This window comes from Perna viridis, chromosome 14 (genome assembly GCF_037379345.1).
Source record: "Perna viridis isolate PV_CMFRI_1.1 ecotype Kerala chromosome 14, ASM3737934v1, whole genome shotgun sequence".
Classification (NCBI taxonomy): domain Eukaryota; kingdom Metazoa; phylum Mollusca; class Bivalvia; order Mytilida; family Mytilidae; genus Perna; species Perna viridis.
Window position 1 is genome coordinate 28,482,969 of NC_142458.1, and position 144,179 is coordinate 28,627,147.

A 144,179-nucleotide genomic window follows, 5' to 3' on the forward strand; every position below is an offset into this window, starting at 1 on the left:
CTTTATCTTCTTTTATTTTGTTAATTCAGTTAATGTTCCATACAAGTAATCAATTGCAGAGACCAGTTTAAGTGTCCAGTTCTGGTTATCTACAGGGGAACATATATATTGCCTCTACATTTGAACGACGGAAAAGTGTCAGTTCCTGTAAACATCAGAGAATAGGTGAAACATGGTATAAAAAAAACCCATCATTTTGATAGTGAAATTTGACTTTTTGCACCATCAGAATCAAAGAAAACAGACAAGATTTCCCAAATCATGCTGGACCATTGAGTTACAATTTCATTCAATTGCACTGAAAATGAACATTTCAAAGTGCAGATAACTCTGTCAAAAACCTCATTTTTCTAAGATTATATTGAAAATTTTCTGAGGATATCCAATGATGCAGAGATTAAATAATGGTCTTTTCAAGTAGTGAAAGCATCCTTGAGTTATATTTTATTGTCAGATCGGTAGGGTTTTGACATGCATGTTTCTGATTTTTCCCATTGCGCCATTGTACAAACACTTACACTTAAACTGCCAAAAAAAAAAAAAAAAAAAAAAAAAAAAAAACACGAAAAATGAAATATGCCTGTACAGAGTTGCATGTACAATTACAAAATTTCATGATTTCTATGAAGAAATTGCCAATTGATTAAACATTTACGTTGGAACATGCAGTTTTCTCCAAAAAAAAAAAAAAAAAAAAAAAAAAAAAAAAAAAAAAAAATCATTGGCTTCAGCAATTTAATTTTTTCTTTTGTGCTAAAACTTATCAAGTACCGACGTGGATTCGTTTAAAGTATGCACATTTATAGGAAACATAAATCGGAATAGAATATTGTGTAAATAAGAACCTACATTGAAATTCAATAATAGAATTTGATTACTGCACACTTTCAGAAATCTGACAATCTAAAAAAATAACATTTTCGTTTTTGCTCTTGATATTTGTTGACTTAAATTAAACGCAGTTTCGATAATTATATCAAAGAGAACACATGACGTTATTCTTTCATGCATAATTTTGCGAATTTCGTACACTTTGCAGAAGTGCGATTCACTGTTACTTTTGTAGGCCAACAGTCTGTTGTACATGTACCTGGAGGAATTTTGCAGTTTTTACCGGCCTTTTATAAGCTTAGTTTAATTGATTATACAATATTAGAAGGTTCATTTGTGATAATGCAAATTTGTCCTGATTCCAACAATATACAGCCTTAATTCACATATTCACAATTTTATTTTTTTACGCTAGTCATTTAGAGTTCAGATAGGTGTGTTATTTCAACACGGTTGCAATAGCGTGTGTAACGTTTTAATGCGTACTCTGCATTAAATAGCAGGCTGACATATGCATGTAAGAGAACACATGTAATTACTCAAATATAAAATTTAGGCGGATACTACGGTAAAGGTGTGATGCACCCTTATCAATTTGCAAAAATGAAAATAGCGCATATTTTGTGTGTAAATGAATGTTTGTGGAGGATTTTTTCGAGCAGATAATTTGACTGTCTTTTTAGATATAAACCACTAAAATCCACCAAAATATTTCGTAACACAGTGTTAACCAATCAATTGCACGGTATGAGTGACGACTGTTCCTATACTTGGTTTAACTGTCGTTTTCGTGCTAACTTATATACTCAGTACTGTTGGACCCGGTTTGCACTTACATGTGGTATTTGTAAAACAAGCATATGACGGACTGAGGTGTTTCTTAAAGTAATTGGCTATCATTTAGGGTCCCTCACGGACGGTATAAAGCATTAAAGAGTTTACACAGTCCCCCGGCATTATCATACGCGTGAATGTGAGTCATGGTGTTATCGGGAAAAATAGTTGTCATGTCACCACGTTCATTCAAAAATTTATCAAAACGTGATTTAATGTCGATCCGTGACCTAGTGATCCTATTTGTGATCTGCACGCTGTACAGCCTACAGCATTTGCTGAACCTTTGACCCAACGAAATACTATTTGGGTTAAAATCAACTTTCCAGTGCAAAAATAACATTATGTTTCCGATCACCATTCTAAAATTTTGTTGAGTCGGAAGGAACTTTCAATTTTATTTAAATTTTTAAACGAAATAAGTCATTGTGACACCTAATCAGAATACAATGAAAATCAAATGTAAACCAAAGACTAAACAAGTAATAGACTTAGTCTACGGCCTAATCCCTTTTGGGATTCGGCGCTAGTTATGTTATTTGTTTTGACGGTGTTGGTAAAAAAAATAAATATCTCAAGCGCCGAATCCTAAAAAGTGATTATCCGCGGCCAAGGGCACACTCGCGGTATGTGTGTTTACAATCAATATTTCTAACTCTGTTTCTACTAGGACAGACAAAAAATCTTTGGCTTTATTTTCTTTTTCAAAATTGCATTTTATTAAGTTGAATATGGTTCATATATCTTCACATTTTGCTGGAGGAAAAACTTGGGTCCGAGGTTAAATAGGGCCTTCCTTACATATCTTTTAGGAGTTTATATTCCATACACGTACGTGTATATCATGCATGTGAACTTTTTGACGTTTTGTTGCACAACACATGGCATTGAGGAATCTGTTAAGTTGGGGTAGTCCAATTAGCTGCCCATTACTGTAACGTGAAGTTTCGTGCTTTCTACATTATACATATAGAGGTTATGTACGTAAAAGTACATTGTACATGCGAGTACATTCCCAAAGAGCTCCAACAAGTAGTTTTGCTATATATGTACATGTCAGACTGCATATACTGATAACTCTTTATATAATTTTTAATTTAACAATTTTCTGTTTATGACTGTGCCAATTAAGTAAAGTTTGTACATGTACATAAATATCGTACACGTAAAAATAACAAAGTTTCATTAAATTGTGAAGAAGATTTACAGGATTTAATGAAATAGAGATTCTGAAGAAAATTTAATGACAGTGTTATGAAGTGCTGAATGTACATACATGTTATGTTGGTTCTGAAACCAAATAATACTGGCAGTGTATGCTCTAGATATATTGTACACAGCTGCAAAACAAGTACTGTAGTTTTTCAGGCTACAAATGAATTTAACTATTTAGAAGTTGATGAAATTGTTTTATACAAGATTTAGTTGAAATATTGATTTTGAAGTGTAAGCAGATACTGCATTGTTGGTTTCTGTTAATCTAAAAAAAAGACTGAGAGTCCAGAATTAGAACAACAAATTTTACCCAGCTAACATACATAAAGTGAAATGGTTAATATTCAAAAGCAATTTTCTGTGCAAAAAAAGGCAGGACAATGTGGGCAGGATCTATATTTACTCAAAATAAAAGCACGCTGTGGGGGATCCAGAGGGGTGCAGGGGGTTGGAAAATTTGTCATTTTCATGTGTAAAATTGACAAAAAATGACCAATAACATCTTAATAACCCCTATCTCTGAGTAGCCTCGGTTGACTATTCCTCCTTAAATTTTGAATTACCTGGATCCGACGCAGAAAAAGCAGGATAAAAAACCCGTAAAAAAGCAAATGATTGCTCCCATAAAATAATAGCAACCGTAATATCAACAATTATACTTTATTTTCAGAATCCACCTTTATAGAATTCATACGTTAGGCACCGGCCATTTTTATATTGAGGGGGGTATATTTTTGAGAAAAAAATATTAATTTCACTTTGAAGGAAAACAGAAAAAAAATATTTTTGCTGTGGCATGAAAAAAAGTAAATTAAGTTCCTTAATGGTGAAAAAAAAATACATGTAATGTTGTATTTTGTTTTTCATAAAAAAAAAGTTTAAGTAAAAAAACAAAGAAAAAAGAAAAAGAAAGGAGAGGAGAGGAATCTCATGTACATATAGTGAATGTATCATAAACTGCCATTCAACATGTTAAATTATGTATGAAGAAGTATGTAACAAATGTCTTTAATATCAACATTTTACGGTTTATAGTCAAAAAATTCATAATGTTATACTGAGCAACTAAATGGGTATCAATATCCACAGATTTTTGTGTTAAATTAATCCAGTTTGTTAAACAAACTATTAGAACGATGCAAAAAATACACAAACTACCACTAAACATTATAACCAATTTAGATTTTATCTCCACAATAGAGAAAAGATAATACCATACCGTCCGATTATTTCCCAGTGTGGAAATTGCGTAGACTTCTTGACTATTTTTTTGCTTCCTATAGTTGAAGACCAAGGAATTTATGTAGGAGGCAGTTCGGAACTTTTACAGTTTCCGAATGACAACAAACTTCCTATGTACTTATGACATGACAAGCATATATACAATCATGTTCAGTAATGAACTAATTAAGGCGGCTGAAAACGTTCACATGGAAATGAAAAAAAAAAGAAGTCTATGCTATACTTTTGAGCAATGAGAACTTCTAATATTATAATTTGTTCTATTAGAATTAGTTCTTAATACGATGTGCAATGAGGACAGTCCCTAGCCCTGACATATGCCACATACAAGCGTAAGAACTTATTATCTTTATGGTTGAAAAGTTCCCAAACAAGCGCAACATAATTAGCTCCGAGATAATGCCTTTATTGTCATTAATGAGTCTTTTGATCAACTTCAAATGTTATTTAACATTGCTAATAAGAACATGAACTACTCAGATTACTTATACGTTATCAAAGTCTTCAGTAAATTTTTTAGAGGAAGTGCAATTAAATCCAACTGGAATAGGGTGAAACCTTACGATACTGAAGACTTGATAGTAGTCCAATGTGCCTAATGCACAATCTCAAAAGTTTTAATTCATGAAAAAGTTACTGGACTGCAAAATATACAGCTTGTGCTGCCCACTAGCAGAGCGTGTGCTCTCAGACTTAAAGTCAATAAAAAAATAATAAAACGTTATTAACATTTGCAACAAAATATATCCAACATTACACACAATCTCGTATTTGTTAGGAAAACACTGGTCTTGTATAATTAATGACCCTGAATGCTCTCAGCGATTAGAACCACCACTAAAGCAGACCCTGGTCAAATCTTTATAATGCACGTCTTTCATGAGCAATTTAACTATAACATTACTCCGTGGTACTTTTTTCGTGTTGAAGATAAAATCATCACATGTATATACCGTTATTTATATATGTAACCTTTATATAATACATTTTATTACGAAACTAATTAGTATTCTCACTTTAAATAAGATCTGAAGCCAATGCAACATTCGTGAAATATACTGGTGATATGTGTATATGTATTACAAAATACATTCGATTTTCACTTAACTATAATTGTTCATCCGCCGATGGAACTTTTCTCCCTTAAGATTGCCTCAATGATTACAAGCTGTAGCGTGGAGACATTATACGAAACCAGAAAAGCTGCCCAGGCTGCAATAGAAATGGGGCGCTACAACCTTGATATTTTGGAACGAAGTTAGATGGACATTATCTGGAGCGGTCATGCTATCTTCAGGGCAAACTCTACTGTACTCTGGACTGCCAAATGAGGATGGTAACCATCAACATGGAGTAAAAATCTCACTCAACATGAAGGCCAAATTATCATTCATCGAATGGAATCCTGTGAAAGATTAATCATGGCAAGATTTATGTCAAGATACAAAAAGTAACACTCATTCAAAGGAAGAAGTCAAAGAAGAGTTTTAAAACCAGCTCCAAGCAACCCTAGATTTAAAAACACTTGGGGCATCTTGATTATAACGGGTTACACGAATGCCAAAGTTTGAAAAGATAACACAGGGAGAGCTCATCAGTGGGAAGGAATGAATGGGTAACATCAACGAAAATTGAGAACTCAGAATGCAGATTTTTGCTCCCAGAACGATCTGGTCATAGGATGTATGACATTCAAACTCCCTCACAAGGATATATACAAAACAACCCGTATCTCTAGAGATGAAAACTAGAAACCAGATAGACCACATTAGAGTCGCCAGGAGATGGAGAAAGAACATGCCAGTCGTAAGAGCTTATCGAGGTTCTGATATAGCATCCGATCATCAACTTGTGGGGCTAAATGTAAGATCAAGATAGCCATGGCATCTAGACAAGATCAGATTAGAAGTCGAAAGTATAACACAAAGAAGAGCCGCAGTAGACAAACAATGGGGAAAGAGTAAAATCCACATATAAAACCACATGCCAAGAAGAACTTGGATTCTGAAAGGAAGAATACAAGCCATGGTTATCTGACGATACAATCGAGACAACTGAGAAGCGTAGGTCTATCAAGTTATAACTTGACCAGGTCAAGACAAGATTGCAGAAAGAATGGTTGACAAGGGAACATATAAGCATTAGGAAAGAAGTAAAGAGAAAGGACTAGACAAGATAAAAGAACTTACATCAACAAGCTGGCTTCAAAAGCAAAGAATGCAAAGGGCAGAAATGACACGAAAACTGCGTACATCACACGCCAACTGGCATATAGAGCGACCAACACATCAAAACCAGTGAAAGACAAAGAATGCAATGTGATAACAAATCTAGATCGACCACTTTTAAATGGAGAGATATATCAGATGCTCCTAATCTATCTCCTGGAGAAGACCATGATGTTGATGCTGGCCCATTTTCGAAGGCTGAAATCATAAAAGCCCTCCAAATAAGGACTGGAAAAGTCCCAGGACCGAACCAAATTTCCACCTGAGGTCTTGAAGATCAACCCGAAAAAAAAACTACAACATCTCGAATGATTGATTGATTGTTGGGGTTAAACGTCAGAGCAGCAATATTTCACCTATTCTTTTGACACTCGGACCTGCACAGGGCCCTACAGCACCTTGCATGAGCTGTTTGAAAACATCTGGGAAACAGTGGAAATCCCTGAGGAGTGGAGTTTAAGCTTCATCATTATGCTTCCAAAAGGAGGGCGACTTCAGCAACTGCCAAAAAAAAAAAAAAAAAAAAAAAACTGGAGAGGAATTCAGCTACTTTTCAGATTCCGATGCGGTCGGTCATGTATTAACCAAATTGCCACATTACAGGTCATCATCGAGGAGTAAATAGAATGGCACTCAGCCCTCTGCATAAACTTCGTGAATTTCAAGAAGGCCTTAGCATACAAATGCACTTTGGAAGGTACTAAGACACTATGGAATCCCTGTCAAATTGTAAATATTATCCAAGGACTCTACAAAAACGCCAAATTCCAAGTCATCCACAATTCAACACTCTCGCTATCCTTCAATGAACATACAAGAAATACGCCAAGGTTGTCTCTTGTCACCCCTTATTTTTTTATATTTTAATTAGATATAGGTTACAGACCACCAATTCAACCAATGAGCATTTGGAACGTACGCAAAAATAGTCCTACGCAGAAATTACCCCTGTTCCTCATAGTGCTGTGAAAAAAGTTCTCATCTTATTTAAAAAATTTAAACAGTTTCTGAAAGGAAAAACATTTCTGTACATTTTATAGGTGCATTTTGCTTCTTGTGATGTGAAGCCTAATCTCCATAATGATTTTTAAATATACCCCTATCTTGTGAAAATACTGGGATTTCCCATGCTATTTATAGACCCTTCACTTCCGGTGACCAGTACTGCACTGCAAGTCTGCTAACCCCAGATGCCATTCTGAGGATTGTGAGCTGACATATGTAGAATCATGCTGATATATAGTCCTCTGCAGGTTAAAGTTAAGGTAAAGTCCAGAGAAGCCATTGAATATTGTGAAATTAGCATAGAAGCCTATGAGAAGTGGAATTAGTGGTTTTTAGCCTATAATATACAATCATGAATTTACTCATAGATTGTTTTGCTTAATTGATGTACTTTGGGGTGCTAAAGGGCTATAGACTCTAGATTGCCTATGGATAATTGACTGTGACGTGGGCTGCTTCCCTGCACAGGTCCCAGACTTTCTCGTGCTATGGCAGGGGAAACTTTCCGGCTTACACGAGTCTCAGACTTTCTTGTACTATCGCAGGGGAGCAAATCCCGGCTTGCACGAGTCCAAGACTTTCTCGTGCTTTGTATGGTTTAGAAAAAAAGAAGCAACTCCTCGTCAATTCCTGGCCACAGACAAAGCCATGTCTTGTTTTATGACAAGTAAATTTCATCCAACCCTAACCAAAAACATTGGATGGTTAGGAGGATTTTTTTGTAATTTTTTACTCCTTACCAGATATTTGCTGGCCTAATTTTATCTTTTTGGTGTATAGACGTCACATGTTCTAAATCCATAGCCACATCAGTTTCAGAAAAGAAACATTATTTTGGTCACCAAAAATTGAAAGATTTGTGTACTATAGAGGATAAATACAAGAAACTAAAGTGAAAAAAACCTGATTTTGAAATTCCCGTCCCATTTTAAAAAAAAAGTTATTTCGTAGGATCGGGAGGGGATGTAAACATATTAATTAATTTAATTTGGTCTTAACAAGAATAAAATATCTGATTATCTGAGTCTTAACTTACATGTAGATATTTTCTCCCTTGATATTTATATATTTTCAATTAATTGTTTATCGTAAATTTGACTAGCAAAAAAAATCCTACTATATTCCTGAAAAATATATAATTCAATTGGTATTGAAAAAAAATTAAGAAGAGCAGAAAAAAATGTTAGCAACATTGAAAATCCCAGTATAAAAATCGTCGGTGCCTTACGGTTATACCCGATTTCGCGCCTAAATTGTGAACACTGCTCAGTAGCACGTCGACCATTATAGGCCATGGCACGACAAAAGAGATTCCTTGACTCTGCTGAAGAAGAGTTATAATTTTAATGGTAAGATGGAGTGGGGAAATGATCCTATATGACGGACTTGAATCTTACTGCCCCCAATATTTATTTTAAGACGCATGCATGTACTGTGCGTGCATACATGGGCGCACGTGGTAGGTGTCTCTATCAAAAGGTCGGAAGTGAATACATGTAGCACACAGATGTGTTTTGAATTAGGAACGTCTGCATTCATTTTCTAGGAAATTTATTTACAAATCTTCATATCCCTCAAATGAATGGTTTGGTTTTATACCCAATCCTTAGGGTATGAAAAAAAGGGGGGAGTAATAGTCAATATTTATTAGCTCAAACTATTTACATTAAATGGTTATAACATGTAATAAAAAGAATTACAAAGTAACATATTAACCCACATAGGATAATCACACATATGAATATAGATAGTCAAAAACGTCCTTGTTGATATCTGTTATTATTTGCAGGGGTGTTAAGCATTGTGCAAGCAGCAATTCCAGTAAAGTGTCTAGGAAGGGGGACCCTGGGAAGTTCTTCGGATCTGAGTAATTGGAGGTGTTTTTAAATTTGAATTACTGCATAATATATAATTTGCCATATTTTATTGTAATGACTACTTTGCTGAATCTGATTATCTTAAGTGTGATTACAGTGCCAAAAAACAAATTTCGGGCCAGTGAAAATTCAGAGCATTACCTGAAAATTACAGTTGCATCACTATGGTTTTCAATCAGGTTTTCCATGTTCATAAGGCCAGACAACCCCCAGCATGTAACATGCCAGGGGTACCCTATTCCACCACCTGGGGCACACAACCCAGTTGCCCTGTGCCCGGGGCTAGTAAAAATAAATTATGACAGGTAAAATGATACGTACATTTCTTGTTTTGGGCCATTTGAATCCTATACAGTCCTCTATTATTCAGGCTATTTGTTAAGAATTTTTAAGGAAAGGTATGCTGTGGGCAGAACGTCCTAGCCCCTGGTCAGGGTTCTTAGCACTATTTAGTTGCCTTTTACAACACGCTTAGTGCTGCTGCAGGTCTATTCTTTTGACACCTGGACCCACACATGGCAGGTTTATATTTGACATATGCATACTGTAGGAAAGAGAAATTATTAATAATTTTAGTTATATCAGTTATAAAAATAACAAATTGTTTGTGACAAAGTTGTGATAAATATACTTATTATGAGGATTGGTGTGTACTCTAAACACTAAAATATTATGTTTTACTGTCCAACACCGAAAGTGGTCTACAGAAATCTCTGGCCGTATTAGAAAAATTTTATTCATGATCGAAACTACATGTAAATGAACAAAAGTCTAAAATAATGGTTGTCAATTCAAATGGGAAATCCATTTACAGTCCTTGAACTGATCCATGCAACAATTTGACGGATCGTTGACCGGTGACCGATCTCATTGCAGTTTTGTTATGTAAAATGACGTAAGATCTGTTTTAGATAAAAGAAATGTAAAATGAAAGTATAAATTGATGTTTAAATCTATTACATTATGCAAATATGTGTAAAATTGACAAAGAAAACAACAAAAACCCTAAAATACATTGACCGTTCTGTGGTCATGTGATACGGTCACCAGTTAAATGGATCGATGACTGACCGAAAACTAATCGGTGGTTGATGACCGATCGCAATTTTTGTTGCATGGATCGGTTCAGGTACTGTAAATAGTTTTATAATCAATTATACCTTTACTTAAACTGTAAAAACATACTGCTATCTTGGAATAACTTTTAAATACAACTGTAATATAAATGTGTCCACAAAACTGTTAATGGAAAAGGGCCGCAAAGCCTGGTTCAAAATTAAATTAAAGAAAATTAAACCATGGGACTTAACAATGCTATTTGTCTATTGGAAAAACTATTTGACTCACTTGTAAGTCCAATTATATTATATGGATGTGAAGGGTGGGGTGCAATATGCAATCTTAATGGTACTGACCCATTTGAACACTTACACATCAAATTTATTAAAGAAATTTTAGGAATACATAGTAAAGCAAAAATGTTGCATGCTTAACTGAACTTAATAGAGACCCTTTACAAGAGGAAGTAAAAATACCAGCAATAAAATTTTGGGAACATATCTCCAATTCAGCAAATACATTGGTAAACAAAATACATTGTATATACAATGTACTAATATCCCTGATTCAAATAAATGGATAACAACAATTAAATTATGGATAAATAAACTTGGTTTTGGCTACTTAACTGATGATAATAGCAATATCAAAATTGTCAAATCTAATATCAAACAAAGACTCCATGATCAAACCGTACAAAACCAAAATAGTAGTGTAAGTGAAAGCAATAAATTATCTTTCTATAAAACTAACTATAGACAAAACCAATGGCCTTCCTATGTTGATGTATGTAGATGCAAGTCTGATAGGTTGACAATTTGTAAATATAGAATAAGTGCCCACTCTCTAGCAATAGAAATGTCGCTATAGAAATATCCCTCAAAATAACAGAATTTGCACAAAATGTACCACTGAGCAAATAGAAGATGAATTGCACTTCTTTATTCATTGCCCTGCCTACAATTCATATGGAAAAGAACTAATTACTAAGCTTAAAAGTAATAATGAAAACTTTAACTCATTAACAGAAAACAAAATACAATTTGTTTTGAATAGCAGCTCACTAGTAGTCCTCAAGGCTTTCATTGAATATATCAATAAATGTCAAGACTACTAACTTTAAATTGTTGAGATAATGAGATGTTAAGACACTCGGTTTTCAAAATATTTGATATAAAACCCCAAATTATACCGTAATTATTTACAACCACTCTTTCTATGATGTCTATTTGCACTTTATTTTGTCACCTCTCGCATATTCTTACTATGCTTTTTTCCCACAATTGAGTCACCACATACTTTGTTTCTATTACATTTGTATTTCTGTTATGACCATTTACTGTAAATGTCTTAGAACAAGTGTAAATATTAAAAAAAAAAATTGCAAAATATGTCAAAATTTACCTGTAAAAATTAATAGTTACTTATCAGTTACATATATAATGAAATCAGTCGACCTCTGATTTAGTATTTCAAACTCATTATAATGCAATTAAACTTGAATCATTTAACGGAGGTTTCATTAATATTATAATTGGAAGTAAATGTAAAACAAGCAGAATGACACGATGACTAATAACTTACTAGAGTATATGAATTCTTTTCATATATCACGAAGGTTGTTACATATGCAAGCTTTGTCAGACAATTTTTAACGATGTGGATTGAATCATATCCTTTGTACATTTGTTGAGTCACACTTGCGGCGAATTAACCAGTTACCTACATGGAAGTTATCTACCATTGTAAATGGAAGTGGCAAAAAAAAAAGAAAAGAAAATACAGTTACAATAATTTTGTTCTCATATTTTTCTAGGCTGATAGAGCTGTTGCCCAAACATTTTTCTTTTTTTTTTGTGGGGGGAGACTTCATTTAAGCTGCCTTAAAAAATGGTCACATGTTGAGAGCAGGCAACTGGCGATTTCAGGTACTGTGATTATTAGGATATAATTGGGTGAAAAACAGCCTGGATCTTATTAAGATTCTGGAATTCCTTCGGTTCTTGGAATTGTTGTACTCAATGAATACTTGGCTAATTGTTTATTTGACACCTGTTCTTATTCACAGTTGACAAGAAAATGTGTCTCTTAAGGTACTAATATTCAGACATGATTTTTTTCTCCACTTTTTAGTGGAATTCCACTATTTCAAATCCGGATTATACCGTTACGATTCTATTTTTACTCTATAATACTTCCAATTTTGCCAATTTCTGCCTTATTTGTAGACCTCGTAAAATCATTTCTGAATATTAATGCCCTGCTTGTCATATATGTTAAATAAAACTGTCAAATTTTCACACAGTTTGTTGTCAACGTTGCGATAATAATAGGTCACCCAAGTGTACAAAGTTTCAAGAAGATCCCACTAAGTTCTCTGAAAAAATCCATACACAAAGCTAAGCTTAAATGCAACAAACAGTCAGATTGATGAACAAGCTAACACAAGGTTGCATGGTTGACTCCTTCTCCAAACCTTCAAAGTTTCTTAAAAAAATATCAGAGAAAAACAAATATTGGTTGCAAAAATAATGGTTATGAAAGGGGAAGAGTTTGAAAACTGTGAGCATTGTAAGTTTAATACAAAAGATGTTATGCTGTGAGATCATTTAATGACCCGGTGAATAACCGAAGTCCATTTATTTATTTTTTGCCAAAGCAAATAATGTAGAACTATCTCTGTGTAATTATCTATATCTCTGTACATGTGTATTAGGACCAATGCTTAAAATCTATCTTGGGCTATAGATGAAAGGACATACGTTTTAAATCCTCGTAAATTGCTTTAAGGACCTTTCAGTGGTTGGCATAGTTAACTGGCATGGTTATATAATGAAAAATAAAATTGCCAAAAAAGTATTTTTATGTAATACTGTTTCTTCACTCAATCAACTGAAAACAGCTATTTTTTTCAGTTTTGCTGCAATTTTTCCTTGAACAAATTTTATTCAAGAAGAAAATAATTGGAAGATTGATCCAGTTCCTCATCTATACTACTATATAAAGAGTTGAGACAGCTCTTATTTATTAATTTTTAGTTGGACATACATTTATTTATTCCACCATTAGACCACTTTTTTTTATTTTGTTGGTTTACAGATCTGCCGATCTGATTTTTCCAGCTAGGAGGAAAAAAAATGAATTACAGTTTTCTAGTTATTATTTTTACTGTCACCGACTAAAAAAATGGCAAGTGCAAAATTGTTATATCTACTTTTTGAAAATAGAGTTATGGACAACGCTTGCTTTTAGTTTTGCTCAGGATTGAATGAAAATGGCAGAATAAATTTCGCCGCTTCAATAAAATCATGTTTAAGGGCTTTGGTAGTTTGATTCAGGCTAGAGATGATAAAATCATTAATTGAAAAGATTGTAAATAGTTTCCCTAAATGATTTAAGAGTTTAAAAACTTCATGGGTTTGTTTTATTCTCAACAGGAAGTAGATGAATTAAGGGGAGATAATTGAGAGCTTATAATTAAAACAACTGAGAAAATTCAGTTAAAACATAATTTGCTGTCTTCTTTTTTTTTCTGTAGACTGTTCATTTCCCCCTCCATTTATTGCTATTGTTACTGACTAAGCCCTTTTGTTACAAAACTTGTTTACACCAAGACATTGCTCAATGGTAAATTAAACGATACATGTTTTTGACCAGCCCTGTTTTAATTGAATTTATACTTTGTTTTTAACATTTCGTTTTAGATACTTTTTACCACCTTTATTTTTAAGGTATTAGTTATGTCATTATTTGAGGAAAACTGAAGATGCAAGAAAAAACCAATGGAAATTAATATTGTTGCATATTGAATTTATTGGACACTTAAAGAATTGGAATCAAAATAAATGATGAGTAGATAAATACAGTTGATTAGAAATCCACTTCTAAACTATGTCAGGTTAGATAGTGGAATCTTTGAAAATAAAAAAAAATGTTTTTATTTAAAATATAAAAAGTAGATATGTGTTTCTGGTTCCCAATTTATTTTTTTATTTCTTCTGACCAACAGACCCAATTCCTTCCAGTCAAAAATCTGTAAACCAATAAGTTAAAAAAAAAAAAAACTGCGGCCTTATAGAGTTGTCACTGAAGTTTAACGAGACTAAGTAAGCATTGTCCATTGGTAATATTGGGTGGGAAAGGGAAAAAAGTCCAACCAGATTGCTCTGCCATTCCCGACATTGCTTATAACTTTACAGTTAACTAATCAGTGTTAGCCAGGTGGTTTTCAAGTGGCCGTTGTTGAAGTTAATTCAACTAAATGATAACTCTGCATGTATTTGGAATGATAGACTTTTATTCATTCTGTCCTCCTTCACATTCCGGCTTGTTTAAACTGGAGTCATTAAGGCACTTGACTTGAGTTTGATACATGTATAAGGTGAAAGCCAGGGTGTTGCTATTGTGAACCATTGCATTACATTGTTTGGGATTATTCTAGATGATGTAAATTTTCATGCAAGTTAATTTCCATTTCAGAGCTTGAAGCTTGGAAACTATGCATATGGTTATGAATGTATGTATACCTATTGCTGCAAGATGTTAATTATCTACAGTGTTGTTGTTGATGGAGACCTTGTTGATGCTTCTTCAGTGAACACATTCAGGAGAGGCAAATTGATCGACAAATGACAGAATTACATAGACTAAATTTTTTTTGGTTCTAAAGTCACAAATGGTAAGAATAAATATTATACTTTTTGGTTCATCTAGCGCTAAGAGCCATGTGAGCTACACACCACATGTTACTTCTGGGGTATCGGTAATTCTACTGAAATAATTACTTAAAAAATCAGAAGGCGTTTAAATTCTACGTCAGCCTCACTGAAAACATTTTTAAATTGACCAAATTTGTTATCATGTGTTTCATGTGTATAAATGTTTAGATAATGTTGATTTTTATGTAATTTTACTCCCATTTCAGAGTTGAAGCTTGGCTTCTGTTTTATGGTCATGTGTTGCATACTTATTATCCCAAGACGTTAACTACATGTATCTGCATAGGCTGTTGATGGAGTCCTTTGTTGCTTCTTCAGTTAACACATCCAGGAGAGGCAAATTGATCATGCTGTCAGAATTTTTGAATTTATTCTGTTCTCAAGTGGCAAGCTTCTAGTGGTAAGAATAGTAGAATAGTAATTAAAAGAGAAATTAAGAAAGCAGGAACCTTGAAGTCATCCACTGGATAAGTCTTATAGAATCTATACATGTTATCCAGTGGATAGCTATTTACCCGACAGGTAAAGTTTTAAACAGTTGGACCCAGATCTCTATATTTCCTCTCCTGACTCGCCCATCAGATTTGCACAACAAGCTGAGAGCATAGGAAAATCGCTCTTGGCCATCATCTTCAGCTTGGACAGATGTCCCTACCTTAAGGATTCAACATTTAATTTTCTGTATGGATCAAAATCATGTTTAAACCTCAAACTTTCAACTTCATTTATCATTACCAAAAATTTCATATAATATATTGAATTCACATCAAAATTAGCAGAATATTTTGTTTTTGCAAACCTGTTGCCGTGGAAACTAACATTTGGTATCTACCTTAACTGCCAAAATGGAATTGTTTCTGTTTTCAATGAACCATGGAGACCATTAATACAGACATTATAAATTAAAGATGCATAAGCTGTCATTTTCGTAAATTTTGGTTCCTTTTGATATATACCTTAACTTTGAGTTATTTCTACTTAATTGTACTTTTCTTGTACAATTTCATTTGATATCCACAAATAAAATGCATTTAATACAAATAGGTGATTATATATTTATTGTCTTGCAAGACAAAAAATCGACCTAGATAAGTTTGTGTGCATGTGATTTCTGGTGACCTTAATCCGCGCATGTGCTGTAAGGGTTGCTTTATTAATAACAAATCTGATAGCAAAGCGAAGGTGGTTATTCAACGGCAAGAAAGACCAACGGACTCAAGTCGTAAAAGAAAAAAAAGTTCAAACAATGATCCTTTTGAAATTTACGTATTGTGATATAATGTGACTCAAATATGGTCATTATTTATTTGAAATCTAATCAAGAAATAGATGAAATGAAATGAAAAGAAGACACATGCTTACCTGTATATCTGTTATTGTTATTTTTTTTACCAAGGTTAAAGTATTTTTAACCTGGGTGAATGTCCTTTCGGCAATATTTGGAAGTAATGCGAAAAATAATCAGATCAGACCTATCGTTCTTCTCTGATTAAAAAAAAATGTTGTTTTCACAATATTCTGTGGGTATTATCGACATTTATTGCTTCAATTGCACTACTACAAACTTATTTCATTGAATCAGCAAAATTCAGTAAAATCAAAACTGAACAAATTTGGCTGGTAATGCAGCTTTAAGTGAAACTGTTTGTACAAATCAGGAAAAATTTGAAAAATCAGAAACATGCATGTCAAAACCCCACCGATCTGACATTGTAATATCCCTCAAGGATACTTTCTCTTTTTGAAAAGACCATTATTTGATCTCTGCATCACTAGCTTTACTCAGACATTTTTCAGTAGAATGTTAGAAAAAAATGAGGTTTTTGACAGAGTTATCTTCTTTTGAAGTGTTCATGTTCAGGGCATTCAATGAAATTATAACTCAGTGATATGGAAAATAGTCTTTTTTCTTGGTACTAATGATGCAAATAGTCGAATTACAATATCAAAATGGTGGGTTTTCCATACCATGTTTCACCCATTGCCTGATTCTTACAGAGACTGATACTTAAAACTGTTATTGCAAAAATAATTCAAAAGAATATAAAAAGTAAGATTCTTCAAGGTCAAATTCTCATTTCAAGATCATTCAAGAGGTCATCTTCACAACTTCGGTTTTTATGAATATGAATTTTCTCATGACCTTGATCTTTTATCTTCACCAAGAAATATATTATACCCAGTGTTTTCACTATTTTTTCTCTTAAAAGGTGAAATAAAAATTTGAACAGGACAAATTTATTAATTTTTAATTAAACGATATGTAATTTTTTCTACTTGAACCGGCCAGACAGGTGCTTGAAGCGTGCAAATTGGCCTCCAGCCTATTCCTATTGAAAACACTGTATATCCCTATAATCACCTTGTCTGTTTGCCCATCAATTACACACCTTTTTGTAAAAGATTTCTCAGCTGCTGTTGGAAGGAATGCTTACATATTTGGTATATATTGCTTCTGCGCGATGACTTCTACCTTGTACTTCTCTTTTCCTCTTTTCATTCCTCACTCATCTACTTACTATTGATAGTTGGGTAATTTTTCATGTGGTGCATAATGGAAATATTTTTAACAGATTTCTCAGCGTCTGTCTGAGTAAATGATTAAAAAATTCAACTGTTGCTTTTACCTGACAACTTGTACTGTGTCTCCCCCTTTCAGGTACAAGGGTCCGGGAATTTTGACAGTCCATGCCTTTCATTTTGTCAAACGTCAACAGACATTTGTGTCAGTCTTGCTCAGAATTTGTGTTATTTCATCACATACTCTTCTATAATATATCTGAACGAGTTTGGTTTCAACCATACATGGACAGTAAACTAAATATTGTTTCTCTCAGACTTTTCATCACATCGACAAATAGCTCTGCATATATTGTAAAGAATATCCTATCATAGCTAATCAAAGCAAATTTGTTACAGGGTGAACAACATGGCAAAGAAACAACCTTTGGCCCCATAATGATAGTCTGCCAAACAAGAACTGTGTGTCAAGCTGAAAATTGTTATTGCCTTGTTATCAAAGTGTATTCATTTATAAGAATCAGACAATAAAAATACAACACATTCTCTTAGAAATGATTGCACTTGTTACCAAATCATATGAGACATATTTTGTCTTTGAAATGTTACTTTCAATGTAGGTAAGTTCATTTAAAGTCTGGTTAAGTCATTTTGGAGCCCACTTACCCATGGTAAGTCAAGTTTACCAAAAAATCCTAGAACTCTGAGTACAGAAAACGTCCAAAAATTCATATTTTTGCTTTTCTGCCCTATGGCACGCATATTCAGGGTCACCTCAAAATTGAAAAATATTATGTCTTGTTTTCTCTTATATTATTGAATTAAGTAGTTAAAATATTATCAAACATTTAAAGAATTACTTATTTACAGATGCAATTTTTTGTATTCACTAAACATACATGACTTGATTTTTTAATGGTATTTTTAGACTGGGAATTTCAACAGCAGTATTACAACTATTACAAATAATCATAAACAATGTTAAAATGTACAAAGTTACATGTATTAAGTGAACTCATTAATGGTTTCAATAATAACAGAATTACCGAAAATGGCATTGAATGACTTTAAATGTAGTAGCAGATTAAAACTGTAACCATGGCAACAGATTTACAAACACAAAAAAAACTGTTATCTGAAATTAAGTTTGTTGTCATATGGACAGCAAGTCTGTTATTACATCAGTTCCTAATAGACTTTATATGGATATATAGGAACAGCACTACAGGGAAGTGAACTGCAAAATTTTACAGTCCTATTATAATATAAAACAAGTGTTATCTTTAAAGAAAGATAGCCAACGCTATAAAATTTGTTCTTTTTACTTATAGTTTTCTACATTTCATTCAGGAAATAACATATGACACACAATTTCAATTTTTGATACAGTTTTTTTCAAAGTTATCAGTATTTGGCCATTCGGGAAACAGAATTGTGATTAAGCGTTTCCACAGTAGAGCGTCTTTAAGGTCAAAGGGTAAAAAGCGAAACTATTCCAACTGCATCAGAATAAGTTTAATAAATGGGACTGCAGGATTTGAATTTAAATGATTAATGTGAAAATAACTCTCTTGTAAAAAAATCTTTAAAACTCTGAACATTTTTTTTCTAAAAATGATATTATATGGCTTTACTTTATGCCAAATAAAAAAAAAAAAAAAAGTTACCTCTTTGAATAAAAAAAGGGTCTGTAAAAATTATTAAAATTATGAAAATAGATTTGTAAACAACACACAAAGTCAGCTTGGAATATTGTTAAATCCTTCAAGTGTTCAATGAAAACATAATGCTTAAAATTATGTTCTGTTGGCAGCTGCAAGCTAGTGCTCAGCCATGGTTGTTTACTGTTCAAAATACCAAGTCTGGTCTGGAGAAGTAGCAAAAAAAAAAAGGATTACCCAAAGTTGGTTGGTCAATCATATTAGCTCACCTGGCCAAACACCAAGTATAAGCAAATGTCATCACTTGGCACCAGTCATCGTTATCTTTGTGGACAAATTTTAAAAATCTTCTCTGAAACTACTAGACCGACAGGATGTAAACTTGACATGATTGTTCCTGAGTGTATTGTGCACAAACTAATGGTCCGTGAAAAAATATGGCAGTCATTACTGAAAAAAGAACATAGGGGTCTGAAGGCATTTGTTTGCGAATAACTCTAAAAACATTGCCTTTAACAAAGTTCTGGCAGTGGGTGATATTGTCCAGCATCAAGAGACAGACCTATGCTGAAATTTTCATAACAATTCATCATTTGATGTAGGAGTTGGGATCTCTGAAACAGATTACATGTATTTTTTTTGCATGGACAACTTCGAAAATCTTTTTCTCTAAAACCTTTGTATAGAATTCAATGAAAATTGGCATATTTGATCCTTAGGGTATCCTACACATAATATTTGTTTGGATTTTTAATCTGTGAAGAAACATGGCACTCGTTACTAAAAGTAGAACATAGGGGTCATAAGGCAGTTTTTGCAAATAACTCAGAAACTGTTGCCTTTAGATTTATTATGCGGGTAATATTGTTCAGCATCATGAGACCAACTGATGCCGAAATTGTCAAAACAATTTATCTACTGATGTAGGAGTTTCGGCTCCTAATACAATTCTTAAATTTTTTTTTTTCACATGTAAAACTTTGAAAATCTTCTCTAAAACCATTTAAGATCATTTCATGAAAATAAGCATATTGGTTCTTTAAAGTCTTGTGTTAGAAAATATACTTTTGATTTTTAGTCCTTGAATAGATATGGCTGCCTATACTAAAAACGGAAAAGTTTTTACTTCGACAAAGAAGTCTAGGTTGGATGGTAAAAACTAGGGTCTGTCCTCATAACAACTGGAATAACATGTACATTTACTTTGCAAGTTTGTTTTGGGGGGGGGGGGAAGTAAATAGATAGGAATGACCCGTCCATCCTTCCGTTGCATGGACTGGACCCATCTCTAATCCATTATTCCTCCTTAAAGAGAAAGACCACCTTTGCATTATGTTAGGCTCTTATGATAAATCATACCCGCGTAAACAAAAATAAATAACCTTTAATGCAAAATATGCTTTTATAAAATGCTCAAGGCTATGCAAAGTTCAAAATCTTTGAAATATAAGGGGATAGCCATCTTGCAGAACTCTCCTATCTGGAGGAAGATCATAGCCAGATTTTTTTTATTTTTACCAATAGCTTCCGATTAGCTTGTGATGTCATTAAGTCGTTTTGGTACTGATACAAATATTGCAAATAATATGTAAACAGAATATTTCGTAAATATTTCTACAATCATGTTTATCTAATCACCAAAACACAATGACCAGTCAAGCTTACGTTTGCACGAATGCTTAAAAGAGAAATGTTCTAAAATTTTTTTTTACCAGCAACACGAACATTCTTCAGAAGTAGCCATAAGATTATCCTTACAAATACTAGTCATCTGGCTGCCAATCCTGTTGTTCATCAATGATGTCTGACATTTGCTTACATGTTGTGCCTCAATCTCTTCTATTTATTTTTGGTTGAAATTATAAGGGAAAGTCCCAAATTTGTGATATCTTCGGACATCGTAATCAATTACCTATTTACTTTCACTTTACAAACCGACTTCTTGATGTCACAGTTCAACCGATCATGGTGGTGCCCATAGTCGCGGGAAATTCAAATTTCCTAATTATAAATCTCGATTAACCAATTAAGAAAAGGAAATTATTTTGTTTCAATTTACTTTTTATGAATATTTAACAGATTAGTTTCAATATTTATGACTTGCACAATAACATGGTCTTCTCCTTTAACACCACTTAGTGAAAATGAAAGAAACTTTCACACAAACTTCATTAAATGTCACTCATTATGCATCTTCTATTTTAGATGTTTGATTGGAATCATTTTTTGGATTACGCATAGCAGATACAATGAGAATAGATGTGGTAAATATGTCAAAGATACAACAACCTCACCAGGATGAAATGTGTCAGCTCAAAGAAACCCTCACACCACAGGTCAGGCTGCAGTTGGTGGGGAAAACATATTACATACAGGTACAGTGAAATAGTTACTGCTATATACTCCAGCTACTGATTAGTAAACTGAAAGTGAAAACCAAACAGTACATACAGTGGACCCATTTCTTATCCATTACTCCTACTTATATAACACTTCTGAATTGATCTGAATGAAACTTTCACAGAATTTTTATAACATATAATTATTGTACACCTCATGTCTTGATCAGAATCAATTTGGTGGTTTCAAATTAGCAAAACATGGACTGTGTCCTTAAAATATGAATTTTGGAACGGGGAGTATTTCTTATCTCTTTCTCCTCCTGTATATAGCTGAATGGAATTGAATGACACTTTCACAGAATACATCATATTCTCATTGTACACCTCCTATTTAGATTTTTATCTAAATCAATATGGAGGTCCAAAGATACATGTTCTCTAATAAGAAGTGGAATATCAAGTTAGTGAGCATTACTTGCAAGACCACACGTTTCCTGTTAGCTCACCTGGCCAAAGGCCAAGTGAGCTCTTGCCATCACTTGGCAACCGTCGTCATCCGTCCTTGTTATCAATTTTTTTGGTAATTGCTCTTTTCCACGTTTTTTTGCCCTATATTTAATGTTATTTTTGTTTAAATCTTCTCCTTTGAAACTACTGTAACAATTAGAACCGAACTTGGTAAAAATGTTCTTTTGGGTATTCTGCATAGAACTGATTTGGTGATTTTTTTATCCTTTGAAAAAAACATGGCCACCATTGCTAAATAGAACAAAAGGGTCAGACATCTCCGAAATCGTTAGGTTTAGCCAAATTGATCTTCATTATTGGGTCAAAGTTGTCAAATGACTCCTTGGGGTATTTGTAATTTCACTGAAATCATTTATTACTATTTCTTAAAACAACAAGGAAAATCTACATCAGCTGTCCTTATTGTAACTAGGGTTAGTTGGATTGGAACAAAATTTGCTATCCTGTATTTTATGAATATAAATGTTATGATGATGTAAATTTTCAAGTAATTTTACTTCCATTTCAGAGTTTAAAGCTGGGACACTGTTTTATGTTTGTATTTACCTATTGCTGCAAATTAGATGGCATTGCATGCATCTACACATGTTGATGGAGCTTAAGCCCTTGTTGATGCATCTTCACAGTGCATGCATACATACAGGACTGGGAAACTGATTATGCTGACAGAATTTTTGAATGAATTGTGTTCTCAAGTGGCAAGCTTATATGGTAAGAATATTGTTTAAAAGACCAGTATAAGGGAATCAGAGACCATGGGGATCAGAGCTCTATAATTCCTATTCCTGATCCTTAAGAAGATGAAAAAAAATAAACAGGACCATAATAAGGATGCGATCACCGGTTAAATGGATTGATTTGACGGATGGATGACTGATCAGAAACTGATCGGTGATCGATGACCGATCACATTTTTTGTTGCACGGATTGATTCAGGTACTGTAGGCATTTTCATTTCATCTGCTTTTTCTTCTACACAGGCTTCACCTTTATTTCAACCAAATCAAGAGGAGATCATTTACTTATTAAAGCTTCGCCTAAAATTAGCAGAAGTAACTTACTAAATTATTTATACTTGTACACTCCTTGAGACATTTGGGTTTCCCGCACACATGATAAACGAATGCTCATATCGTGCGTTTAAACACACGATAGAAGAATGATGGAAAATAATTATATTGACATACATGTGTTATGAAGACAGAAAAAAATAGAAAATAAAATTAATGAAATTATATAAATTAATAATAACAAAAAATATATAAATCACTGTTGAATCAAGGAAATAATTAAAGTACAAAAATAAACGAATGCTTGTAGCGTGCGTTTAAACGAACGCTCCTATCGTGCGGTTAACAAAAGCTCATATCATGCATTTAAACGAACACTCCCATCGTGTATTTAAATGAATGCTCCAAGCATGCGTTTAAACGAGCGCAAAACGATGTGTAAAGGCATGATAAACAAAGCACGAATGCTAAAATGGGAAACGTGAATATCTGAAGGAGTGTATTTTTAGATGAGCACCACATTTGTTGATTCTGGGATATTTATAATTTCCTTGAAATCATCTCTTACTCTGGAAAATAGGTGCCAAAATGGCAGTATGATAAGGGTCAATTTTAGATTGCAGGAGAGATTTATCCAAAAAATAAATTAACCTCAGGTTTGTATACATTTTATAGTTTCATTTTTACGTGATAGATATACACCTCAAATAAAACAGTATTAGTAGATGTTGTTTATTATACCCCATGCAATAAAGTAGTGGAGGATATAATGTTTTCTGGACTTTTTTTTTTTTTTCTTCAATGCTTGCAGTACGTATTGGCATGATTTTTGGTATATAAATTCACCATGATAAGTTAGGAGTCAGATTTAACTTTGGTTCTGCTCCGATGATTTTTACCAAAATTACGGGCCTTGAACTTAGCAAAATTCACAGAAATGACAGTTTTCCAGACTTTTTTTTTTTTTTTCGAATGCTTGCAGATATTGACATGATTTTTGGTATATAAGATCACCATGATAAGTAACAGTTCAAATTTAACTTGTTCTGCTCCAATGATTTTACCGAAATTACGGGCCTTGAACTTGGCAAAATTCACCAAAATGAGTTTTCCAGACTTCTTTGTTTTTGAACGCTTGCAGATATTGACATGATTTTTTGTATACAAGTTCACCATGATAAGTAGCAGGTCAATTTTTTTTTCTGCTCCAATGATTTTTACCGAAATTGTGGGCCTTGAACTTAGCAAAATTCACAGAAATAACAGTTTTCCAGACTTTTTTTCTAAACACTTGCAGATATTGACATATTTTTTTGGTATAGATGTTCACCATAAGTTACAAGCCAAGTTTACATTTTGTTTAACTCTGAAGATTTTTACTGAAATTATTGGCTTGAACTTAGCAAAGTTCACAGAAATAACTGTTTTCCTGCCATATTTTTTCTAAATGCTTGCAGATATTGACATGATTTTTAGAATCTAAACTCACCATGATTAAGTTACAGGACAAGTTTGTAGTTGATTCCGCTACAATGATTTTTACTGAAATTACGGGCCTTGAACTTAGCTAAATTCACAGAAATAATCGTTTTTCGGACTGTTTTTTATAAACACTTCTAGATAATGACAAGATTTTTGGTATATAAGTTCACCATGATAAGTTCAAGGTCAAGTGTATGTTTTGTTACTCTAGGATAATATTTACTTTGGATTAACATAAACTCAAAGAAATCACAGTCTGGGGTTTGAAACTACCATTCTGAGTAACAGAATTTAGTTAGAAGATAAAGGTCTAAAGCTTGAAAAAACAACACTTTAATTACTTTTTAATCAGGTTCCTTCTACATATATTTCCCTTACAAATTTACTTGGGATGCGTGGCGTATGTGAGCGCACTCACTAAGGTTTTTTAATTCTGCTTTTTTTTTTTTTGTAATGCTTTTACCAATTGATTTTATTTTTAATATGTGGTCTTACTATTAAAAGTTACAGATTAATAAAATACAAAAATAAAATAAGAGTACAATGATATTTTAATAAACTATTGCACCTTACAAATTTTTTACTTTCAGATTTTTGTCCAGGTCTGTGTAGGACATGATGTAACGGCCTTTAACCAAATGTGACAAGGCTATTAGAAGAGGACTTTACAGTTTAATGGTGACATTTGCCAATTCCAGGAGAATTATTCCATAGAAAGAGATACTAATAAGTCAGCCTCCTTAATAGTTTTACAGTTTAATCGTGACGTGCCGAATCCAGGAGAAATATTCCATAGAAAGAGATACTAATAAGTCAGCCTCCTTAATAGTTTTACAGTTTAATCATGACGTGCTGAATCCAGGAGAAATATTCCATAGAAAGAGATACTAATAAGTCAGCCTCCTTAATAGTTTTACAGTTGAGAAAAAAGAAGAATATACACAGACTAATATGTATTTATTGCTGTCAGGTATTTTTGTTTAAGCACATTTATCCATCCATTTTGTAAATGTATTGGGATTTCCAAATATTGACTCAGTGTTTATGTATTTGTATGTTGTATTTTAAGTTCTTTGATTTTTGGCTATATCACGGAACTGACCATACTCAGCTACACTGTTTCTTGTCTCAGAAATTTCATTAGAACCTTGATAAACCAAACCCTGAATAATCCTAAAACCTGTTTAAATTCAATGCTTTTTTATCTCTTTTACATCAACAGACCTGATTTTTTTTTTCAAATTCAGATTTTACTTTCTTACTGTATATTTATTTCCAATTTTGTAAAATTTCATTTTTTTTCTGGCTTATTAAAATCATGCCTGCATCTTGAAGCTTTGTTAAACCAAACACTTTTCTTTATACAACTAGGAATTTAATGGTAAGCTGACAATCGTTAAGATCATAAGGTGTTTTGTTTTGCCTAAGGAGGTAGACCAGGGTAAGGGACACATCTCTTACAAATCATTGAAGCCTTTGTATTCGGTGTTTTACATTTATCTCGTGTAAGCATCAAAGTAACTAGGACTGATTTCATTCTGTTTCAAATGAAAGCTTAATAAGTGTTGGAGAAATTGAATATGATACAAGCATATTACTGATTTCAAGAGTTATGTCCCTTACCTTTAGTCTACATCCTTATGTGTCTTCAAGTCTTTAACATCTAATGTAATTATACTTTCCCTGTTTCATATACACATGAGTTTGGGAATTTTGAGACTGATCATCATGGAACTGCTTTTTTTGATTTTTTGGAATGCACTGTGTCCATAAGTCTGTCCATCTGTTCTTGAAACATTTACTCCCTTATTGTTTTATGATTGCAGGTATTATACACCCACTTATGGGTAAGTGGTATACAAAAATCACTTTGTCTGAATTTTGCTATAATCATGGATCAATTGATTTCAAATTTGGCATCTGAAATAGATGGGAAATACGTTGAAAGCAATTTTAAGTGCTGTACGGTATTAACCTTTTATATGGGAATTTACCTAGCACCACAACCGACTTGATGCTGAAATAGTTCCTGATATGTTATTTTATATGCTACAGTTCAACAGTTCTAGTGTACATAAAATTCTGTAGATTTTTATCATTTCTTTACCTAAGTATATGTATACAGATGTTGAGCTGATTTAATGTATTAGAGTGTACAGTTTAAGTGATTTCTCTGCTTTATTTAGGTTTTTTTTTTTACTTTTTTGCTTAGTTTTTATTTTGTTAGGTTTATTCTTTCTGTTTTGTGCCTTTGACTTAAAGAAAAAAAAACAAAAACAACACTTCACTTTTCATTTTTTCTGATTTAAGTTTTTATCATTTCTATTAAGAGATTTAAATTGAATGAACTTTTTATGAAGTTTTTATCTTAAAAAATCCTTTAATTAACACATCCTATAAATGATGCAAGGATCAAGTTCTTAGCACTTAACTGACAAATGTTATTGAGCCTTCTCTGTTAACTGATGTCCTCTGTGATCAAAATTTATTTTGAAAAATTGAGTCAAAATACTTACATTTTTTCAAGTCTTCACCATCTTCAACATCAAATGATCGTCCTATTAATGTTTTTATTTCATGGGAAATACATTTTGATGGAACTTCATAGGAATAAAGTAGGTCTGTATGAAACTTGGTTTTAGGGAGATTTTTTCACAGTGAACAAAAGTGGGTATCATAGATAGGGTATCCTAGTTTTTTTTTTGGAAAAAAAAATAAAAAAACTTAAAAGATAGTGCTTTATCTAAGAAAAATTAAAAAAAGAAATAAAATAAAATAGGGAAAAATTAAAAGCTTATAACAGTTATTTATCAATTTTTTTTATGATAATAAAAATTATTAAAAAAAAAACAAAATTAAAAGCTCAAAAGGCGAAATTTCATAGAGAAAATTAATTAAACAAGTTAAAAGACAGTGCTTTATCTTACAAAAATATAAAATAAAAAGCTTAATAAAACAAAAAATATCTAAAAAAAAAATAATAAAATGGGGGTGGGGGGTGGGGAGCTTAAATGAAAATTCTTTATCTAGCAAAAATGATTGTCTTATTTTGATTTTTAGGTAAGCCTATAAAGAAGATATGCATGAAGCAAAATCACAAGACAGTGCTTTTTGAAGAAGGCAGGAATCCTGCAACACTTTATCTGTTAGCCCTGTAGTACTGGAAAATCACTGATTGGTAGTAATGTATTGGCAGCCGAGTCGCACCATACATGCATGCATCCTTTGTAGGGAGCACTGAGATTACCATCTCAATAGAGTTTCAAAACACTGACACCTATGGTTTAGAGGGTAATCTTGGAAAAATGAAAATTGGAAGATTGAATAAGCAATTTCAATCAATTTGTTTGATCAAATGGAACCAGAAATGTATCATTTGTACAGACTCTTGCATACATTATTCTGGAAACTACAATAAAAAATCAGTTGAGTGGGGTAAAGAAAAAAATTGGGGTCGGTGGGTTAGGAGAAACCCCAAGGGGATACTCAGAAATGCTATAATAAGGTAGGACTTTTTAGGGCCAAGTTTTTTATACCCCTACTCATACAAGTGGGGGTGTGCGGCTATATTGCAATCACCTTGTCTGTCCATCCATCTGTTTGTTACACCTTTAGTACCATTTTTACCAGCTTCTATAGGAGGAAATGCTTAGATAATAGGTATATTGCTTCTGCATGATGACTTGTACCATGCCTCCCTTTTTCAGGTTTCTTGCTCATTTACTTCCTGTTTACATTTTTCAGGTGGTATTTAATGGAGATTTTTGTTACATTTATCTCGGCTTCTATTGGACGGAATTGCCTAGTTATTTGGTATATTACTTTTGCATGATGACCATTACTGTGTCCCCCTTTTTAAGGTTCCTCACCCATCCATTTCCAGTTAACCTAGCAACTAGGTAATTTTTGGTTGGCACATAACAGTTTTTTGTAACAGTTTTCTCAGCTTCTATCAGAGGGAATGCCTAGATATTTGGTATATTGCTTCTGCATGATGACCTGTACTGTTTCTGCTCTCATCTACTTCCTGATTACTGATACATGTACATAATGGAAATTTTCATCACAGTTTTTCTCAGCTTCTATTAGAGGGAATGCTTAGATATTTGGTATATTGCTCCAGCATGATGACTTATATTTGTCTCTCTTTCCCAGCTTTGACTCTAATGGTTTAGAGGGAATATTCTTAGCATAATGAAGGGTGAGATATCTTTTTGATTTGGAATTTTAAGGAGTAGTGTAAAGAAAATTAAGATACTCTTTGGGAAGAGGGGGGGCAGTGTGATAAAAAATTCTGAGTAACTCCCTGTCCTGGAACTCCAGGTGATGTTTGTCCCCTGCTGCTTCATGTAACGCTACATAAAAAATAAAATATGGGTGTCTGTCCATGCGTCTGTCTGTATGGTCACATTTGTGGACTTTTCTACTCGGAAACAGCTGGATGAACTTTGTTCAAACTTTGTGGGATTGTTAGTCACCATTTGAAGTTAGTAGTATTGCACAGCTATTATGACACAACATATTTGACAGGAACTATGGGACTTAGTTGAATTTGTACACACTGCACTACAGGATCACTTTGTTGATGAAACTCTTCAGAAATGGCTCTACAGATTGTTAGTCATCATATGTAGTTGATCTAATTGCCCCCTATTTTGAATTAACAAAATTTACAGAAGTTATGGGACTTTGTTGAAGTAATACATATTTCATTATAGGAAAACTTTGTGGATGCAACTCCTTGGACACTGCTCTACAGATTTTGTTTAAATTTTGTGGGATTGTTAGTCACCATATGTAGTTGCCCCATAATGGGACTTTGTTGAATTTATTCACATTTCATTAAAGGAATACTTTGTGGACGCAACTCCTGGACACCACTCTACAGATTTTTGTTCAAATTTTGTTGGATTGTTTGTCACCTTATGTTGTTGATCATATTTACCCACAATTTTGTATTGACATAATTTACAGAATTTTTGGGACTTAGTTGAATTTTTACATTCTATACTATATAGACACTTTGTGGAGGCATCTTCTTAGAAACCAACCGCTGTACAGAATTTTTTTCAAATTTTGTAGAATTGTTAGTCACCATATGTAGATGATCATATTGTTCCCTATTTTGAATTGACAGAATTACAGATTTACAGAAGTAGTTGGAATTTATTTATATTCCACTATAGGAACACTTGCTGGACACAACTCCTCAGAAACCGCTCAACAGATTTTGTTCAAATTTTGTAGGATTGTTAGTCACCATTATTGTTGATCATATTGCCCCCCTATTTTGAATCGACAAAATTTACGGAAGTTATGGGACTTTGTTGAATTTATACATTCTACACTGTATGGACACATTGTGGAGGCAACTCCTCAGAAACCACTCCATGGATTTTGTTCAAATTTTGTAGGATTGAGAGATATTGGGTTTTTGAACTTTTTTTTGTGGCAGCAGGGGACACATGGCTACATGAAGCAATATTGTTTTTTTAGGCCTAGTTAAACAATATGTGAAAAATTACAGTCAGACTATTTTTGCTCAAAAATTGAAGGTGGTAGATAAATATTGATGTTTGAAGGAGTTTGACCACAGCTGATATTAAGATTATACCTCAAAAGAATTGGAACTTTTTGGTTTCAAGTAAATGAAGTCAGTCAGTGTTAAGTAACCCATTGATCTGCCACTGCTCATATTTTACCGTGAGATTACTAATAATGTAGTTTTAGGGTCTGATTTGGGTCTTTTGTGGCCGATTTACACCAAAACACTGTTTGACTTGACTATTTAAGAAAAATGGATGCGCAATTTGCTTGAAGTCAATTGTGGCCAAACTTCTTATGTCAACATCTATTTATCATTTCTCTTTGGTCTTTGCTCATAGCTTTTCCTCTCTCACTTGTTAGCTGAACTTTTCATTATGCATCAACTGTCTGTAATTTTTTTTCACATCTTGTTTAACTACACAACTCAGATGATTTTTATCATAGAAGGCAGGAATTATGTATGTAAAAAATGATACTTTTCTGGGTACATTTGATCAAATGAATTGGCTACCTTTGTTCATTTAATCATTAGATTTTCATTTCTCCAAGATCAACTTCTCAGAAACCACACATGCCAATGTTTTTTAACTCGTGTTGGGGTGTTGACCTCAGTGCCCCTATGAAGAAAGTATGTATGTTTGATGTGGCTCTGTTGTCTTTATGTTACTACCACTCTGATTATCTGGTACTTAAGGGATGGCAGATAAGTGTTGTTGGATTCCTGTCTTCGTTTGAAAGCATCATCTTGTGATTTTGCTTCATGCATGTCTTCATTAAAGGCTTACCTAAAAAATCAAAATAAGGCAATAATTTTTGTAAGATACAGAATGATCGTTTAGACTCACCAAAATTGTTAACAAGAAGACCCTTTTCCAGAATTCAATGAATTTTTACACTTTTGATCCTGTATAGTTAATTTTCCAGGACGTCTCCTTGGTGAGAAATGTTTTCATTTATTTTTCGACACCCCACCATGTATATAGGAAATGAATCAAGAACCTCCTTCCAGAATTTTAAAAAAATATTGAAAAAAGTACAAAAATAAAAGAATGAAATACATATAAATTAAAGGCTTTAAAAACAATATCTTATCTAACAAAAATTAAACATTGAAAAAAAAATTAAAAAGAACAAAACTTCTCAAACAAAATTTACAAAACTAAAAAAAAAGAATTAAAGCTTTTGAAAGGCTTTCAAGTCAGTTTGATGTCTAACAAAAATAGAAAAACTACCAAATTTTTTTTTAAATTAAGACCCTCCTTCCAGAATTTAACAAAAATGTAGAAAAAAGTACAAAAGTAAAAGAATAAAATATACACAAATTAAAGGCTTTAGAGACAGTTTCTTATCTAACAAAAATTAAATACTGTAAAAAAAGAAAACAAAAATAAATAAAAAGGAAACGGAAAACTTTTCTAACAAAAATCAAAAAACAGTTAAAAAAATTGTCTAACAAAAATTAAAACTAAAAAAAAATTTTGTCATTTCCTGATGGGACTCAAATTTATACCACTGTGACGTCTATGGCAACACTGCCAGCACAAAGTACAGCGCCCTAGACCACTATATATATATATATATATATATATATATTATATTAAAGGCTTTAAGGCAGTTTCTTATCTAATAAAAGATACAAAAAAAGAAAAAAAGTTAAAATAGAGAAATAAAAAAAAACTTCTCAAACAAAAAATAAAAACTTAAAGAAAAAAGTTCAAGGCTTTTAAGTCAGTTTTTTATCTAACAAAAATTAAAACCTGTAAAAAAAAAAGTAATAAAGTAAAAAAATAAAAAAAGTTCTCTAACAAAAATGAAAAACTAAAAATAAAAAGGGACAGAAAAAAAGCTTTGGAAAGTATTTTAACAAAACTGAAAAATAAATGACATGGATCCAAGGCTTTCAAGTCAGTTTTGTGTCTAACAAAAATTAAAAAAAAAATACAAAATACAAAATAAGAAAAACTAAAAAAAAAATATTTCTAGATTAATCATTTAAAATGTTCTCAGTTTGTTTTGACACTCCTCCAAGGAAATAGGGAAAAAATGCAGACCCTCCTTCCAGAATTTAATCAAATGTCACCCTCCTCATTTGATTTTTTGATATAAAAAAGTGAAATGTCCCTATTAAAAATCAGAATAACAAATTCAAAACCCCCTTTTATATATCTCATTTTTTTTCAAGACCCCCTCTATTGGCATGTTAAAGTTTAAAGTTCCTAACCATCTCCTTTTTTTATAAGTGAATCATCCTTGTTCATAAAATCTCTATCTTTGTATTTGCTATTTCTTTGACTTCAATTAAGAAGACATAATTTTATTAAAACATGTGAATGAATTAATCCCACTTAAACACCTTGATCTCACTTAAACATTGAAAACATTGCGTTTTTTTTCACTTAAAAAGATTCATAATGGGACAATTTTCTCTTACAATTAAGCCATATCATTAACAGACACCCACTGCTTGCTATTTGGCATCAATCTAACAAAAATTAAAAACTGAAAAAAAAAATTAAAACGAAAATAAATAAATAAAAAAAAATTCTCTAACAAAAATTAAAAACTGAAAAAAAAAAAATAAAATGAAAATAAAAAAAAAATTCTCTTACAAAAATTAAAAACTGAAAAAAAAAAAAAATTAAAACGAAAAAAAAAAAAAATTCTCTAACAAATATTAAAAACTAAAAAAAAATAACATCTAACAAAAATGAAAAACTGAAAAAAAAATAATAAAATGAAAATAAAAAAAAAAATTCTCTTACAAAAATTAAAAACTGAAAAAAAAAAAAAATAATTAAAATGAAAATAAATTAAAAAAAAAATTCCCTTACAAAAATTAAAAACTGAAAAAAAAAAAAAATTAAAACGAAAAAAAAAAAAAAAAATTCTCTAACAAATATTAAAAACAAAAAAAAAAATAACATCTAACAAAAATGAAAAACTTAAAAAAAAAAAAAAAAAAAAAAAAGTAAAAAAAATCAATTAAAAGCTTTTAAAAGATTTTTTATCAAACAAAAATTGAAAAAAAAAATTGATTGCTTTTAATATGTTCACATTTTTTTTTTCACTCCTCCATGAATATGCGTGAAAAATTCAAGTCCCTCCTGCAAGAATTTAATAAAATATCACAGCATCTTTCGATTTTTTAATGTAGAAAAAAAAGTTAGTTCCCCTTTTTAAAAATCCGAAACAAAATTCAAAACATAAGTCAGATAAGGCTTTCGGCTCGTTAGTTCATAAATTAGCAGATTATTTCTGTGGGACTGACTGGTCATTTACTTTGATTTTATGGGTTTGGGTTGGGAGGACATTTCCTATGTTCTATTTTTTTTTAATCAATTCTCCATGCAGAAAGATAAAAATCGAAAACCCTCCATCCAGAATTTAATACAATTTCACCCTCATTTTTTTATCTTTTAATTGCAAAAACAAGTTAAAGCCTACTTTCAAAAATCAGAAAACAAAATTCAAAGCCCTCCGTTTCTGTTAAACATACCTTAAAATTTAAAGACCTCCATACCTAAAAATTTCAAGACCCCAATCTCCCCCTTTTTTTAATTTTAATTCCTAAAAAACTGCTGAATGAAATTTGATGAAACTTCTACATCATTCTCGATTTGTTCTGTTTTTGTGACCTGTTTTTTTTTCCCATCCAAATGTCTTTTGGGATTTCCATTACAGTTTCTAGAGAGAGGAAAGGAGGGTATCAACAAGTGAGCATTTCTCAGTTTTTATTGTTAGCTGCATTATGTATGAGATAATCTTTGATTCTTGTTTTCATGTTCAGGCCATGTATTTGGATTTTACCATATTTGAAATATACCATTGTTGAGGCTTCGTTTTTTTTTAAGATAATCAAAATGACAGGATATCTCAATAACACCATATACTTCAAGTTGTTGAAATATGTTTTTGTCTGTTAGTGTGTGTGTTGTGTCATAATAAGACTTGTAGGGGTGACTTAGATATAATTGAATTAGAATTGTCAAGGGGGTTAAATTGGTATATAGGGATTTTTTTGGTAGGGACTTAGTAAAAAATGATTTAGACTTATTGCATTGGTAGGACCGTAGTTTGTTGGTGATTTCCTTTGAATGATTAGTAGCTATAACAATTTCTAGAGATAAAATTGTATTAGATTCTTTTTCTAAAATGTATATATCTGGTGGATTTTGGGTGTACTTATATGCTTCTTCCAGTTATAGGCTATTATTTAAAAAAATCAGCTCAAAATCTGTATTAATATATGGTAATAAGTTTGCAAAAAAAAATGTTGCATACAGAATGTTAGTCAGGGGGTTAAGTTATCGGGTTTTATGTCATACAGAATGTTAGTCAGGGGGTTAAGTTATTGGGTTTTATGTCATACAGAATGTTAGTCAGGGGGTTAAGTTATTGGGTTTTATGTCATACAGAATGTTAGTCAGGGGGTTAAGTTATCGGGTTTTATGTCATACAGAATGTTAGTCAGGGGGTTAAGTTATTGGGTTTTATGTCATACAGAATGTTAGTCAGGGGGTTAAGTTACTGGGTTTTATGTTTCATGGTTTTGACATTCATTGAGTCATTGCCAGAAATTAAGGTTAATTCCAGTTTCATGACATGTAGACTCCAGTAGGGTTTTGTTTTTCACATGAATTCTCTGGAGTTTGCTCAGTTTCACAAGAAAAAAAAATATTGTGATTGGTAAAGATAATTAATTTTGATGTTCATTTTAATGATGAAATGGCTGCACAAAATTCTTTAAGAAGCCTTTACTTTAAGAAAGATTAGGTATAATTAAGTGTAACTTTACACATCTGTGAATTGTATATAGATCAGGTAGACCTATTCTTTCTTCCTTTGCAATAGTGTAGTGTATTTGTATATTGTATAGTATTATGTTAGATTTGTATGTAAACAATTGCATGTATTTTACTGTATTACATTCTGTATATTTTACATGCTTTGTTATGTTACCTACTTGTTTTAACTATAAAATATATTAAATTGTTTATTTTTTCAATCTTTTTAACCAGTAAACACAAATATTCACAAACAGATTCTTTCTCAATTATAAATTGGTATGGTTAGGTTGGATCTGTCATTATGTGCATGTACCACCAGGTCAACATGTGTCACTGTATAGATACAGGTCAACTCAAGTCATGGCAAAATCCACCTTTTAATACAGGTGTATTTCACTGTTAATTAGAAAGTTAGGACACAACATCTAATTATGACGTAAATCTACAACATAAAGAAACAAGCCTATTATGGGTTGAATTACCATTATATCCAACTTCTCTTCTTGGGTCAGACTTGCGGTCATGCCATTATACCCCCTACAGCCTAACGAGCATATTATTAGGGCTTTCCAGTTTTTATACGACTGCAAGAAAACCCCAAGGTCAATATTCGTGGGGTCAAAATGTCATATGACATTGGATTTGACATCATGTGAGCAAACTTGGATTGATTGTAGACCGGAACTTTAAGCATTTTAGTACAGGTATGCTTGACCAATCAAACAGACCCTGATTGTACTAGACTTTGACATGATTATCAACAAGCCACTGGAAGGCATGCCTATGTCATCCAATCAGTCACACTATTCTGAATCCCAGTCAGCCAGTTGTCAATATTGACAACCTATGAGTCTCGCATTAAAAAAAGAAGAAGGGCCGGTTTTCCACTCTTCTACTCTTAAGGCTTAGAGATATTGAGATGATTTTTTTGTATATGAAGGCACGAGACCACAATCAATCCTCAAGAGCAATAAGACCTCCCCAAAATGTTCATTCTTTTTTTTTAATGCAATACTTTTTCTACATTGTTTGCATCATGTTATGTGTATTTGATGCAATGAAGTTCAATTTACTCAAGTTCTAGCCGCTTTAAGGCAAAGAATTATATTTTTTTATACATGCAGCCATTGTCAATGCATTTGTAGACCATGTATACATATATAAACTCAAATTATGATGCTGAGAGTGACTTAGAATGATCAACTTTAAACTTAAAGCAGTCGACACATACCAGATTTACATTAAAAACAATAAGAAGTGGTTTTAAAGCTAACACAATGCCTCTTCAGAACATTTTAAACTAGACCTTCCAGAGCTTGCTCAAGTGCAATTGTGTAGATATTCAAAGTTAGCCTTTATTTGGTCTTCGAATGGTATAAAAATTGAACAAATGTAAAATCAAAGTACTCATGTACTGAATCAATTTTCATCGATCGTTTGAATTTTTACGTCTCAAATAATCGACAAATTGCAAAAATATGGGATAAAAGGAAAGTACAGGAATCGAATTCAAACGTATCTAAACACAAGCTCATTTTTGTAAATGATTAATAATGAACTCTGATTTACTTTTAAATTCACTATTCTGATTACGAAGGACATTTAATAAACACACAACAAAATTCGTAATGCAGTGCGCCAGTTTGCGAAATATTCAGATTCGATGATGGTTTACATGGAAAACCCAGATGAATTAACATAAAATATCCAACATACTGCATAACTGAACTACAAACTACTAGTTGGCCTTTCCCAGTTTCTTAATTAATTTTCAAGTCGAAATTCAATTTAAAGACCTCCAGGATGAAATTGTCTGTCAAATCATTCAAACTGCAATCATTGAAATAAGTCATGCCCTTAAATACACCTCCCTCTAAACTAGCTACAGTTCCCAGTTGATAAGCTATATAGCTCAAGTCCTACAGGTTATCGCATAGACACCTGTGTGTCATATAAAAGCGCTTAGTTCCTGGACACCTAGTTCCAGAGACACGTACATTAACATAAACGCCAAAGTCTTAGAATAAAATGTCAACAGTTATATCTGGTGCTTTACACTGGCCATACTCCTTTAATGCCCTGATGCACCTACAGCTCTATCATTATAACACATGACCAAATAGCCAAGTAGAATTATCATTACAAAAATTAGCAATGTTACAAGACCAAAAAATGACACCATCCCTACGAAATGCATTATCGTAATCCCTATCCCATCGTCTATAAGCAAAGTTGCATTTTAATTTGTCATCTCCAGTCTTCCGATGTCACGTGGCGGTAACCATAATAAAAATATTTTTAACTACACACAACTACATACACACAGGGAGTGTAATATAAAGCCCCTGGTACACAGTAGTAGAATACATGAATTGGCATGTATTTCTCGCAGACAAATACGTGTATATAAATGTGGGGTGTTTTTCATCTCCAGCTCTACCCCCGTACCAAATTTAACAAAAGTGCCCCCCCCCCCCCGTGATTTGTTTATGTATAGGCATTCAGAAAATGCATGCCACATATTGATGCTTACATCAGGAGCAGGTCTTGAATTTTTTTAAGAGGAGTATAAAGGGAAAACAAATTAAGACATATGTTTTATAAATATGATAAATTGCCATATTCAATACAGTATTTAGCAGATTATTATTGTTTTTTTTTTGTTTTTTCTTTAAAAAGCAGGAGTGGATCAAGAGATTTTTAAAATGTGGAGTACCAGCCAGAGTTCCTCAGACAAAGGTAGTTGCTAGGACATTATTTGCTATTCCTATATTGATCAACTGGTAATGTTAGAAATCTGGTTACTTTTTTGGTCCAACAGATATATTAATATACTGGACATTTTTGTAATATCCTTATCTATATTCCCTATCGATCATATTATCAACTGAAAGGGTTCTCTATCTTCACATGTAGTTACAGCATGTATTATGAATGGTTTTCAAGATAGAAGTTGAAGAACCATGACTTTTGCGTGTTCACACTTCATACATTTTGTACGATTACTTGAAACTCTTCCACCAATTTTAATAAAATTTGATTAATTGTATTTTTAACTTAGGAAAATTTGCTGTCACGTAATGATTTGACATACACTGTTTTCTGTTGTTAATGCATGTCCATAGATACTTAGTTTTGTGTGATAATTACATGTAATATTAGTATTACTTGGTTGCTAAAGTTGTCAAATCCAAAAGGAAGGTTAGTATTGATTTTGGGAGAAATGATCTTGCCAAAAGCAATCATTTCGTAGAATTTAACTATATACATGTACAAGTAACTCAAGTAAAAGCAAATGAATGTTTCTAATATTGCTATACAATTTTTTTTATACCACTTGGTTTTGTACCTTTCAAGAATGATGGGCCAAAAAAGGGCCAGAAGTCAGCATTTTCATGAAGTACCAGATACAAGTAAATTGATCTTTTTGAGATTGTACTACAAGTTCCTATTTTGGGGGATGGGAAGGGGGGGGGGGGCGGGGTAAGACGATCTGATTAAAAACTGGAGATCAATAACAAGCATTTTTCTGATACCTGGATGATAACTCAAATTTGGAAAGTCAAGACTAATTTGAAAAGAATGACGGCCAAAAAGGGCCACATTGATTCTGGTGATTTTTTTTCTCCGAAGGAAAGTACAGATTGGTTTGAACCAAATAAGACCCAAAAAGGCCACATTGATTCTGGTGAAATTCCTGTTTAATGCAACCAAAATTCAAAACTGTATCGACCTTGAATAGTAGATACACACTTGCCTCGCAGCAGCCCAGACTTTTTCAAGGTTTAATCCTGCAGTCATATGAAGCTCTCATAAAGGACGTATTTTATTGGTTATGGCATTTTACTTTTTTTTTTTGAAGTACAAAGATTAAACTGTATGACATACACTGTGTAGGTATCAGTCTTGTGTTACATCTTACATATACATATATAACACAAAGCAGAAAATCTCATTACAAAACTACAGCATACTCGTATAGAGATTGTGGATCCATGCATTCATTGTTCCAACGTTTACCCTTTCATTTGTTATAGAACATATCATCGTACACTAATTTTATTTATTTATTTATCTTTTTGCATTCTCTGAAGAGCCAGTACTGACGAAATGCACAGGCAATTGTTGCTTGAAATAAATTATTGCTTGCAAGGAGTTTTTTGTCTTCTTTCTCCTAAAAGTACAAAATGTTAGGGATATGGCATCAACTTTATTGCTTTGATTCTCTATACAAGAATGTACATGTATATAAGAAAATTTCTAATACATGTAACTTTATGCAATCAATAACTATGCAGCTTTCATCCGATACTCTATGTATCACACTCGTCTTAATATATGTAACTTTATGTAATCAATAACCATGCAGCTTCCATTCGATACTCCGTGTATCACACTCGTCCTTATACATGTAACTTCATGTAATCTATAACTATGCAGCTTCCTTACGATACTCCGTGTATCACACTCGTCCTAATACATGTAACTTCATGTAATCTATAACTATGCAGCTTCCTTACGATACTCTGTGTATCACACTCGTCCTTATACATGTAACGTCGTGTAATCTATAACTATGCAGCTTCCTTCCGATACTCTGTGTATCACACTCGTCCTTATACATGTAACGTCGTGTAATCTATAACTATGCAGCTTCCTTCCGATACTCTGTGTATCACACTCGTCCTAATACATGTAACTTCATGTAATCTATAACTATGCAGCTTCCTTCCGATACTCCGTGTATCACACTCGTCCTAATACATGTAACTTCATGTAATCTATAACTATGCAGCTTCATTCCGATACTCCGTGTATCACACTCGTCCTAATACATGTAACTTCATGTAATCTATAACTATGCAGCTTCCTTCCGATACTCCGTGTATCACACTCGTCCTAATACATGTAACTTCATGTAATCTATAACTATGCAGCTTCCTTACGATACTCCGTGTATCACACTCGTCCTAATACATGTAACTTCATGTAATCTATAACTATGCAGCTTCCTAACGATACTCCGTGTATCACACTCGTCCTAATACATGTAACTTCATGTAATCTATAACTATGCAGCTTCCTAACGATACTCCGTGTATCACACTCGTCCTAATACATGTAACTTCATGTAATCTATAACTATGCAGCTTCCATACGATACTCCGTGTATCACACTCGTCCTAATACATGTAACTTCATGTAATCTATAACTATGCAGCTTCCTTACGATACTCCGTGTATCACACTCGTCCTTATACATGTAACGTCGTGTAATCTATAACTATGCAGCTTCCTTCCGATACTCTGTGTATCACACTCGTCCTAATACATGTAACTTCATGTAATCTATAACTATGCAGCTTCCTTCCGATACTCTGTGTATCACACTCGTCCTAATACATGTAACTTCATGTAATCTATAACTATGCAGCTTCCTTCCGATACTCCGTGTATCACACTCGTCCTAATACATGTAACTTCATGTAATCTATAACTATGCAGCTTCCTTACGATACTCCGTGTATCACACTCGTCCTAATACATGTAATTTCATGTAATCTATAACTATGCAGCTTCCTTACGATACTCCGTGTATCACACTCGTCCTAATACATGTAACTTCATGTAATCTATAACTATGCAGCTTCCATACGATACTCCGTGTATCACACTCGTCCTAATACATGTAACTTCATGTAATCTATAACTATGCAGCTTCCTTACGATACTCCGTGTATCACACTCGTCCTAATACATGTAACTTCATGTAATCTATAACTATGCAGCTTCCTTACGATACTCCGTGTATCACACTCGTCCTAATACATGTAACTTCATGTAATCTATAACTATGCATCTTCCTTCCGATACTCTGTGTATCACACTCGTCCTAATACATGTAACTTCATGTAATCTATAACTATGCAGCTTTTTTCCGATACTCTGTGTATCACACTAGACTTCTTACAATTTGGCAAAATTATTCTTAACCAATATTACGAGAATAGGCATCATGTATACGTCAATGAGACAACAACCTAATTGGAAGCCTAAATTGTTTTAGAATGAAGAAGTTGTGATGTGTTTCCCAAAGAAAACCAATTTATCAGCTTATTTGTAGATCAAACTTAATTATTTTCGTATTTCTTTGTAACGACCAAGGACAGTTTATGTTGCTACAAGATTGAAGTTATCACCACAGAAGTTTTATTAAATTTTCGGCTAGCTCAGTTCTGTGATATATTTAAGCATGATATGATATCTACAAAGAATCTCTAAATAGTATTCTTAGTCAAAACCTTTCTTAATTCGCAACAGTATAATGAATTGTTAGCATCAAATACCAGTATTTATAATGCTATTGACCATGTCGACAATAATCTATGATGTACTTGTTTATACTTGACAATGATCAGGTTGTTGAATGTTAAGTTGAATTTCAAAATTGACTTACCTTTCACATCTGATAATATCAAAGCAAGTCTAAAAAAGAGGATAATCGCGCTATGTTTGTATTTCGGAGATGATGCGAATCAAAACTTGGTTAAAAGAAAAAAGGCATCGTCAGGACAGGTTAACAGAAGTACTGAATGTTTTTGTTGCAGCTTTTAGAGGTGACTTTGAGGAATGTAAGAAACACTTAAGAGAAAACTAAAATATAAATGCACGGGATAAATATCGATTAACGATTTTGATGACAGGTTTTATGTGATGAGAAGGAAATATACTCTTTTGTTGTTTTTTTTTTTTTACTAATAATGGTGCATTCATAATGGAGAAAGACGAGACTGGTAATACAGCCGCTGATTATGCAGTTCGAAATGGGCTTAAAGATGTCGTAAGTTTACTTTGCGCATCTTACGAACAAATAAAAGGATTCATTAGGTCTTTGAACAACTGCATGATATGAATATAGTAACGAGTCGAGTCGACACCAGTGTCGAAATGCATTGAATATACATTGACAAGCTTTTTTTTTGCTCTCACCTAGAAAGGTAACACTGCGTGATTGATAAGGATATGAGACCTTATGGTACCCCGCATTAAGAATTGAAGACGATCTGAAACGTGAGGAATTCACATGTTTTAGCGGACAAAAAATATTGTGGAAGCAGGTGTAACATTTAATTTTTAGAAAGAGGACACCGTTGGTGATCTAGTCCTTAATCTTATAATAAATACAGTTCCTTCAGTTGGTCATTTTTTGAAGTCTATAGCACAACATTTGTAGATGAATGGAAATACATAGAAAACATAGTTTTGCTCAATGTTTAATATATCTTACCTTGAAAATATGATGACGGGACGGATCAGATATTGTCAAATACTCTACAAATGCAAAGCAATAACATCCAAGAAACTAGTAATATTGTACTTGCATTTGATTGAATTGTTAAGGTTGGCTTCAGGCTTTTATTTTAGAAAGGTTTAAAGTAAACTATCATGGAACTCATGAAGCCCCTTTTCGCATACCCTTCGCATGTTATTGTTCACAGTAATTTACTGCAATATAATAAGATATTGGACTGAACAAATTTCAGTTGTTTGTCATTTGGGTTATCACAAATGTGCAAATATCTGTTTTCATTTTTGCTTGCATCAATCCGACACTAATATAGTTTAATTATGGTATTAACACCCAATCTACCATAAAACCATGCAAAAGCATTACAAATGGGTCCACATGGCAAGTCAATTGATTTTATTGAAATTTTCGTTATATGTTAAGATGGATATGAGCATAAACAATCCAGAGATTTTTTTTTGTGCTCTTAGTATAGATATTACAGATTTCCCATACTTTTTTTTCGGCTTATTTTGTTGATATATGGCATATTTAGATCCCATAATTGTGTAATGAAAATTGTATTTTCACTTGACGTGTATTGTTCTATACAACCAGTACAAACTATTCTTCATTATTCAACCCAGAAAAATTCCATCTGATGATCCTGTTTCCCCTAGCAACTGATTAAAAATAATTGGCCTTAATTGGCCTATTTTAAATATGCTTAAAACTTTTATCCATTATAAGCTTAAAAACTTCCAAGGGACCGCATTTTTTTAATTTTTGGGATGACACTTTTAGAAAATAAGTTCTTTCATACCATTCACACAAAAACTGAACTGGGCCTTTTATATCTGTTACTATAGTAACCATTTGACAATTCCCAATTTTTAGACATATTTCAGTGATTTTATACTTTTAACCTTAGAAAAACACATTATTGTGAGGCAATAATTATTCGATCTTTTCCTTCATGAACAACTACCATCGTATTCTAATATAGTTGGATTGTGTCAATTGCTGATGCTGTTAATTTCTTTTTAAGTACCAAATTATTGGAAAAAAATCTGAAAAAATATACTTTCCTCTCTCTAAACTAGTCTCAAATTTGCCCCAATTATGGTATATCATAAAGAAAATGCATATATTTTGGTACTGCACATATTGTTGATAAATATAATTAAACATTTTGTACCAGTGTAAAAATATTGCTGAAAATAAATGCAAACTATGAAGGAGTTATTTCCCCTTGCGTAACTCTCCACTTTTGTAACCATGAAAACAAAAACAACATCCGGACCAGACGCACAGACAGAGGGGTGATGAAGAACACAGGAATATATATATATATCTAGCCATAGCAGTTTGGCTACAGATGTAAACAAGTGTATTCTAAGTATTCACGACAATTATTCATGCAGTTTATCAACACACTACAATGACAAAGATTTTTATATACGACTTAGTGACAAGAGCGTTTATGCACACATCAGATCCATAAATGCATCAGAACAAACAAATAGCCAAATAACTGAATCATCTTTCATATTAGCTCGTGTTGGAATTTATATTGATTCAACTAACTTAAAACATGCCAAAGTATGCCAGTTTCATCGAGAGATAAACTTGGACTGTACTGGAAATGCCATTTGTCAAAATGCAAACACCTACTCCATGGAGAGTCTAAACGAAAAGCTAACTGAGGGATATCCTAAGCCACGGCAGCAGAAATTTATTTGTACTGGAAATGTACAGTTTTAGTTGGCAATGGTAAGATCATAATGAATGAAGCAACATTTAATGGACAACCATTTGATTTGAAAGGTTGAGGGAAAAGGGGGAGGGGGTGGTAAATTTTGTATTTTTCATAAAAGATCAGCAACAAGGCAACAAAAAAATGTTTCCCCCTACCCAACCTACCCACATGAAATTCGTTCCACCAAAAATATATTACAAGTGTAGACGAAGTTAGGTTTGGAATTATCCGGTCCTGCTGCAGAAAAAAACTGGTATATAGGTAATCAAACTCAAATAGAAAAAAATAAAAATGACATTCATCTCAATGCTAAAACTCTTAAAAACATAAAAACTGATGTGATCATTAGGTGTCAAGGTCCTTATAATATTTGTAGATGCTAACAGTGCTGATGAAAATTGTATTCAAGGTAAAATCACTGACATGCCCTTCAATCAATGTACATTTTGTAAATAATTTTCCATCTATACATGACTTTTTTTAATGTACAAAATAAATGTGTTTTACAGAACCAAAGTGGCAGGTCGTCTATAATCCTTTTCATAATCTTATGATACATTTTATAGAATCAATATTCTTGTTGAAAAAAAAGATTTTGCCTACTTTCTTAAAATAATATTCTCTAGGAAACACACATAATTTCAATGTGACCCAAAGTACATACATTTAAAATACTTCTCCCTTGACAAGTTGGTGTTTTACAGCGATTAGGTGTTTGTCTGTCAGTCCGTTCGTAACATTTGAGGGTGCCCATCTCTTATACACAACTGCTGAATTACTGATTCAAATTTAATGAAACTTTGTTACATAATGTAGATATGCACCTCTTAGATTTTTATTTGAAAGATATATGGGGTTTCCCATAGCAAAACATCGACTATGCCTTTATTCAGCAAGGATGGTTACCATCATTTATCCGAAACTCCTCCAAGTCTGCTGTATAGATGTTTTGAATGTTTTTGAATTTCTGAATGAAATTGCATGAAATTTTCACAGAATCTTTGTAACATAACTTAGATATGAATACTTAGATACATTAGCTAGGGGTGGGCTAGGGGTTTCTATTCCTGTGACACCTTGACAACTGAATCAAATTTCATGAAACTTTCACATTATGTAAATGTTTACCTTTCTATTTTAGATTTTTAAGATATCATGTAAATGTTGGGATATCATATAAAGTGAGATTTGCTCACAGACTTCTAGTTTTGAAAATCTTTTAAGCCCCTTGCAATGTAAGTAAAACTTGCAGTTGTTAATATACAGACTTAAACAAAAGCAACACGTAAGTGATAACTTTCTCTGTAAAAATGCGACCATTTTTCTAATGTATAACCAAGTTTTCATGTTACAGAAATTAAAGCCCTTGAATTTTAAAAATTTCATAGACATAAAAGTTTCTGGACTTTTTTTTTCTAAGCGCTTGCAGATACTTTTTTTCAAACACATGTAAATCTTGTTGAAGGTCCAATATGTGGACATAATGTTCTTCAATTTCACATATGATAAACTAAATGTATTTCAAACAATTTGTCTGTGCTTTCAATGCAATAATTATCAGAAGTCTTTATGTTTCATCTTATGTAATGGACTGGAGTCTCAAAATTCAAAATAAAATCATTCAACACTTCATGATTAATTTTCAGTTGTATTTTAGGCCAATTAAACCCCTTATTGCCCCTTTCCCTTTTACATAAACGAAGGCCATAGTAAGCAAATATGCATGAGAAAAATATTGCAGTCTGATTTAATTGTAGACATTTAATTTGACTCTAACTCTAAACATTGAACCAGGGATTACCTTTGCATACTCCAGCTTGTTTGTTATCAATATGCTTCACCAGGAATCACATTATTTACACCTAAATTTAATGTCTTGCACGCTTTCAATTCATAATTTATTGAATATACAAGAATACATAGGATTTGTACATTTGATAGAAATACCTTATAATTGAGAAAAAAAAGTTTGTTTTTTATCAAAATGTAATGGGCGTCATTTCTTCTCTTTCATTTGTGTATTTGTTTGTGAGTTAGTTTTAATACAAATCTAACTACTTGTTACAATAAAGTAATAGATCTGTTATGGAAATTGTCACCCCATGATGTGTTGATACCTGACAGACCAAAACCACCAACTTTGGTGTACATGGGCAACCCCTATTGTCTGCTATAATTTTAGTGTAAACATTATTTTAATAAAGAAAGAATATGTTAACATAATAATGAACACATTGGGGATTGGAAACAAGTGACACAGCACTTTTATAAATTCCTTTCCTGTGATTTAATTTTGGTCTCGCCTGCGACTTAAGATGTGGAAGGCGAGACTTGGGTCAGCCTTTTCTGGCGACGGTGGCAACAGGGACAGTGTCACAATATTAACATTATGTTTTCTAACAAGTTCATTTAAACATGCCAAATCAATGATATTTAGTGATTTGTTTGATATGTATTTTGTGTTATGAAAAAATGATGTGTTTTTAGCGTTGTCTGAAAAAACGCAAAATTTCATCATTTTCATGTCTTTGTTAGATATACAAGAACAAGAGTGCCCACTTTTTTTATTCTTATATTACTTTGTACCATACCTTAACTTTGCAGTACCATATAGTTTAATCTGCTGCCAACAATTAATGAAATTTTATCATCTTTTTAAAATGTGTGTATTTTCAGCATTTTCCTCAAAAAGGATATATGATTATCTCCCTTTGCTCCTTCCAGAGAAAGATTCCAGGTGATATATTTTTTGTGAATTTTTATATTAATAAGGTTGCATTAATCACACAATTTCATCCTGATTTGAAGACCCCCCTTTGTAGACACAATACATGATTCTATGGTAGATTTGGTGTTAACATTAATGATCCCGCCATTATCAGAGATTCATCAACCAGATTTATGATTTCAGTTTTTTATTTATTTCTGTGGATGTAAACAGATCTGCTAATTGTTTGTGCTTTATATGTACTAAAGGTGAATCAAAGAATATCTTGTTACATTTCATGTCATTTATGATTTGCCAAAGTATAGTTAACAATTTTCTGACAATGTTTGACCACTACGATTTGAATTTACTCTTCTCTGTCCTTTCGAAGTGTGTGGTGAAACCATGACACAATTTCATCTTTCTCGTAACCTCATATCATTAGGTTAATTTTGAACTGTAAAAGACTATCTCATAGATTGTTTTATTATTAGTTGGTCGATGATGTTTAATAACGTTATAAAACAAAACTCTTCTTTTATATGTAGACATAAGAAAATGTTCGTTGCTTTAAAGTGAGTTTTTAAATCAAATATATTTTCATGTTTTTGTTCATTTTTATCAACCCATTCTGTTTCTTTTTTATGTAATTATGCCGCTTCTGTTTTGCAAGAGTTATCAAGGGAACCAGGATTCTAGCGGAAATCGACAGAATATCATCCAGACCAAAGAGCAGACATTGAAATGGTCGTACTCAACTTAGAACTTGGAGCATGGACCAGGTGTACCGGTAGGATAAGCGTCCTCTGCTCTTTTAGAAACACCCGCCGTGTTGCTCATAAAAAGTCAAGTCCAGGGTAAACGAAAAAGGAAAAGAAAAAAATATATGACACCTTGAACCCATCAGTTTCATGGTGCAAATGGATACACCGTAGCGATCCACGAGTTCATGATGACGACCATAATACTTCTGTAGGGATGACTTCATTCTTGTAGCAACATTACCCTGTTCCAGAAGCCTAATTGTAAGAAATCTAGCGCGATACAAAAAATCTGCGTAGTTACTTCAAGCTCTTACAAATCATAATCCAGTTTATAGAAGGGATGCCTTTTAAAATTAGACTTATATTTACTACCAGAAATGTATTTAAACAAAAGACACTTGAAAGTATCGGATTCTATTATTGAATTCCTTTTGGCATAGAACAAGCATGACATTTAGGGATGTATTTTGTCCTATTCTTAAATTGGCACTTCTTGAAATGATTTCGTTGTTGTTGTGTTATCACGGTTAAGAGTTAAGTGTTAAGCCGAATATATCACAACACACAATTGTTAGCGCAAAAGTTCAGGCGTAATAATTTCGAATCTTATCTCTTGTCAGTTATTTCCGCTAAGTGTTGAGAGTTAAACGAAACCTTAGCATTGCGTCACGCATAGATACAAGCATATCCACGGTTGCTCTTACATTAACGTAGAAACAAATATATGCCCTTGTTGTGAGTTCCAAACGATCAGATTTGCTGCACATAACAGTTAGTAGCTTTGAAAAAAGAGGGTGTTCTAAACTTTTAAATGAGCACTACTAAAAACCAAAGTATGCATACAGAAGATGGCCCCATCAAGCAACACACAGCACCTTTGTTACAAATCAAGGAAACCAATATTAAAGAATGTATTCGCTTTAGAATAAACTCCAAGATCATACAATATATCAATTACAGTTTACACATATCATATGTAGATATAATATATATATATATATGTGCGTTTAGACTGTTAAATAATGTAAGGACATGCAAACTGTTTTACCATGACAATTGTTACTCCCGTAGTGGTTCAAATCAATGTAGATCAAGATAAGAAGTGGAAACATTTAAGTCAGTATTGTTATCAGAATGCACTAGCATTAAAACCTTTGATTTTTCAAATTTTCATACTTTTATTCTTCATACGCAGTTAAAATCCCGACACAAAAACATTAAACATCCCAACTGAAATCTTTATATTTTTTATTACAAGTTTTATAAAGATACATCTTTGAAAATATAGCTATTTTTCCGTATAATTTGTTTGTACCATGTTTGTTTTGAGTTAACGCCATTTTATATCGCCTTAAACTAGTTTGTGTCCCTAACTTTACCTATTGTACTTCATTTCTGTCCATTTGCCTATTAATACTTTTGTATTTAATCATATAACTTCCAAACTGTGACAAATATGAGCTGAAATAACTGAAAAGCCCGATTGTGATATTTACTGATGACACTTATATAGTTAGAGATACATTTAAAATCATCCTGAATAAACGTAAAGTTTAATTTAGTTTGGTACATGTGCTAATGGATCTTGCGATTATAATGAGCGTAGATATATACAATTTTCAAATTTTTGACTCATATTTATTATTATTAACCACTAGTATTCAGTTTTTGCCTACGTGGTTAGAACATGGTTTTATTCCAATGATTGCCAAAAAAACATTAGCCTTATTTCACGTACATTTTACTTCTATTTCAAATACTAGTATATAAGAATAGTTTATAGACCAAATGTGGGTCAAAAGCATAGTTCCGGTTTGTGTAAAAACATCATTAGCAATTTATAATCAAACCGTTCTTGTGCAAGAAATACAAGATAACTTTTGTATTTCATACATTTTTTAAATCTTCTCTGACAATGATATATATATCTTTAGTAAATGATAAACTTGTAGTTAGATGTCATAGTGTCATCATTCTTGAAAGACGATAGTAAAATGTATTACGTATTGTAAAACTGTAAAAAATGAAATCATGAAAGTTTATTTTACAAACATCTATTTTATGGGGATCATGATTTTGAAATCAATGTATCAAGCAATCTGTAAAACATAAAAAATAAAAAAAAATTTTTTTTTATCCCAATATCGGTCTACAACCTAATTTAACCACGCATTGTTTAAATGTAATAATTGACGTTTTTTTTTTATAATATACAGCGGTCATAAATGCCTTTTTTGTCAGTTAAACATGACTTTATGATTATGTTGTATTTAATAAGCAACCTAGATACATGATCCTATTGAGCAACTCCAATTATAGATTTTGTTCTAAATCTTTATGGAGATTAAAAGGTGCATGTTTCATATTGGGGAATTGGGGTATCAAGTTAGTGAGCATTGCTCACAGGTTTTTTTTAAGTGTGAATAGGAACTCAAAGCTTCAAAATCATGGGCAGCAGGGTTAACCTTACTTATGATTGAGTAGAGAATATTACCGAACTTCAACAGTGTTCAACTGGGAGTGACAAGAAACTTGACTTTTTATTTGTGAATAAATATATCGTGGAACTTAGATGCAGGATTCAATTTTTATTTAAAAAACAGTTTGTAAAGTTTACAAAAGGAAGCATTCATCTGCCGTAGTTAATGCGCATTATACATGTACATTGAAATTATATGTAATTAGTGAAATAAAAGTAGTTATGTGTTCAATGGAAAGTTCTTTGGAAAAGCAGTTTCGTGCCAAATTGTGTTTTAACTGTATTCCAATGACTGGATGGAGGTGTCATATCCCATAGAACAGGTACAGTTATCAATGTGACTGACATAACTTTCTATATTTGTGCTTTCATTTAGTATTGTTGTGTACACATTATTATTTTGAAAATAAAACGTTAAAAAACATAATTCATATCATAAATGTTTTATCCTTCGTGTAGATTATACATGTGTTAACTATGAACATTAAAACACAACTTGAAGCATGTTCATAGCCATATTATATAAGAGAATATCATTGAATTATTGCATGAATATTCATGCACATGTATGAATACTTTGCCCTAGCATCTCTAAAACAGTACTCGTGTAGTGATGTACGGACGTATATAAATAAAGCTAATTATGTACACCCTTAAAGTCACTGTTATATACATGTATTCCTTGAATGATAATACTTCATTTGGTACTATGATGAAGTGTATGTGTTTGTGGAAAGAGGGATATGTCAGAATCAGTATCAAATTGCTTTCCCAATTAACTAATTTGATTTTTGTATGGCGACAAACCACCACAATGTTGTCTTTTCTTAGAGGGCAAATTGTATATCAATTTCAAGTATATTTGTGATGATACCTCATGTTCCTTAAAATACTTAAGAGATTTCAAATTGTACACGTACACTCATGCTATGTCTTAAACATATCACATTTACACCAAATGCTAAGTTGCTACACACTAAGTTAGTTTAAAAAACTTTTTGTATTTATTTATGCAGATGTCGGCGAATGACAAGTCATAACAAATTTATAAGGAAATATTGCCAAAAAATTGTTTGATATGGAATATTTTCAAATATACCGTAAAAAAGAGGATAAGTTGGGGATTACTATGATGTGCTAAGCAGAAAAAGGAGACATTTTAAAATTATATCGCAACTAAATGGGTTATTCACACGTATTCGTCACATGTAAACATATCTGAGGTCGTCAGTGCTCTTGTTTCTATGTGGCCGCTCTGTGAAAAATCAAGTGATTTAGAAAATGCAAAATTGCAGTGGCATGCACTATGTCGATATACTTAATTTTTACTTCATTTCAAATAACAAATTTTATTTTACCTGAAAACTGCTGTAGGAAGTTTTCTATATGTATTGGTAGCGTTTTGTTTAGATATTCGTTGAAATACAAGGAAACGAAAAATACCTCATCTCAAGTAAGTAACGAGCCATTTTTTAACTTCCAAGTAGATTTTTCAGACTTCCAGCATCGCGTTTTGAAAACATATATATTCATTGATCTACCATTATTTGGATATATAATTTTGTAATTTTTCAGCTTTACTTTTGACATTTATAAGGTCCGACCAAGGCTTGATTAACCGATCAGGTGACTCATTTTTACTGCACATTTTTACATTTTGTTAATCTTTTTTATGTTTGGGAAGTTTCATTTTTTGAACTGGTATACTTAAAAGATGAAAATCGACAAAATTTCACGTATTAAGATGAGTAGCTCGCGTTCGTTGATGAAAATATGACCATTTATGACATTTTTCCTTCACACACCCGCGTAGTCAAAACATTTTAAGCTGGCGACTGAGCAATACATTTTCAGCATCAATATCTGTATTCATAGTGATAATGACCATGTCGAGAATAATTGATGACGTAGTTGATTATATCCGAGAATGATCAGATTGTTGAATGTGAAATAAAATGTCAAAACTGACGTACTTTTTAATCTGATAATGGAAAAGCAAGTATATAAAAGCGGATGAATGCAGTGGTCATTCATAACTTCTTGTTCTGTTCGTATTTTGGAGATGAAGCTATTTTTGAGAATCAGAAAATGGATTAAAGAAAAAAGGTTGTGTCGAGGAAGGCACAGTCATGAAAGGTTAACAGAAGTGAATACTATTTTTGATGCTGCTTTTAGAGGCGATTTTGAAGAATGTAAGAAGCTTTTAAAGGAAAACACAAGTTTAAACGTAAATATGCGAGATACATGTCGATGTACGATGTTGATGACAGCTTGTCAGGCTTTATGTGAAGAAGAGGAAATATACTCTTTTGTCACTTTTTTAATTAATAATGGTGCATTTATTATGGAAAAAGACGACTTTGGTAAAACAGCTGCTGATTATGCCCACCGAAATGGGCTTAAAGACGTCGTAAGTTTGCTTTGTACTACTTATGAACAAATAATTCAGGCGGCATTAGGTCTCTAGACACCTGCATGAAATAAGTACAGTAAAGAGTCGAGGTGACACAAGTGTCAAAATGCATTGAACATAAATTGACAAGCTTGGACAAGTTTCTTTGCTTACATTTAGACAGTTAACAGACACCAACGCTGCGTAATTGATCAGGAGACAAGACATTATGTTGATCCAAAACGTGAGGGAATTCACAAGTTTTACCTGAGAAAAGAATATTGTAGAAGTAGATGGAACGTTTTCAGAAGAAAAAGGACACTTTTGATGATGTAGTTTCTTAATCTTATAATAATAAAAAAAAATAACTGCAGTTGGTCTTACGTTAATGACTGTAACACCCAATTTGTAAATATTGTTTTGCTCAATGGTTAATATATATTTTACCGTTGTAAGTAGTATAATAAGACGATCAGATATTGTCAAATACTCTGTTAAGCCAAAGCAATAACATACTAAAAACAAGTAATATTGTACTTGCGTCAGATCAAATCATAATATTTTTTTTCGAAAAAGGTTAAAAGAAACAATTATAGAATTGTATCATCTTCTCGAATTCAATTGTCTCTACAGTAATTTACCATACTTTTTTATGATGCTTAAATTAATTTGTATTGCACACTTTCTCGACACCTACACAACAGCATTTTTGACGGTAATTTACTGCAATAAAACAAGATATTGGACTGAAAATGTTTCAGTTGTTTGTCATTTAGGTTATCACAAATGTTGGATATAAACCACTAAAATCACAAAAACGTAACGCAGTTCTAGCCAATCAGTTGCACGATGTGAGAGACGTTGACCATCAGCTGACTATTCCTATACATGGTTAAATTTTTATTTTCGTGATAACATATATACTCAATGCTGTTAGACCCAGTTTGCACTCATATGTTATATGAAATAAAAAATAAAAGAAAATATTCAAGTATTGAGAATATCGGTTAATATAATTAAACTCTTTGTGACAGAGAAGAACAAGCGTGACATTTAAAAACGTGTTTTGTACTATTTTAAAATTGCCACTTTTTGAAGTGATTTTGTTGTGTTTACGGCTAGATGTTTAGTGATGACATTGCTCGCATAAATATATCATAACACACATTTTTAAGCGCAAAAGTACAGACGTTATTTTCAGCTAAGCGAAATCTGTTAAGTTTTAAACGAAACTTGAACATCGCATCACGCATGGATACAGGCACATCCACAGTTGTTCTTTCTTTACTCTTACTTGCGTTTGATTAAATTGTTATGATTGGTTGCAGGATATTTTCAGGGAAATTTAAAATAAGGTAGGATAGAACACTAAGTATGATTTAAGTTATTTTATGTTCTTTGTTGTGTATGTCTGTTTTCCATGTCTGGTCTTTGTCCCTGGAGTACATTCTTTTGATTACCGCTATAACCGTGGTTACCTTGATTACTCTTTCTTTTGTGGAAAAACATAAATCAGTAAAAGATATTTGCCTGTTCATAAAATGGATAAGAAAATATAAGATAAATATCGAAATCTGGTTGAAATTTCTACTAATCTGTTCCTAATCAAAAAAAGCATAGATCAAAAACATATCAACATATGGGGAAAATAGCTATTTACTGGTTTAATTTATTTAAACTTCATAATCAAATTTAGCAACATTGCTTTGGCAATAAACATCTTAAATATTATAATTCTTATTTCACTTACCTGATAATAACTCATCAGACTAGTTTTACCGCACAAAGCTAAATCTTTCAAGTCCAAATCCAGTTTATTACAGAGAATGCCTTTTTTTTTCAATTACTACCACTAACATATGAGAAACGCAAAAAGGGAGACTTGAGAACATCGGTTTGTTCAATTGAATTCATTCTGATATAGAGTAAAAAGCATGACATATGGAGACGTATTCTGTCCTATTTTCAAACTGGCACTTCTGAATGCGATTTCGTTGTTTTTTCCCACGCTTTAGAGTAAGTGTTGTTATTGCCTCAGCCGAATATATCATAACACACAATGTTTAGCGTGATAATTTCTAATCTTTTGATTTCTTTTGGTCATTATTATCAGGTAAGTGAAATCTGTTAAGAGTTAACAAAAACCTTAACATCGTGTCACGCATAGATACGAGCACATCCACAGATCCTCTTATATAAACGTTGAAACAGATGTGTGTGTATTGTTATGGTCAAAATATGCTTTTGTTGCCATTTTGCAAACTATTTCCTGAAGATTACAGATAATAGCATTGGACAAAAGAGGGTATTCGGAAGTTTTTTATAAGCACTACTAGAATTAAAGTATGCATGTGTGAGGTGGTTCCATCAAGGAAACACACAGCACATTTGTTACAAATCAAAGAAACAAATATTAAAGAATGCATTTGCTCAAAACTTTAAAATACATTCATAGTTCATACAATAGATCAATTATAGTTAACAAAGCTTGTCTTTGTAGACGCATCGTAAATAAAATGAGAAAATAGTAAAAGCACTCGTACATGGGAAAGTTCACTGCCAGCTGCCATTAGTCGGTGCTGTAAACATAACATGAAAGAAGATGTTTTATCATCCATCTATATGATATTAGTAACAAATATTCTGAAGGTAATCATTTCATTCATTCATTTTAATCTGTGAACACAAATAATATGGTACATTTCAAAAGGCAATGAAATGAGAATAATTTACAGAAGTCATCTTAATTTTGAAATGTAACAATATTATGTAATTCATTTCAGTCATGTATCGTAAGACACTAATATTGCGTCCTTAAAAATGTCTGTGATATGTCAGAGACTAAAACATTACGTAACAGGAGAGATCTTTTGCAATATTCTGCCCTATCAAATTGCTCCCCTCTCAAAGTTTTGATAGTTGTGTATTTTTTCTGTTATTTCTATATCATTCTAAATTCTCATTTAGAAAAATACGCCGTTGTCCAAATGCTTTTATTTAGACTTCTTAAGAATTCGGCATGTCCAATGGTAGGAGACACCTGTCGTGTTTAGACTGTTAAATAATGTAAACTGTCCTACCATGACAATTGTTACTCTTGTAGTGGTTCAAATCAATGTAGATCAAGATAAGCTGTGGACACCTTGAAGTCAATATTGTTATCAGAATGCAATAACATTAAAACCTTTGATTTTTCAACTTTTCATACTTGTATTCTTCATACGCAGTTTTGTTAGGCCCTAAAACAACTCTTCCTGTGTTCATCTCATTGGACCTGCTACTTATTGTGAAATACTTTTTTGACTGGGTATAATGTAAAATGTCTGATGAGAAATGTGTCTACATTTTTTCATGGTGTAGAACATAAACAAATTTTAAGTGTTGATTTCTCCAATTGCCAATTTCCACATGCACTTAAAAAAAAACAATTTCTGTGAGGCTTAAAAAAGAATTTTCCATAAAAAAAATATTTGGAATTATGAAATGCATTAATCACTTTTAATAAGTCTCTGCCTGGTTTTTAGGCAAGACTACAGTTAAGAGAAATCATAACAGTTATGCAAGTCACGATCTACAACAACCAGCGCATGGAGTATCATGAAAGATACATAATCAGCTCATCCTTTAGGAGCATTCTAGTGCACCCTACGTTTTAGTGATATTCGTGCTGTTAATTGTGTATAATGTGTTAAGTACTTTGTGGTTGTTATGGTTTGTCTTTCCATGTTGTACGTGTAAGTGTTGTGCTGTTTTCGTGTTCTCTCGTTTGTAATTATAACTTCCGTATTATTATTTCTTGTAAATCAAAATGGCACTACTTATCTGGTAGTGTGGTTCCCTCCTGATGACCTCCAGATGATCTATAGCTCAAGTTCTATGATATAGGGAAAATTAAAATGTGCATTCAAGTGTACATTTTATATGTTATGTCTATGGTTTGGAAGTGAACATTTTCAGGTTCAGAGCTCATGGGATATATTCATTTAAGGAACTCGTGATTTACACATCGGTTTTATTAAAATTTGAATAAGCTACTTACAAAAAAAAAATAAAATAAATAATAAATAAATAAATAAAAAAATAGAATAAAATGCCACACGTAAAACAAAGATTATCGTATAATGACAACAGAAACAAACATGTAACATTTGACAAAAAAGACGTTAATCGATTATGAAAATAGCAACAACAAACACAAATTCTCATTTTACCTAAGATTTGATAAAAAAAAATACAATGTCATTTAAGCAACTACAATATTATAGCATATAACATAATGATAATTACCATACAAAATGATTAAAGTAATAAAAATATTTTGCAAAAAATAACGATGATTTAAATTGGCACAAAAAAACGGAAGCACTAAGCAATTTCAGGAGGATGCGTTGAACAGAACTATGATAAAATTAACAAAAAAATACTTTTTTACACTATATGTCTTCTTGTAATGTCAAACTTAAATTTTCAGATATGACAAACTGTTCACAAAACTAATATTAGACGACTGAAAATTTAAATTAAGGGTTGTTCCGAATAAACTAACTACTTTTATAGAAATATATAGTCCCACAGTGTATGAAATTTGAAGTAATTGTATACTGTTAATAAAAACGTCTTTGGAAAAAACGAAGAATTGTGACTTTTTTATTGTGCTATAATATGGTCATTTTAAATTTTAGGGAAGAGTGATTTGGATATAGAACAATGAAATGGTCATTATGCAAGGGGCAAATAGGTAGAAGCTTTGGGATGGGAATCGGATTTTTTGTCATAAATCAATTCATGCATATATAAATTAATTTGAGATATATATATACTGATATCTGATTGGTTTAAATAATTTTGTTATATCTCAATGGATAAAACAAATATTGACACGCCCCAAATAATAAAAATTTTGTCTATTGAAAAATAACATAAATTTTCCATGTACATATTTTTTTAATTGCACTTTGCGCAATAAACAATTTGTGTTATTTTACAATAGACACAAGTTTTATTATTGCCAATTCTTAAATGGAGCAAAATGAAATAGAAAACATTGAGAAAAAGGGGATGGAGATAAAATGGAAAAATGGCGCAATGTGTGAATATTAAGGATATTTCTCTGCAGAAGGGATATAGTAAATTTAATATCCCTCCTAAACTCATTCGAAAAAAATGATCTTCCTCATCCAACACTCAGATATTTTTTGTTGCTAAAGCACCAACTAAAAGCAGGCCACAATGTTAATTATAGCTAATTACAAAACCACCGATAATACAAACTGAATAAGCATCGCATTGTATCGGTAAACGTTACAAATAGAATATTTAACGTATTAAACGTGATTACCACACTGTAACATTTGATTGACATTCTTTAACTCAACCAAACAACTGTTTTCTCATATAACCAAAAACAACTGTTTTCTCATTTAACCAAAAACAACTGTTTTGTCATTTAACCAAAAAAACAACTGCTTTCTCATTTAACCAAAAACTACTGTTTTCTCATTTTACCAAAACAACTGTTTTCTCATTTAACCAAAAACAACTGTTTTCTCATTTAATTTGTTCTTCGACATTTTCTCCATCATTCGTTTTCTTTTCAAGCAGCGTGATGCGTTCCAGTTCTCTGACCTCAAGTTCTTTTGTGGATAATGGAATTTCCTCATTCATTGGATATTTTCTTGAATAGAAAGAATAGAGTTATATAATATTCTAAATGTAATATAAACATATTTTTAATAACTACGGTTAACTACACACAATATAACCTTGAATTGATGTGTTGACATCTACCATTACAACATATCAATATCATATGTTGTATTTTCCCTATGACATGCCATGGGTTCCATATTAACCATCTTCATTCTTGTCATATTTCTTTTTCTCGTACTATATTAATACTCTATGTATATCTGACTTCTCAAAAGAAGACTATGCAAATAAAAAAAAATGTTTTTACGGACGCTGCATGTACCGAGATCTTGTTTGGCAAAATCAGTCCGTAGTACCTCGTTACGGTATCTTTATCCGTAGACCGACTGACCACAAACAGAAGATCAATTTGACCAAAATGTGTAGGTTTTTTTAATTTACCTCTGCTTCAGACTCCATTTTCTCACACAGAAAACTATTATCATAATGGTGACTAACACAGCAAGTACCACAACAACTATGATCCATGTAGTCACTCCATTGTCGTCGTCGTCAATAACTAGATATAAATAGTTAAGTCTATAAGTCAGAATTCCATAGAAACAGTAACATATATAATTACAACAGAATAAATTGAATGGCATGTTTTATATTGAGTAAGAAAGTTTACAATGCGAAAGCAATTACCCATAATTCATAATTTCAAACATTCTATAAATTTCCAATCGGCCAAGTCTTGATTAAATGATATTTGTAGTTTTTTTTGTAATATATGTTTTTAAAGAGCTCCAATGTTAGAAATCAGAATGCTACTTAAATGAACGGAGAAATACTTTTTCAGTGTACTTGAAGTAGGTCCAGTATATGATTTCACAAAGCAATCATTTACCATCGGTATGCATGTAGTAAGGGCAGTCTTCCTTAAACTACAAAAAGAATATGTTTGCCAAAGTTAATGTATGTATTTATAGAAAACAGATACGGTGAAATGTAACAAATGCACCAGCGTATAACCTTTATACAAAATGGTAAATACTTTGAGATCTAGAGAATATTAAAAGGTCTTCGACAAGTGTAAACACACCTTTAAGGAAGCTTTGAAAGGCCCCGCGACTACAAAAATAATAAGATCCACGGTAACTGAACAAAGACAATTCTTCAAAATCAAAATCAAAAGTAATATAACAAAACAAAGTATATATGTATGTATGAACACATACTTTGTGTAATATTCAAATTTCAATTTTATTCCACGCCTAAATTTATAAAAATCAAAATGAATAAGATTAGTTCTATTTGCATTTACCTCTTTTGAACACCGTAATGCAGTCACGTTACAGTCATAACAGCGCCGATCAAAGGCTAGGACCATCACCTCTTCTGTAAAATTAACACCATCGTTTGATACGCTTATGTAATATCCCGAAGCAACTCGAGGACCTTCGACGGATCTCTTTCGTCGCTCCTCTGGAATTTTGCACATCATAAGAAACAAACTTGAATAAATTCCGGGATGTGTAAATGTCGCCTCAGCTTGTTCCACATAGGAGTTTGTTTCATTTCTAAATATCTGAAAAAAAATATTAAAATGTAAGTCTAAATGTTCTATTGTCTTCCTTTTCAATAAGCATCCACCTGTGATTGTCTGGTTATTTATATATTACATTTTTAAAGAACAATATATAATGTTTGGACTCAAGATTTCAATTGGGCACGGGAAATAGTGCTATAAAGGGATGAAAAACAAAGGATTTGGTTTTATTGTATTCCGATAAAATTCTGCAAGGGCTTTGGATAAGCTCATAATTTGTCATGGGTATTGGCACTCTCCTATCAGAAACTGTTCTAGGTAGTACTGTTCTGTTCACGTCATTCCGAATAGCATTACCTAGCCAATCATAGATGATAAATCAACTTTTAAATAACGTAGATTAGATGGGATCTGACAGATCTTGACAGATTCTGACAGTCACTAGCTAGAAAAGACTTCTCGGACCGAATTGCATACCTGATTCACAAAAAAGAGGCATATCACCCGAATGCCGATTCGTACGTCAAGAAGGAAGCTTCGCTACGATTGAAGTCGTTCTTTTTTATTTTTGATAAGACTTTCACATACGCCATGCAGTACCAAAAAAAATGCACCCTGACTTTTGAAATTTATGTGTCAGGTCACAACTATGATAAAAAGTACATACTGATATTTTTAAACAATTCATGTTTTGTTTTAGATATTTATAAAACTTAAAAGCGTTCACCCTCATAAAATAATTTTAGACATTAATTTAAGACCCTTTTTGAAATCAAATGTGATCGCACTCATACATCTTGCAGAAATACTTCATTTTAATATTTTTTTATTGAAATATATGTGCCACAGTTACCAGTATGATATTTTTATTTACATTTTTTACATTGTAAACAATTATTGTATACCATTATGGAATTTATATGTGTTCACACTCATGCATTTTGATAGAATATGACTTTTTACAGAATTTTGACTGATATATGTGTGGACAGTCATCCACATGATGGATATATAAAAAGGTAGCATTTCATTCTTTAATTCTATACCATTTTGGAATTTAAAAGTGCTCCCACAAAAACACTTTCCTTTCATCTGTGGCAACATCCCTTCAGCAATTGCGTATAGAGTATTCAAATTACAAATCGTACGTTATGTCAGAGCTTGTCGTAACTACGCAGACGTTCTGTATCGCGCTAGATTTCTTACAATAAAGCTTCTGGAACAGGGTTATGTTGCTACAATATTCCAGACATCATAACAGTTTTATGGTTGTCATAATATACTCGTGTATCGTTACGGTGTATCCTTTTGCATCATGAAAACTGATTTGTTCAACGTGTCATATTTTCCTTTCCTTTTTCGTCTACCCCGAACTATACTTTTTATGAGTAACTCGGCGGGTGTTTCTAGAAAAGCAGAGGACGCTATCCCTACCGGTTCACCTGGTTCATGCTTCCAGTTTTTAGTAGATTATTCTCTGCAGAAATATGCTAATTTTTAGAATTTGTACTGAAGTACGGGTGTCAGTCATTAATGTAAAACTTATTTTCTCAATTTCTACATTTTAGACCATTAAGTGAATTGGAAGCTCACACTCATATTTTCTGCTTGAAAATGGCATTGAAAATAGAATTGATCGGAATATATAGGTAGCATTAAACCATTTAATGCTAAAATTGTGAATTTTAAATTTTATAGAATGATTTGAGTCCCTAATGAAAATTCAAAAGTACTTTCACTGAAAATTTCTTGATCAATCTTGAGCTTTCTGAAATTTAATCGGTTACCGTTTTTACACTGCAAACAAAATGTGTCCAGACCCAAGACATCCTCTGTCTTTTTGTTCTATATGCTCTACAATCATACTTTGAAGTGATCGCAGCCGTACATCCGATAATAAACAATGGACGTTTTAAGCACTGCAGACAAGGAAATATTTTTTTTGGCTTTATCTGCTGATACCCAAATATGCATGTCATGTGAAGTAGACATTATTTTAGTTACATCTCAATCTTTGAAAATAGATGTAGCATTGACGCTCATTGACCTACTAAGAACTCTCGTACATTTTTAATCAAAAGTCCGCAAAGCGATGTGAAGGCCTTAAAATGCCAGCTGTACAGGAGATGTTTTGGTAACGTACTCACAGATCTAATTTAAAACTCATCTGGTTTATATATTACATTTACATGCAGTGAATACAACCAAACACAAAAAAAGTTTCTTTCTTTTTTCAATTTTGGAAATTTCAAATTGAATTTTAAAACCAAAGTAAAAAAACAGGTTTGGTAAGAGAAACTCATAAGAAAAAGAACAAAATCTTCAATCTGATAATACTTTTTAAAATCATTGGTTATTGTATTTTATGACGGTTGTATAATACTGGTTCAAGTTTGTCATCTCTGGACCAAGACTTATATCAATTCTATAGCTTTAATACTTGGTACACTACGACATCAAATGAAATCGTTCGTTTATAAAAGTCAATTGAATAATCATTTATCTACACATACCTCAAACTCTCTAAATTTACACGTTAAATTTTCCGGGTAAAAGTCCAATCCAGGTATGACAAATTTCTTACATGGTCTTTCCGATATATCACACTCTTCTTCAAATGCTGATTTCTGAATGATTGGAGCACGAGTGTTTTCCTTGGAACAGTCAACTCCGAAGTAATCTTTCTGGCACTTACATACACCTATTCAAAAAAGCAATTTAGTGACCATGACTGTCATTACATGCGAATAAACTGTTTTCTGTGCTTTTGTTCAATTTTGGTCAAGAATTATCTGCCAAGTCCGTTGTCTGTGTTTTTTTAAATTAATTTTTGAAGCAAGAAATTATTTGCGCAAACCGTAACGTAAGTTCTGTTCGTACCTGTAAGGCAGTATTTGTGCAAACAGATGCTTTTGATAATATAGTAGACATTTCCGTTTATGTAAATGTGTATATTATTTTACAAATTGAGAAACAACGTGTTAATCAGCTCTACAATCCTACTTCACCTCCAACTTCAGCAGATATTATCACGTGTGTTATTTACACAATTAACCATCTGCTAATGTAAAGAAATACCCACCCTTTTCACAAATACCATTTCCTGAACAATTAGCAGGACACGTGGACTTCTCGATGATTTCTAATATAGAGGCTACATTTGGTATTGAAGGAACAAGTTGTATTCCTTCCTCCGTAGAGCTTGACTCTGTACCATTTGTTTGTGTATTGTCGATGCTGGTGTCATTGTTGTTGGCTGGTTTTGTCAGATTTTCCATCTTTTTGGCACTTCCAAGACAGGCCGTAGCGTAATTTTCTAGCGTTACTCGCAGGAATCTATCATCACCAATAATCTTGTAAATACAAATGTTGTATCATGACGCAGTGTATGTCTCAACTAAGATTCATCATACACCTGTTTCAATTCTAAAGATATCAATACATGTATGTATATGATTTTTTTTTAAATGCATGAACGAAATTATAAAAATGTTTCTACAGTAATTGGAGTCTTTTCAGTCTGAAATTTAATATATTATATGGAAAACCTTTATAAAAGTAGTTATTGCAGGGAAAACTTGCGAAAAAAAACGACCACTGTATACTTCTGTTTTAAAAAGGGGTTGTAAAAATGTTTTATTGGAGATCGAATATAAAGCAACATACATATGACATTTCACATGCAGTACCATGGAACAAATAATGTTAAATCTTTAAAGTGGTCGTACACAAGGTATAGAAACAATTGGACATAAACAACATTTTGCAATAAAATAAACATTCAATAGATTACGTCAGCATCTTTACTTAAGGGTGTTTTCGGGTTCTGACAGATACAAGATACTTTACACTGTGTGAAAACTGTTGTTAATGGTGTTAAATAACGAATGACAATTTCCCAAGGTTCAGAAAAGAACACTTCATTATCATGTTTATCATCCGAACGACAATTTCCTAGATGCAGCAATGAACACTTCATTATCACGTTTATCACTCGAAAGACAATTTTACACGGTTCAGCAATGAACACTTCATTACCATGTTTATCTTCCGAACGGCAATTTCCCTAGGTGCAGCAATGAACACTTCATTATCATGTTTATCACAATATCAATAATATAAGAAATAATTCAAAGTAATTTTTAAAACAACCTATAAAAATTAGACTTCCCCAAATTTGACATTATTTTCGTTTATTTCCAGCAAATCTAGTCGTTTTATTGGTAAGTACATGGAAGCCTGCTGGCCTCGAGAATAAGGGAGGTCGCGGGCTGTTGCTTCTGCGAGTTAGCACAATAAAGTCTGGCATAGTGTGTCCGACTATTACAAAGCAGGGTCTGTCCGACGTCAATCATTCTTGCCCTTTAATTCTTGATTTTTTTTCAAAGGATGTTAAACCATAATCAATCAATCACATATAAGTTCGGTGTTTTTTCTCGATTGTAATGTAAGGAGCTGTATATATTCCCAACCCATATTCTTATGTTCATTTTAAGACTGTACCTTCATATCCTTTACACATTCGTCAACATAAGCATCAGCATTAACAACAGGAACAAATAATTTACAAGCAGAAAATGCCAGTGATTGTTTAAATGCATTCTGGCATCTATTCCTGGCAATTTCCTCTGATAACCCATCTGCCCATTCGGGTGGCTCCTGAAGTTGAACAAAAAATGCCTTGAGCCTACATTGTTATATTTTATATACATGTTTATTTTTTATTAGGTAAAACGTATTACAGAGATTTATAATGCCTCACAAGCACTAAAACTTTTCGATCGAGTGATAAGTATTAGATACGGGTATGTAGTAGTCCATTTACTTGTGGTCATGCCTTACTACTGAATATTCAGATTTTCAGATAAACATGTATAAGAGTAATCAAGTGATAAAGACCAGACATGGAAAACAGACATACACAACAAAGAACGTAAAGTAACTAAAACCATACATACAAAGTGACAAAAACTAATGTATTTTCCTTTTGGGCATTATACCTACTAATTTCATATACATTCACAAACCATTGTATATATATACACTGTCTCAGAATGTGACGACTCTATTCGCTAAACTGCTCCAGTATATTTTAAACATGATATTGCAAGATACACATATTGCAAAAAGAAACCCAAAGCAATTTTTCGCAATTTAGGGCAATTTTTTAATTTTTTTTAAATGTTGTATTTATTAACTTGTGACTCACATCACTTCCAACATGGTCCTCATCCGGTTCGACCATGGTAGGGAACATTGGAGGTCTATTATCGAAATCTTCGGCCTGAGACTCGGATTCGTCACCAACATCACGCTTGGTCCTGTAGTTAGACGCTAGACATGACGCCTTGAATACGGACTTACTGATTTCCAGGGTTCTACATTTCTTCATTTCGTTACTATTAATACAGGTGTATTTTGGAGGTTCAGTAGCTGTTTCCTCAGCTGTACAGGTACAGTATACCTGTAAGTGATACTTTAGTTCTGGAATTTTGCCATACGGGTTGAAAAAGGAATCTGGAGTATTGTCGACCCTAAAAAAGTCACACGTAATTTTATATATTAAACATTTTACGTGCCTCATATATTCACTTAACTGGAAAGAAACTTCAGAATTAACATGCATAACTATTAAACGTTTGTGTCTATCATGATGGAAAGTAATGATTTACCGTAAGAATTATAAATCATAAGGACTGATCGTAAGTGAAACAGCTTGGAACTTATTCGGAATAACCTCACTTTACGCAGTGTAGATTTTTAAATAACTCATTAAGTAGTTTTTAATATAGTGTTGATATTTCTTAAGACAAAACAAATGTACTAACACCACTCTTTAATAGACCATCATCCATTCATCCAATGCTTTTCTAATGTTTACATATTTTATCTGCATTTTGATTTTGATCGTTTTTGTTTTAATTATGTCTTTAATTAACCAATTTGAACGATTTAAGAATCAATCTTTTGTGTGGCTGCAGGTTAATTATTATTGTCACATACTTCCAAGATTTTGCAAAATGCCATGCATTTTGCTGTATGATACCAGTCCCCCTCTCAATAAAATCATCTTCGTCATTATCGTTGTATCTCCCACATAGCCCAGTTGTCATACCAACGTCTAAGAGTGATGGAGAAATGTCTATATTGTGTATACCGTAAAAGTCATAGACGGCACCATGACTGAATACCAGACGTGTACCACTTGGTAACATGACCTACAAAGGTAAATTGACTTTGTTGGATACGGATTGTGGGATTGAAATATCATATACTTTTGTTTGGTAAAATTGGCTAAAGGCATTTTCTAATAATAATTTTTCAGAAGTTCATCTGAGTATAACTGTCGTAAACTATTGGAAATGTATCAGAGGATTCTAGGCTTAGCTTGTTATACTGACTCTTTTGAATAGTTTTAAAGAATGTTAAAATACATTCCAACTACACTTACCCTATATTCTTTTTGCTAGTAGGTGCGGATTCATAGATTAAGAAATTAAGAAATCTATTAATGGACAATTTTTTTGTTTGGAAAAAGGCGCAAATCAAATCATTGTTTTAAAGGGGAATAGGTTTCTCAAGCCGTAACTCTTTTGGAGCCACCACTAAACGAGATTAATATATTAAATCACTAAAATCATCTGACATATTGCTGCCATTTTTACATACCGTGAACCTGTTTCCATTTTCCACAACACTAAGATTTTGGTCATCACACAGCCAAGACGCTATATAACGGTTGACTCTACGCTGTCCTTTATACCTTGTCTCGCAAAAGTTGGCCACAAATAAACTGTTCCCACTTCGAACGGCGACACCGCAATTACATAGAGCTTTACCACCAGAGTTGCACGCCCGAAAAAATGCGTTTATCTAAAAAATACTAAATAACATTATGAGGCCATCAACAACCTGTTATGAATAATGCAAGAAAATATTCTAGGGCAAAACATTATTCATACCTTTATCTATCCCTTACTCATCTTCGCATGAACATTCCTGGGATAAAATTAGGGAAATACACGGTTAAATCTATTTTTTCCTAATCATGCACATCACAGTCAAAATAAAATAAATAAACTTTTCAATCATTCCTTTATACAACTTTATTTATTTTCTATGTATGTTGTATTAGAGGCAACGTCTGATTTCGGGGCGAGACAAACTAATATTGTGAGGGTTAAGGGTCAAATGGTATTGAACATGGGTCTTTTCTTAATTCGTATGTGTATCTTTCAACATGTTCGTTTTATTGAAATTATCCGGAATATTTATTTGTGGTACTGCCTTTGAACTCGATTCTAATATTCTCCTCCCTTGCGTAAAATCAAACAAATGCTGTTCCCGGCCCTGTGAAGTTGTATAGTTAACTGTACCAAGCATAGACTAGTTGTCAGTTCATATGTAAGGAATGCTGGTCTTAACTGATGACACGACTCTTGTAAGGGGTCAAGCAGTAAGATCAATAGATATAAAAATGTAGTTAGACTGAGTCAAAATTCCAAGTCTAAAATCTAGATTATTTAAAGTGTTTTGAAACAAACACATGTACCTGTTCTGGCAATCTCTCGTGTTTGTACATTATATATTCTCCTGGTGATGGCTCTGAAAAACGATTTTGTAATTCCCATGTCCTGTAAAAAATATCAAACTTAAAACAACAACAAAAAAAAAAAAAAAAAAAAAAAAAAAAAACAGATACGAAATAAAATAAGAATATCTTTCTGCAAATCAGAAAGAAAACAATATAACTTTACACTTGAACTTTTTGTTGTTGATCAGATTTGAAGATAAAGCAACCCGCATTTATAAAACTATTGGTTTAGCAGCCACACTGTAATTGAATGTTTAACTAAAGTTCAATGAGCGATATATGGTGTTGAATAATCATGAAGTAATATATTTTGCTTAAAATTATAGATATTTAAACTATAAACACTTTATCTAAACGATTGTCTCATGGAGGAAATAATTGGCGGGAAATTGTTTAAGAAAAGGAGTTATAGGATTTTTCTTTAAAAAAAAAAAAAAAAAAAAAAAGCATCAAAAAACAGTTTGTAAGAATATGGAAGAATATCAGATACACATTAAGTATGATACCCATTTTTAAGATAAAACTAGTTGTATTAACATTGTGTTGGTTATAATCAAAATTCCCTCCGTAATCTACATTTCAAACTTCGTAAAAGTCTCCAATATTTCCGTATAATTATCTCGAAATCAACTGTGGTGACATTTTTTTGTTAGATAATATGCTAAATTATGTTCACCCAACATTATCCATAACATAAACCAAATAGTAAAATCTATGGACAAGAAAAAAAAAGGTATGATCTACCTTTATCATCCCTAAACTATCAGCTGACAACACAAAACAAACAGATGAATACTGGTATCAAAGGAAGTTTAAATGCAAGAACGTACTTTTGGTCGAATGTTCTCATATGAGGGTCATTGTGTGAGTAACATTCTTTTCCTAAGGTATGTTTTTCCTTGTCTTTAACCAAAATCTAAAAATAAACTACATATTATGATTACTTGATCTCAATCCTAAATGAGGCATCTATAACCTGTTTGTCCAATGTGTTATTTGAAGCACATCGATCACTTCATGAATGTGGTGTACGTCAGACTGAAATAAGATCTACCATGACCTCACTGTCGGGGATTTTTTTTACCTCATTCATTCTGTCATTGTATTATACAGTGGTGTCTAATGGCTATAAAATAATTTATAGACACAAAACGAACATTTTAAATAATAGTGAAATTGTCTTCACACACAGAATGATTTAAGACCATCATTATTATTTTGTCTATTGGATTTCTATATTTTTTTCTAGGATTTTACCACCATTTCTGCACTATTTTAAGTGATTTCGCTGAGCTTTAAAACTGATTCTACCTAAGGATAAAACCGGTTCGGACATGCATAGTAATAGATTGTGACGATATTTTGTAAACATGCTACATATGTCACATAAACTTAGAAAACAAGCAGTGATCTTATGTAAATGTTATGGTTGCGATGGAAATAGTGCTTTGTTTTTTGGAAATTTCATTTGACTGCCATTTTAGAGGTATTGGTAAATAAAATGTGATTAATTAATAAGAAAATGACTTAATGCTCCTACATCTTTAATCATTTCGTAAAAGTGACCCTAATTTGCATTTTCAACAAATATTCTTACCAAACATACAATTTTTTTTGCTTAATAGCCCATTAATTTGGGTCAACTAAGTCAACTTTTGAATCTTTCTTGGTGTTTATCATATTACACAAAATGCACCAAACTTATTCCATGAAGAGTAGATATTATAAAACTATATCTTTCCTATAATCTTCTACATTGCATAGGAGTTATCTCCCTTTTCACCACTTTCCACAACAAAACAATGTGTTCAGACTACCTTCAACAATTTTATTTCTCATATGTGACTTTGGAAAAGACTTAAATTTGGCAAAAATAAGATGAAGTTTTAATTTTGTGAGCATATCTGTGTGTTACTATTTTCCTCCACTGTGGCACCTCCATGTCTCCATAAAACTAAAAACTAAATAAAACTGCTACAGTTTGGGGTATAAAGGGATCACTTTGTCTGTCTGTCTACTTGTCCTTTTGTCCATACTTCTGGCAAGCACATCTTTTCGGGCCTCCTAAATCACTCGAAGGATTTTGATAAACAAAATTATAGAAAGGTTGGATATCATATGTAGATATGTATGAAGAACATAGTTTTTGTCAGCTGACATCAATAGGAGATAATCCAATTCAAGGTTTTACATATTTATCTTCGTAAGTGAAACTACTCCTAAACTGATGAAACTTTATAATAAAGTTGTGTATCATATGTAGATGTGCATGAAAGAATATAGTAAGTGTAGTAGAAATCCAAAGGTAAATAATTGAACTCACGGGTTATTCATTTAAATTCATTTGCGTAGGACACTATCTTCAAATGTTCTTGTTATATGTTTTCTGAATGTAACAAAATGTAATAAAACTTCAAGAATCATGTAATATATTTTGGTATAGAGGCAAAGAATAGAATATATACTGTGTTGGGTGCACGTGGAGACACTGTGACTCCAACTCCTTTATTCAGCACTGTCACGAGTGGAGAAATTAAAACTTGTGTTGACACCAGTGTACATTTACAATGTGCATATATGTCTATTCTTTTACTTTAAATAAAATATTGTTTATGTTTTCTTTGACATTATGACCTTACTTACAATAGTATTGAAACATATAAAAATGTTGAATATCCATGGTTTAATGTATATTACAGTTTAATTAGTTCATTTACATATGTTGGCTAAGTGGGAATACATGTATTATGTTGGTTACATGGGAATTGACATTTCTAAAAGAGTAAACCAATATGATCTTGAGTAGCACACAAGTTTTGTTAATTACTACAACCAATTTTAGGACAACCAATCATAAGGTCTTGAAACAACAATGATTAGAATAAAAACGTGCTTGATCAACATTGAGAGGCACATCAGTAATCTGTGTATACATCAACCAATATAATGAACAATAATTGTGTCTGGGACTGTACAGGAAATACCAGGGGCACAGTATCCGCTTCTCTTCCTCACAAATACATTGTATAATATAAACACAACTTACACTGAAATATCTTAAAATTGTTCTAAAAAGATATTTGAAATTTAAGCAGAAATATAGTATTAGTTTGGATGGCCTGTGCAGAGATCACCCTTTCATTTTTGTTAATTAAAGGGTATAAGTAGCCATTTTATTCAAGTCTACGCAACGTCAAGTACGGATACATACTTTTATTGGCCGTCAAGGATCAGTTGTATTAGAGAGAATTGATTTCTGGCCACCTCCGATGTAGCCAACCTTGCAATTCATGGCTGATGTACGTGAAGCCATTTGTCCAGGAGAGGGTGAAATGTTAGAACAGTTCAAATCCATCATTTGGATGAATTTACCTCTCTAATCTATCATTTGAATGAATTTATCTCTCTAATCTATCTTTGAATGAAGTTACCTCTCTAATATATTGACAAAACAGCTCTTGTTTTGAAGGATGTCAACAATAAAGCAGGAAAATGGAGTCTGACACTTAGAAACTTGACAATCTTATCAAGAATTTATCAAAGAGAAAGTGAAAGAAAGTTGTTCTTTGAGAAGCAGTAAAAGGAATATATTCAAAATTATGACGTTTGACCTGTTTGCAAGTGGTTTACAAATCATCATTTCTTCTTTATTACTTTGTTGTAGAGTAATCAAGGGAACCAAAAGTTATAGTGGTAATCAAAAGAATGCAATACAGGGCGAAAGACCAGACATGGAAAACAGACATACACAACAAAGAATATAAAGTAACTAAAATCATATATACAAAGTAACAAAAGCAAAAGAGCAACTCGGACCCCACTAAAAACTGGGAGCATAAACCAGGTGCACAGGTAGGGTAAGCGTCCTCTGCTTTTCTAGAAACACCCGCCGAGTTGCTCATAAAAAGTCAAGTCCGGGGTAGACAAACGAGGAAAGGAAAACTATGACCCGTTGAATAAATCAGTTTTCATAGTGCAGATGGATACACCATAACGATCCACGAGTTCATGATGACGACCATAAAACATCTGTAGTGGTGGTTTCAATCTTGTAGCAACATAACCCTGTTCCAGAAGAATATTTGTTAGAGTACTAGCGCGATACAAAAAGTCTGCGTAGTTTCGGCAAGCTCTGGCATAACGTATGAGTTGTAATATGAACACTCCATACGCAGGTGCTGAAGGGATGTTGCCACAGATGAAAGGAAAGTTGACAATTTTGAATGAAAAGTCATCACGTTTGTCGTAAAGTTTGGTCAAAGTTTTACTTTACCATTTCTAAGTGTAGGTCAAGATATGAGGCTGACTTCACAGTGTCTGTAGCATCCTTTATCTCAAGTTCTTTGTGGTAGATGCCATGTATCGAATGCCCGAAATTACTTCTGTTTAAAGATAATACGTCATCTTTATAGCGGAAACTGAGATTAACTAAAATATATTCTTTCTTTCGGATCAGATCAGCTATGAGTCAGCCTCAGAAAAGAGAGGGAGTAGGCCAGCAAGTAAAGGAGCTCAATTTGTTCCCATTAAAATGCCGACCGTTTGTTGAAAAACACGTCCACCGCAATGAACAAATATGTTGTCGATTAAAAATTCCAACATTTTGTAAACATCTGCCTCTGTATATTTGTAAGATGATTTGGAATTACATGTATTTCTTACAAAGTATGAGGAATCTCTACCAAGAACTATATATTTGTATCTAGGGGTAGCATCTTTTTGGAAAGACAACGATGCATAATGTTTTTTTAGTCGGGATTTTAAGTGAGTATGGGGAATGGAAGTATACAGTGTTGAAAAATCATAGGTTATAATGCTATTATATTGAGATAATAGCCTTGAACTGATTGTCTCCAAAAGATCTGTTGAATTTTTCAAGATCCTTAAAACTTATATTTGTTTCGGAATTAAAGACCTCACGGCCTTTAAAAACTCTGACAGAGAATCAATGTCGTCTTGTTCTCGTTTGATCAATTTCTTGCATAGTCCTCGACAGCATCCATAAGAACTTTAAAGAGTAATCAAGGGAACCAAGGTTACAGCGGTAATCAAAAGAATGTAATCCAGGGACAAAGACCAGACATGGAAAACAGACAGTCCGAGGTAGACAAACGAGGAAAGGAAATCCTCGACGGCATCCATAAGAACTTTGAAGTTATGATTCCAATTTATGGAGCGTGGTTCACGGTACTTGGGATCTTTAGAAAGGATATTACGCAAAGATTCGTTTTTGATGATGGTTAAATCTCCCGTAACGACGTAACGACGAGAAAAGGAATGTACCTCAAGTTTCGTACATGACAAAAATCTTATTTTGATGCAGAGATATTGGAAAAAAAAAGTTTTCAATGTCTCGCCTTAACATTTGACCTTCACAATTGATCTTAAACTGTGTGATTCATCATTTCAAGCATGATCTAGAAACCTTAAATCTGATTGGCACACATAAAGGTACCATTAAAATTCAATACCTATTCATAAAGCTTACTATTTAGGGAAAAATGTCATTTTATCGGTATTTGAAACCTTGAATATGACCTTGACCTTTGACATTTGAACTTATTTTTTTATGTTACCTTACATTTCTTATTGACAGTTTTTCTCCTGATATGTTTTTTATTCAAGAAGTCCTTAATCAATCATATGTGAAAACTATTGACAAAGGTGATCCTTATTTAAGACCATTTTTTTTAAAAAAGCGGTCTCTTTGGGGTTCGGTAAGAATAAAAAAAAAACTTCTTACCCCACTGAATTTTTATTGATTTTGGTTAGGATGATGATTAAGTTTTTTTTTTAAAAAACATTTACATTTTTGTTTTGATATTAGTGCATCTTTAGCTTTAAATTTTCAAAAAAAGAAAAAAAAGGACTTTTTTGAAAATATGAAAAGGGGTGTTACATTATCGTCATGATATAAATATATGAAATGTCAAAAATTTGCTATATATTGGTAATAGTCAATGTCTACAAGAATCATCCAATTCTGTGTAAAATGTTTGGCCTTACAGGGAATTGTTCTTAACACGTACAGATATTTTTTTTTCACGTGATAACTCAATCACTATATATATGATTTTGACATGAATTATATATTATTCTATTTAATTGAGAAAATGTGAAGTTCTTGTGAATTGAGTCTTCAAGTGAAATTAATTAAACATTTCACACATTAAATTCACATGAAGCGTGATTCACGTGACTAATATTTGCCTGTGTAACCAAAATGCCAGTGTCATAAATATTAAAATCCAATAAAAAAAACTGTTCAGCAGGTACCTTAACATCCGGTAGATAAACGCTGTCCCAAATATCAAGGACATTCACATCAACAGGCTTATGTTGAGGATCACTCCACAATCTGAGATGAGTGAGTCGGTCGCGGATGTTGACTTTGTTATCTGCTTCACCTTTGACCGTTATATGATGGCGCTTGTTCCATTTACTATGACTGATCTTAATACCACACTGCTGAGTGACAAACTGGATATCATCTTCCATTATGCCATCATTACATCTTTCTGTATCTTTCTGATATTTAGGAACAGCATTGAAAAGGTGAAGGAAGCAGACATGTTCTTTTATGTAATTTGCTCTTTGGCTAAAATTAATAACATATGTATGCTATTCTCGATAAAGGCATTGTTACGTGGAATGTTAGGGTTTGTTAAGAAAGATAGGAATAGGAATACCCTGAAATAACCTCAAGAAATAAGCATTGTTTAGATTTCACCCAACCGTATACTCTACGTTTTTACGCATGTGGTCTGCGAACTAAATTAGTGGAGTATTTTCATATTAGTAAATAAATGTGCCCGGTTCCACACACATGACAAATTTCATAATGAATCCGATAATACGTCACATAACCGCAAACGTTGAGTTCATTATCGTAATAAATAAACAGTCTGATGTTCAGGCAGGCGCCCGACGATCACAAAGTTTAGCGGTGCTGCGCCGATTGAACATTACGTCAGCGTTAATAGTTCCTCGGATGTAGGCTTATCTCGAAAGACGAGAAATTTCTGCACATGAAATGTGTCTGCATTATAGCAAAAGCTTTAATAACATGATAGATGGAAAAATATTTTCAGCTAGCAACAAGTCCTGATATGCGTTCTAAAGGCATTAAACAACAAACAAACAATTTATTAAAAATATAAATTGGACGTTTACATACATGCGCAAATAAAATAACTTCGGTCAAGTGTTAAACTGAAGTCACGGAGACAAAGTTTTTAGAATTTCCATATCATTCCCGTTTAATCGTTTATGTTTTCTGTTGCCTCTATCTCTTTGTTATGTGTTGGTTTCTTTCCATAGAACAAAAATAGAACGATCGAAGAACACGTTGAACGTTGTTCATTTTGCCAATTGTTTACACGATATTAATTTTTGGCAACATTAAATTTAAAGATTTATAGTTCGTTATGGACAAAACAACTGATTTGGATTTATTCTTCTAATGATATCTTTTTTCCCATTTTACCCCTTATTTTCAAAACCTCCAAAAACTAAAGATTTCTCTGCTATTTCGTAGAAACGGTATGTGAAAAATGTTTAAAATATCGGATTGGTTTTACTCATGTTATTCTAAATAAAAGAAAATAAGAGATGACGACGCTGACAGGGCGAAAAAAATATGCGGTCGCAAAAAATTATGAATATAAAAATCATTGCATGCTACTGGTCACGTACTGTTAAGGAATATCTCTTTATGCTTAAAAAATCATATAACGAACATAAACGGCTTGATATTTAGTAATCGGAAATGTTTGTACGATCGAACTCGAATTTGTGAAAGTGAACTCTTCATAGTACGATGTACATGTAACATGTTTTCCAATTTCTAAGACACATTGGACCTGCATGTAAAATTGGACGTCTTTATACAACCGGAAATACATCTCGGTCCTATATAGTATTAATAAAGCTGTTTTACCTCAATGTTATTTATTGTGGAGACAACAAACGTTAGATGAATTTACCGATTGTGACTTTGTAAAATTATGCATCCAATAGGCAGTGTCACCTCAACGGGGATTTGTAGGTCCTGTCCTTCATCTACTTGAAAACCTTTGAAGGCATCGGGTATCTACAGATATGTTTAATTACATATCATATTAAACAGGGTTGAATAGATACTAGATCGAACTACTATATGGGGAAAAACAATTTTTAATTCGAACAAGAACGATATTATATTATTATACAATGTAATATAACTAAAATAATCATCCATTGAATAGATCATAGTTATCGCATTTCTTGAATATACTTCAAAGTTATTTTGTTCGTGAAATAGGGGCCATGTATTGTCCTCATCGAACTTAGTGTGTTTTTAAACAAAAGTGAAACATATTGGTGCATAAAGTGTTTTCCCATGGTTTTGTGAGGATGGGCATCTTGGTCATATCGTCCAAAGCATATTCCCAAGTCCTTGTACGCGATTCCCATTCATCTCTCGCCGTCAGAAAATAAAACAAGAATAAGTTTCCTAATTCTTGTTATGTTTATATGTGTCTCATATCACTTGGCTAAGTTATTAATGTAAAAGGAAAAAAAAATAAATCATGGAGACTGTTTGTATTATTTCTATATTTTTTTATTTAAAAATCACTGCATTGCATTTGCCCTCACAATAAACATTTTGTTTGGGAAAAATATCACCTAATGCAAACAAATGAATTGCAAAGGGCAAATTTTGAACAAGGGCACTCCGATATACATTTCTGCATACGATATAAAGGGGAAAGACTAACTCTGGTTCGATATGACCAAAATGGCAAAACAAACAACTATCAATTTTTGAGATTTTATCAGCCGATAAATTGTCTACATAGTATCAAAAGACTGTTAAACTTACGTGTTGTGAAATATATAGTCATCCCGCGCGCGAATGTTAAATAAAACATACTACTATTTTGTGTAAATTTAAAATAAAATTACTTACTTTAATGCCTGCAAAAAATGGTTTAGAAAACGACTTTGGTCCCGGGGAATCGAATCCTACCATCCTTACTTGAATTGAGCATCGTACCTGTTCACGGAAACAAACTGTATGTGTATCCCTTTTATTGTAGAATAATTCAATGATGATTTTTTTGTCAATTCCTATTTATATGTACATTGTAAATTATATCAATTTTTATACAACCATTATTTTTCATTAGTTTGTCCATTCAGCTGTGTTACGTTTTCTTCTCGAGATAATACAAAATAAATCACATTGAAGTGTTCGTGATATACACGTGTCACGTTCTGATTGATGTTCATAATTAATTTTTATCAAACAGACACATGCACATGTCCAATACGTGTGGTAAAACTGAACTGTACATATTAATTTAACAACTTTAAAGAAGTAATAAGTTTACTTTCATGTTTATGTGTGTTTTTTTCCCAGTATTTCGTTTAAAATTGTTTTTGTCCTTCCATACTGTTAAACGTCAAATTTGACACCAAAAAAAAGTGTACATATCATGAACCACCCAAAACAATTGATCGAAACCTTTCAGAGGTTAAAGTACATATCATGAACCACCCAAAACAATTCATCATTTACGAGGTAAAAGTGAAGGTCATGAAATTTAAGATATAAAATACTTAAGAAGGATTATCTGCCTTTTGAGTCCATTAAGAAAGTTAATTTTCTATTATGCTCTTTTACATACAATGCCAACCCTTTCTATAAAGTTCCATTCGAATTCCCTGAATAGTTAAGGAGGAGTAGCGCTAAAAAAAAGGTGGCCAAACGAAGTGAGGGACAGAGTGAGATTTTTTATACCCCGAACCTTTGTTTGCTGGGGTTTATAAAACTGTCAAGAGGTTCAACATCAAAACAGTAAAATATTAAACAGAAAGAAAAATTACAAAAAAAGCTTCAGATGTGACAAATATTAGTGTATCTGTACCAGTAACCAACGGATCAAAAGATAAAACGAAATCGTCAAGCAGAAATGTGATTTCCTTTCTGTCATAAATAAAATCGCATGGTATGGTGTAACTGTATACACGTTAAACTGTTACAAAAAAAGACGTGGACGGATGGATGGACGAACAGAATAATTGACACCAAGATAATTATATATATTTACCTTTCGATTTCGAAACACGTGATATAACAAAGAACAAATGCACAATGTGACTTTATGCAGTATAAATTAAAAAGTAAAACGATGAGTTATAGAAACTTACAAACATATTTGGTTTGTGTAGTTTCTCCCAGTGTCTTTGTAACAAATGAACTGAATGTAAATTGTCAAATGTTACGTTTTTTTCTTCAGCTGCTCTTATCTCGATATCGTTAATGAAGAACCTAACATCGTAGGTGTAGTTCTCGCCTGGATTTAACACAGAACATATAAATTTTGGAGTGTATTGTAACTTAGTGGGTGCCAAATCGTCATATAATACGTCTTCGTGAATGTCTACTGATATATCTGCGGTTACATTTACTTCTGGTGAACCTGAAACATAAAGCACTACAAAAGATGCCATCTTTTCTAGATCTGCAAACCTGATAAATACCAATGGGTTTTCTGCGTATATTCGAAGATTATAGTTGGTATCTTTTATATTGAATTGGTTACCAAACATGCGCATACAAGCAAATTGAGGTTTGTAGAGTAATCAACTGGGCAAATATAAAATTTACATTAGAAACTTATAACAGTTTGGCAGATTTTGTTCGAAAACATCGTTACATGTGTATGCGGAAAAGGAGATAATTTACTTTATTCGACAAAAAAAATCTTTCTAGAAAGGTTAAAGATGTCTTTCCGACTACGTTAGTGTACGTTAACCATACCGTTCAGACTTACATGATGCAGATAAAATCGATGAATGCGGTAACTGATTTAAGAAATAGTTAGATATCTTGTTTACATATTAAGTTTCACAAATACTGCTCCCCCTCGCCAAAACGCTAGGAAGTAAAATTTGATATATAGATAAAGTTTTATGAGTTTTATGCTGAAGAAGGATATCAGTTAACCGAAATATTCACCACTTTCTGGTGATGTTAAACATATTTAAATGTCAAACCCAACATGTTTTTTTTTTAAAGTAAGCCACTATAAGTGTTTCATACTTGCGCATCCAGGAGTAAACCCCGTATCGGAAGACTTCCCTTCAGGACATGGTAACTCTTTACCTGAAACAAAAGATACATACACAAAGATATACATGACAATTAGGAGTAACGATGTATTCAATTTTTTTCAATGTATCCCATTCTGTAGCCACACTGAATTACATTAAATTTGACGTTTCAACCGCATTTTCGTACATGTTTTCATCATTTGTATCTGATTATTTGTAATTTTTGATAGACAATATCTGTTTGATAAATTGTGTGTCTTGGTCATCATGTAAAACTACATTACGAAGCATGAAAAGGGATTACATTCTATCGCCTTCAAGATCAAACACTTAAAATTTACTACTTCAAGTAACATAATTGTATAATTGGCAGGAAATGTTCATATTTATCCGAAAGTTATCCGAGTAAGTTTGACTTGACCGACATTTGTAATGTCTATACATGTAGTTCAAACACTACAAAGTCAGTCTAATTTGTTTCCTGATAACTTGTTTAGAGACCTTGGGTTGCTCCATTTGATAAATGCCATGAAAGTGAAAGCAGAACTATGATTGACTTGGATGATGGTATGGAACCAAATTTCAATTGAAGGTCAGAGGACGGATGGTATACACGGTGAATAGCGTATGGACAATTTGACTCAATAAACAGTGATGTTTAATGACTCCTTAAAAATAGGTACTGGTAATCAATAAATGTATCAATAAATGAAAAAGGCAATATTTACCAAAACAGTAAGCAGAGTTACATCCCTTGACTGGAACTAAGTAGTAAACAAAGTGGCGTCCACAATTCTTGATCTTGATTGGGTATTTTGAATCTTTGCAGTTACCAAAAGCAGATGAAGTGTACGCAATCCTATCGACCGTTTTCCCTTCCTCTGGGAAAACATTGTCTCCGTCAGCCACCCCGTCTGTAATACATGTCAAGATAGTAATGCAGGACAAATATATTTTGTTTAAGGGTTTATTTTGGGATCGCTTTTAGACAGGTCTTACTGTATATGATTGAATTGGTATTATTTTGTTCTAGTAGCAGACTCACTAGAGGTTTACTCGTTAATATCACACAATTTAACAACAATGTGATATACATATGAGTATCATGGCTTATATGTTATTTCATTTATCCATTTTATCCGTGATTTCTGTCAGCTCGTAGACAAGTTTACTGTTTGTTCATATTTTTGATGTATTATTCTACAGGTACTTAATAGCTTTATTTAGACGATTTACTCTTCCCTTAACCGATGTGCGTGGATTATTTACAATATTATACATGTATATCAAAATGCAATTTGTATATGTCCTTTAGTACACTGGAATAATTATATCTACATATGTTCACGTACATAGTCAATTTATCGGAATTCATCTTTTAAACACTTCCATACATATATGTACATATAGACGAAACTTTCAAAACTGTGCTGCCTGAACCGATAAAACGCAACATCATTAAATGAATAACAATCAAGATTATGAAACAAAAACATATTCGAAGCATTGTTTTTCTTTCGTTTTTTAAAGGCAAAATTATGTAACTTTATCAGAGTAATGATGGTAACATTTCTCACCGACATACACATGTAAATGAAGCTTATTACGTTTTCTTCATAAAAGTTCATCACATCATGAAAAAAAGAAATTCCACTCGTAAAAGCAATCACATAGTAATACTTAATTACTTCTGTTCTTCAATCAAAATAAAACATATATATATATATATATATATATATATATATATATATATATATATATATATATATATATATATATATATATATATATATATATATATATATATATATCGGGCTGTTGGGGGAGGGGGTGAGGTATGATGCCTTCGTAAGATAGATCAAAAAGAAATACCACAAAAGCTGTAAGGGAAACCCTAATTTTCAAATGCTCAAATCTGATGAACCCTTAAAAAATGTGGTGGTACAAATGTTTTATATCCACACAAACTTACCACCCGACAGCCAAACGGGGTTCATAGTGCCACATCGCCAGCCATCTCTTGGACATTCTGTTGGCATTAATTCTCCAGCCCCACTAATAACGCGGTACCAATTCTCCACCAGAAAAGAATCACAAAGGTCGGGAATATCTGATGTGTAGGCAACTGACCGCTTCCAATCATTGATATACCACTTAGTATCACACGGGTCTGGAACGAAAGGCATGTCGGTCACTAGGTTGATATGGAGGGAGTCATGTATGGTCAACCATACGTCAAGAGTAAATAACAAGGTTCATGTTTAGAACAAGAACCGCTTGAAATTTTAGTGGAATATGGCAAAAATATCCTTCTTCCTATCAATAATTTTAAAACAATTGAGTCTGCATACACAGGTTGTACGTGTTTTTGTTTTGACTTTATGTGAATGATTTGTCTGCAGATCTATTTAACTGATCAACGCATCATTATAGAACATGTCAAAAAAGAAAAAAAAACTATGCATTAGCCCCTAAAAACCACACACACACACACACACACACACACACACACACACACACACACCTTTACCCTTAGTGTCCATCTTTTGGAGTAAACAAATTAAGTATGGATGATGTTATATTCATTGAAAGAAAGGTTAATTATACCGAGATGAAATCAATATTTCATACTTTTGCCTAAATACACTTTCATTACGTAGGACAGCTTTTCACTTTTATTTTCTCAACTCTACTGTGACGTTAAGACTTTACACACATGCCTGGTTTTAAACTCACTTGTTGTTTTTTATGTAGCAGGACGTGTATTATCAATCTGTGTACTTGAAAGGGAAATGCCACAAATTATCGATTAAATCTATTAACAATGTTTTCAAAGAAAACGTTGGACGCAATTGCCTGAGTCCTTTAAAAGCCCCTTCCAATAAAAAAAATGATTATTACATTATGAACTTTATTTTTCAATTGACAAAAATAAAGTTTGATAATGTAAAATCTGAATTTTCTGGTTGCACTTCATAAATATCTAATACTATACAAACAGACAGAAATTGTCAAAAATATGAACTATCATGCAGGATACTGAAAAATTATCACTATGATATGGTCAGGTCATAATACGGAAAACCTGATCGGAAACAATAGTGGTGGAACGTTTTGGGAAAGACGCCACGTACCTCGCACGTGTGGTATTCAATAGGAGTAGAAACCTTTGTGCTCCGTCGTAAGAGGCTACATATTCCGACTTTTCCTCCTCTCCCTATATCCATTGGCAATCGAAATTCCCCACCCCTATTATCTTTTTGTCATATCCAATTTTTCATTTCATCATCACTTCTTTCATTTTATCATCTATTTTGTGTTGATCATCCGGATATAGCTGAAACATTGCTGGATGGAAATTAAAAACTAACAATCAATAAATCCAGCAAGTCTTTATGTAAATTTCGACTCTAATTTTATGGTAAACTTTCGTGAATTAGAATCTGTTAAATTGTGTGGTTGGTTGCAAAATAAAACAAAATACGTTAACGGCCTTACCAAGCAATGGTCTATATAAATATATCAGCAGTTGGTGTGTATTCCTTACAATTTATATCATAACAGGATTGATTATAGAAGTTATCTGTTTAGGGTTATCACGGGAACCAAGGTTATAGCGGTAATCAAAAGACTGCAATCCAGTGACAAAGACCAGACAAAAATTCATGACACAAAATATCTCAAACAATGTCCAATATTAGTTTCAGTTCTAAGCAATACTAATTACAAACAAAATAATTACTAAACATGATTGTTCATTTAGACCCTGGGTCCGAATTTTCGAATGCAGTAACCCAATTCATATTCCCGCCAAGTAAATTAAAACGAAAATAAACTAGTCCGAATATGGAAAAAGTAATCAAGTAACATGTATTCTAGAGGAAATTAAATGAATGTAATTCAGGGAGAAAAACAAGATATGGAAAACAGACAAACAAAACAAACAAAGCAAAAAACATATAATAAACTAATTAATAAATACAACATAACAAAAGTAAATGAACAACTCGGACTACACTAAAAATTGAAAGTATTGAGATGGGGTTATCTTCTTCCTAAAAAATGCAAAAAGTAATAGGGCTGATAACATGCACTTGCTCTTGTCTCCAGCTCCCTCAATATCGATATGTGTCGCCTTTATTCATTTACATAGACATTTATATTACGTACGAGATCCTTATGTCCTTAGTTAATTACAGAAAAATTTACTTACCGAAATCCGAATATACAAATGAAATGCATTCACAAAATAGTATAAGTAGAGTAGGTGGACACAATACAATCATTCTAACGTGCATTAAATATTTTCAAATTATTTCCTCCAATTACCGAATAAAATATTATAATTATGTTGTTCGCAGTTGAATGCGCATGTCGTTTGTTTGAAAGAGAACGATAAACATAAGGTCCTTGTTCGCCACTTAACAGTAATGCGAGGTGAAAACGATATTTTAAGTTGATAAGAATGGATCAAGTTTTTATATTGGTTTTTTACATGTACTATATTACAGTGGATTCTCAGGGATGTAGAGGATGCACAGCTCCATACAGTTGTGACAGTTTTCATGTATATGTTTAGGGGTTGAGTTTCTAGAATGATTTTTATTCCTGAAAGATTTGTTTTAATTATATCATTTTTTGTTTGTTAAAATTTTATTTGTTATTTGTTATCTTTGACTTGTTCTTGTCTTGTCTTGAATTGTGTTGTTTTTGTTTTTGTTTTTTGTTTTTTTTTTAATTTTATTATCATATCTATTGGCATATAATTTGCTTACCTGTTTGCAGCCAAAACTACAACACACTTAAACATGTTAAAGTAAATAAATAAATTGTGACTCTGTCTAAAAGACAGTGATTGGCCTATGCTCTCTTAGAAACATCCTACTAGTTACCAATGTGACATCCTGCGATCAGGAGAAGTAGATTAAGGCAATCTGAATATACATGTCTTATAGTGAGGAAAAAGTACATCTCTACAAAATGATTTATAATTAATGATTGACTGATTGTAGTTTTATTTCCTAAGGCAGACATTACATTAATTTCACGACGAGGCTGTCAATCGAACAGACCTTGAAACACTGAGCCGTAATGTCTATTCACTATTTTAAGGAGCCAACAGGTCAAAGGTTAATATATAAACCAATTCAGACATAACTCCCTATCAGTAATCTCTAGTACTAACTAATATCTGTCACGTGGTAAGCAACGAATCAGTAACTATATGTATTTATATCCTGTGCATATCAATGTTTTGAATTGGATAAATTTTATTTGTAAACTAATCATACGCTTGAATTTGTGATTCAATTCTTTTATTTCAATGCCATCAATGTCATCCCTGTTTCGCAATAAACCGTTTCAAAATAATCGGTCAAGCTATCACTCTGTTCTGTTCCAATATAAAGTTTACCATATATATATATATTTATATTATTGAAGTATGATTCTATATAAAAACTAGACAGAGAGAGATTCATCATACCTGTATAATCAATGATAATCAATGAAACTGTCCAAGTACATTTGTTAAGCCCTCTCCTATGTTCATGTCATTACGTCTGTGAAATATTTTTAATGGATTTAGTGTAAACTTTCTGGCGAGAAATTTGTCCTATATCTTTTTTCTGTAGAAGAACATAAACATATTTTAAGTGTTGAATACTCCAGTTGCCAACTTCCTCATACACTTTGTTTTTGAATACAATTTCTGTGAGGCTGAAAGAATTTTTATCATCAATTTCATGTTCATCGCCTTAAATTTAGCTGAACTGTTGTGATAGGGTGTTAAACTCCAACAATTAATCATTTTTATGATTACTGCTATAACATTGGTTCCCTTGATTATTCCTTAATAAGAATTATTTGGGATAATTATTTGTATGAATCACTTAATGTAAGCCTATGTCTGGTTTGCAGCCAGACTAAAGTAAAGAGATGCCACTAAATGTATTCAAGTTACGATCTTCAACGACCAACACGTGGGGTAGCATAGATAAACATAATCAGCTCATCCTTTTGGAGCGCTGGAGTGCACCCCAGGTTTAAGTGATATTCGTGCTGTTAAATGTGTATACTGTGTTCAGTACTACGTGTTTGTACGGTTTGGTTTTCCATGCCTATAGTTTTAAGTGTTGTGCTGTTTTCGTGTCATCTCGTTTGTTTTCAAAACTTCCGTTTAATTATTTATTGTAAAGCAAGATGGCTCTACTTACATGTACTTGTAGTGTATTTCCTTCCTGGTTTTATCAAATGAAGTTTAGCTCAATAATATTGCAAAAAATTAAAAAGTGCATTCAAGTGTGCATTTTATATGTTATATCAATGGTTTGGAAATGGACAATTTCAGGTTCAGAGTTAATAACCGTATGGGTTTTAGGGATATATTCATTTAAGCAGTTGACGATTTACACATCGATTTTATTAAAATTTGAATTAGCTACATGCAAAAAAAAATAATAATAAAAAAATTAAAAAAATAAAATAAAATGCCACACGTAAAAAAAGGATTATCGTATAATGACAACAGAAATAAATATGAAAACAGACAAAAAGACGACAATCGATTATGAAAATAGCAACAACAAATACAAATTCTCATTTTACCTATGACTTGATAAAAAAAACCTACAATGTCATTACAGCAACTACAATATGATAGCACATAACATAATGGTCATACAAATTAATTCAAGTAATAAAAATATTTTGCAAAAAATAACGATGATTAAAATTTGCACAAAAAAAAATAAATAAATAAAATAGAAAAAATAAGCACTAAGAAATTTCAGGAGGATGCTTTGAATAGAACTTACTTGTTCAAACTTTCTATGATAAAATTAACATACAATTATGTTTTTACACTATGGGTTTTCTTAAAATATCAAACCTAAATTTTCAGATATGACAAACTGTTAACAAAACTACTTTTAGACGACTGAAAATTTAAATTAAGGGTTGTTCCGAATAAACTATCTACTTTTAGAGAAATATATAGTCCCACAATGTATGAAATTTGAAATCATTGTATTCTGCTAATGAATTAAAACTTCTCTTGGAAAAATCGAAGAAATGTGTCTTTTTTTTATTGTGCGATAATATGGTCGTTTCAAATTTTAGGGAAGAGTGATTTTGATATAGAACAATGAAGATGGGTCATTATGCAAGTTCAAATAGGTGGAAGCCTAGTGATGGGAATCGGATTTTTATTTATCATAAATCAATTCATACAAATATTAGTTAATTTGAGATAAATACTGTGATCTGATTGGTTAAAATAATTTTGTTATACTTCAATGGATAATGAAAAATATTGACAGGCCCCAATTCAGTTAAATTCAGAGCTACCTTTCTCATCTTTAAAGATAAAAATACATTTTGAAATTAATTTATGAGAATTGGTAATATTAAAAATTTTGTACATTGAAAAATAACATAAATTTTCCATGTGCATATTTTGTCTGTTGCACTTTGCGCAATAAACAATTTGCACATGGAAAAATTATGTTATTTTTCAATAGACAAAATTTGTATTATTGCCAATTCTTAAATGGAGTAAAATGAAAAAAAAATGAGGAAAAGGGGATGGAGGGTAAATTGAAAAATTGAGCAATGTGTGGATATTAAGGGACATTTCCCTGCAGAAGGGATGTAGTAAATTTTGTATCTCTCTTAAACTCTTTCGAATAAAATGATCTTCCTCATCCAGCACTCAGATATTTTTTGTAGCTCAAGCACCAACTAAAAGCATGCCACAATGTTAATTATAGCTAATTACAAAACCACCGTTAATACAAACTGAATACGCGCATTGTATCGGTAAACGTTACAAATAGAATATTTAACGTATTAAACGTGATTACCACACTGTAACATTCGATTGAGATTCTTTAACTCAACCAAAAAACTGTTTCCTCATTTAACAAAAAAAAAACAACTCTTTTCTCATTTGATTTGTTCTTCAACATTTTCTTCATCATTCGTTTTCTTTTCAAGCAGTGTAATGCGTTCCAGTTCTGTGACCTCAGGTTCTTTTGTCGATAATGGAATGTCTTCCTTAATTGAATATTTTCTTAAATAGAGAGGATAAAGTTATATAATATTCTAAATGTAATATAAACATATTTTTAATAACTACGTTTAACTACACTCAATATAACCATGATGTGTTGACATCTACCATTACAACATATCAATATCATATGTTGTATTTTCCCTATGACATGCCATGGGTACCATATTAACCATCTTCATTCTCGTCATATTTCTGTTTCTCGTACTATATTAATACTCTATGTATATCTGACTTCTCAAAAGAAGAGTATGCAAATACAAATATTGTTTTTACGGACGCTGCATGTACCGAGATCTTGTTTGGCAAAATCAGTCCGTAGTACCTCGTTACGGTATCTTTATCCGTAGACCGACTGACCACAAACAGAAGATCAATTTGACCAAAATGTGTAGGTTTTTTTAATTTACCTCTGCTTCAGACTCCATTTTCTCACACAGAAAACTATTATCATAATGGTGACTAACACAGCAAGTACCACAACAACTATGATCCATGTAGTCACTCCATTGTCGTCATCGTCAATAACTAGATATAAATAGTTAAGTCTATAAGTCAGAATTCCATAGAAACAGTAACATATATAATTACAACAGAAGAAATTGAATGGCATGTTTTATATTGAGTAAGAAAGTTTACAATGCGAAAGCGATTACCCATAATTCATAATTTCAAACATTCTATAAATTTCCAATCGGCCAAGTCTTGATTAAATGATATTTGTAGTTTTTTTTGTAATATATGTTTTTAAAGAGCTCCAATGTTAGAAATCAGAATGCTACTTAAATGAACGGAGAAATACTTTTTCAGTGTACTTGAAGTAGGTCCAGTATATGATTTCACAAAGCAATCATTTACCATCGGTATGCATGTAGTAAGGGCAGTCCTCCTTAAACTACAAAAAGAATATGTTTGCCAAAGTTAATGTATGTATTTATAGAAAACAGATACGGTGAAATGTAACAAATGCACCAGCGTATAACCTTTATACAAAATGGTAAATACTTTGAGATCTAGAGAATATTAAAAGGTCTTCGACAAGTGTAAACACACCTTTAAGGAAGCTTTGAAAGGCCCCGCGACTACAAAAATAATAAGATCCACGGTAACTGAACAAAGACAATTCTTCAAAATCAAAATCAAAAGTAATATAACAAAACAAAGTATATATGTATGTATGAACACATACTTTGTGTAATATTCAAATTTCAATTTTATTCCACGCCTAAATTTATAAAAATCAAAATGAATAAGATTAGTTCTATTTGCATTTACCTCTTTTGAACACCGTAATGCAGTCACGTTACAGTCATAACAGCGCCGATCAAAGGCTAGGACCATCACCTCTTCTGTAAAATTAACACCATCGTTTGATACGCTTATGTAATATCCCGAAGCAACTCGAGGACCTTCGACGGATCTCTTTCGTCGCTCCTCTGGAATTTTGCACATCATAAGAAACAAACTTGAATAAATTCCGGGATGTGTAAATGCCGCCTCAGCTTGTTCCACATAGGAGTTTGTTTCATTTCTAAATATCTGAAAAAAATATTAAAATGTAAGTCTAAATGTTCTATTGTCTTCCTTTTCAATAAGCATCCACCTGTGATTGTCTGGTTATTTATATATTACATTTTTAAAGAACAATATATAATGTTTGGACTCAAGATTTCAATTGGGCACGGGAAATAGTACTATAAAGGGATGAAAAACAAAGGATTTGGTTTTATTGTATTCCGATAAAATTCTGCAAGGGCTTTGGATAAGCTCATAATTTGTCATGGGTATTGACACTCTCCTATCAGAAACTGTTCTAGGTAGTACTGTTCTGTTCACGTCATTCCGAATAGCATTACCTAGCCAATCATAGATGATAAATCAACTTTTAAATAACGTAGATTAGATGGGATCTGACAGATCTTGACAGATTCTGACAGTCACTAGCTAGAAAAGACTTCTCGGACCGAATTGCATACCTGATTCACAAAAAAGAGGCATATCACCCGAATGCCGATTCGTACGTCAAGAAGGTAGCTTCGCTACGATTGAAGTCGTTCTTTTTTATTTTTGATAAGACTTTCATATACGCCATGCAGTACCAAAAAAAATGCACCCTGACTTTTGAAATTTATGTGTCAGGTCACAACTATGATAAAAAGTACATACTGATATTTTTAAACAATTCATGTTTTGTTTTAGATATTTATAAAACTTAAAAGCGTTCACCCTCATAAAATAATTTTAGACATTAATTTAAGACCCTTTTTGAAATCAAATGTGATCGCACTCATACATCTTGCAGAAATACTTCATTTTAATATTTTTTTATTGAAATATATGTGCCACAGTTACCAGTATGATATTTTTATTTACATTTTTTACATTGTAAACAATTATTGTATACCATTATGGAATTTATACGTGTTCACACTCATGCATTTTGATAGAATATGACTTTTTACAGAATTTTGACTGATATATGTGTGGACAGTCATCCACATGATGGATATATAAAAAGGTAGCATTTCATTCTTTAATTCTATACCATTTTGGAATTTAAAAGTGCTCCCACAAAAACACTTTCCTTTCATCTGTGGCAACATCCCTTCAGCAATTGCGTATAGAGTATTCAAATTACAAATCGTACGTTATGTCAGAGCTTGTCGTAACTACGCAGACGTTCTGTATCGCGCTAGATTTCTTACAATAAAGCTTCTGGAACAGGGTTATGTTGCTACAATATTCCAGACATCATAACAGTTTTATGGTTGTCATAATATACTCGTGTATCGTTACGGTGTATCCTTTTGCATCATGAAAACTGATTTGTTCAACGTGTCATATTTTCCTTTCCTTTTTCGTCTACCCCGAACTATACTTTTTATGAGTAACTCGGCGGGTGTTTCTAGAAAAGCAGAGGACGCTATCCCTACCGGTTCACCTGGTTCATGCTTCCAGTTTTTAGTAGATTATTCTCTGCAGAAATATGCTAATTTTTAGAATTTGTACTGAAGTACGGGTGTCAGTCATTAATGTAAAACTTATTTTCTCAATTTCTACATTTTAGACCATTAAGTGAATTGGAAGCTCACACTCATATTTTCTGCTTGAAAATGGCATTGAAAATAGAATTGATCGGAATATATAGGTAGCATTAAACCATTTAATGCGGTAGCATTAAACCATTTAATGCTAAAATTGTGAATTTTAAATTTTATAGAATGATTTGAGTCCCTAATGAAAATTCAAAAGTACTTTCACTGAAAATTTCTTGATCAATCTTGAGCTTTCTGAAATTTAATCGGTTACCGTTTTTACACTGCAAACAAAATGTGTCCAGACCCAAGACATCCTCTGTCGGACCCTGTCAGGATCTGTCATTCTTTTTGTTCTATATGCTCTACAATCATACTTAGAAGTGATCGCAGCCGTACATCCGATAATAAACAATGGACGTTTTAAGCACTGCAGACAAGGAAATATTTTTTTGGCTTTATCTGCTGATACCCAAATATGCATGTCATGTGAAGTAGACATTATTTTAGTTACATCTCAATCTTTGAAAATAGATGTAGCATTGACGCTCATTGACCTACTAAGAACTCTCGTACATTTTTAATCAAAAGTCCGCAAAGCGATGTGAAGGCCTTAAAATGCCAGCTGTACAGGAGATGTTTTGGTAACGTACTCACAGATCTAATTTAAAACTCATCTGGTTTATATATTACATTTACATGCAGTGAATACAACCAAACACAAAAAAAGTTTCTTTCTTTTTTCAATTTTGGAAATTTCAAATTGAATTTTAAAACCAAAGTAAAAAAACAGGTTTGGTAAGAAAAACTCATAAGAAAAAGAACAAAATCTTCAGTCTGATAATACTTTTTAAAATCATTGGTTATTGTATTTTATGACGGTTGTATAATACTGGTTCAAGTTTGTCATCTCTGGACCAAGACTTATATCAATTCTATAGCTTTAATACTTGGTACACTACGACATCAAATGAAATCGTTCGTTTATAAAAGTCAATTGAATAATCATTTATCTACACATACCTCAAACTCTCTAAATTTACACGTTAAATTTTCCGGGTAAAAGTCCAATCCAGGTATGACAAATTTCTTACATGGTCTTTCCGATATATCACAGTCGTCTTCAAATGCTGATTTCTGAATGATTGGAGCACGAGTGTTTTCCTTGGAACAGTCAACTCCGAAGTAATCTTTCTGGCACTTACATACACCTATTCAAAAAAGCAATTTAGTGACCATGACTGTCATTACATGCGAATAAACTGTTTTATGTGCTTTTGTTCAATTTTGGTCAAGAATTATCTGCCAAGTCCGTTGTCTGTGTTTTTTTAAATTAATTTTTGAAGCAAGAAATTATTTGCGCAAACCGTAACGTATGTTCTGTTCGTACCTGTAAGGCAGTATTTGTGCAAACAGATGCTTTTGATAATATAGTAGACATTTCCGTTTATGTAAATGTGTATATTTTTTTACAAATTGAGAAACAATGTGGTAATCAGCTCTACAATCCTACTTCACCTCCAACTTCAGCAGACATTATCACGTGTGTTATTTACACAATTAACCATCTGCCAATGTAAAGAAATACCCACCCTTTTCACAAATACCATTTCCTGAACAATTAGCAGGACACGTGGACTTCTCGATGATTTCTAATATAGAGGCTACATTTGGTATTGAAGGAACAAGTTGTATTCCTTCCTCCGTAGAGCTTGACTCTGTACCATTTGTTTGTGTATTGTCGATGCTGGTGTCATTGTTGTTGGCTGGTTTTGTCAGATTTTCCATCTTTTTGGCACTTCCAAGACAGGCCGTAGCGTAATTTTCTAGCGTTACTCGCAGGAATCTATCATCACCAATAATCTTGTAAATACAAATGTTGTATCATGACGCAGTGTATGTCTCAACTAAGATTCATCATACACCTGTTTCAATTCTAAAGATATCAATACATGTATGTATATGATTTTTTTTAAATGCATGAACGAAATTATAAAAATGTTTCTACAGTAATTGGAGTCTTTTCAGTCTGAAATTTAATATATTATATGGAAAACCTTTATAAAAGTAGTTATTGCAGGGAAAACTTGCGAAAAAAAACGACCACTGTATACTTCTGTTTTAAAAAGGGGTTGTAAAAATGTTTTATTGGAGATCGAATATAAAGCAACATACATATGACATTTCACATGCAGTACCATGGAACAAATAATGTTAAATCTCTAAAGTGGTCATACACAAGGTATAGAAACAACTGGACATAAACAACATTTTGCAATAAAATAAACATTCAATAGATTACGTCAGCATTTTTACTTAGTAGTGTTTTCGGGTTCTGACAGATACAAGATACTTTACACTGTGTGAAAACTGTTGTTAATGGTGTTAAATAACGAATGACAATTTCCCAAGGTTCAGAAAAGAACACTTCATTATCATGTTTATCATCCGAACGACAATTTCCTAGATGCAGCAATGAACACTTCATTATCACGTTTATCACTCGAAAGACAATTTTACACGGTTCAGCAATGAACACTTCATTACCATGTTTATCTTCCGAACGGCAATTTCCCTAGGTGCAGCAATGAACACTTCATTATCATATTTATCACAATATCAATAATATAAGAAATAATTCAAAGTAATTTTTGAAACAACTTATAAAATTTAGACTTCCCCAAATTTGACATTATTTTCGTTTATTTCCAGCAAATCTAGTCGTTTTATTGGTAAGTACAGGGAAGCCTGCTGGCCTCGAGAATAAGGGAGGTCGCGGGCTGTTGCTTCTGCGAGTTAGCACAATAAAGTCTGGCATAGTGTGTCCGACTATTACAAAGCAGGGTCTGTCCGACGTCAATCATTCTTGCCCTTTAATTCTTGATTTTTTTTCAAAGGATGTTAAACCATAATCAATCAATCACATATAAGTTCGGTGTTTTTTCTCGATTGTAATGTAAGGAGCTGTATATATTCCCAACCCATATTCTTATGTTCATTTTAAGACTGTACCTTCATATCCTTTACACATTCGTCAACATAAGCATCAGCATTAACAACAGGAACAAATAATTTACAAGCAGAAAATGCCAGTGATTGTTTAAATGCATTCTGGCATCTATTCCTGGCAATTTCCTCTGATAACCCATCTGCCCATTCGGGTGGCTCCTGAAGTTGAACAAAAAATGCCTTGAGCCTACATTGTTATATTTTATATACATGTTTATTTTTTTATTAGGTAAAAACGTATTACAGAGATTTATAATGCCTCACAAGCACTAAAACTTTTCGATCGAGTGATAAGTATTAGATACGGGTATGTAGTAGTCCATTTACTTGTGGTCATGCCTTACTACTGAATATTCAGATTTTCAGATAAACATGTATAAGAGTAATCAAGTGATAAAGACCAGACATGGAAAACAGACATACACAACAAAGAACATAAAAAACTAACTAAAAAAAGTAACTAAAACCATACATACAAAGTAACAAAAACTAATGTATTTTCCTTTTGGGCATTATACCTACTAATTTCATATACATTCACAAACCATTGTATATATATACACTGTCTCAGAATGTGACGACTCTATTCGCTAAACTGCTCCAGTATATTTTAAACATGATATTGCAAGATACACATATTGCGAAAAGAAACCCAAAGCAATTTTTCGCAATTTAGGGCAATTTTTTTATTTTTTTTAAATGTTGTATTTATTAACTTGTGACTCACATCACTTCCAACATGGTCCTCATCCGGTTCGACCATGGTAGGGAACATTGGAGGTCTATTATCGAAATCTTCGGCCTGAGACTCGGATTCGTCACCAACATCACGCTTGGTCCTGTAGTTAGACGCTAGACATGACGCCTTGAATACGGACTTACTGATTTCCAGGGTTCTACATTTCTTCATTTCGTTACTATTAATACAGGTGTATTTTGGAGGTTCAGTAGCTGTTTCCTCAGCTGTACAGGTACAGTATACCTGTAAGTGATACTTTAGTTCTGGAATTTTGCCATACGGGTTGAAAAAGGAATCTGGAGTATTGTCGACCCTAAAAAAGTTACACGTAATTTTATATATTAAACATTTTACGTGCCTCATATATTCACTTAACTGGAAAGAAACTTCAGAATTAACATGCATAACTATTAAACGTTTGTGTCTATCATGATGGAAAGTAATGATTTACCGTAAGAATTATAAATCATAAGGACTGATCGTAAGTGAAACAGCTTGGAACTTATTCGGAATAACCTCACTTTACGCGGTGTAGATTTTTAAATAACTCATTAAGTAGTTTTTAATATAGTGTTGATATTTCTTAAGACAAAACAAATGTACTAACACCACTCTTTAATAGACCATCATCCATTCATCCAATGCTTTTCTAATGTTTACATATTTTATCTGCATTTTGATTTTGATCGTTTTTGTTTTAATTATGTCTTTAATTAACCAATTTGAACTATTTAAAAATCAATCTTTTGTGTGGCTGCAGATTAATTATTATTGTCACATACTTCCAAGATTTTGCAAAATGCCATGCATTTTGCTGTATGATACCAGTCCCCCTCTCAATAAAATCATCTTCGTCATTATCGTTGTATCTCCCACATAGCCCAGTTGTCATACCAACGTCTAAGAGTGATGGAGAAATGTCTATATTGTGTATACCGTAAAAGTCATAGACGGCACCATGACTGAATACCAGACGTGTACCACTTGGTAGCATGACCTTCAAAGATAAATTGACTTTGTCAGAGGATCCTAGGCTTAGCTTGTTATACTGACTCTGAATAGTTTTAAAGAATGTTAAAATACATTCCAACTGCACTTACCCTATATTCTTTTTGCTAGTAGGTGCGGATTCATAGATTAAGAAATTAAGAAATCTATTAATGGACATTTTTTTGTTTGGAAAAAGGCGCAAATCAAATCATTGTTTTAAAGGGGAATATGTTTCTCAAGCCGTAACTCCTTTGGAGCCACCACTAAACGAGATTAGTATATTAAATCACTAAAATCATCTGACATATTGCTGCCATTTTTACATACCGTGAACCTGTTTCCATTTTCCACAACACTAAGATTTTGGTCATCACACAGCCAAGACGCTATATAACGGTTGACTCTACGCTGTCCTTTATACCTTGTCTCGCAAAAATTGGCCACAAATAAACTGTTCCCACTTCGAACGGCGACACCGCAATTACATAGAGCTTTACCACCAGAGTTGCACGCCCGAAAAAATGCGTTTATCTAAAAAATAGTAAATAACATTACGAGGCCATCAACAACTGTTATGAATAATGCAAAACAATATTCTGGGGCAAAACATTATTCATACCTTTATCTATCCCTTACTCATCTTCGCATGAACATTCCTGGGATAAAATTAGGGAAATACACGGTTAAAGCTATTTTTTTCCAAATCATGCACATCACAGTCAAAATAAAATAAATAAACTTTTCAATCATTCCATTATACAACTTTATTTATTTTCTATGTATGTTGTATTAGAGGCAACGTCTGATTTCGGGGCGAGTCAAACTAATATTGTGAGGGTTAAGGGTCAAATGGTATTGAACATGGGTCTTTTTTTAATTCGTATGTGTATCTTTCAACATGCTCGTTTTATTGAAATTAACCGGAATATTTATTTGTGGTACTGACTTTGAACTCGATTCTAATATCCTCTTCCCTTGCGTAAAATCAACCAAATGCTGTTCCCGTCCCTGTGAAGTTGTATAGTTAACTGTACCAAGCATAGACTAGTTATCAGTTCATATGTAAGGAATGCTGGTCTTAACTGATGACATGACTCTTGTAAGGGGTCAAGCAGTAAGATCCATACATATAAAAATGTAGTTAGACTGAGTCAAAATTCCAAGTCTAAAATCTAGATTATTTAAAGTGTTTTGAAACAAACACATGTACCTGTTCTGGCAATCTCTCGTGTTTGTACATTATATATTCTCCTGGTGATGGCTCTGAAAAACGATTTTGTAATTCCCATGTCCTGTAAAAAATATCAAACTTAAAACAACAACAAAAAAAGAAAACCAGATACGAAATAGAATAAGAATATCTTTCTGCAAATCAGAAAGAAAGCAATATAACTTTACACTTGAACTTTTTGTTGTTGATCAGATTTGAAGATAAATTAACCCTCATTTATAAAACTATTGGTTTAACAGCCACACTGTAATTGAATGTTTAACTAAAGTTCAATGAGCGATATATGGTGTTGAATAATCATGAAGTAATATGATTTGCTTGAAATTAGATATATTTAAACTATAAACATTTTATCTAAACGATTGTCTCATGGAGGAAATAATTGGCGGGAAATTGTTTAAGAGAAGGAGTTATAGGATTTTTCTTTAAAAAAAAAAAAAAAAAAAAAAAAAAAAAGCATAAAAAAACAGTTTGCAAGAATATGAAAAAATATCAGATACACATTAAGTATGATACCCATTTTTAAGATAAAACTAGTTGTATTTATATTGTGTTGGTAATAATCAAAATTCCTTCCGTAATCTACATTTCAAACTTCGTAAAGGTCTCCAACATTTTCGTATAATTATCTCGAAATCAACTGTGGTGACATTTTTTGTTAGATAATATGCTAAATTATGTTCACCCAACATTATCCATGAAAAAAAAACAAACAGTAAAATCCATGGACAAGAAAAAAAAAGGTATGATCTACCTTTATCATCCCTAAACTATCAGCTGACAACACAAACAAACAGATGAATACTGGTATCAAAGGGAGTTTAAATGCAAGAACGTACTTTTGGTCGAATGTTCTCATATGAGGGTCATTGTGTGAGTAACATTCTTTTCCTAAGGTATGTTTTTCCTTGTCTTTAACCAAAATCTAAAAATAAACTACATATTATGGTTACTTGATCTCAATCCTAAATGAGGCATCTATAACCTGTTTGGGAATGAAGTTGTAAGTTTTAGATGCCGTAACGATGTATGTGTCACTACCGCTATTTTCTGACTTGGTTGGGGTATGGAGGAATTTAATTCCAACCTCTTACAAAAATTCTACATTATAGGAGTAAGTCATCACAAGTTGGGTGACTACATGTACAAAAAATGTACCTCGTTCCTAGAAGACATGGACCAAATTATCTATCGAGCGATTTGTCCAATGTGTTATTTGAAGCACATCGACCACTTCATGAATGTGGTGTACGTCAGACTGAAATAAGATCTACCATGACGTCACTGTCGGCGATTTTTTTTTACCTCATTCATTCTGTCATTGTATTATACAGTTGTGTCTAATGGCTATAAAATAATTTATAGACACAAAACGAACATTTTATATAATAGTGAAATTGTCTTTGCACTCAGAATGATTTAAGACCATCATTATTATTTTGTCTATTGGATTTCTATTTTTTTTCTAGGATTATCCACCATTTCTGCACTATTTTAAGTGATTTCGCTGAGCTTTAAAACTGATTCTACCTAAGGATAAAACCGGTTCGGACATGCATAGTAATAGATTTTGACGATATTTTGTAAACATGCTACATATGTCACATAAACTTAAAAAACAAGCAATGATCTTATGTAAATATTATGGTTGCCATGGAAATAGTGCTTTATTTTTGGGAATTTCATTTGACTGCCATTTTAGAGGTATTGGTAAATAAAATGTGATTAATTAATAAGAACATGACTTAATGGTCCTACATCTTTAATCATTTCGTAAAAGTGACCCTAATTTGCATTTTCAACAAATATTCTTACCAAACATACAAATTTTTTTGCTTAATAGCCCATTAATCGGGGTCAACTAAGTCAACTTTTGAACCTTTCTTGGTGTTTTTCATATTCCACAAAATGCACCAAACTTATTTCGTGAAGAGTAGATATTATAAAACTATATCTTTCCTATAATCTTCTACATTGCATAGGAGTTATCTTCCTTTTCACTTTTCACCTCTTTCCATAACAAAACAATGTAGTCTGACGACCTTCAACAATTTTGTTTTTCATATGTGACTTTGGAAAAGACTTAAATTTGGCAAAAATGAGATGAAGTTTTAATTTTGTGAACATATCTGTGTGTTACTATTTTCCTCCACTGTGACATCTCCATGTCTCCACCAAAGTAAAAACTAAATAAAGCTGCTACAGTTTGGGGGTATAAAGGGATCACTTCATCTGTCTGTCTACTTGTCCTTTTGTTCATACTTCTGGCAAGCACATCTTTTCGGGCCTCCTAAATCACTCGAAGGATTTTGATAAAAAAAAACTCTAGAAAGGTTGGATATCATATGTAGATATGTATGAAGAACATAGTTTTTGTCAGCTGACATCAATAGGAGATAATCCAATTCAAGGTTTTACATATTTATCTTCGTAAGTGAAACTACTCCTAAACTGATGAAACTTTATAGTAAAGTTCTGTATCATATGTAGATGTGCATGAAGGAATATAGTAAGTGTAGTAGAACTCCAAAGGGAAATAATTGAACTTACGGGTTATTCATTTAAATTCATTTGCGCAGGACACTATCTTTAAATTTTCTTGTTATATGTTTTCTGAATGTAACAAAATGTAATAAAACTTCAGGAATCATGTAATATATTTTGGTATAGAGGCAAAGAATAGAATATATACTGGGTTGGGTGCACGTGGAGACACTGTGACTCCACTTCTTTATTCACCACTGTCACGAGTGGAGAAATTAAAACTTGTGTTGACACCAGTGTACATTTATAATGTGCATATATATCTATTATTTTACTTTAAATAAAATATTGTTTGTTTTCTTTGGCATTATGACCTTACTTACAATAGTATTGAAACATATAAAAATGTTGAATATGTATATTACAGTTTAATTAGTTCATTTACATATGTTGGCTAAGTGGGAATACATGTATTATGTTGGTTACATGGGAATTGACATTTCTAAAAGAGTAAACCAATATGATCTTGAGTAGCACACCAGTTTTGTTAATTACTACAACCAATTTTAGGACAATCAATCATAAGGTCTTGAAACAACAATGATTAGAAAAAAAAACGTGCTTGATCAACATTGAGAGGTACATCAGTAATCTGTGTATACATCAACCAATATAATGAACAATAATTGTGTCTGGGACTGTACAGGGAATACCAGGGGCACAGTATCCGCTTCTCTTCCTCACAAATACATTGTATAATATAACACAACTTACACTGAAATATCTTAAAATTGTTCTAAATAGATATGTGAAATTTAAGCAGAAACATCCTATTAGTTTTGATGGCCTGTGCAGAGATCATCCTTTCATTTTTTTAATTAAAGGGTATAAGTAGCCATTTTATTCAAGTCTACTCAACAGCAAGTACGGATACATACTTTTATTGGTCGTCAAGGATCAGTCGTATCAGAGAGAATTGATAGCCTGAGTTCTAGCCACCTCCGATGTATTCAGACTCATCCTAAAAGATGTGCTACAAAATCCTTGCAATTCATGGCTGATGTGCGTGAAGCCATTTGTCCAGGAGAGGATGAAATGTTAGAACAGTTCAAATCCATCATTTGAATGAATTTACCTCTCTAATCTATCATTTAAATGAAGTTACCTCTCTAATCTATCGACAAAACAGCTCTTGTTTTGAAAGATGCCAACAATAAAGCAGGAAAATGGAGACTGACAATTAGAACCTTCTCAATCTTATCAAGAATTTATCAAAGAGAAAGTGCAAGAAAGTTGTTTTTTTGAGAAGCAGTAAAAGGAATATATTCAAAATTATGACGTTTGACCTGTATGCAAGTGGTTTACAAATCATCATTTCTTCTTTGTTACTATGTTGTAGAATAATCAAGGGAACCAATGTTATAGCGGTAATCAAAAGAATGCAATCCAGGGCGAACGACCAATCATGGAAAACAGTCATACACAACAAAGAATATAAAGTAACTAAAATCATATATACAAAGTATCAAAAGCAAAAGAGCAACTCGGACCCCACTAAAAACTGGGAGCATGAACCAGGTGCACCGGTAGAATAAGCGTCCTCTGCTTTTCTAGAAACACCCGCCGAGTTGCTCATAAAAAGTCAAGTCCGGGGTAGACAAACGAGGAAAGGAAAACTATGACCCGTTGAATAAATCAGTTTTCATGGTGCAGATGGATACACCATAACGATCTACGAGTTCATGATGCCCATAAAACGTCTGTAGTGATGGTTTCAATCTTGTAGAAACATAACCCTGTTCCAGAAGCCTATCTGTTAGAGTACTAGCGCGATACAAAAAGTCTGTGTAGTTTCGGCAAGCTCTGGCATAACTTATTCGTTGTGATATGAACACTCCATACGCAGGTGCTGCAGGGATGTTGCCACAGATGAAAGAAAAGTTGACAATTTTGAATTGAAAAGTCATCACGTTTGTCGTAAAGTTTGGTCAAAAGTTTTACTTTGACCTTTACAGTTGACTTTAAATTGTGCGAGTCATCATTTCAAGCATGATCTAGAAACCTTAAATCTGATTGGCACACATAAAGGTACCATTAAAATTCAATACCTATTCATAAAGCTTACTATTTAGGGAAAAATATCATTTTATCGATATTTGAAACCTTGAATATGACCTTGACCTTTGACATTTGAACTTATTTTTTTTGTTTATACTTTACATTTCTTATTGACAGTTTTTCTCGTCATATTTTTTTTTATTTAAGAACCCCTTGATCAATCAGATGTGAAAACTATTGACAAAGGTGATCCTTATTTATGACAATTTTTTGAAAATAACGGTTTCTTTGGGGTTCGGTAAGAATAAAAAAAACTTTTCACCCCACTGAATTTTTATTGATTTTGGTTATGATGATGATTAAGTTTTTTTTTTAAACTTTTAAATTTTTTATTGTTTCTATATTGGTGCATCTTTAGCTTTAAATGTAAAAAAAAACACTAAAAAAGAGGACTTTTTTGAAAATGTGAAAAGGGGTGTTACGTTACCGTCATGGTATAAACATATGAAATGTTAAAATTTATTTCTATATATCAATTTGTGATGATAAAATATTGCTTTAATCATGTTTGTAATCTGACTGTTATATCGTTAATGTATAATTCATAACAAATGATAGAAAATGGCAAAAAAATATTGTCTTTTTTCCTGCATTTTGGCCCAAAATCACCAAGGTCGGTGACCATGGCAACCGTCATGATTGTTTGTTCATACGAAGTCTTCAAAGTTGCTATATAGTGGTAATAGTCAATGTCTACAAGAATCATCCAATTCTGAGACTATGCAAGTCTGACCCCCTATGTAAAAAGTTTGGCCTTACAGGGAATTGTTCTTAACACGTACAGATAATTTTTTTTCACGTGATAACTCAATCACTATATATATGATTTTGACATGAATTATATATTATTCTATTTAATTGAGAAAATGTGAAGTTCTTGTGAATTGAGTCTTCAAGTGAAAATAATTAAACATTTCACACATTAAATTCACATGAAGCGTGATTCACGTGAGTAATATTTGCTTGTGTGTCCAAAGTGCCAGTGCCATAAATAATAAAATCCAATAAAAAAAAAACTGTTCAGCAGGTACCTTAACATCCGGTAGATAAACGCTGTCCCAAATATCAAGGACATTCACATCAACAGGCTTATGTTGAGGATCACTCCACAATCTGAGATGAGCGAGTCGGTCGCGGATGTTGACTTTGTTATCTGCTTCACCTTTGACCGTTATATGATGGCGCTTGTTCCATTTACTATGACTGATCTTTACACCACACTGCTGAGTGACAAACTTGATATCATCTTCCATTATGCCATCATTACATCTTTCTGTATCTTTCTGATATTTAGGAACAGCATTGAAAAGATGAACGAAGCAGACATGTTCTTTTATGTAATTAGTTCTTTGGCTGAAATTTATAAAATGTGTTTGCTATTCTCGACAAAGACATTGTGACATGGAATTTATTATGCGAAATAGTATACTGGGTTTACCCAATGTCAGTGGTCAAAATGTCATTCGTCTGATCGAGTTACCGATCTGGCGAGACGACGCTTGTGTTATTTATAGAAATAAAATTCAGATATTTTACTCTCCACTTTTGCATATTATTTCATATTTTTGTCATTAGTTAATTACAAAAACTGTGAGTGAAAATAAGACGTCAACTTCCCGCCTTTGTTGTCGTTCCGGTGCTGAGATTTAAAAATAGGGAGCCATATGGGATAGAAATACCGTTCAACTAAATAAATAGAAATATGCTTGTCTTTGATCTATTGATGAAAATATAGTATTTGCCAAGGGTAATCAAGGGAATCAAAGTTATAGCGGAATTCAAAAGAATGTAATCCAGGGCCAAAGACCAGACATGGAAAACAGACATACATAACAAAGAAGTAATTAAAATCATACATACAAAGTAACAAAAGCAAATGAGCAACTCAGACTCCATTTGAAACTGGCAGCATGGACCAGTTGCACTGATAGAGTAAGCGTCCTCAGCTTTTTCTAGAAACACCCAACGATCATTAAAAGTCAAGTTCGGGGAAGACAAACGAGAAAACGGAAACTATGACCCATAGAATTAATCCGTTTTCATGGTGCAGATGGATATACCATAACGATCCACGAGTTCATGATGACGACCATATAATTTCTGTACTGATGACAAAAATGACTATATAGAATATATTGTATAAAAGAGACGTATGTATGTGTGGGAATTTAAACACTTGTAATGTTGGAAATATTTGTTAAAAATAGAAATATTGTTAAAAAACTGTGCATGATGGAAGATTTGAAACATCAGGGTCATATTGCTTTTTTACAATTTTGAGATATCTCTACCTAATTAAATATCCCAAATTAGCGTAATTTTGTCTGTTATGATCTTTTCAACTCGGTGGGTTTTTCTGGAAAAGCAGGGGACGCTTACCCTACCGGTGTTCCTAATCCATGCTCCCAGTTTGTAGTGGAGTCCGAGTTGCTCATTTGCTTTTGTTGCTTTGTGTGTATGATTCATTTACTTTATGTTCTTTATTTTGTTTGTCTGTCTTCCATGCCTGGTATTCATCCCTGGATAACGATTGCACACTTTTCATTACGCTATAACCTTGGTTCCCTTTATTACTATTTCTATTGTTAAATATTGAATATCTGTTCATTTTCATTGATTTTTTTTTCTAAAACATTTTTTTTAGAGGAGGGAAGAAATGTTAGATGATTTAATTTGTCGAATCCTTATAACATGTTCTTTTTTGTTAATCAAGCTTACCATAGTTTTTTTCTGTGTCATAAAAACGTGTTATGGTAATGTAATTGTTGTTTGGGAAGCTTTGCAAATGACAGACGATTAATCAATATTGATTGATTGGTTTCATGTGCATTTTCTATATTTCTTAAAGGGATTTAATAATATGGCAAACAGAGATTTTAGAATAGTTATAAATATTCTATGTTGAGCTGAAAACTTAAAAAAAATAACCTGGGATGCCAGCAAATTAACGTGTGGTATTGTTAAGTGGAAACAGTCATGTTTTAGTGAGGACAACCTCTGACCTCTAACCTAAGCACGTGCAATCAGTTAGGTACAAAAAGGATATTTATAATAAACCGGAAATAATCGGAAAAGGTGAAACAGTATAATGGAAATTCCCATGTTTAAAAATAGCCCCATGAAATTAAAATATTTGATAATGTACAACACCATCTTGAATCAGTATTCAATTAGTGAATACATGTATTATTAATGCTGTTTTATCGCGATATTATTGATTTTAAAGATAATAACTTTTAGGTTAACTTACGGATTGTCACTTTGTATAACTATGCATCCAATAGGAAGTGTCACCTCAACGGGGATTTGTAAGCTCTGTCCTTCGTCTACCTGGAAACCTTTAACAACATCGGGTATCTACAAATATGGATATTATATAGCAACAAAAGATATTTGACCAAAACTGCAACATCAGGCAAAACAATTTTTCGAATTGACGAAAGGAAGAAACTATTTTACGCCAGTATCATACAATGTAATTTAACTAAATTAACCATCCATGTAGTACTACATGTAATAGAAAATATCGCATTTTTGTATTAATTTGCTTCAATCTTATTTTGTACGTAAAATAGGGGGCAAATATGGTTTTTATCGTAGTTTTTGAAGGTTGTTTTGGCGATAAATGGTTAGCCTCTCACACATACTGATGCAAATATTTCTTTCAGCATTTTGTTTAGGTGAACATCTGCACCACCCCCACCCCCCCCCACAAACACTCTTTTTTCTAAGTCCTTGTACGTGATTCCCATTTGTCTCGAGCCATCAAAAATAAAACAGGAACAGGTTTTAATATTTTTGTCTTGTTTGTCTGTGTCTCTCTTTACTTGGCTATATTATAGATGTCAAACCAAAAATAATCTATTTTAAGTTTCAAAGATTCGGGTCTGTATTATTTGTATATTTTTTCATTAAAAATCAATGCATTTTGTTTGCCCTATATTTAACCTTTTGTTTTGGAAAAAAATTTCAGTACAATTGAAAGAGTAATCAAGGGAACCAAGATTCTAGCGGAAATCAACAAAATGTAATCCAGGGACAAAGACCAGACATGGAAAACAGAATAACACGACAAAGAACATAAAGCAACTAAAATAATACATACAAAGTAACAAAAGTAAATGAGCAACTCGGTAGGGTAAGCGTCCTCTGCTTTTCTAGAAAACCCACCGAGTTGGTCATAAAAGTTCAAGTCCGGGGTAGAAGAAAGAGGAAAGGAAAACTATGACACGTTGAACAAATCAATTTTCATTGTGCAGATGGATACAACGTAATGATCCACGAGTTCATGCTGGCGACCATAAAACGTTTGTAGTGATGACTTTAATCTTGTAGCAACATAACCCTGTTCCAGAAGCTTAATTGTAAGAAGTCTAGCACAATACAAAAAGTCTGCGTAATTACGGCAAGTTCTGGCATAACGTATGAAAGATAACATGAAAACTCCATACGCAGGTGCTGAGGGGATGTTACCACTGATGAAAGGAAAGTTGTCAATTCTGAATGAAAAGTCATCACCTTTGTCGTAAAGTTTTCCTTTACCATCGATCTCTAAGTGTAGAGCAAGATACGAGGCTGACATCACAGTGTCTGTAGTATCCTTTATCTCAAGTTATTTGGGGTAGATGCGATGTATCAAATCCCCGAGATTGTTTAACGATAATACGTCATTCAAAAAATGATATTGCATAGTGCAAATGGTGTGCAGGGGCACTGCACAATACATTTCTGCATAATATACAAGGGGGGACGAAACGAAACAGGGGGCGAAACAACGCTGAAACGATTGCACTCATGTATCACTAAGAAGTTATGAGGTTCTTTCCGCCGATGTACTGTCTACATGGTATCAGAAGATTTAATAAGATTGTTGAACATAAGTGTTGTGCAATATATAGTCATCCCACATGCGGCTTAAAAAATAAAATATTATTTGGTGTAAATCCAAAATATAATTAAATGACTTACTTTGATGCCTGCAAAGAATGGTTTAGAAAACGACTTTGGTCCCGGGGAATCAAATCCTACCATCCTTACTTGAATTGAGCACCGTACCTGATTATGGAAACATATTGTATGTATCTCCCCTTAGTTGTTTATTGTAGAATAATTCAATGATGATTTATGTCAATTCATTTTTACGTGTAACTTCAAGCATTTTTTTTACGCAACTGTTAATTTTCATGCAATTGTTTATCCATTTATGTGCTGTTTTTTTTTATTGTTTTTTTTTTTTTTCTCAAAGCATTTTTAACATACAGGTGTCACATTTTATCGTGTGAAACGGTAAGATTAACTGCTTTTGCAGTCCATTGACCAAGTTGATATTCTGACATGCTGATTTACATTAGATGCCAAACCTTCTCATGACATGAATTGCACCAAAACCCCTTGAGTACTTAAGGAGGCATTACAATAAAATGTGGTCAGACGAACTGATGGGTGAATAAAGAGACGGGGGTTCTTATTCCCCCAAACTTTGTTTACAATGGGATTTGTTAAGATATTAATTAAATATCAAACCAGGTTAGAAATAAAACACTTACAAATGATCGAGTCTGTCCACGAAACTGTCAATTCCCTGGGCTTGATTTTTAGATATGACAAATATCAATGTATCCATACCAATAATCAAATGATTGAAAAAAAGACAGTCCTCAAGCGGGAAGGTGGTGTCCCTATTGTCTTATATAAAATTACACGATATGGCGCACATCTAAACATGTTAAGCTGGCTAGATAAGGGAAACTTGACTAAATGATGGACATCACTATATATATGTACATTCCGCTTTCAAAGCGAAGAGTATAACAAAGAACAATTCAACGATGTGATACATTTTATGTATTGTATCCTTTGGGCCAGTTATATGTTTTGTAGTAGAAAATGAAAAATACAAGGAAGAGTAAGTAACTTACAAACATATTTGGTTTGTGCGATTTCTCCCAATGTCCTTGGTACAAAGGCACTGAATGTAAATTCTCGAATGTTACGTCTTTTTTTGCAGCTGCCCTTATCTCGATATCGTTAATAAAGAACCTGACATCGTAGGTGTAGTTTTCGCTTGGATTTAATACAGAACATATAAATTTGGGGGTGTAATGTAATTTAGTGGATGCCCCTGCATTATTGATTACATCTTCGTGAATGTCAACTGATATATCTGCGGTTACATTTACTTCCGGTGAACCTGAAATACAAAACACCAAAAAAAAGATTCCACCTATTTTGCAGACCTACAACCGCCATCAGGTTTTCTTCATACATGCGTATATACGCATTGCAAATTCGAATATTACATCCTCGACTGAACTTTTAAAAAGTTCAATATTGCTTTTTGGAGGGAGGGGTTTTGTAGTCAACAAGTGTTTTTGCAACAAAAGCAGAGGACGCTTATCCTACTGGTCCACCTGGTCCATGCTTCCGTTTTTTATAAGTCCGAGTTACTCATTAACTTTTGTTGCTCAGTAAGTATTATTTTGGTTTTATTTTGTTCTTTGTTGTGTGTGTCTATTTTGCTGTCTAGACTTTGTCCCTGGACTGTTTTATTTTGATTTCCGCTTGAATTGTGGTTCCCTTGATTACTATTTTAAACCAATAGCCATATATATTCTCAAGATACCATTGTGATATCAAATCCAATGTGTTTTTTTTTTAAAGTAAAGCTACTCTAAGTGTTTCCTACTTGCGCATCCAGGAGTAAACCCCGTATCAGAAGATTTCCCTTTAGGACAAGGTAACTCTTTACCTAAAAACAAAACAAATGTACAAAAAGACTTAATTTTTAATCTGTTTAAACAACCAATTACAAATTTATAACAATAGAACAAACTTAAATTCAAAACAATCAAAAAATAAAAACAAAAACAAAACAAACAATAAACAATAAAACGACCTATTTTTGTAAAATATTCAAGGAACAATATCAAAAACTGATGTTACTTAGACTTTGTCCACGGTTTATGGCCCTGTTACACTTAAACATCTTAGCACACTTGGTATACTGCAATTGCTTTATTTGAGCAGTCAAAACGCATTGACCGTATATCGACAAGTTAATTACACCTTACATAAGACTTCTGGTTTTTGATTGGTTGATAACAGGTGTATTTTACATGTAGACATGCATTTTTAGACCGGTCATTTTTAAATATCATAAACAATATGCATTTGCTTCTCTCTCAGTCGCGTATTCCGTGCAGAATAACAAAAATATATATATCGGTCCATATAATTAAGTACCGGTCCGTATGACGATTACAGTATAAAAAACGTTATTATGGCATTCGATTAACGTAGACTTATATCATTTTTAAGTCGCCGACCACGAAGTGGTGTTGACTTATTGTTTTTACTGTGTTTCTTCTTCTTCTTATTATTATTATTAATAAGTCGCCAACACTTGTTGTTTTTGCTCCGTTTCTTACTATAATAATAATTATTATTATTATCATTATTATTATACTTCTTCTGCACGCACATTTGTCTAAAAAATCAAGTATGCTGATGGGGTGTGCAAGCCATTTCCAGGAAATGGCTCCCGATTTCAAAATGGCCGCCAAAACAAAACCCCAAAAAAGAAAAAAAATCTATTAAATTAGTGGAACTCATTATTTTATGAAAATAACGCTGTTCTTGACTTGCTGACAACATAGGCGTAAAAAAATGTGAAACTTGGTATATATACTAAGCTTAATGTTCCAAACAAAATTCTGAAAAAAAAACTCGCGTGCGTCTCGGCCGCCATTTTCAAAATGGCCGCCAACTCGGTCCAAAATTCAAATTTGTCCGATTTTAATGAAAAAGTGATATCTAGGTTCTTTGATCCGTCCCAATTAATAATCTGCGCCGTCCCGATTAAGAATCTGCGGCTCGATCGGCAACTTGACCTGCGTATCGACCGGCATTTTAAAAATGGCCGCCATCGCGGTCGAAAATTCAAAATTTTTCAGTTTCGTTGAAATTTGATATTCACGTACTTTAGGCTGCTTCGATTAATAATAAGCAGTTCAATTGACGATATGTTTCTCAAAAGACAGATCAAAAACGGGAGGCGACCTCTACACGTTTCGTTGAAACGTAAATTTTAATTAAGTTGCCGACCACGAAGTGGCGGTGACTTATTGTTTTTACTCTGTTTCATCTTATTCTTCTTCTTCTCCTTCTGATTATTACTATTATTATTATTATTATTATTATTATTATTATTATTATTATTTTTATTCTCCAGTCATAAAAATTGTTGAAAGTGTCCGCCCTTTTTTTCAAAATTGGCTGGTCCGATTGATATGAAACTTTTCAAGAAGTTAGAACAACTCTTCGAAGGACGCAGAACTTGAAAATAAAATTTCCAGCTACCGCCATTTTTTCAAAATGGCCGCCGGATTTGACGTACCCATTTTTACACCGGAAATTTGAATATCATTTATCTCAAAAACTGCTGATCAGAATTTGACGAAACCTGGTGTATAAATGAAGTTCAATAGTCAAAGCAAAACCAAGAAAAAAATCTCCCGAGTCTCTGCCACCATTTTCAAATTGGCCGCCAAAGCGGTCGAAAATTAACATTTGTCCGATTCGAATGAAAATTGGTATCTACGTTCTTTGAGCCGTTTTGATTAATAATCTGCGGCTCAGTCGGCAATTTGAGCTAAGTATCGGCCGCCATTTTCAACATGGCCGCCACTGCGGTTGAAATTTTTAATTTTACCGATTTTGATGAAAATCGATATCTACGTTCTTTGCACCGTCCCAATTAATGATCAGTGGCTCAATCGGCAATTTGAGCTATGTATCGACCAGCTTTTTTTAAATAGCCGCTACCACGGTCGAAAATTCAAAGTTTTTGGGTTTCGTTGAAATTTGATATCCACGTTCTTTACGCGGCCTTGATTAATAATGAGCAATTCAATTGACAATATGTTTCTCTAAAGACAGATCAGGAAACAGGAGGCGACTTCTACATGTTTCGTGGAAATGTAACATGTAACGCAGTGGCGGTGACTTATTGCTTTTACTATGTTTCTTATTATTATTAATTTTAAGTCGCCGACCGCGAAATGGCGGTGACTTATTTTTTTTTACTGTGTTTCTACTTCTTATTATTATTATCATTATTATTATTATTATTATCATTTTATTAGTATTATTATTATTATTATTATTATCATTATTATTATTTTAATTCTCCTGTCATAAAAAATGTTGAAAGTGTCCGCCCTTTTTCTCAAAAGTGGCTAATCCGATTGAGATAAAACTTCTCTGGAAGTTAGAACTACTCTTTGAAGGATGCAGAACTTCGGAAAAAAATTCAACTGTCGCCATTTTTTTCAAAATGGCAGCTGGACTAAAGGTTCCTATTATTTACACCGGAAATTAGAACATCAAATATTTCAACAATTGCCGATCAGAATTTGACTAAACTTGGTATACATATTCAGCTGAATGAACCAAACAAAATCCTGAAAACAAATTGTGTGCGTTTCGACCGCCATTTTCAAAATGGCCGTCAACGCGGTCGAAAATTCACCTTTGTCCGATTTTAATTAAAATTAATATCTAGGTCCTTTGAGGCGTCTCGGTTAAGAATCTGCGGCTAAATCGATAATTTGAACAACGTAGCGGCCTCCATTTTCAAAATGGCCGCCACCGGAGTCGAAAATATTAATTTGTCCGATTTTAATGAAAATTAATATCTAGGTTCTTGAGATTGCCCCGATTGAGAATCTGCGGCTCAATCGATAATTTGAACTACATATCGACGCCATTTTCAAAATGACCGCCAACGCGGTCGAAAATTCAAATTTGTCAGATTTTGATGAAAATTGATATCTAGGCTCTTTTAGTCGCCCCGATTAATAATCTGCGGCTCAAGTGGCAACTGGAGCTACGTGTCGGACGCCATTTTCAAAATGGCCGCCACTGCGGTGGAGAATTTTTGTTTGTCCGATTTTTATGAAAATTGATATCAAGGTTCTTTGAGTCGTCCCAATTTATAATCTGCTTCTAAATCGGCAATTTGAGCTACGTAACGGCTGCCATTTTAAGAATGGCCGCCATCGCGATCGAAAATTTTAATTTGTCCGATTTTGATGAAAATTAATATCTAGATTTTTGAAGTCGCCCCGGTTAAGAATCTGCGGTTCAATTGATAATTTGAACCACGTCATTTTCAAAATGGCCGCACCGCGGTCGAAAATCCAAGTTGTCCATTTTTTATGAAAATTGATATCTAGGCTCTTTAAGACGCCACAAATAAGAATATGCGGCTAAATCGATAATTTGAACTATCTATCGACCGCTATAACCTTGGTTCCCTTGATTACTCCTAGAATGGTCGCCACTGCGATAAAAAATTCAAAGTTGTTCGATTTGGATGAAATTTGATATCCAGGTTCTTTACGCGGCCTCCATTAATCTTAAGCAGTTCCACTGACGATATGTCTCTCAAAAGACTGATCAGGAAACGGGAATCGACTTCTACACGTTTCGTGTAAACGTAAATTTTATTATTATTATTATTTTAATTCTCCTGTCATAAAAATTGTTGAAAGTGTCCGCCCTTTTTTCAAAAAAGGCTGGTTCGATTGAGATGAAACGTTTCAAGATGTTAGAATTACTCTTCGAAGGATGCAGAACTACAAAAAAAACGTTTCCAGCTGCCGCCATTTACTGGCCAAGGACTGAAGATACCCCTTTTTTACACCAAAAATTGGAACATCATATACCGCGAAAACCGCTGATCAGAATTTGACGAAACTTGGTGTATGCATTAAGCTCAATTGTCCAAACAAAATCGCGTGCGAGCCGCCAAATTCAAAATGGCAGCTAACGCAGTCGAAAATTCAAATTTGTCCGATTTTGATGAAAATTGATGTCTGGGTTCTTTGAGCCGTCCCGATTAATCATATGCGGCTCTTCGGCAATTTGAGCTACGTATCGACCTACATTTTCAAAATGGCCGACACTGCGTCGAAAATTCAAAGTTTTTCGGTTTCGTTGAAATTTGATATCCACGGTCTTTACGCTGCCTCTATAAATATTAAGCAGTTCAATTGACGATATGTTTCTCAAAAGACAGACCAGGAAACAAGAGGCGACTTCTACACGTTTCATGGAAAGTAAATTTTAATTTTTTTTTATTTATCTAACAAAATTATTCATAAATGGGAGATTTAAGGATACCTGAAAATCATATTTTGGTTGATAAGGAGGGGGGGTATCTCAGCCAATGTACTGATATGATTGTCAGGATGTGTTCATATTTATCCTAAAGTTGTCCGAGTTAGTTTGACTTACTTAGCATTTGTATCGAATATTTAATAGTTTTATTTAAACTATACAAAACCCAGTCTACTATCTTTAGAGGTGACTTGTTTAGAAGCCTTGGGTTGCTCCCTTTGATTGACGCTTTCATGGCCAAAAGAGCAGAATTATGGTTGGTCTGTAAGAAAGGTCGTCTGAACCAATGTATGGGTATTGTAAGATAGAATGGAACCAATTTTTGATTGAATATGTTGAAGTTCAGTGGACGAGGACGGACATGAAGAATCGCTTTTGACAATAAGACTCAATGAACGGAGATGTTCAATGACTCACGAAAAGTTACTGATGACCAATACATGTGTCAATGACTGAGAAAAGCAATATTTACCAAAGCAGTAGGCAGAGTTACATCCCTTGACAGGAACTAAGTAGTAAACAAAGTGTTGTCCACAATTTTTGATTTTTATTGGATACTTTGAATCTTTGCAGTTACCAAAAGCAGATGAAGTGTACGCAATCCTATCGACCGTTTTCCCTTCCTCTGGGTACACATTTTCTCCGTCAGCCACCCCGTCTGTAATACATATGAAGACGATATTATCCAGGAGAAACTATATATTTTCTTTTTCTTTTTTCTTTTTTTTTTTTTTGGGGGGGGGGGGGGTAGGTTTTTTTCGCGCTCGGCTTAACATCAATTTTTCTGCACATGATTTATTCGGACTACTTTGTAGTAGTAGCACACTCACCAAGAGCTTGCCATGACAATGGACAGGCACTGCCATTAGTATACATATGAACGTAATGGTCACGTGTAATGTCATTAATCTATTTTATCCAGTACATTTACTATTTATTCGTCATTTCGATAACTATGTTAAGTAATGCCATTATTTATACGAGTTACTCTTCCTTTTTACAGTGATTTCTGTACAATCGCATTAAACCTGAGGTCAAACAGTTTAAAATTCCAAACCTACACGTGCAAATACGGTGTAGGAATACTGTTCACGTACATATAGTCAATAGATAGGAATTTATCTTTTTAAACACATCCATACATATATGTCATTTATTAACGAAACTTTACAAATTGTGCAGCTTGAACCAATTTAACGTTACAACATTTTCACATTTTGACACATAAATGTATAACAATCGTGATTATATAACAAAAACATTATCGAAGCATTATCTCACTTTCGTTTTTAAAGGCAAAATTAGGTAACTTTATAAGAGTATTGATGGTGACAATTCTCACCGACATACACATGTAAATGATACCGATAACTTTTACGTCTTAAGAGTTCATCACATCATAAAATGACGACAAATTATATCTGATGACAGATGATTAATGGTTAAAATCATGTTAATTTTACTTGTCAAACAATCACATATTATATGATATTGTATTACTGCTGTACTTGAATCAAAATGAAGCGTGCACATGTATTGGGTTGTTTGTGTGAAGAGGAGGAGGGTGGATTTATGGTGCCTCGGTAATACAAAGAAAAAGCAAACAAAAAGCAAAAAGGTTGCAAATGTTTGAAGAGAAGCCCTGATGACGTTTCAAATGAATGTGCGGTAACAAAATGTGAATGTAGTGTATTCCACACAAACTTACCACCTGACAGCCAAACGGGGTTCATAGTGCCACATCGCCAGCCGTCTCGTGGACATTCTGTTGGCATTAATTCTCCAGCACCACTTACTACACGGTACCAGTTCTCCTCCAGAAAAGAATCACAAAGGTCTGGAATATCAGGTGTGTAGGCCACCGACCGTTTCCAGTCATTGATATACCACTTAGTATCACATGGGTCTGCAACGAAAAGGTATCTGTTATATAAGCTAAATATATCTGTCACCAAGATGGTACGTGTATGGAGGGGTCGTCGTACAGCACCACACGCGGGCAACCATACCCCAAGAGTAAATTGCATGTACAATGATTAATACGTTTAGGACAAGAACCGTTTGAAATACTTGTGTGTGTGTGTGTGTGTGTGTGTGTGTGTGTGTGTGTGTGTGTGTGTGTCTTGCTTGTTATAAATATGTTATTCAGTATTTCCCCATTACTTATTAATGTAGATTGTTAGATACAACACAAATTTTAATCCCGGGAGCCGCTGAAAAAAAATCGCACTTATGTGAGTTCAAACAGCTTTTAAACCGCTAAGTATCTAGTGTCAATATAATCTACCAAAAAAAAAATGCTATGGTTAACAAGTGTGTTAAATTTCGTATTTTATTCAGCGATATTTAAAAACGTTATCAGTCCGCCTTGATCAGATACACGTTTCTTTTTTCATTATACAATATTATACTCAGCGCTTACAAAAACGCGCTTAGGTTGATACTGGAAAGCTTCTATTTCTGTGGGGGTGTCTTAATTTTCGTTTGTTATTGTTGTCGTTTTTTGTTGGTTTGTTTGTTTGTTTGATTTTTTGTTTGTATTTTTTTTATACATTTCTTTCAGTTCGTTTGTTTATTTTTTATTTTATTTTATTTATTTTTTTTTTGTCTTTGTTTTTTTGGTTTTTTTTTGTCTTTTGTTCTTTCATGTTGAACGAGTCCTTCGTCGTTACATTTTGTCGTAACTTTTCATAATTTGACAGACTGGTTCGAAGTTTATTTTTTGTCTCACACAAAAAAAGAACTTTCGGTTAGACTAAAATGTTTCGGGAATGACACCCAATTAAATGTGACACTTCCCTATTTTAACTCACTTTCAGTTTGATGTCACTCCTGGTTTTTAGGGTAGGGCTTATAGGTTTCTGTTTACTATATCTTCAACTTGTATACATGTATGCAATAGTATTTTATTGTGTTAATATTTAAAACTGTTTGTAGATTGTCTCTTTTTCCCGCTTTCTTATTTTACCCATTTACTTTGGTTTTAATGTGTTTGAAATGTCTTGCTATTTTGATGTTTCGGTATATGTTCCCGATATTTTGCAGACATTACATACTGAATATTGGGCAACTGGTTTTTGATACTGGCTTTTATCACGGGTATCTCTGGTCGAGTCCGTTAAGGCAAGCCTGAGACCCAACCTTGACTACAAGCAAGGTTGGGTGCAGCTGCCAAATTGTCCGCCAATTGACTGCTTACTCATTTTAAACTTTTTTTCTTTAAACAAGTAAAATCCGATTTAATGAATCTAATTTACACAAATATACGAAAGTAGGCAAGGGTATGAAAGAAGCTTGGAAGCGTTGGACAAGGAACGATCGAACTATGCAGAATATTAACTTTTTATTACTGTGATATCCAGCAATACTGCATGTAAATTTGGACCTCAGTATATTGAAACATTTCGTGAATTAAAGTACATGTATATCAAATTGTGTGCTTGGTTGTAGACAAAAAAAATCTCCTTACGAAGTAAACTTTATGCATATAAATATATCAACAGCATATTAAATGTATGCGAGTGCTTTAATATTTTGGTGCACATCTTTTGTCTTTACGTATATTATTTACCTTGTGTAATACGTTAGACATTAATGCATTCATGACAAGATATCTAAAACAATGCTGACATGTTTACAGTAACATGCATCTATGCATGAATAAAGTATTACTAATGGACTCATTGGGGACATACTACTGAAAAACACATTGGCTGACAAAACGAAATCGCAATGGAAGTTAGCGGGAAAATTCTATTGACAGAATTAAAGATCCCGGATTCAGATAAAGGCATTAAATATTAATGTCAGATCTGAATATTATAATTTACATAAGAAATAATTACTAAATTATGATTGTTCATTTTGAGTCTGGGTCCTCATTTTTAAATGCAGAAACGTAATGCATATTCACGCCAAGGAAACTAAAACGGCGCGTCAGTAGAATCGAATCAAAATGTGGCAGAAAAGGGGTATCTCTAAAAAAATGGAAAGCATAATCATGGGGTATGATCATCTCCAAAAAATACAAAAAGTAATTAAAACACTCTTGCTCTTAGCCCCAACTCACCCAATACCGATATGTATCGTTTTCATTCAGTTACATTTACAAGTATATTGCATACGAGATCAGCATGTCCTAAGGTAATCACAGACTTATATTCATGTACTTACCAAAATTCGATTGTACAGATGAAATGCATACACAGAACAGTATTAGTAGAAAAGGTAGACACAATACAATCCCTCTACCGTACATTGAACGTTGTCAGAATGTATGTACAATGTTATTATGATAATGACTTTGTTTTGTTGTTCTCAGTCGAATGCACTTCCGCATGACGTTTGTTTGAAAATGGTCGATAAATTAAATGGTCCTATCTCGCCACAAAATTCGAGGTGATAACGATTTTTAAAGTTGATACGAATGAGTCAATTTATTATATTGGCGTTCTACATGTGCATTGATTGTATAGCAATTGATTTTTAGGGATAAACTGTGATATCATACATGTATATTTCTAGAGGTTGCGTTTGGAAAAAATATACTATTCTTGAAAGATTTTTGTGTTTGTTTGTTGATTGATTTTTTTTTTTTTTTTTGGTTTGTTTTTTTCTCTTGTTTGTTTGTTTAACAAAAAATATTTTAATATCGGCAAGTGTTAAAAAAAAGTCCGGAAAACTTAAGATGGACTGATGGACTGACGGTCAGACGGACGGGTCAAACACATTATACCCTGCGCAACTGCATTGCGGGGGGGTACAATTATTTAAGCTCAGAGTTCTTCTCCTTTGAAATGAAGAGAACACATATTCCATAACACATGTAAAAGATTAGTTACGCACAATCAGGTGATAAAGGGCAACTGATTCTTTACATTTACGACATACTGTGAGGTGAAATATTGCATGAAATCAGTCTTTAACTTAAGCCAAAATTGTGTATGTCATTTGACCATAAGGTCAAGAGTCATGTTCAAAAGTCGCACACCTTGGTACATGACACTCAACCTTAGCGTGAAATACGCACATACCAAATGTCAGATATCTTAGTAAAAAGTAAAAATGTTATGGCACAGGCAAAACTTTGGGTGGTATTTTGCCAAAATATGTATCTTATTTGACCATGAAGTTGACAGATTAAATTCAGGTAAAATTTCATTTATTCTGGTACGCAACACTCCACCTTGAGAGGATATACCAATATACTAAATATTAGTAGTCTAGGTCAAAAGACAAAAAGCGTTATGATATAGACAAATTTTGTATGAACGGCGTCAAACTTTGGTATGTTATTTGAACATGAGGTCAAAAGTCAAGTTCGAGTGTCAACCACCCTAGTATGTGATGCCTGGCCTTCAGGTTTTATAATCCCATACCAAATATCAGGTGTCCAAGTGAAAAGACAAAACAATTTTAGCCCAGACAAAAATTTGTAAAGTACTTGACCAAATTTTGTATGTCATTTGACCTTGGAGTCAAAGGTCAAGGTCAAAAGTTATCATATCTTAAACATTACAATCTACCTTAATGTGATTTACTTACATACCAAAAAATCAGATGTCATTGTAAAAAGACAAAAAACAATATGGTCAAGACAAAGTTTTTTATAGTATTTTGCCAAAACGTTTTTGGTATTTGTCCTTGGGGCCAAAGGTCCAGGTCAGAGGTCACCTACCTAAAACATTACTCCCTGTCTTGGTGTGATATACTCAAATGCCAAAGATCATATATCTAAGTAAAAAGACTAAACAAAATAATGGCACAGACAAAATTATGTATCGTATTTTGCCAAAATGTGTATGTTATTTGACCTTGAGGTTAAAGGTCAAGGTCAAAAGTCTCCCACTTTGGTATGCAACAATCTATCCCGAGAAGATATATCAACATACCAAATACTAGAAGTCTAGGTCAAAAGACAAAAAAGTTATGATCTGAACAAAGTTTGGATGAAAAACGTTAAGAAGAAGGGAAGTCCTTACAGGGGGTGATTCTGGGTCCAGATGAGCAAAAAACAAAGATATGCTACATATTTTTCTTTTTGATATGTTTCAGTGGAGAGCACCTACTTCACATCCATGCATACATTTAATTAATGTCTTCTTGATCTTGTTAGCAAAACGGGTCTGAACGTAGCCTATTTTCGTACATTTCAAATTGTAAAAAAAATAAGAATTTTGGTTGCTATGGTAACCAGATCTAAACCAATCAGATTGCTTTGTACTTTATTGTAAATTGTTTTTCCTAAGACATACTTCCTTAATATAATTATGTAGTTTGAAAAATTTCCACCATTAGATATAAACAAAAAATACATTAAATTGTGATGTTTTTGTGTTTTTTTACCCAAAATTGGTGTTTTGCTAAGGAATGGTCGTTGCTATGGTTACAGTGAAAATATTTTTCATTTTTCATATTAATTCTTGTTTTTCCATTAAATCCTTCATATTGCAAGTCAACTTGGTTCAAATGTCTGACATCGATAAATCACCCACTGCATGATTCTTAGGTGGACTGCTACTTAAATACTTACACTGGAAGAATATTTGAAATTCATCTCCCACACCTTCTTTACAAAGATTACATATTCTTGGACTTTGTGGGACTCCAGACCACGTCCATGTTTCCATGGATAGTTTTAAGTTTGAACATATTAAATGAATACGTTTGTCCAGTATGGTGGACGTGTTTTTCAACAAACGGTCGGCATTCCAATGGGAATAAATTGTGCTCCTTTACTTGCTAAACTATTCCATCACTCTTATGAGGCTGACTTTATAGCTGATCTAATCCGAAAGATAGAATATCGTTTGAATAGATCTTTTTATCTCAGTTTCTGCTATATAGATGACGTATTATCTTTAAACAACCCTAATTCCGGTGATTTGATACATGGCATCTACCCCAAAGAACTTGAGATAAAGGATACTACAGACACTGAAGTCAGCCTCATATCATGACCTACACTTAGAAATCGATGGTAAAGGAAAACTATTGACCAAACTTACGACAAACGTGATGACTTTTCATTAAAAATTGTCAACTTTCCTTTCATCTGTGGCAACATCCCTTCAGCACCTGCGAATGGAGTGTTCATATCACAACTCATACGTTATACCAGAGCTCGCCTAAACTACGCAGACTTTTTAAATCACGCTAGACTTCTAACAAATATGTTTCTGGAACAGGGTTATGTTGCTACAAGTTTGAAGTCATCAGTACAGATGTTTTATGGTCGTCATCATGAACTCGTTGATCGTTATGGTGTATCCATCTGCACCATGAAAACTGATTTATTCAACGGGTCATAGTTTTCCTTTCCTCGTTCGTCTACCCCGGACTTGACTTTTTATGAGCAACTCGGCGGGTGTTTCTAGAAAAGCAGAGGACGCTTACCTATCGGTGCACCTGGTCCATGCTCCCAGTTTTTAGTGGAGTCCGAGTTGCTCATTTGCCTTTGTTACTTTGTATGTATGATTTTAGTTACTTTATGTTCTTTGTTGTGTATGTGTGTTTTCCATATCTGGTCTTTGTCCCTGGATTACATTCTTTTTATTACTGCTATAACCTTTGTTCCCTTGATTACTCTTTCTACTCGGAACAATCTGAGAAGATATGATTCAATTCTGAATTCATGTTTAAAAGTAGAATAGAATTCACCACGAGATGTGTTGTCCCTTTGGGAAACAAAGATTGATGGAATTGATCACATAATGTTTGTTTAACTGCGACCTTAAGCCAATTAACATTTACTTTAACGTGTTCGTTCCATGCGTAACTAAGACCCGTATCATCCAAGATAGATTCAACACAGTTAACCTACCTAAATTTGGTTGGATTATTGTCATGCAATTTAATCATAAGCCGAAGCATTAGTTTTGACAGTTTTTGTTCTTTTTGCGAAGTTTTTGCCCAAAGGCTAACCATTCTTACTTTCACAAATATTTCAAGGGGAATTCTACGTTACTCTCCATAAACCATAAAATTCGGAGTGCTGCTTTTCAGCTTAAGGATATTTTTTACAAAATGTTAGATATAACTTTTCACTGTTTCCCATATTTGCACCTGGACCATGCTCCCAGTTTTTAGTGAAGTCCGAGTTGCTCATTTGTTTTTGTTACTTTGCATGTATGATTTTAGTTACTTATGACCTTTGTTGTGTATATCTGTTTTCCATGTCTGGTCTTTGTCCTTGGATTACATTCTTTTGATTACTGCTACAATATTGGTTCCCTTTATTACTCTTTCAAAACCCAAGACCTCAGAGTAATATACATGTAACAGTATTGGTGATATCAAAGTACCAAATAACTTAAACTGTAAATCCTACGGCAGTGGGATGTTTCTTAGTTTCCGAAAGAGGGCTTTTGGGCTTGATCTATTTAGACGCTTTCTTGCAATAATGAAACCGTGCCTAAATATGTACCCGACTCTACTAGTTCTATATTTTTTGTATATATTTGAAATTGAAAATGTTGTTTACATTTTTTTTTACTTTTATCTTTTCAGTATTAACTTGTAACTTCCATTCGTTACTGTAATTAGCAGACACATCCAATGCTTTTTGCATATGTTTCTGACAAAACATGAGAACAAAAAAGGCGACGAAATTTCTCCTTGTCTTACACCAACTCTACAGTTAAAAAATTTAGACAGTTTACCCTGATGCCTGATAAAAGACTTAATATTCTGACACATATTGAAAATAACTGAATATATTTTCCCTGTTACATTGGATTTTTGAACATTTAGCCAAAGACCATCTATCCAAACTGTATCAAATGCTTTTTTAAAGTCCACAAAAGTGCAAAATAGATTTTTTTACCTTTTGAAAAATATATAATAGCTATAAGGGAGTGTAACACAAAAATATTGTCAACAGTACAATAGCCCTTTCGAAATTTATTCTGTGATTCGGATAAGAGCTCAATCTCATCAGAAAACTTAGTACGTTTTTCATTCAAAATAGATGAGAAGGCTTTTCCTAAGCATGAATTTCGTAAAATTCTCCTATGACTATTTGGATCTGATATAAAAATGTGCAAAAATTCCTTATGACCAAAGTTCTGGTACAATACCTGTATCGAGTACTAAATTAAAAATTTTTTAGGTATACAGGCATTAGCTCCAAAACAGTGTTTGTAAGATATTCATTAAGAATATCATGAACTCCACAGCTTTGCCATTTTTTAGATTTCTAATATTTTTAACTATTTCTTCCTCAGTGATTGGATCATTAAGTAATTAATTAAATTCAGTTGGTAAGCTGTCAACGAAATTTTCAAAAATAATAGTTTTAGTTTCATCTATGTTTTCTTTCTCATTTAATTCTAGGAAAAAACGTACAATGAAATATCGCTTCTGTCTTTCGTTTTTGTCTATGCTGTTTAGTATTTTCCAAAATGCCTTTGAATCGGAATTGTTTGCTTTTAGTAAATTATTTCCAGTTTTATTCTGAAAGGTATTATACGCTTTTTTCTTTTCACCTTTTTATTCTTTGCTTGTCTTTTTCATTAGCTTTCTGTTTTCCAATTAAAAAAAACTATATCATTTCCTGCCTTTGTGGAATTTCTTCCTCCTCTCTTTACATTTATCATTAAACCAAGGTTGATTTTTATCCTTATCTTTACAGATACCAACTATGTTATTATTTTTACTTTGATTTACAGAATTCTTCCCAACTGATTCTAAATTATTAAATTCTACATTTAATTCATCTACATGTAACATGCCTTCATGATCATTCCTTACGTTATTAACAAAAGCTGATCGCTTCTTTTCGTTCAATTTGACAACCCTTTTATTTTCGCGATCACAATCACTTTTATAAATGTTAGAAACAGTTGAGCAATGAATTTCAACATATAAAAAACAGTGTACATCTGAAATTAATTAGTTCAAACCGTCTACCCTAAATTATGTGATAAATGGTACAGCAACTGACGATGACAAAAAATAATCAATTACACTAGTATCGTTATATGTTCTTTCCCAAATACCTTTATCTTGCATAACCTGTCATTACATATATAAACATTATTTCTTCGGCAGAGCTGAATTAACTTATGACCATAATTATTTACATTACAGCAACACTAATTACTTCTTTGAAGTGGTATTTTGTAAAACGACAGATTTCCATCATCATACATATAAGACATAACATCAACATCACAATCCAAATTTAGTGTATCAACAATATTTTCATCTGGGGTAATGGTATCTTTCAATATACCGGTTTTTGCATTGAAATCTCCCAATATCAAACTATTCTAATCGTTTCTATTTTTTCAAATTGATCATTTCTGCTTCAATATCGTCAAAAGAGACTTTAAAGGCTTATTTTGAGTTTTTGGGGGGTATATAAACACAACCAAGAAGAGTATCTATATTTTTACCAACGATATCTTTTGAGAACTTAACCCATAGGACGAATTCGCATTCGGTCTTATAAAAGTCTTGGTATTTATGTAATTCTGATTTATATATTATCACAATCCCACCAGATTTTTTTTACACCGCTTTCTTATCTTTGAAAAATATTGATAATATTTTAGTATGGTCAATGAATCAATATCATCTAGTTTTGTTACTACAAAAATACAAACATCATATTTAAGTATTATAAAATTTTAAAAAAAATCAGGACAAACAAGTGTTTGCTTTATGCCACAAACATTTAAAAATCCTAGTTTTATTTTCTTTAAACTTTCGCTATCACATAGTCCTCTTGCACCAATCCCCTAGTCTGGGCCTCGGTTATAAGATGGAAGAGACGGACTGTGTCTTTGCTGTTTGCTCGGTGGGCTAGTATGCGACTCGTTGTGGCGAGTAGTGTTGTTCATTGGCGTGGTTGTCTAGTCGCTACTTGTTCATTTACATCTTCTGGAATGTATAGTTCATTGTCTATATACAGTCTATCTCGGACCATTTTTTCTCTCTCTTCTGTCGTCGATCCTCGCCGGGTACAACTTTCTCCTTTTCTGTTCAAATTCTAGAGGAAACTGCTCCTTTATCCCGTACGGTTTTCTTTTTAGCCTGTGTGCAAATACTAAGTACGTATTCTAAATCTCGATAGTAAAGGAAACGTGCTACTATCGGTGCTCGTCTGTAGTCACCATTGGTCTTAATACGGTGAACGTTCCCGAACTCGATTTTTTAACTAATGCCGAGCTCATTTTGAAGGAAGCATCTTAGCAGACCTTCTGTATCTTCTTCACACGTGAAGATTAAATTGTTTTTCATCGACCAGCATTTAAGATCTAATAGTTCGGCTTTCGTGGTCTTCATTTCCTCACTTTCAGTAACTGGTTGAATCACAGGTTGTATTACTGGCTGGTTTTCCAGAATTTTTATTCTTGCATCTTGATGTATAATGTTGTGTGTATTGGTTTTAAGTCCCTCGTTTAGTTCATCAAACAAATTGCTTATACTCACACAGCTTGCCTCACATTCCGAAATTTACTTTTCAAACCCGCCAGTTTTATCTCCAAGTCTTTTTACACTATTGGTGACACTGACATTATATTCTGATTGAAAGTGTCAAGTCGTTTTTCATTCTTTAACCCATGTTTTTCATCCATTTATTAACATTCTCCATTTTTTTTTTGTCCATTTTCCCGTAACTGTTTGTAAAATTAGATTTAATATTGGATATTCATCAGACTGCTCATTCAATACTTGCCTGCTTTCTTCAAGAAGACTAGAGGTATCTTTTAGGTACTTTTTTATAGATCAATTAATAGGCAAAAAATAGTTCATGGGGTCAGATTTACTACCGGTCAACTGTTTCTTACTACAAGAGTCCAAAGTCTAATTTCATTGATTGTGATAATGAGTATAATAGTTCGTATTCGACCTGATATCCAAGGGTTATCTAGCCAGGGCTCTATGAACATTTCTATACTTGTCAGTAGTGAATACGACATTTACGAAATATAAATACTAGGAAAAACCACCAATGTTAACCAATTTCTCAAGATTGATGAAATAATAAGTAATAATTACGGCATTGAAGTCAATCATCACAGATGTTAACTAGAATTTTCCAATATATATATATATATATATAGAAAGGTCTGAAAAATTCCCAACGATGTTAGAACTGTCAAATTTGCGATGCAAATTTTTGGCAAATTTTCCCTACGCGGGACTCGAACTCGTACCGCTGTGACATCTATGGCAACACCGCCTGCACAAAGTCCAGCGCCCTAGCCCACTCGACCAGCTAGGCTATTTTAAAATATAGCTTTCGCTGGCCGGGTCATTCCTCCTCGTAAGATTATTCTAGGGCTGTAACTTAGTACACGATGTATGGTAGTACGGGACAGTTCATTTAGATGTTATTATGTAGGATAGAGGATCAAATTAATGATGCATGTCACAACAAACCAATATTATGCAACGTCTCAGAATGTGACGACTCTATTCGCTACACTGCTCTATCGGATCAAATTGATACAGGGATGATATGTAAATGTATAGAAAGGTCTGAAAAATTTCCAACGATGTTAGAACTGTCAAATTTGCGATGCAAATTTTTGGCAAATTTTCCCTCCGCGGGACTCGAACTCGTACCGCTGTGACATCTATGGCAACACCGCCTGCACAAAGTCCAGCGCCCTAGCCCATTCGGTATATATATATTTTTACAACACCTTGCAATTTCCAAGAGCAGAAAAACACGTCCATGTCCTGAAATCACGTGACTATTATGTACTTTATATTGAAATTCCTTCTGCTTAGTTGCTTCCCTGGTAACTGTCATAGCTGAACATTTCTACTGAAGCGTGAGTGATTATTCTACGGTAAAATATCAAATGCGTTATTTATATTCTAAAATATGCATTTATGATTAGAAAAATAACTTCACCAGTGAAGTCAGTACAAGTCTTCAAGATATTCTGCGCTAATTTGCTATATCAAAGCTATACACCTCTAATCCACTCATTCATCAACCACACCTTTTATGTAAATTAATACAATAAATCGGGTAAAAATTCTGTACAGCTGAGCCAAATAGCTTGCGGAAGGATAGATAGTTAATTAGATAGAAGTAAATAAAGTTAAAGTAATATAAGTTATTGACTCCGATGCTGATTATGCGGATAGTGTTGGTAACGTAGTGCTATGAAATACACGCGTTCGGGGCAAAGAGGGCCACTCTACATAGGAAGAAGTAAAGGCGACATTTCAAGAAATAGGGGTACCCAGCAAACATATAAATAAATAACAAATAAACATCTCAATGCAGGAATTCTTTGAAACATCATGTAAGTACTCACATTACATGTAGGTGTATCCGGTCATTATCATTGTCAAACTACATGTGAATGTACACCCTTAAGACGTCACAGACAACATTTAAAGTTATCGACATCCAGTCACTGGCTTATTTGATCAACCTTTTGGTCTCTGAACTTTGACCATGTCGATGTATTCAAAGTTTGTCTAATATGTTATGAAAGTTAGCGTTAATTCCCATATTATCGTCATATTAACACGTTCCAAGAGGTCATTAAAATGCAATAGGTTGCGTTATGCAAATTGTTAATGGCATATGACGAAGAAAGTATGACCATGTATACGAATGAACTTAAAATCTTTAAAAAAATAGATTCAGATTATGACTTCGTTTGCTTTCCTCAAACCTTTGCATTTATGAATGACTTTTTAAATTTCATGTGGTCCAAATCATGTAAAAATAGATGTGGTATGATTGACACGAGACAGTCATACAACAAATGCCAAGCAACGAACAATTTAGAAAGTTTAATTTGACTATTTGCACCATCAGAATAAAGGAAAAAAGAAGAAAATCCATACCGTGTTGGACGCTACTCGTCTGCATTAAAAGTTCAAGCAATCACTTCCTTACAGCGTATTTCATTTCCGAAATACTACACTTCCGACAGAACGATTTTGCGCCATTCATGTTCCATGTACATATAGGACGTCCCTGGTATTTTAGTTTATTGTATCATTTATTTGTCTGCTATCTATATATCTGTCCCAAGATTTCTCTCTTTAATAACAGTATCATAAAGTTTGCTTCTACAAATACTTCAAACATGCAGAAAACTAGTTCGATACGTCTGTGCTTGTAGCGATGTATTATAATTTCTGTATTACTGGTAAATTGTTAAATGAAGGTTTTCGTTACCATAAATTAATTATGACTTGTTCAAACCTTGCAAAAATCCCAGAAGCATATTATATATATATAGGTCTGAAAAATTCCCAACGATGTTAGAACTGTCAAATTTGCGATGCAAATTTTTGGTCGTTCCCACCGCGGGACTCAAACTCGTACCGCTGTGACATCTATGGCAACACCGCCTGCACTAAATCCAGCGCCCTAGACCACTCGGCCAGTTAGGCTATATAAAAATATAGCCTTCGCTGTCCGGGTCATTCCTCCTCGGTGGATTAATCTAGCGAATAGAGTCGTCACATTCTGAGCGTTTTATGTATATATATATATATATATATGTGTGTGTGTGTGTGTGTGTGTGTGTGTGTGTGTGACATCAAATAGTATACTCTGTGAAATACTTTCTATCGGAAAAAAATTATATCGAAATTTAATCTGGGGATATTTTATAGTAGTTAAATGATCTCCATGGTTGTTAAATTGTTTCCATACTCAACCATATGATGATTAAACATACAGGTGCCTGAAGGGTTTTCTTTAGGGCTACTATAAAAAAAGTGGGGCTTGGATTTTGTGGGATTCACAGCGTTGTAGGTGTTAAAGATTTGGATAGTTTTTGATATGATATGTTATCCGGAATGATTTGAGATATTATTTTTTATCCTGGATGTTTTCAGATATGAAAATGTTTTCACATTTGATGATATTTCATGGGTTGTTCTACACATAACTTTTCATCCAGGATAATATATATCAATATAAACATTATCCATTTTATCAAGAGGGTGAATTCTGTTTACTCTTCATATATGTCTGTGAATCATGTTCAGGATATTATTCAACAGAATGAAATAATATCCTCTGTCCTATTAGGAATACCTATAGCTTATTCATGAAAAATATAGGTGATATCATTGTTCAAGTCGTGGAAACAATTTAATAAGTGTGGATTTTTTTTCAAAGTGAAATAATATCCTTCGGAAAAAAATTAATGTGAAATAATTACCACAGGATGTTAATATGTCTTACATATATATATGTACTCAGGTGTATGACCATGACAGCAGCATACCATTAAGATTTGATTCTCAATGCATGAAGCTTTTAAGTGGGACGATTTCGAGAGTGGCATACCATTTAGACCTAACAGGCATATTAAATTCCATGGGATATACACAAAGCTGGTTCGCTGTTTATCGAAAACACATTTTTGACTAAAAATAAGCACTTTATTTAAAGGCTGTTCAATAAAATGAAAAAAAATACAATGTATGTCTCAAATGTCTAAAAGCTGACACCCCGCCACCCAAATATGTCTCAAAGATCTTATAGCTGACACCCCGCCACCCAAATATGCCTCAAATATCTTACAGCTGACATCCCGCCACAAAAGTATGACTCAAAGATCTTACAGCTGACATCCCGCCACAAAAGTATGACTCAAAGATCTTACAGCTGACATCCCGCCACAAAAGTATGACTCAAAGATCTTACAGCTGACATCCCGCCACCTAAGTATGCCTCAAATATCTTACAGCTGACATCCCGCCACAAAAGTATGCCTCAAAGATCTTACAGCTGACATCCCGCCACAAAAGTATGCCTCAAAGATCTTACAGCTGACATCCCGCCACAAAAGTATGCCTCAAATATCTTACAGCTGACATCCCGCCACAAAAGTATGACTCAAAGATCTTACAGCTGACATCCCGCCACAAAAGTATGCTTCAAATATCTTAGAGCTGACATCTCTTTAAAGAATGCTACAGAGAGTTCCATGACACATGCTTTGGGGACTTGTATGAAAATAAATGGTCCAGGAGGAGTACTCCTCCGTTTTTGCAGGTACGTAAACAAACAACTGACTGGACAGTATAGCGGATTCCCTTTCTTTGGTAGATTAATTCTAAATGGAAGGGCTTCAATGTGGTCTTTGAAATAGGTCATTGTCAGACAAACTGAAAATAATCTACCACGTTTCCGAGTAAATACATAATAATGTACCTTCATTTCTGCATATACCGAATTTACCACTAAATGTATCACCCCCATAAGTTTAAGGGGTTTAGTCATGACCAACTTGTCTGGCTGAAAAAAAAAATGATACCGCAGCTTGCATGTCCACAACCAAGGTAGGGTTTAGAGGAACCTTCTTCTAACTGGAGGTCTGTAACCTACCCTTTAAACTAAGACAGGTGATACATGCATGTTAAAAACCCACCGAATTCATTTTTATTTCTTTTACCGACCACCTAAACAGATTTTCCTTTTGGTTGTTGCACTTTTGAGATAAAAATTATATAGATTGTACGTGAAATTGGCACTTTGCAAGAGGTATCGTTCTTGATTTCTTTTAATTTGGTTGATTTTATTTGGAGATAAATGTATCAAGTACAAACCTGAATACAGAAAGTATAATTACTATGTACAATTATATCACATGCAGATTGAAAAAAGCATCGTTTATTTGGTGGGTTTTTCCTCACCGTGAATCATTTCAACAGTACTAAATACCCATATCATGCTTATGGTATGTAAACCTATTATTCTGTAATCTAAACCAATTACAACTAGATACATGTAGCCTGTAAACCTAAATCGTTTACTGTTTTAATTGTACCTGTACATCAACCTAAACTTTACTGTGAATGAGGATAATTATCCACTAACAAAGACTGTATATATGTATCAAGTGTAAGTACTGTAATCTACATACTGTTCATGAACATCAACTTGGACTACATGTATACAGGCTTTGAATGAAATGAATGTTGTTTTTGAAACTGTATTAACCTGAACTATACAGGCTTTGAATATATAAAGTGATGTATTAAAAGACTGTATAAACCTGGACTATACATACAGGGTTTGAATGAATTAAATTCAGTACTTAAAACTACATATTAAATCTGGACTATACACAGTCAGGTTAAAATATTGTAAATTTTAAATTTATAAATAAAGTACTGTGTATTATATATCAGATACATGTACTATAATCTACATGTATCCATATTGTCCACTTGGACTTTACAGGGTTTAAATAAAATACATGCTGTACTGATGTACATAATCGTGGACAATATATTATGCACGTATATAATTTAAATACGATTTAAAAGAGTAATCACGGGAACCAAGTTTATAGTGGTAATCAAATAGAATGTAATCCAGAGTACAAAGACCAAACATGGAAAACAGACATACACAACAAAGAACATAAAGTAACTAAAATCATACATACAAAGTAACAAAAGCAAATGAGCAACTAGGACTCCACTAAAAACTAGGAACATAGACCAGGCGTACCGGTATGGTAAGCGTCCTCTGCTTTTCTAGAAACACCCGCCGAGTTGCTCATAAGAAGTCAAGTCCGGGTAAATGAAAGAGGGAAAAAATGGTCAATGTGAATATGCTGAAAATTACTGTAATGGACAATTATTATTAATATCAAGACAAGTTATTATGCATGTAACAAAATTATTTCGAAAGTGTTGTTTTAATGTGTAAGTTGGTACCCTAACTTTTAAGCATTTCCCTTGCAATATGCAGCATTGATGAACAAATGCTGCACATACATTTTTTATTGTATTTTGGCAGCCAAGAGCATTGAAGTGGACCCATCTGGCTCGTAATATGAAACCACGGTTTCCCCTTTCCAAGCCCTTTTTGTCCAACAAACTTGACATCTTCGTCTTACTCATACGTCTTTCCAAACTTCATATTAAATTCTTCAATCGTTGCATGAGACCAGTTCGTATCGACGTAATACTGACTCCGTTTTGTTGGTTCTATCCTGAACAAAACTTGCATCATAATAATTTGCAGAACCTCAAATTGTTTCAAGCTGATTACTAGATGATTCAGTTCCTGGAAAATACCGTCTTCAGATTTCTCCTTGCACAACTTGTAGCACAGCTATGTCTGGATTTACGTAATGATCCATAGGCAGCCCTTTGTATGATCTTACCCTGCTTATGTCCCCTCCCGGAGTTCCATTCAAATACATATCAAAATCACTGTATGACATACAAAAGTTCGTTTGTCCAGATGAGGCTAAGTAATTATTCAAACGTAAAATGGGGTGGGTGGGTGTAGTAAGATTGGGTGACAGTAACAGGGATTAATGAACCAGACTTAAAATTAGTACACTACATACTCAAGTTCTGATCTGTAATAAATTTTGCTCCACAATTATGGCGCTTGTGCATGCAGACGACTGATCAGACTGTTCAGACAGAAAAACGCGCGACTTTCTCCTCTTCTTTGATTGGTTGAACAATTAACATTTAAGCATTGCGCTTCCTTATTTAGCCATAATTATATTAACACATTCTAAGGAAAATAGTTTGAATGTACTTTAGAACCCATATGAAAATGATTTGATTCGTTTAACATCATGAAGTCATTTATGTCCAAGGATACACTTACTATGTCATAAATAAAAATATAAAAAAGGTGGATGTACTTGTCTTGATTTTATCAAAATGGGATTACACATTCTAGTTTTGATGGTAATGTACTAAACAAGAGGCTCCCAGGAGCCGGAATCTCTCACCCTGTAAAATTATGCCTTTCAAGGCAACAAATTTGACAAGATGTTGTCCAACAATTCTGATTCAAGAAGACTTTGGTGGGACTTAAACATAAGCATTATTTCAGCAGTTGAAAGTTTCTTTCTATCTATCATAGTTTTCATGATAATGGCTGAAAACTGTAAAAAACAGAAAACAGAAAAAAACAAAAAACCAAAAAAAAAAAAAAAACGGTTTTTTTTTTCACCATTCATTTCCATAACTTTTACAAGGAGTCGTCTGACTACTTTTATCCTTGCAGACTTTTGTTGGCCTTATAAAAAAGATCATTTCAGCTATTGAAAGAATTTGGCTAAACCTAACGGTTTCGAAGATATAATATGCGGAAAACTACTGTCTGACCTTTATGTTCTATTTTAAGTATTGTTTTTCGACAGATCAAAAATCCCCAGCATCTAACACGCCAGGGATACCCCATTCCACCACCTGGGGCACACATCCCAGTTGCTCTGTGGGCAGAGCGCCCTAGCCCCCGGCTAGGATTCTGAACACTATTTAGTCGCTTTTTACGACAAGCTTAGCGCCGCTGCAGGCCTATTCTTTTGACACCCGGACCTGCATGTAGCTCCGTCGGATTGAGAATATTGTCCGTGTAGATAAAGTAATCATGAGTTTATTATGTACCATGGCAATCAAAATTCAAGTAACGTGTAACATTACTAATAAGGAACATCTATAAAGCATTCAAAATTGAATTTTAATTGTAGCCATGTAACATGAAAAGAAACCTCAGCTTGAGTTCATCAAATATACTAGTTTGTCCATTTTGAACTGAAATATGTTTGCACAGAATTTAAAATATTTAACTTTGTTTTCTTCGAATAACAAAACACTTATTTCGGATAGTCAGAATTGTTTAAACACGAATTTTCATGGGAGGTGTATGATTGGAAAACTTTTCTCTATTGTACACGTGTGGACACAGACTGGTATTGTCCGAGGGGCAAGTATGGACGCAAACTGGTATTGCCTGAAGAGCAAATTTTAACATACATACATTTTGTCTTGAACGTGTTTGCATTCTCTAGAAAACTCCTCCATTCATTGATATCAATTATTGAATTATGCACGTGTTGATAAATATCCATTAACATGTGTCACTAAACACCTAAATGGGGAACAAATTCCAATATGGATTGCCATAAGACAAGTCATACACATATTACGAAGCTTCTTCTTTGAAGGTGTACTTGCATGGATGTGTTGTACTTGCTATGTCATGTTAAGGATTGGCCATTTCATTTTATATAGATTAGCTTGATATAATTCTGGACTTTTTTTTAGATTAACAGAAACCTACTGTGCGGTATCTGTCAGTAACATGGACGGCCTTTATTTTAAAATGGTAGGGGCCAGATAGTCAAAATCAATTAAGAGCATTCTTTAGTGAAATCATATCAAAATTTCTTAACTATTGTTCAACCATAACTATAAAGTCATCGCACGAAAACCAAGTGAATATGGATGACGACACGGGCGCTGCCGAGAGTGACGCCGCTGTCAGCACCATACCAATGTAGTTTACAATGTTTTGCGATGGCATTATTAAATATATGCACATATATAGGCAAATCGGGGTTTGGGAATTACTCTTCCTTAAGACCTACTTTATTAGTAGTGTGTGATTTGCTAAGAATTTACATCTATAAGGTCTTTGTTTTTATATTAGTCCTAGATAAACAGTTCTCTAGGAAAGGCGAATAAAACTGCATAATGGAAAAAAATCCCACTTACAGTCATTGTACTCAACAGATAACATTCGAAATTCTTATGAAACAAAATTACAATACGGTATATGAAGGGCTTTAAGGCTAAATCCATCGATACTGGCTCACAGTTAACACTTCAAAATCAACGCTTCAACTAAATATTGTATCAAGCAATTTTAATCAACTTCTAAATATTTATATACATTTGTATCCTGATGAAATGTTTCCTTGGACAAAACCTGTATACTATAGTACTTGTTTTGCTGTATAAAATATATCCAGAGGCATTGCCAGTATCGTTTGGTTTCAGACCCGACGTAACTTGTATGTACAATCAGCATTTCAAAACATTGTCGTTGACTTTTCTTTAGAAATATTTCTGTATATCTTCACAGTTTTTACGTGTGTAGTATTAATGTCTTGATACTAAACAAAACCCTCATCCTTTTAACAGAAAAACAATTAATCCATATTTGTCTATCTGCAATTATAAGAAAAAGAGTTGACATTTATTTCTAATATTTTACAAAAATAATCAAAATGTTGTTTTTTTAACATACACGTAGTTGTATATCAATGCCTGCATTTGTTGATCGAGTTAATGTTGTTGCTGTACATCTCTATCGAATATTTTAAGAAAAACATCATCTGACATCAAAATGCATGGCTATAAAACATTTTTAAAGAACATTCCTTGTGCAATGTATTTTAACTTGCATGAACATACATGCATGTGTACAATGTCATAATAAAATGAGCTCAGAAACGGAGATGATATTACAACCTCATTTCAATTTCCTGAACTATTTCTCCACTTATTACATGTATGCTAAAGCTCAAATGTTCATGGAGAAATAATACTGAGGGAGGATATTGAGTAAATTATACAAATACATGCACATAGATACAGAAACCTGAAAAATAATCAAAGGGTTTGTCAAGTTAAGATTTTGTTCGTGTTCATACACATATTTCAGTGTTTTGATTTCAAAAGCCAGTTCACCGGGTTACACTTAATGTACTTTTGTACATGTATAAAACATATTTGATTTACAAAATGTAGACTTGACGGACCCGTCGTATGTGTACAGTTCATAATTTATTTACACACAATAACATTTACATAAAGTCATAATGTGACGGTTTTCTATAAATCGGAAATTTAACAAAAATGATTTATGTGGTAAACATCGTAAAAGAGAGTAATATTTACATGTACAATGTTTGAGTATGAAGGTGATTAAAACTTTACTTTACTTGCACAAAGTCATAAATAAAGAAAAAAATGGCTAAATTATAAATCATATTAAGAGTGGTCAGTACATGCAGTCTGACATATACATATAAAGCAAAACTAAAAAGCGTTGGAGCTAGCTCCTTGGGAATGTACTTACATGTACACAATACTATTATGTGCACATAACCTCTATATGTACAATAATGTAGTGCCCCCGAAACTTCATTTTACACTAATGGGCAGCTAAATGGACTACCCCAACTTAACAGAGTCCTCAATGCCATGTGTGTTGCAACAAAACGTCGAAAAGTTCAAGTACATAATATACACGTACGTGTATGGAACATTAACTGTTAAAAGATATGTAAAATGAAAGTCCTATTTAACCGCTTTTGAAAACACAAAACCCAAACCTCATATTATCTGTGTTATATAGACTACAATGTAAGAGGTTGGAATTCTGTTCCTCCATACAAGCCAGAAAATAGCTTGCCAGACAAACTCTTGCACTGGAGTAATAAATAGACCATCCGTTTAGGCCTAAAAATGTTTCCGGTCACATACCGACCCTTCTTAAGACCCCCTACCCAAAGGTTTTTTATTTGTGATATTGAAAAAATAGTAATAAAAAGTCTGTCGATTGTCTTTCAGAAAAAAAGAAGAAAATAAAGCCAAAGATTTTAATTTCTATCCTAGATGGAAAAACAAAGAGTTAGAAATACTGGTTGTTTATATTTAGAATCAACAGTAAACACACATGACGTGAGTATGCTCTTAAGCTTATATAATACATTTTGGGATTCGGCACTTGATATATCTTTTTGTTTTGACCGCCGCCAGCAAACCAAAAAATATCTCAAGCGCCGAATCCCAAAAGAGATTTTGCCATGGAGTAAGTCTAAAATTATTAGTTGTTTAGTCTTTGCATAATTGGTTTTCATTGTATTCTGAGTTCGGTGTCACTATAATGGCTTATTTCATTTCAAAGGTTTTAATTAAAAATAAATCCCTACCTACCGACACTACAAAATTTCAGAATGGTGATCGGAAACAATTTTTTTCGGCTTTGGAGATTACTCATCAATTGACTGGCATGCACCAATGAGTTGACTTACCTATCTGTATTACATGCACTTGGGAGTGTTGATTTTATCCCTAACAGTATTTGGTTGGGTCAAAGATTCAGCAAATGCAGTATGCTGTACAATATCAGCGTGCAGATCACAAATTGGATCACTAGGTCACAGATCGACCTGATAATGCATTTAATGAATTGAATGAATGAAAGTGGTCACATGACTACTATAATTTCCCGGAATATACCATAACCCACATTCACGGGTTTGACTATGCTCGGGACTGTGTAAACGTTTCGATGCTTTACACCGTCCGTGAGAGACCCCAAATGATAGCCAATGGCGTTAAGAAACCCCTCAGTCCGTCATGAATTACAAAAACCACGTATGAGTGCAAACCGGGTCTAACAGTATTTAGTATATATGTTAGAACGAAAACAAAAATAAAACCAAGTATAGGAATAGTCAGCGGATAGTCAGTGTTTCTCATATCGTGCAAATGATTGGCTAAAACTGTGTAACGAAAGATTTTTGGGGATTTTAGTGGTTTATAGCCACAAAGACAGTCGAATTAGCAACTCAATTATCTGCTAGAAGCAACGATGTCCTACATTTATAATGCGCGAAATGAAGGGTGTAACGGATATACGGGAAGTGCTTCGTTTCCAACTTTATTGTTATAGTGTTATTTTATTAGTAGAATCTGGGTTATAAAATCTGGTTTAGAATTCAGTTCATATTTGTAATGGTTATACGATTTGAATGCAAAAGAGGCTCAAGTGATAGTGTGTAGAGGAGACTTTTCTTAGACTATAGTTGTGAATCAATAGGGTATGTATCAAGCTTTTGAAAATATTCTTGAATTGCGAGTCTCTAGAAGAATAATACCACTACGGGTGTAATAAGTGTTGTGGTAAGACTTTAGACCCTCTTTGGCAGCTGTGAGTATAGAAGTTAAAATTTTTTAGAGAGGTTTGGTGGCACATTTTGCAGATCCATCTATGTATGTATGGATTCTTGTTGAGTTCAGGAATCCAGTATATAGACGGCAAATCAGTCATCGTCCTTGGTAGAGTGACCAAAAGAGGATAGCACAGATTTATGGTTTTCCACTATCTCTTATTTGGAAAGTGTAGTGGCTGTATAGGTCTTATCACTGCTTTTATTCTCTACGTCTACGTCTGATAATAAACATTGGATGTAATACGTTTTGCAGACAAAAACAGTGCTGTTTTTGGCTTTGTCGGCTGATACGACAACATATTTGCCATGTATAGTAGACAATGTTTTTGCTACATCCGGATTTTTTGAAAACTGATGTAGCATTGACACTCATTGACCTTCTTTAAACTTTCATTCATTTCACAGTAACGACACTTTGACAGTTCATTTTAAATTATTCGAAATTTGCACCGCAAAGCGGTAGAAAAAAATAATCATTGGAATAGTAATATGGTTTTCCCTTTACAGGGAAAGACCTTACAGTTGCAATCATTTCTAACCTCTATTAAATTCTTTCAGAATCTGTCAGGATTTCTGTTCTACGAAAGCAGATAGATCAGAAACCTTGACAGATCCTGATATGGTCTGACAGAGGCTGTCCTGGGTCAGGACACATTTTGCCCTATTCCCTAACAGATCCTGACAGAAACTGTCTTGAGTCGTGAAAAAGAAAATACGAAAAGCTGTTCTAAACTGTCATACCCCTGGACAGTTCCTGACACTAAAGCTTTCTATTCTGTGTGACGTGCCCCGTGCTGGTCCGGGTGTTAAAAGAATAGGCCTGCAGTAGCGCTAAGCTTGTCGTAAAAGGCGACTAAATAGTGCTCAGAAACCAAGCCGGGGGCTAGGCGCTCTGCTCACAGAGCAACTGGGATGTATGCCCCAGATAGTGGAATGGGGTACCCCTGGCGTGTTACGTGCTGGGGTTGTCTGGCTATAATACGGAAAACCTGATCGCAAGTCATAGTGGTGCACCGTGTTGGGAAAGATGCCACGATCCTTGCACGTTAAAGAACCCTGCTGTGGTATTCGATAGGAGTGTGAACCTTTGCGCTCCGCCATGTATATCGTCTGAATATAGCTGAAATATTGCTGCTCGGACGTTAAACCCCAACAATCAATCAATCTGTGTGACGTAATTTAGAATAGGAAGTCCGCGATTAATAAATTAAACTCTGTGACTAATGTAAATTAGCTAATCCGATTAGGAAAAAATCTTGATTCCAAAATTAACATTGAATTTCTAATTATATATAGAGAGCTCGTCGTGATCATCATCCCACAATCACTCGATCGTTGTTCATATTCCAATTTTCGTCGATCACGGTCCAGTCACTAATTGTCCAAAATTTATCATTGTTTACATGTATATTTTTTTTACATTCTGTCATACACCTGTGATGTTAATTAAATTAAATTATTTAATTATAAAATTAAAGGTCTATATGTGTAAAAGTGGTAACCGATAATTTGCAGATGTTTGGTAATTCTTACGAAGTTCATTATTAACAAAGTACTTTTTGAGTGTAAATTTCTTTTAATAACATAAGGGTCACAGATCATTCCAAAAAATGTTAAAATTGCCAATATGACTGGTACCTAAATATTTCGGTCAAAAGTCTTCAAAATGCCACTTTTAGCAACGAATGTGAGTGTGAACAATTCCAGTTTACCTACATAGTCTATATGTAGAAAATGTAGAAATCAGAAATGTTAGGTTCATATTAGTGACTGTGACACTTCCATTTAAGTAAAAATCCTGCAAAATGTATGAGTGTGAGCAGTTTTTTTCCATAATAATCTAGAACTAGATTAGATTAGACTAGAACTAGATGCTTATTTTTTTCAATATAACTATTGTGTGGATGACTTTGACTTTTCGGTCAAATTCTTCAAAAATGTCATATTCCAGCATAGGTATGAGTGCCGACACTTTTAATTTCTATGAGGATCTAAGATCAATGAATAAAATGCTATATTTTCAATATAACTATCATATAGGGGCTGTGACACATTAGTTCTTGGTAGAGATTCCTCATAATTTGTAAGAAATAATTCCAAATCATCTTCCAAATATACAGAGGAAGATATTTACAAAATGCTGGAATTTTTAATCGACAACATATTTGTCCAGTGTGGTGGACGTGTTTTTCAACAAACGGTCGGCATTCCAATGGGAACAAATTGTGCTCCTTTACTAGCTGACATATTCCTTCACTCTTATGAGGCTGACTTTATAGCTGATCTGATCAGAAAGAAAGGATATTGTTTGGCTAGATCCTTCAATCTCAGTTTCCGCTATATAGATGACGTGTTATCTTTAAATAATCCTAATTTCGGGGATGTGATACATCGCATCTATCCAAAAGAACTTGAGATAAAAGATACTACAGACACTGAGAAGTCAGCCTCACATCTTGACCTACACTTAGAAATCGATGGTAAAGGAAAACTACTGATCAAACCTTACGACAAACGTGATGACTTCATTCAGAATTGTCAAATTTCCTTTCATCTGTGGCAACATCCCTTCGGCTCCTGCGTATGGAGTGTTCATATCACAACTCATACGTTATGCCAGAGCTTGCCGAAACTACGCAGACTTTTTGTATCGCGCTAAAACTCTAACAAATAGGCTTCTGGAACAAGGTTATGTTGCTACAAGATTGAAGTCATCACTACAGAGGTTTTATGGTCGTCATCATGAACTCGTGGATCGTTATGGTGTATCCATCAGCACCATGAAAACTGATTTATTCAACGGGTCATAGTTTTCCTTTCCTCGTTTGTCTACCCCGGACTTGACTTTTTATGAGCAACTCGGCGGGTGTTTCTAGAAAAGCAGAGGACGCTTACCCTACCGGTGCACCTGGTCCATGCTCCCAGTTTTTAGTGGAGTCCGAGTTGCTCATTTACTTTTGTTACTTTCTATGTATGATTTTAGTTACTTTATGTTCTTTGTTGTGTATGTCTGTTTTCCATGTCTGGTCTTTGTCCCTGGATTACATTCTTTTGATTACCGCTATAACATTGGTTCCCTTGATTACTCTTTGACTCAAAATTCTTTTAAAATGTCATATTTTTGCAAAATGTATGAGTGCGCACACTTTTAGTTTGCTGGAGGGTTTAAAATTACTGACTAAAATGCTTTTTTTATTCATTATAACTATATATTGTGGCTGTGACAAATTAATTTGGGTCCAAATTCTTTAAAAATGTCATATTCTTGCAAAATATATCAAGGGAACCAAGATTCTAGCGGAAATCAAAATAACGTAATCCAGGGACAAAGAGCAGACATGGAAAACAAACAAACACAACAAAGAATATAAAGTAATAAATTAATACATACAAAGAAACAAAAGTAAATGGGCAACTCTGACTACACTGAAAACTGGGAGCATGGACCAGGTGCACCGGTAGAGTAAGCGTCCTCTGCTTTTCTATAAACACCCATCGAGTTCTCATAAAACGTAAATTCCGGGGTAGATGCAAGAGGAAAGGAAAACTATAAGACGTTTAACAAATCAGTTTTCATGGTGCAAATGGACGCACCGTAGCGATCCATGAGTTCATGATGACGACCATAAAACTTCTGTAGTGATGACTTTAATCTTTTTTGGCAAAATAACCCTGGTCCAGAAGCCTAATTATAAGAGTTCTAGCGCGATACCAAAAGTTTGCGTAGTTTCGACAAGCTCTGGCATAACGTATGAGTTGTGATTTGAACACTCCATACACAGGTGCTGAAGGGATGTTGCCACAGATGAAGGGAAAGTTGACAATTCTGAATGAAAAGTCATCACGTTTGTCGTAAAGTTTGGTCAATAGTTTGTATGTTAACAAAAAACAATACACACACATAAAAAGAAAAGTAACTAAGAAGTAGTAGGAATTCAAATACTCCTCCTTGTCTTACATATTTTTTAATATGTTTTTGGTAATTTTCCGTTTTTAACCACATTCAACCAAGACAAATTTAAGATATTTACAATTTTCAGTAATTAATTTAGCATTTCATATCTAATGCTAACAACTGATACTTTAGATAAATAAGCAACGAAATAGTCGAAATTGGCTTTTTATCCTAATATTTGAAGTTTTCAAACGAGTTTCAAGTTATCACACTAACAAAAGTAACAAAATAGGTCCAAATACCTTCAAATCAAAGCTTTTCATTCAGTTTTGATGTTCTCGAAGACCATTTATTGGTATAGTCACACTAGTAATTCCTTTTTTTCCTTTGTGGATTTCATATCTTAAAGATTTGGTAGTGCTGTTTTGATTTCTTCCATGATGAAAAAGTTTAGACACTGCACATGTACATTGGTGTTTAATTTTATATTACTTATCAATGTTTCATTTAAATATTTAGCTTGAATAGTTGTTGTTGAGGAATTAATTATTTAACAAAAATTCAAAACAATTAAAATCTTTGCAATCCGTAAAAAATGATAGAATACGTGTACTTTTTTAATATAATTGATTAAGTAAATAGGCGAATTTATGTGCATAGATTTACGAAAACTGACAGTTTAGCAGAGCCAACTCGTCTGACAGTTACAGTGCGGTAGAACAGTTCTCTTACAGCCGGCATTTCTTATTGTTTTAGCATAACATGTACAGAATCAGCGCTGGCTCTGCTAGAACCGTCAGAAGAGCAAGCTCTAGAATAGTTCCATGACACATGTAGAACCGTCCTAGAGCCGGCTTTTCTGACAGTTTGACTGAAAGGATAGTACAAATTTCATCTGTAAGTAGATGTTCGTCTTACATAAGTAGTTTCACGCTATTTACAATGGGAATTTTTACAGCTTGCTTTATAGTATGGGTTTTGTCGATCACTGAAGATTGTGTGGTAACCTATAGAAGTTTTGATTGTTCGCTGCTTGACATTTTGGGATGACTATCTTATTTGCAATCATACCAAATCTCCTATTTTTGTATGCATATTTCTTGAGTTTCAAAACCTTAACAAAACAATTTTGTTAAAAACAATCATCGATATTTAAAAACAATATTTTCTCCATGAAAAAAAAAAACAATATTTTCTCCATGAAAAAAAAACAATATTTTCTCCATAAAAATATTGTACGAACCATCAACAAGCAGAACGTAACATAGAGGAGCTAGTGTATCATTGTCTTTGTATCCTTCGTTTTCGGCAGTAATATAAAGATCACAGCCACATAATATTTTGACACAAGCATTAGATATACCGGCATATCTAATGTTAGAATTCTATTTCGGACTCATGCGACGTCCGGTTCCCGTTTAAAGGGTCATTTTACATTTTGACCACACAATTTTCAACCAATCTATCTCAACCATTACAGAGGCTTTATATAAGTATGCAAGATGGTTGAATTTGATTTCAGACTCGAGCGACATTTCTGTTTTGCGAGTTTTGTATTTTGACAGCTGTGTGTTTTAAGGTTCAGACATGAAAAAGAAAGTATTGTATTTGTTTTCGGATGCCTATATCCACGGCGAAGTTGTCGTTTTCATTTTTCACATAATCATGAATAAGATTTAAGGCTGTGCGTTAAAGGGCGGATCTATTAATTGATTTCCTAGATATTGCATCGGTATATGTTATTCAGCAGGCTTTATAGCATACTTAACCTTCCCCTTCCATTGTGCCTACCTATTTCTGGTATATATTGCTGTTGTTTAGACAAATGGGAATACGTGAGACTTAATTAACACCAAACACGTTGTGCGTCTGCGCTCCATGTTCTTATCTGCAAACGTTTTTAATATATAAGAAGGATGGATATGGTGAACATGTCTTTGAGACAACATCCCCTACGTGATGTAAAAGGTCAGCTCAAGGCCACATGACTTGTATTGATCATGGTATTTTGTCTAACCTTTTTCTTTGGATCATGAAACTACTGTTCTTTGTTTTAGTCATGGCTTCCATGCTTTAATTTACATCGCACACCTACGATCCGGGGACACAGAATAAAGCACAGAAACATACTAAAGACAATTTAACTAAATAAATACAAATAAAACGTTGTTTTAGTCTTGTGGCAAAATATATGTTATGTATTAGCATTGTATATATCTTATTTTAAGTTTTGAATGCATGACTTGCTTTGTTTATTGTGTTTTGGTTGTAACCAAACATTTATCCCATTAGATATGAATTCAACAAATATAAAATAATGATACATACAAGACAATAATATTTTCAGAGAACAAATTTTCATTAACTTTAAAAATAAAATTGTACATTTGTCATTTCAGATGTGTAATTGTTTTAGTTTTGATCGTATTCTTGTCATTCTACGCCTGGATCCCTCATCACATATACCACCAGTAACGATATAAAGTGCCTATACTTGTAAAATATTCAACATAAATGCACTTAAAAAGTAGTGTTTAACGTTTCACTGAAAATCACTTTGTATCATTGCACCTATTATATTTATAATAATTACGATTTACAAACAAAAGGTAAAGAATATGTACACGAAGAGCTGCTACGCTCATACCAGAACCCGTCACCTTGATTAAACTTGGCACAAGATCCTTGATCGGTCAGATATGGAGGACTGACCCAATTGGTATATGTCACAGGCTCCCCGGAGTGCCAAGTATACGTACCGGAAGTGAACGCTGTTAAACCAATCCACCACCCAACTGTTAAAAAGAGAGAGTTAATGTTTATGTTTATAAAGAATCTATCATTTATTGTTTTCTTTTCACCAAACTTTAAGGACTGTAAAAGTCTTATACTTTATATATTTCAATTAATAATGCATTTCATTTATCAGCAGATAGACATTAAAAAAAAAAAGTTTGTGTATAAACATTATAAATGTTCGTTTAAACCCTATATCGTTAACCCTACATCGCATGCTCTAAATCGCAATGCTAGGTAGACTCTTGCTAACTGGTTTAAGGAAATTATGTTAGTTTTAATAAATGTAATTAGATATTTTGCTAAATACGATAATCCTATGTGTTTAAAATGATTTCTGCAGATACAGCTCACGACTCCTTGTGATAAACGTGAAAAAAGTAAGCCCCTTCATTCGATTTACATACGAGTAAGTTGGCCACTGCATGTGAGCTGCACGCGAATGCAGTAAACCAACTCCTACTATTACGTACGAATACATTAAGCCAACTCCTAGTTACATTCACATACATTAAGGCATTCTCTGGAGTAATATGCGAACATATTGATGCATTGCCTGCGATTTCTACACAAAAACATTGAGCAACTGCCGTGATTTCGATTAGAAAACGGTGATATATTTCTATAGATATAAAGTGCATTTAATTTCTTACTTCCGTTGTTAAACTTGTATGTCACACATTTGATAAATGAGTTTTCATCAGCACTTGTAATGTCGAGAAGATATGATCCTTTTCCTGTGCAATATGCCTGAAGTAAAAAACAAAACATTGAGCCGAACTTTTGTATGTATTAGGCCAAATGTATATATCTTGTTTTAACTTAGATATACATTGTTCAGCAGACAATTATGTTAACATAAAAGTAGGCATCCAAGTGTCTCTTACATTGACTTCTTTAGGTTTATTAATGTTTGTTTTCATACGTTGATAAGTTCATTTTTTTATTTAGGATATGGTCTATTATTTTTTAATAATACTGTTTGTTTTTTTTTAATCTGAGACATTTTTATTTTTGTAATAATAATAATAATAATTTTATTTAATTATTTTTTCTAATTATTATTATTCAGTTTATTTTACGATGTACAGTTAAACCTCTTTATAAACTTAGAAATTTCAAATCGTATTTGTTGTAACTCTTCAGAATATCATACAAAATATTCCGACTCCAATCCAAGTTAACCTAAGAACCTGTATTAGCTTACCAAAGCACTTTGTTGTGTTGCTGAAATTGTTACAAATTCGTATGTTTTACCACCGAAAGACATCGTTTTATCGGTTCCAACACCTACAAATATTATAATACAATATTAATAGAATGATTTATTGGATAGAAGGTATAACCAAATATTATCACGAGAGTCGAAGAACGTCTAGATTTAACGCGTGTGCGGAACTTATTACGCGCACGAGTTATATCCTCAAGCGTTCTTATCACGAGTGATCATACATTGGTTATTCGCGAAAACCAATTGATTATCCTATTTATTATATAAATTTTCTTTATATTTATCGATATTTCCAACGTGATTTTCAAATCTTTGTGATTGGCGGATTGAAAAATAAAACATTTTGTCGGGAGAAAGTCCGAGAGTGAAATTACCGAATTTATTTCACAGTGTGATTTATCGAAATTTATTTCACAGTGTGATTTATCGAATTTTATTACACTGGGAACTTTCGATAAAACACTGCTATCTATATAATAATCATTTGTGAACTTTTCAACTATAAAACTAAATTATTTATTTGTTCTACGGTGCATTTTCTTTATATTCAATTACACGATCATTTTCTCTTGCGTTTTTAATATATTTATTGTATTTATATGTCATTTGTTCTGATTTTTTATTAATTTATTTCCTTCATTCAAACTAAGGTTTATGTAGGTTTATTATTGTTTTTTTCTGTAAGCATTGTTCTTTGTTTGGAAAAACAAATGCCTCTGTTTTTTTCTCCAAATGTTAAAAGAGAGCAATTTCAGAGAAAATATTTTTGTTCGATGAAAAAAAGTTGCGTTGTACAGTCTATCCCAGATCTAATTCTTTTCAAACAGAAAGTTTTTTTTTGCGAACCGTTGGGACAAATCGCCATCTCCTCGTACATGGTGCCGTTTATAGAGTTTGTAGCAAATGTGTATCGACGTTTGTATTATTTACAACACTTACAGACTGGATAAGGGTGATTCCATATTCCGGACGCTGTGTACGTTAGAGAAGATTCTCCACATAGTGTATATCCTGTATTGCACGTGACTTCGGCTGTATCACCGGAAATTACCGCAGCACCATTTTGGATGGTAACATCTGGAATGTCTACAAAGTGATAGCTATTAATGAAATGGGAATATTATATTGTTTATAATACAATATATTGGACCCATCTTTAAGAAGAACGTGGACATCAATATATTGTATTTTCCACATCATATTGTATTACGGGCGGATTGAAAGTCAACCTGTCAAAACTAGAATACACAGTACTTATATTCTCGCACTTGACCCGGTAAAAACCTACTACAAAACATCTAGATTATAGAAAAGACATGTTTTAATAGCTTAAAATCAAATTCGCATACGTTTTGTGGATTGGACATGAAAATGCGCTGATATGTCCTATTTTGACCATGTAACCGACAAGAATGCGGATATTTTCATTTGTACATTCGGTCAAAATACTGACAGATATTATTCGGCAGCATTACGTAAACAAATGCAAGCCCCGCTGTCATAGTACTTAATACTGAG

General features: G+C 33.1%; 3 protein-coding genes and 1 long non-coding RNA gene across 12 annotated transcripts in view; 1 reads left to right on the forward strand and 3 right to left on the reverse strand.

Moving 5' to 3' along the window:
• The first annotated feature begins 8,631 nt into the window (after positions 1 to 8,631).
• Positions 8,632 to 15,376, forward strand: LOC148598893 (uncharacterized). Its single transcript, XR_015918591.1, has 3 exons — positions 8,632 to 8,704; positions 14,771 to 14,969; positions 15,216 to 15,376. It is a non-coding gene; the product is annotated as an uncharacterized LOC148598893 (long non-coding RNA).
• Positions 15,377 to 56,270: 40,894 nt separating this feature from the next.
• On the reverse strand, positions 56,271 to 82,876 carry LOC148598894 (von Willebrand factor D and EGF domain-containing protein-like). Of its 4 annotated transcripts, XM_088561738.1 has the most exons (20): positions 82,363 to 82,868; positions 80,122 to 80,319; positions 78,878 to 79,063; positions 78,139 to 78,201; positions 77,244 to 77,515; positions 76,000 to 76,086; positions 75,035 to 75,141; positions 73,326 to 73,647; positions 67,880 to 67,965; positions 67,008 to 67,089; positions 66,125 to 66,328; positions 65,459 to 65,673; positions 64,665 to 64,989; positions 63,959 to 64,114; positions 62,538 to 62,808; positions 61,969 to 62,156; positions 59,231 to 59,494; positions 58,814 to 58,850; positions 58,366 to 58,483; positions 56,271 to 57,949 (listed from the first exon to the last, which is right to left on the reverse strand). In XM_088561738.1, the coding sequence occupies exons 1-20, from the start codon at positions 82,445 to 82,447 to the stop codon at positions 57,823 to 57,825; spliced, it is 3,393 nt and encodes a 1,130-aa protein (XP_088417864.1). In that variant the 5' UTR covers positions 82,448 to 82,868; the 3' UTR covers positions 56,271 to 57,822. The 4 variants fall into 4 exon arrangements, with proteins under 4 accessions (XP_088417864.1, XP_088417866.1, XP_088417865.1 ...); XM_088561739.1 differs by lacking the exon at positions 56,271 to 57,949 and having other exon boundaries at positions 58,758 to 58,850; positions 82,363 to 82,869; XM_088561740.1 differs by lacking the exons at positions 73,326 to 73,647; positions 75,035 to 75,141 and having other exon boundaries at positions 82,363 to 82,863.
• Positions 82,877 to 84,548: 1,672 nt separating this feature from the next.
• LOC148598895 (von Willebrand factor D and EGF domain-containing protein-like) lies at positions 84,549 to 115,467 on the reverse strand. Of its 6 annotated transcripts, XM_088561732.1 has the most exons (20): positions 115,181 to 115,467; positions 112,716 to 112,913; positions 111,480 to 111,665; positions 106,512 to 106,574; positions 105,745 to 106,016; positions 104,795 to 104,881; positions 103,077 to 103,183; positions 100,858 to 101,179; positions 96,064 to 96,149; positions 95,204 to 95,285; positions 94,321 to 94,524; positions 93,786 to 94,000; positions 92,992 to 93,316; positions 92,268 to 92,423; positions 90,848 to 91,118; positions 90,279 to 90,466; positions 87,496 to 87,759; positions 87,079 to 87,115; positions 86,631 to 86,748; positions 84,549 to 86,220 (listed from the first exon to the last, which is right to left on the reverse strand). In XM_088561732.1, exons 1-20 carry the CDS (start codon positions 115,263 to 115,265, stop codon positions 86,094 to 86,096), a joined length of 3,393 nt encoding a protein of 1,130 aa, XP_088417858.1. In that variant the 5' UTR covers positions 115,266 to 115,467; the 3' UTR covers positions 84,549 to 86,093. The 6 variants fall into 6 exon arrangements, 5 of the variants coding, with proteins under 5 accessions (XP_088417858.1, XP_088417859.1, XP_088417860.1 ...); XR_015918636.1 differs by lacking the exon at positions 87,079 to 87,115 and having other exon boundaries at positions 115,181 to 115,383; XM_088561733.1 differs by lacking the exon at positions 111,480 to 111,665 and having other exon boundaries at positions 115,181 to 115,383.
• Positions 115,468 to 140,759: 25,292 nt separating this feature from the next.
• The window catches only part of LOC148598896 (uncharacterized), a 15,368-nt gene continuing 11,948 nt past the window's right edge, over positions 140,760 to 144,179 (reverse strand). Inside the window, exons 2-5 of the mRNA XM_088562191.1 lie at positions 143,601 to 143,747; positions 142,638 to 142,720; positions 142,084 to 142,180; positions 140,760 to 141,429 (exon numbers count right to left, since the gene is read on the reverse strand). Coding sequence (XP_088418317.1) covers positions 141,224 to 141,429; positions 142,084 to 142,180; positions 142,638 to 142,720; positions 143,601 to 143,747 — 533 coding nt within the window. The 3' untranslated portion in view covers positions 140,760 to 141,223. The remainder of the gene's footprint in view (positions 141,430 to 142,083; positions 142,181 to 142,637; positions 142,721 to 143,600; positions 143,748 to 144,179) is intronic.

Bases quoted from the DNA above. Each gene is read 5' to 3' on its own strand.
- LOC148598894 (XM_088561738.1), bottom strand. From the start codon at position 82,447: ATGCACGTTAGAATGATTGTATTGTGTCCACCTACTCTACTTATACTA. The intron at 77,516-78,138 runs GTATGAAACACT...TTTATGTTTCAG, and splicing joins GTTTACTCCTGGATGCGCAA to GTTCACCAGAAGTAAATGTA. The intron at 62,157-62,537 runs GTGGGTATTTCT...TTTTTTGAATAG, and splicing joins AAATGGTATTTGTGAAAAGG to GTGTATGTAAGTGCCAGAAA.
- LOC148598895 (XM_088561732.1), bottom strand. From the start codon at position 115,265: ATGTACGGTAGAGGGATTGTATTGTGTCTACCTTTTCTACTAATACTG. The intron at 91,119-92,267 runs GTACAGTCTTAA...TGTATTTACAAG, and splicing joins AATGTGTAAAGGATATGAAG to ATTATTGGTGATGATAGATT. The intron at 90,467-90,847 runs GTGGGTATTTCT...TTTTTTGAATAG, and splicing joins AAATGGTATTTGTGAAAAGG to GTGTATGTAAGTGCCAGAAA.